The sequence below is a fragment of the Chlorocebus sabaeus genome, chromosome 3, assembly GCF_047675955.1.
Source record: "Chlorocebus sabaeus isolate Y175 chromosome 3, mChlSab1.0.hap1, whole genome shotgun sequence".
Classification (NCBI taxonomy): Eukaryota; Metazoa; Chordata; class Mammalia; order Primates; family Cercopithecidae; genus Chlorocebus; species Chlorocebus sabaeus.
In genome coordinates, this window is record NC_132906.1 from 35,843,706 (window position 1) to 35,987,884 (window position 144,179).

General features: G+C 34.0%; 1 protein-coding gene across 3 annotated transcripts; it reads left to right on the plus strand.

Moving 5' to 3' along the window:
- The first annotated feature begins 11,405 nt into the window (after nucleotides 1–11,405).
- PCDH17 (protocadherin 17) lies at nucleotides 11,406–110,065 on the plus strand. Of its 3 annotated transcripts, XM_073014375.1 has the most exons (5): nucleotides 11,408–15,441; nucleotides 15,547–19,895; nucleotides 48,440–48,498; nucleotides 48,633–48,805; nucleotides 105,344–110,065. In XM_073014375.1, exons 2-5 carry the CDS (start codon nucleotides 17,331–17,333, stop codon nucleotides 106,024–106,026), a joined length of 3,480 nt encoding a protein of 1,159 aa, XP_072870476.1. In that variant the 5' UTR covers nucleotides 11,408–15,441; nucleotides 15,547–17,330; the 3' UTR covers nucleotides 106,027–110,065. The 3 variants fall into 3 exon arrangements, with proteins under 3 accessions (XP_072870477.1, XP_072870476.1, XP_007958706.1); XM_073014376.1 differs by having other exon boundaries at nucleotides 11,406–19,895; nucleotides 48,636–48,805; nucleotides 105,344–107,154; XM_007960515.3 differs by having other exon boundaries at nucleotides 11,408–19,895.
- The last annotated feature ends 34,114 nt before the right edge of the window (nucleotides 110,066–144,179 follow it).

Genomic DNA, 144,179 nt, shown 5'->3' on the forward strand with positions numbered 1-144,179 from the left:
CTAGAGAGAAAAAGATTAAAGGAATCCATTCAGTACCTACTTCTGCCCTATGTGTGGCATTAAATATATACCACTTCATATAACCTACCAATCAAATCATTTATCATCTATATAGAAAACTTAGCACATTTATAACATGGAATCTCTACAACAGTTCAAGGAAATGTAAATATTTCCTTCCTTGTAGTGATTAAACCACAGAAAATGTAACTAAAACTTTTTAACAGCAAGTACTTTTGCTTATGACAGTTTAGTATCTCATAAATTATTTTTAATTCTAAGATCCAGCTAATGACTAAAGAAATAAAAATGCTTCCTTGAGTCTTCTTTTTAAAATAGAATTAAGCACTTGATTAATTAACATAACACATCTTAAAGTGTAGTATCAAGTCATTTGTATGTATGACTTATATGAGTAAAGCAGTTTGCTAAAATTTGTGGAACTGCCACTTCAGTAAAAAATGGAATTAACTTCATAAGGATAATTGAAACAATAAAGCAAGTTAAAAGACATGTCATAAAATGATTCCAAAATTAATCCTATCAAGTATTCAACATATGATGACAAAATTGAGAACCATCCACCTAAAATGAAAATATAAATATAAATTCTTATTGAATTTTGATGACTCTCTTCCTTGAACATTTAAGACTACTATAATCTTTTTATGTATAATAATGTAATAAACTGTCTAATTCTGGAGACAATTTCTATTATAAGGTGTACAAAAGAACAATTCTATCAGCAGGAAAATTTTACTCAAGAGTATTGTGATAGCTAAGAGAGATTGAACTCAACTCCCCTAAAACAAAAGGCACGAAAAGTTTAAATACTTGGATGAGGTAGTGCAAAAGTATATTATATACACACACTCCTATTTATTTTTATATCTATGTTGGTAACCATGAGTACATCTAATTCCACTGAAAAACTATGGAGTCACATGACTTCCACCTACTTCCAAATTTATATCTGCTTCCTGGAGTTTTAAATTTGTTTACGCCATCTTAATTCTCCTGTATGTAGCCAATCTCCCAATGCTGTTAGGCTACTACACCCTCATATTGGGCCCTACACTGACTTGAACGTGCCTAATATCGGGCTGCCTACCTCATTTGAGTTTGTCTAATGGATTTGTGACAATGCAAGGAAATGAAGAAGAGTGGAAGAGACAGAGTGGAAAGAACACCTGTAAACCCTCTACTAGATTTAGCTTTTGTAAATATTTTGTCACATTTGTTTTCTCTTTCTCTTTCTTTCTCTTCTCTATATAGCATGTATGTATAAACATATGCATCCATTAAGAGTATATGCATATACATATCATCTGTGTATACACATGCATTACTTTCTGAGTCATTTGAAAATAAGACTTACAAATCATAGCCATTCACTCCCAAATATTTTAATGTGTATTTCCTCAAAATAAGGATAGTGCCTTAAATAACCCCTTGTAGACTTACTGCCATCAAAATCTAACATTGATACAGTCACCCCTTGGTACGGGTGGTGGAGAAATTTGTTCCAATAACCTCCAAGAACCTATGCTGATACCAAATTTGAGGAATGCTCAAGTCCCTTATTTTAAATAATGTAAAAATTAAAAATAAATAAAGTAGTTGGGCATGGTGGCATGTGTCTGTAGTCCCAACTCCTCAGGAGGCTAAGACAGGAAGAATGGTTAAGTCCAGGACCCCAGGAGCTCCAGGCTGCAGTGAGCTATGATCACACCACTGCACTCCCGCTTGTTCCACAGAGTGAGACCCTGTCTTATTAAATAAATGAATAAAATGACATAGTATGACCTACTGTATCTGTCAGTTCTACATTCACAGATTCAACAGACCATGGATAGAAATTCCTTTTTCCGACAGGCATAGTGGCTCATGCCTGTAATCTCAGCACTTTGGGAAGCCAAGATGGGTGGATCACTTGAGCCCAGGAGTTTGAGACCAGCCTGTACAACATGGTGAAACCCTATCTTTACAAAATACAAAAATTAGCCTGATGTGGTGGCAGGTAACTATAGTCTCACTTACTCAGGAGGCTGAGGTGGGAGAATCACTTAAGCCCAGGAGGTTGAGGCTGCAGTGAGCAGTGATTGCACCACTGCACTACAGCCTTGGCAACAGAGTGAAACCTTGTCTCAAACAGAGAAAAAAGGAAAAAAAGAAAATACAGTATTTTATATAAGTACAGTATGTATTTATTTTTGTCCAATCAACTAAGCATACACAAATTTTGTCATTTTATCCCATATTGTCATTTAGAGTATTTTTATTTAAGTAAAGAATCCTGTTTAGGATTGTTAATTAATTTCTCTTTAGTTTCCTCTAATCTAAAATATTTCCACAGCTTTTTTGCGTCTTGCATGACATTTACATTTGTGAAGAATGCAGTATCCCCAACTTTTTATTATAATATACCAATTTGTTATGAAATGTGCATTTCTTTTGATATGGATAATTAATTTCTTGCAAAATAATTTCATGTGGAAAATACTCCTACAAATATAGAACAGAAAAAGATCTTATGTCAATTTCAACACTAAAAGAAAGATCATCAGAATCAGTCTATATACCTATTAAGAGGGAATTAGTTACATACTAATATCTACACGATGAAATTCTACACATCCATTCAAAAGTATAATGTTCTACTATGGAACGATATTCTTGGTATATCATTACTGGAAGAAAAATAAATCATAAAAATGTGATTATCATGTCTCATTTAAATTTGCTAAGGTATTGCTGCTTTTATAAAAACTATGATAACCAAATTTTAAAAATTTATGTCAACATTATTTTGTATCAAAGATATACATTTAAAATATTACTCAGGTTATATTTAAGACTAATCTAAATAATTGAAACCTCTCCTAAATTCTAAAAAAAAGTTTTAATTTTACTATTCCACAATTTTCTGACATTAGGTATTTATAACAATTTTACTGACATCTAAAAGTATTGTAATCATAAGTATTTTATTCAATATAGGACTTCTGATAGCAAAGTCTTTTTACAAATTTAGAAAATGAGTATTCACTGGTGTTTTGGAATATGTAAGATTATTATTAATTTAACAATTAATTTTTGGTAATATGTCTAGTATATAATCAAACAAATTACATGCTGAAATTGTGTACATATCAAATAACTATCAAAATAATGTGATTATCTTTTGAATCAACTTATAGACATTCAGCAGAAAGTCACATGTAGATATGTCATCTGTATAATAAACTAGCATGTCAATTTCCCCCACAAAAATCATGCAATAGCCAGCAGAGTATTGATGCTAATTGGTATATGTTTTTCTTTTAGAAGTGAAAATTCTAACCTTTCACTTGACAGATGTTTGGGTAAAATGCCATGTAACATTTTGAAAGCTTATCTGTGCTCTTTACAGTTGTGTTTATGCTGCCACACATTCAGGAGCAAACAAATGAAAAAGTAAACAAGAGTAAAAATATGAATGCATTAGCTATTTACAGATAAACATATAAATCAAAAGCAAGTTAATCTCCAATATGTAAAAATATGTAACTAATTAATCAAATAAAATATCAACCTATAAAGCATATTTCAAAACATTTGTAACACTCGGAAACAAACAGCATATAGGATGGTCAAAAGATTCATAATTTTAAATAGATGTGAAAACCATATCTCTTATGAACACAAATTTCTAATTCTCAGATGCTGATTATATTCCTTTCTGTCATAATTTAGCTACAAATGACTACTAATGCAATAATTATAGTAACAACTGTTTTAGAGTTAGTAAAAATTTATTCAAGTATAATCTGGTTCCCACAAATGTGGGTAGAGGGAATGTCAGATATTTTATGAGCATTTTTGAGATTAAAAATTTAGTCTCTGTGAAGTCAGCTAATTTGCCTACCGGACTAGATTAAAACCAAGGTATTCTGATAATATTTTCAACCTCATTAATTAAGAGTCCACCCCCTCCTCACTTCAATAGTTATCAGAAACTTTTAGGTACAATTATGACTGCCAGTAATTCCGTGTGCTTTATTATATGTTATGATTACTATGACTGCATTGCTAAATGAATTTATTAATGTCTCTATTAAAAACGTTTACCAAGTCCACACAAATCAATGAGCTTTGTTTGTTCTTGTGTCATAGCTATCTTTTTTTAGTTGTTTATTTATTATTATTTTTTTTAAGAGAGATGAGGTCTTGCTATGTTGCCCAGGCTGATCTAGATCTCTTGAGCTCAAGTGATCCTCCTGCTTCAGCCTCCCAAAGGGCTGAGATTACAGGCATGAGCCACTGCTCCTGGCTTTGTGTCATAAATATCTTAAGTTCATCAGGATAAAAGACAAATACATTTGATTGAAAAAATACACAGAGAATTATGAGTTATAATAAGTTAATTCATACTTTCATAAACAATAGTTTATCAATGTAACACTAATCTAATTGATCCACTAAAGAAGCTCATCAGATATTGGACCCTATATACACAACAGTATTAAAATATAACAATTTAGTATACCTAATCTATGGAGTTAATTAACAGAAATAAAAGCAGGAAGTAGTAACAAGTATTTTTTTCCTTTGAAATGTTAAGTTACAGCATACCATATCAATAGGTTCTTATTTCATTTACCTATAAATTAATTTCTCTTTTTTGTTAACTGGCTTCTCAGCAATACATTAAAATAAAAAAAAAGATAGTCAGTCATGCACCCACACCCAGGTTCCTGCTATTCTACTTTGGGGATAAATTATTTACTATAACTGTTATAATGGAAAACAAGAAAAAGTAGTATAAGCAATCAGTTGGAACTCTCGAGTTTTGGAAAACAGATTTCTGTAAAGAAAAGATTTGCCTGGAGAAAAGAACAAAAGAAAACATGGAAATTGATATCACTTATATAAGAGGTAGTGAAGTAATAAGAGACTAAATGTATTGGTGAGGGAAAATTATACTACTTGTCTATTTATATATTTTCTTTATCATAAATTAATGTGTTCATAATACAATATTTATAAAATACACGACGTTAAGGAGTCACCCACCATTCTACCACTCATGGAAATATTTATAGCATATGTTTATAAATACTTGATGTTTATCTCACCATTTATTTTTCTACATACAAATGTGTATATACAAGTTTCAAGAGTGTTTTAATAGTATATACTCTGTTCCTATTCCATTTCAGTATACATTTTGGCTGTTTCCATTTTATTAATTTTTATGTTAACATTTCAATGGACAGCTATCATATAAGTTGTAGAATTTATTTATCCAATTCTTTTGTGGTTAGTCAGAATGCTACATTATATGGGGAAAAAAAGTACTTTGCAGATTTAACTAAGATTGCAGACTGATTTAGGGAGATTGTCCTTAGTTGTCTGACTGGACCCAATCTAGTAACATAAGCCCTTAAAAGCAGAGAATTTTCTTCTACTGGAGGCCAAAGAAATAGCACAGAAGGGGAATTCAGACAGATTTAAAGCTTAAGAAGGAACAGACTTTGCTGCTTTGAATATGGAAGAGCAACATGATAAAGAATGCAAACTGCTGAGGAAGTCTCTTGTCTGAGAACCAGCAAGGAAATATGGACCTCCACTCCTACAGCAACACTGAATTTATACAACCTTGGACCTTGGATGAAGCACCTTCCTTGTCTGCCTCCTTCACTATTATAATTCAATGCCCTAAAATTTACATCTCATTTGCTAAGTCAATAAATAAATAAATTATATTCCTTTTTTTGGAGATTGTTATTTAATGTCACTTGTTCAAGATTTTTTTTTTTTCCTTTCCTTGAGGAATAATTCCACCTTTCTTATTGATTTGTGGGAGCTCAAAGTTCTACATAGGTATTAAATACATAAAGGATGAGAAATTCAGAAGACAAATCTGTCTTATAGAAGAAGAAAGATGCTTGAAAGTGAGTTAATAAAAATTAAAAGAAATTGGGAGACCACCCAAAGCAGTTCTGGGAAGCATAAATTAGGGTTACCCCTTAACAGTAATTTTCTCATCATCCTTGAATTTCACGTGTCAGGGGAATATGTCTACGTTTGTTCTTACGTTTTGTTGGTATTCAATGAGCTGGTCTAATTTATAAACCTCAGCCTTTTCAACCTTTTCTCCTCATATTTTTATGGTTACAGATTTTCCTCAGTTTCCCCATTTTATTTTGTTTTCTTCTTTTAAAATTTCTGTCATTTATTACTATATTCTGGTAATAGCCTGTATTTGTCACTATATTTATTTGTCTCTGATTTTATTTATTTCTTCATCCACCCCATTGCGCTGAGTTATTGAAAAATATTTGAACTTTCTCTTGTATTTCTCTAAGTCTTCTGCAATATTCTTTCTGCTATTGATGGCACTTACTGTAGTTTTTCACTTTACAGTCATGATATTTTATTTTAAGATGGAGTCTAATTCTTGTTGCCCAGGCTGGAGCGCAACGGTACGATCTCGGCTCACCGCAACCTCCACCTCCCAGGTTCAAGTGATTCTCCTGCCTCAGCCTCCCAAGTAACTGGGATTACAGGCACCCACCACCACGTCCACCTAATTTTTGTATTTTTAGTAGAGACGGGATTTCCCCATGTTGGCCAGGCTGCTCTCGAACTCCTAATTTCAGGTGATCCTCCCACCTGGGCGTCCCAAAGTGCTGGGATTACAGGTGAGCCACCGCACCTCAGTCATGAAATTTAAATATTGTCGCTTTTTCTTCATGATCACCTATTCAAGTTTCATGGATTCACTGTTTCCAAAAATCTTTTTGAGACCTTGATGTAGAATTTTTACAAAGACTTTCTTCTGTTTCTGCATTAATTCCACTTTGTTAGAGAATGTATACTTTGATTCCTTAATGTGGTCCTGAAACTCTAACTTATAGTACTATTTTTCATAATGACACACTTCCCTTGTTCATCTTCACAGAGAGATCCTTGAGGGTTAAGACAGATTCCCTGAGAGACTGCAGATTTTTATCAAATCCAGACAAAAGTGAGGGCTGAAACTTCTGATTCACTTCCTATAACTACTGATAAAATTTGCAACCACTACTTTCCACAGCCTACTATTTGTGCTTCTTCTCTTCACAGACATGATATTTACATTCTTCCAGGGTCTCTTCCTCTTACTCCCAGAGAAGTGACTCTGGGGAGTTAAGGCTTGAGAAATGCCCTTCAATGTAGTCCCATCTCACCTGTATCTATAAATCACTCTTAGTTATTCAGATATGTCACTGTTATTCTTTCTATTGTAATGCACAATTTTGTTTGTATTCATTTACTTTCTAGTGATATTTTAAATGACAATTTAGCAAGATTTGAGGCAAAGGAGTAATACGTGACAACTGCACATGCCACTAACTCAATTTAAAATTAGGACAAGGTTTTAAACTGTGTTTAATCTTAGGTAGTTCTTAGGTGCTTACATTTCTTCTAATCTGGAGTCCGTGGATCATAAGCAATTTTGTAGCTTGCTTCTTCATAAATAACTTTTTAAAAGTATATAATATTTGAAATATAATGTTTTAATATGCAAATATATTGGAAATATATTTGAAATTCAAATGCATTCAGCAGATTCTTGGAAGGGTGAATGACTTAAAAATCTAGTTACCACTCTTAGAATATTGTTAATTTATATTTGTTGAAAAGACTGAGCCATAAAATAAACTTTTAAATCTTCACCATTTTCATGCCCTTCTCTTACGGCTCTTGCCTGTTCACATCAGTAGTGCCCTTTACCTCTAACTAGATAGACTTATAACATCCATCTTTCACCAGTCAGAGTGAGAAAGATCTCTACATCTCAATGGATTTGTTGCTGCTAAGCCTGAATAGTAAAGTGAAAAGACTGCACCCTGGACAATCTTTTCATTCTCTCCTGGTTGTAAGATGCACTTGAACCACAATAGTTACAAGCTTCCAGTTGTAAATGAAGTTTCTGGTCATAAGCTCAGGAAGCTGTTTTTATAAACAGATTTTTCAACTATTAAAATATGATCATATTGTGAAATGTATTACACAAATTTATCTCACTTTTCTTAAAATTTTAATATTAGCAGATTAAAGCTAATTCCTGAAAATTTTTGAAACTGAGCTACTTCAGTGTTTGTAAACAGTGAGTATGCTAGTCAGCTATATACAATTCCTACAAGGGTTCATGAAAATATTTGTGTAAATTGAATTTATAGATCACCATCAAATTTATTGAAAAGAGGTTTTGTAGCATTCTTGAATGGATCTTTGTAACAAAGGAGTTTAATTAGCAGTATTCCTTATTGATATACTTTCAGAATATTGTTCATTTATATTTGTGTAAATAGCTGAACAGTACAATACATTTTAAACTAGTCTGCTTTTATGACTTTCTTCGAGTCTTATGCCCTGAGTATATGATTCGGAGGGGAAAATGGATCACCCTGACTCGTATAATTATTATAACCAATATGTTTCTGAATTTGATCTGTATTTTTCTGAGAAAAGATGGCCAATATTTAAATAAGTACTTGAGAATCTAAATTCCTTTTTTCTAATACTACATTTATGATTATCACATATCAAACATATATTGCAATAAGCATTTTTGGTAAGAAATTAAGATGTCTCACTTATTTACTACCAAAATTCCACTTAAATCTTTCAATGTTTAATTAAAATATTATATAAATCATTCTATTTCTGTTTTAGTATTGTCGATTTGTAAATGATTATGGTCTTTTTCTGACATATTCTTCTTATCTTTTCTCTTATCACTGGGAAAAAAGTGACACTGACTGAGAAAGCTACAAATACTCTTTAAAAATCTGAGTATACAGATAGATTACATTTCAGTAGCTCCAAAAATCAATTCAGTCATGGTAATTTTCAAGAAGTTTCATTCCAGTGGTTCCTTTTATTTAATATCTAACATCATTTCAAAAACTTCACTCAAGTAAGAACAGAAATTATTTTATCAGATGTATATTTGTTTATGAATATTTTTTGGGGAAAAAAAACGAAACAAAGGTGCTTTACCTAAAACAAGAGTGTGCTGTTTTGAGGGTGACAGACAATAGCTGTTTAACAGCGCTTGGTTTTCTACTGAAATGCTCCGAATTTTAAAAGATAAGAGAAAGTAATATGCTTAGCTCGCTGAAAAGAGGAATTTACATAAGCAGAACGTAATTATCCAAGTAAGACCTTGTCGCTGAAACTTGGGAGGGTTAATGATTATGATGATAATTAAAATGCAGGGATTTGTAGAGCACTTATTTGCTTTCTGAAGAGCTCAGCTTACTTCTATATTCTTCTCATTGATCTCTGGGCAAGAGCTATACAATAGGCTGTTTAAATACCTCAGAATTATGGAAAGAAACATATGGCTTGTTATATCCATAAGTTATTGTAAGCTTTTGGTTTTTGCCTCACCTGAAAGGCAGGACCTCCTGTGACACAGCTTTTTGAAACATCATTTTTTAGGTCATTGTTGCTAAACTGACTCTGAGGAAAGAGTGCCACCTACTGAATCAAATTTCCCGGGTTCCCTCCAAGGGCTGGTCTCCAGCTTTAGAATTGTCCTAACATGCTTAACTCTAAGAAATAACGGGATTGCTGCACCATGCATGAAATCATCTTTGTTTCCAGCTTTAACCACTTTATTTTAACAATCCACAGGTTACATCTATAAATTAACTATTTAATTCATAAGCTTTTCATTTGTTTTTTAAAAGTAGTATACAAAGATTAAACAAACCTAATTTTCCTAAGAAGTAAATTTCCCTAATGCCTGAATCTCTCTCTCTATTGTCAAAGTGACCACAAGGGGGAGCTAGCATGTAACTTCTTATGGGGCAGGAGCATTGACATTGTGTAATGAATTGATCTTATTCTGGCTGACAAATCAGGAAAGAATGGAAATATGCCACTTGAAACTCACGAAGCTCAAGACAATTTTTCTCTGAACTACATCTTGCACAACGTAATCTAACTCCCCTTCTTAATATGTACTAGCTAATACATCAGATAGAGTGTAACATGTTTTTTGGTCAGACAATTCTTTTTTATCCAGGGTCAAGTCTATCTATACATACACAATTTTTTTGACCTTACTAAATGACATTCAATTTTAAAACTTAAATATAAAAGTCTTAAAATAATTTTAAATATGTCTCAGTACTTCAGAATATATGCCCTGAAATATGTGTCATTATTCAAGAGTCATCGATTACTAATTTATATTTACTTCTGACTTACAAACTTAAAATTATACATAAAGTACATAAATACAAGTTGTAAATTTAGGTCATTTATTGCAGAAATTACAAATTAATCTCATGCTATGTAACTTCCCTGTCTTTATAGGGTTAATCCTACAAAGTGACTTTGAGTGTTCTTTGGCAACACACTTCCTATACTAGCAAGGAGAACACATATTAACAGGTACGTAAATCTCATCATATAATTACATATTATAACATAGACATAATGTTGAAGAAAATTAAAATACATTTCCTGATCTAAATATTTTTTCTAATAGCAACATTTCACAATTGTAATAAAAACAGAAAAAGTTCCATATTAAATTTAAAATGTTGTCTGTTTACAGAAATATTTTATACTTTTTCTTATTGTGTTGTTCTGTAGGCAAGATTGAGTTTTCACAAAATTTAAAAATAAATAATAATTAAAATTTTTAAAAATTATAAACAAATTATTAATTTTTTTCCAGAATTTTAAAAATTCTTGTTAAATTACATTGCTTTTATACAGTCCATGTTTATCATCAAGGAGAAAGATACGTTTTAGCAATTGTCCTGTTAGTAGTGTGGATTTCTCATTTGTTAAAAGGTAAACCTTTTATTAAAAAGTCAGAAAATGGGCCAGGCACGATGGCTTGCGCCTGTAATCCCAGCACTTTGGGAGGCCGAGGCAGGCGGATCACCTGAGGTCAGGAGTTCGAGATCAGTCTGACCAACATGGAGAAACCCCATCTCTACTAAAAATACAAAATTAGCCAGGCATGGTGGCACATGCCTGTAATCCCAGCCTACTTGGGAGGCTAAGGCAGAAGAATCTCTCCAACCTGGGAGGCAGAGGTTGCAGTGAGCTGAGATCTCCCCACTGTGCTCCAGCCTGGGTGACAGAGTGAGATTCCATCTCAAAAAACAAAACAAAACAAAAAAAAGTTATAAAATGGTTGATGGCTGTGTATTAGAGGTGAACGACATATATCTCTAAAAGAGAAGAGCAGCTAGGGGAACTAGCCATGAAGGAACTTCTATCATTAATTTGATAATTTAAATGTGACATGGAAATATTTGATACATATTATATCTAAAAGAGTTTAGCTATTAAATTTACTTTTGAACATTTTCCATTAATGAATAAAAATATATGAAACCAGGCAGTGAAATGATGGTAAAAATGATACAGAAAGAGAAAATAATTGTGGAGAGAATGGCTTTTTATTCATATAAACAATGACTGCATTGAAAACATCAGCATCAAAAATGTCTCAAGAACTGTATTTTACTGAACTCAAGAACACAGCAAGTAGGACAAGTGGCTGAAGAATGTTAAAACTGATGCTATTATGACTGCATGCAGAAACTCTCATCACTACAACTACAACTAATAAATATATATCTTAAGGAGTCTTTCTGAGGCAAAATTAAATAAGTTATATTACATAAAAGTCCATAAATTGTATTTTAACATTATTCTTTAATAATAGGGTTATTAATTCAATTATTGGAATACTATAGCAGTACTAATCATTTTTATCAGTCTATAAAAATGTTTTAATAGTTGTCTTTTTGAAGCTATTTCACCATAACAATCAATTTACCTTTAAAACTCACCTAGATTAGCATATTTTATTAATTAGACACGTTATTTATATATATATATATGTCTTTCCAAATACTTTTTTCAATGAGTATGCACACATATATAGCTTGAATAACTCACAGATCTTTAGATGTTTAATGTGTGTGTATTAAAAGATATAATGTCTGTTTAAGGTTAAGACTATCATTTGTAATTATAAATAACAACTATCAATCAGTCTCTTCTTGAGAAATGTGAGACTGAAGGTATCTTTAGTTATTTATACACAATATACAATCTTCTTAGATTCCTCAGTTTGGGGTTCTATGTCTATAGCCTTCTATGGGGTTAAAAAAATATTTCTGAACGATGTAGCAGTATTTATACTATCTCTCTTTTTAAAATTAAGTTTAATACTTTAAACACAGTGAAGAATACATTCCTCAATAACTATATTGTAAACAAAAAAAACTCTTTGGGGGAAAAATACAAGTCTTAAGAGATGGTTACAAATTAAGAGTGGTTATTGTGGTTAAAGGAAAGCCAAACCATTGGAAATGAGATATCAGTTAATTTCCCGCCCTTTGACCATAAACTAGGTATGGGACATAAGGAAAAAACTTAAATGCTTTGGGTATACGTCAGTATTCAGCAATAAAATTGAATTATACAGGTTAAATACAACATAAATATGTGATACATTTCTGTCAGATACCCTGTGGTATTCACCTAAAGCATGGTAGTTCTTTTTATATACACGAGGGGGCGATGTGACATAATTACTCTGGAGGGGTCATAAGCAAATTTATGAGGATGTATTTTCATATCACTGGGTCTCTTGGACACTGCATTTCTAACAACTCTCGGTTGCCTGCCAGCACATCTCATTAAGGCTAATTGATAAATCATAATACCCTTTCCTTGGAATTTTTCCCATTCTCTTGTTTTTGCTTTGTGGCAAACAAACCTCAAGGATATTTTATTACTTTCTTTGAATTAGTGTGTAATGCAAAAAAGACATAGATTTGTTGTATTTAAAAATTAATGATTAATAAATGAATGTGCAGTCACTATTCTTTATTTAAGTTAGCTGCTGTTTTTAAAGCCTTAAAGCCTCTGATTTTCAGTTTCCAAAATACGTGCCTTGGGACAGAGGTATTAACCCCAAAGAGACATAAAACGGGCATTTCCCAAGGCAGCATGGTTAAATACTCACTCAGGAAAACAATCTAGATCTCTACAAAGCTCTAGCTCTACCATTCAACAGTAGTATATGCGTGACAAACTACCTGTTCAGAAAATACAAAGACACTTTAGGATTTAAAAGTCTGGCTGTAAGTAGCTTCTCTCTGAAATTTTAAACTGTTAGAGTCTCTTAAGGGAGTGACGAATTTTGGATACAGATCAGACTGCAAATCCAGACTACAGGTTATCTCATTGAATACTCCAGGAAATAAATAGCTCCTATACCTGAATCTTTAAGTAATTATCCCAACAACAGTCTTCAGAACTTTCTTGTAATTGGTTTGGATTTGATTTCCTTTGAAGGCTGAATGATTCATGTTACATACTTGTATGTTAGTCATTCACAATTTATAAAGGGCAACTTAACTTCAGTATTTATGAATTGCGATCAATACTCTAGCAATCAAAACACTCACCTTTTCTATTTCAATACTTCAATTTTCTTTTTTGTTCTTAACTCTTTCTCAGAACGGCTGGATCACGAGCAAACCAGGCTCCAGTTGCAGATGTTTATGATAATAGTTAGGGAAGAAACCGTCTGTGAGATTAGTAAATGAATAAATAGATGAATCAGAAGTCGGTATGTGTATGTGTGTTTGTGTATATTGTATGTGGTGGTGTTGTAGTGTATGTGTGTATATATGTGTGTGTTATGGCTTACAAAACAGGAATCTTAGATATCCTAATGACTGGCCTTCATGTTTTATACTTTTGTTTTCATGGAGCTTTGGCAAATGCGGTTATCAATGGCTATTTGATCTTATGGAGAAACAATCAAATTGCAATGTGACAATTTAATAACAAGAATGGAGGTGAACAAAACACCACAACTAGTTTGTGTGTGTGTGTGTGTGTGTGTGTCGGGGGTAGGGGGGTGGGTATCCACTTTACCTTGAACCTGGGCTGAGATGGTTGGGAAGAATGACCAAAAAGGGTAGAACCGTAAGTAGTATTCAGCCAGATTTGAGTTTACAAAGCTTGTATTGACAGTGAGCCTTTCTCCTTAAAGGAGAGGCTCTATTCCTCTTAAGAGACATAGCTTCTCTTTCAATGGGCGTCTGCTTTTCTTCTGAAACACTTTCATAATTAAGTGACTTTCCTTGCATGGGTGCCTGGGGACAGCTGATTTTTCTCAGAGGATGAAGGAAGTTACATATTGATTGCTGTTGCTCGCGGCGTGTTCGTACCAGTGCGGGCAGAAACGGGCTCACGAGCGCCCTCGAATTCACACACACTCACAGAAATACACATCTCAGCCCGTGGAAACGCGCTCACACACACCCACTTACACGCCTCCGCACCTCATTCACATGGGTCCACGCGGAGTCAAGGCTGAGCTTCCCTTGGCATGGGCGTATGTGCGGCGAGGGCGTGTGTGCGTGCGTGTGTGAGAGTGTGTGTAGAGAAACCCACTAGGCAGACCGCAGCTACCTTATTCTACAAGCATGCTGCGATTCCCGATCACGTGTATGTAGAACCACAAAAAATCTAAATCGCTGTTAAACTTTTTTTTATAAATTCTCTTTTCCGAAGGAAGGCGGTGGAAGAGCTACTCCCGGTAGTTAAAGGTGCCGGAGACCCGCTGGCGAATCCTGGGGCGCGTCTGCCTCAGCGGAGCGCTGGGCTCAGCCAGCCGGACTGGTTCCCCATCTAACTGATCTAATCAATGACTCCTAAGAGCTGGGGCTCCTGGCCCCGCCCCCTCCAACCTCTTCTCCGCCTCCCATTGGACGCGGGCCGAGAAGGCAGGGCCTTGCTCCTCGCTCGGATTGGCTGGCAGGGAATCAGTATCAATGTTTAAGCGGCGGCGTGAGGTGAATAGAGTCAGTCAGCAAGAGACGCTGGGGAGAGAGCAGGAATCGCAAACCTGGCGGATGCGGCAGCAGCGGAGGGCGGCTGGGGAGACGCTACTCCAACTGTTGAATTGAATTTTCACCTTTCCTTTCATCCGCTGCTGTGCTTGCGGAGATGGATTTATTTGCTTTGAAATCCGCACATCTTTCTCAGACTGTGGGGTGATCCCGACACCAGACTGAAAGAGACCACCCGTGACAGAAAAGGAGGAATTAAAAAAAAAAAAAAAAAACCCTCCACAACAGACTGCATAATTAACTAGACACACGGATGTTGGACTTTTGTGAATAGAGAAAATTGAGAGGAAAATCTTGAACTATGATGCGAGGCTAAGCTGGGAACAATTACTGGAAACCCGATTTCGTTTTTCCTTTTCCAAGACTCTGAAAAATTTCGGAGTGCTTCTCGCCTAACCAAGAGGAAAGGTTTAAAAAAAAATAAACAAAATAAATAAACCAATACACCTAGCAAAGCAGACGCCTTGTTTTCCAGAACCTCGGACTCCGGCAGAAAGAGGTAGAGTAAAAGTGCTGCTAGATTCAGCTTCACCTTCCTCCCTCCATCCCTTTCTCTTGCATTTTCTTTTCCCCCAAAACATGAATCTGGTTTTTCTTTCTATAGACTGAGTCAGAAAAAGCGTTAGAAGAAGCTGCAACTAATGTCTGTGAAGGGAGGACCCTGAGTCGAGAGTGAATACGATTCGTTCCGCTGCTTCTGACTCATCCGGCAGATCGGAACACCTGCATTTCTGAATGTGTCATTCCCGTATGTCGAGGCGCCTCCAGAACCCGAAATAATGTATACACAGACCTGTGTCTAACATCCCCTCAGAGGGACCTCCCCGGGGTAGGCGCCCCTGGCTGGACCGCCGCGGCCGCAGCTCTGCACCCCCTGCCCTCCCTGAGTCGCCCAGAAAGACTGAGAGCGAGACTGCAGAATGCATCACGCCAAACCTTGATGTGTTGCTTTCATCCAGCCCACTCCTCCTACTATAAGAGAAAATTGAAGGGGGAAAAAAACCCGTACTTTATTTGCTTCAAATATTCATCACTTTTATTCCTCGCCAAGGTTTTCTTTTCTAGATGAAGAGGACTGGGAGGCAGTGCTATTGGAAGGAGATGCTGAATAGAAAGAAAAGAGAGGCACTTGACAGCCCAGCCCTGTGAATGCAGAGACTGTTTCCCTTCTAGCGAGAGACAGGGAGAGTGTGTGTGTGAGGACTGGGAGGGAGGCTCCCCTTTCCTTTTTATTCGGCCTCCCCCTCCCCCTTTGAATCTGCACGTCCAACCATGAGTTGCCTGTTGATTTCCCTTCGCCTGGGAAGAAAAGCAAACTGGAATTAAACTGCTTGGAGAGAAGTCTTTGCTCGCGGGGAGAGGATGGGATGGTAGCGGAGGCTACTGGCTTGGCGTAGAGAAATCAGAGAGTGTGTTCTACGAACAGAGGCGAAGATTTACCTATTTCCCCCTCCCAATAGACACACACAGCAATTGCTGATCAGGCTGTGGCTTTCTTGATTTCGGGGGAGAGCCTTTTCCGAGGAAGAGAGGGAGGAGCCTGGTGGGGAGAGGAAACTACAAATCGGGACACTAGTTCTTTACGCTGCATTTCCTCCCCTCCCTTTGGCTGCTCGGAAAGGAGAGAGAGGAAAAAAATTACGCTTGGCTGGGAGATGCAGTCCGCCGCCGCCGCTGCCTTAGCCAGCAATGCAAGATTAGATCTCTAAATGCAGCAAAACACTGCCTGAAAACAGACCAGCCCGCGCAGCAAGCAGATATTCCACGGTGCGCTGGGGAAGCTTCAAAATATATCTGTGACTCTGTCTTCGTTGCTCTTCATCCCTATCAATTTCGTCAAGGGAAGCGAGCAGCAAGTAAGAATTTCACTTTCGGATCTGCCTAGAGACACACCTCCCTGCTCCCACCCCCACTCGATGTGAAGAGTATTCCGGAGGCTCTGGGCGGGAGTAGATTTGCAGCACCCTAGCGGGAGCGAGGAAAACCTACTGACTCTTTAGCTCATTATCATCTCTCCCAGACGAGATTTCCTTCTTATCGCCTGCCTCATCGCTCAAGTTTGAGCCTCCCGAAGTCCAGGCGGGAGAGACGAAACCCCTGGCTCGCCCCCAGCCGCAGGAAGCCGCCGCCTTGCTCCAAGCCCCTGCAGCTCTGCTGCACCGCAGCTTCTCACCCAGTGCGGATGCTGTAGATCAACAGGTTCAGGGAACTTGAGCGGAATAAGGAGAGACCACCGGGTGCCGCAGCTCGGGTGCAGAGGGAAAAAAGGACCCATAGACTTGTGGCTCGCGTCGCGCGCGCACGCTGCGCCAGGGCCCCGGGCTGGCGCACACTGCCTCGCTGGCCCCTCCAGTCCGGCTGCTCCTGGCCCCACCTTACAGGTCTGGGATGTACCTTTCCATCTGTTGCTGCTTTCTTCTATGGGCCCCTGCCCTCACTCTCAAGAACCTCAACTACTCCGTGCCGGAGGAGCAAGGGGCCGGCACGGTGATCGGGAACATCGGCAGGGATGCTCGACTGCAGTCTGGGCTTCCGCCGGCAGAGCGCGGCGGCGGAGGGCGCAGCAAGTCGGGTAGCTACCGGGTGCTGGAGAACTCGGCACCGCACCTGCTGGACGTGGACGCAGACAGCGGGCTCCTCTACACCAAGCAGCGCATCGACCGCGAGTCCCTGTGCCGCCACAATGCCAAGTGCCAGCTGTCCCTCGAGGTGTTCGCTAACGACAAGGAGATCTGCATGATCAAGGTAGAGATCCAGGACATCAACGACAACGCGCCCTCCTTCTCCTCGGACCAGATCGAAATGGACATCTCGGAGAATGCTGCTCCAGGTACCCGCTTCCCCCTCACCAGCGCACATGACCCTGACGCCGGCGAAAATGGGCTCCGCACCTACCTGCTTACGCGCGATGACCACGGCCTCTTTGGACTGGACGTTAAGTCCCGCGGCGACGGCACCAAGTTCCCAGAGCTGGTCATCCAGAAGGCTCTGGACCGAGAGCAACAGAATCACCATACGCTCGTGCTGACTGCTCTGGACGGTGGCGAGCCTCCACGTTCCGCCACCATACAGATTAACGTGAAGGTGATTGACTCCAACGACAACAGCCCGGTCTTCGAGGCGCCATCCTACTTGGTGGAACTGCCCGAGAACGCTCCGCTGGGCACCGTAGTCATCGATCTGAACGCCACAGACGCGGATGAGGGTCCAAATGGCGAAGTGCTCTACTCTTTCAGCAGCTACGTGCCCGACCGCGTGCGGGAACTCTTCTCCATCGACCCCAAGACCGGCCTAATCCGTGTGAAGGGCAACCTGGACTATGAGGAAAACGGGATGCTGGAGATTGACGTGCAGGCCCGAGACCTGGGGCCTAACCCCATCCCAGCCCACTGCAAAGTCACGGTGAAGCTCATCGACCGCAACGACAACGCGCCGTCCATCGGTTTCGTCTCCGTGCGCCAGGGGGCGCTGAGCGAGGCCGCCCCTCCCGGCACCGTCATCGCCCTGGTGCGGGTCACTGACCGGGACTCCGGCAAGAACGGGCAGCTGCAGTGTCGTGTCCTGGGCGGAGGAGGGACGGGCGGCGGCGGGGGCCTGGGCGGGCCCGGGGGTTCTGTCCCCTTCAAGCTCGAGGAGAACTACGACAACTTCTACACGGTGGTGACTGACCGCCCGCTGGACCGCGAGACACAAGACGAGTACAACGTGACCATCGTGGCGCGGGACGGGGGCTCTCCTCCCCTCAACTCCACCAAGTCGTTCGCGGTCAAGATTCTAGACGAGAACGACAACCCGCCTCGGTTCACCAAAGGACTCTACGTGCTTCAGGTGCATGAAAACAACATCCCAGGAGAGTACCTGGGCTCTGTGCTAGCCCAGGACCCCGATCTGGGCCAGAATGGCACCGTATCCTACTCTATCCTGCCCTCGCACATCGGCGACGTGTCTATCTACACCTATGTGTCTGTGAATCCCACGAACGGGGCCATCTACGCCCTGCGCTCCTTCAACTTCGAGCAGACCAAGGCTTTTGAGTTCAAGGTGCTTGCTAAGGACTCCGGGGCGCCCGCGCACTTGGAGAGCAACGCCACGGTGAGGGTGACAGTGCTAGACGTGAATGACAACGCGCCAGTGATCGTGCTCCCCACGCTGCAGAACGACACCGCGGAGCTGCAGGTGCCGCGCAACGCTGGCCTGGGCTATCTAGTGAGCACTGTGCGCGCCCTAGACAGCGACTTCGGTGAGAGCGGGCGCCTCACCTACGAGATCGTGGACGGCAACGACGACCACCTGTTTGAGATTGACCCGTCCAGCGGCGAGATCCGCACGCTGCACCCCTTCTGGGAGGACGTGACGCCCGTGGTGGAGCTGGTGGTGAAGGTGACCGACCACGGCAAGCCCACTCTGTCTGCAGTGGCCAAGCTCATCATCCGCTCGGTGAGCGGATCCCTTCCCGAGGGGGTGCCACGGGTGAATGGCGAGCAGCACCATTGGGACATGTCGCTGCCGCTCATCGTGACTCTGAGCACTATCTCCATCATCCTCCTAGCGGCCATGATCACCATCGCCGTCAAGTGCAAGCGCGAGAACAAGGAGATCCGCACTTACAACTGCCGCATCGCGGAGTACAGCCACCCGCAGCTGGGCGGGGGCAAGGGCAAGAAGAAGAAGATCAACAAAAATGATATCATGCTGGTGCAGAGTGAAGTGGAGGAGAGGAACGCCATGAACGTCATGAACGTGGTGAGCAGCCCCTCCCTGGCCACCTCCCCCATGTACTTCGACTACCAGACCCGCCTGCCCCTCAGCTCGCCCCGGTCGGAGGTGATGTATCTCAAACCGGCCTCCAACAACCTGACTGTCCCTCAGGGGCACGCGGGCTGCCACACCAGCTTCACCGGACAAGGGAATAATGCAAGCGAGACCCCTGCCACTCGGATGTCCATAATTCAGGTAGGAGACTTTTAGCATAACTGGGAGTTAACTTTATTTTTTTTGGAGCTGTCCTGAAACCTTTGGAACAGGGCAAGCCACTCTACCAGCACCAGTGAGAGGTGAAAAAAAATTAAATGAAAAAGGTTTACACTTTTGACACTGCGTATATATCACATTCTACACATAACCCCTCCCATGTAAAGAGTCTAAACTCTACAAAATGTAAATGTCTTACTCCTATTTCATTTTAAAATTTATTTTTATAGGTTTAAAAATGTTAGCAATGTTCAATAATAATAGATTATTTTACTTATTTTTATTTGTTGGTTTATATTTCTTTTCATAAAAAAGAACTCCCAGAGCGGAAAAAAGTTTTAGTTAATTATCTTGAAAATATTTTAATTCTGTTTTTGTAAATGATGCCAAAAATGAAAGAAACTTATACTCAAATATTAAGAAGTTAACTTCTGTAAGTACAGAATAACAACCAGTCAGAATTTCAGAGTTCATTCAATTTGAACTAACTTTTCACCCCTTAAAAAGTCAGTTTTATATTTTAAAGGTACTTTAAAGAATATGAATCTCACCTACTCTTCATCGTTCCATTATGCTAAAAACTACAGCATAATGCATTAATACAGCTTAAGCTTTTGAAATGTGAGTTATACTCTGAAGCACTTTGAAAAGTTTGAAAACATGCAGACTCTACATAATGACTAGTAACTATCTATGAAAAGTTTATATTTGTTTTGTCCCGTGGTTTTCGTGATCTGTTTCTTGGAGTCACTGAGGAATGAAAGGAATATAGCAGAGGACCAGAGGCTCATTTTGTGCTACTGTGAAAAGGAGGCAAAGTTACACTGAAGGCACTTGATGTGCCAAAATGAATTCAGGGTGCATTTAGTTTGCATAGTGTGTATTTTATATATCTAAGTGATATTTAATATATATATATATTAGATAGTATGATTCAAAGTTATTGATAATATCACAAAACTAAATGACTGACTCAGCCTGGACATAGATTCTAACAGCAGCAGGTGACTATACTATGTCTAGTCATTGTCTTGTTTCTTTCACCCACTATTGAGTTGTGTCACAGAAAAATTTAATTCTTTGTTATTGTAATTGTATGTTGCAACAAATTACTCTGGATGAGCAGTATGTGGAATTCAAAATTGAGTTTAACTGAAAGTGACACCTCGAGAGGAAGATTAGTTTGGGGCAAGTGAAAATAATTTGTTCATAATTTTATGCTTTGAAAAGCAAATAACTTTTGATGACACTTGACTCAATAATGTTTTTATTCTTAAAATGGAGCAGTAAAATTTCATAATCTTATTCTTTCTAACATAATAGGTATACCAAATATTAATACTTAGCAAAATATATTTTTCTGTAATAGTATAATGTCCTTGTAAAACAATCTCACACTTGACACTATTAAATATTAAAATATCAATTATAGTATTTAATCTTCAAATAGTGTTTACTGTACATTGGTAATCATAATTTTTTAATGTCTATATAAAACTTAAAAAGAAAGTATCCACTTAAAAATGTGGTTTCTATGAAAGTCTTTCTGTGACTGTGTAAAACTGGTATTTATGACAGTCAATATGTATTTAGAAGGAGATGTTAAAACACGTATTTACAGATTTGCTACAGTCATTTTATAAATACACATATGTTAAATACATTTCAATTACAATTTTACCATTGGCAATTAGAAAGATGTCACAGAGGGTTAATGCTTAGTCTTCTATTTAAAGTACTGTGAGTTGAATTTTCATTTAGTTTCCAGTAAAAACGAAGGTGGTGCAGAATTTTCAACAAGCCTGATTCCTTGGTTAGACTAGTGAGAAACAATCTTGGATTGAAATATCCAGTGGTTTTGAGAGATAGTGATACCTGTAGTATATTGCACCATGCTGTTCTTGAAGTTGGTCATTGCTTAAGGAGGAATAAGATAATTATTCCTCTCATTGACAGTAAATCTCAAGTCAAAGCAAATACACATGTGCGTGCACACACACACAATGCAAAGGGAAAACTTTTTTTTTACATTGCCTTTCCTCTAGATTCTTAATTCATGCCATAAAGAAACAAACTATGTTTTTGTTTTAAGTCCTTGAAATGTTTTCACAGTAGCTCATTTTCCCATATTACTTCTGCCCTAGGAATATCCTCAACATGCATTGTTTAAACGATTTTTTTTTCTATTCAATTTTTGTAATCCTCTAAAGGATGCTTTGTAAGTTCTTAATATGTTAATTCTCTTTCAAATATATCAGGTTTATCTCAGTATTAATTATGGAGAGCAGAGTAAATTAACTACAGGAACTGTCTTTTTTTTTTTTTTTTTTTTTAACTGGAGTGTCACAAACACACTGTGCTAAAGTGACATGCTTAAATTAAAGCATTTAGGTATCCCATAATCTTGTTTCAGGTGTTTTTATTAGTGTGTATATGTAATACAGCTTCCTAAGGAAACACACTATTAATCTCATGTGTGTTTCTGAAGGTAGAATTTTAATCCACAGAGTGTACTTGGCCTAACTGCTACTAGGTGTCTGGTTCATCTTTATTTTATAGCATCTGTGTTCTGTTTGTAAGTATAATGTATTCTATTGATGGAATGAAAATACTTTCATAATTGTGTTGAGATACACTGGTACAGTGTGGTGATATGAAATTTAGGAACTTTATGATTTATGAGGCTCATATTATAGCTAAAATTAAGATTTAAGTATCAAAGCATTTTGTGTGAGTCAAAGGGCCTAAAATGTAAAGGTTAATGCCTGTAGGTTCTCCTTGGGCGTAGGAGTACTTTTACTGAGTATGGATGCTAAGCATTCATATAAGTTGATACAGAAACAGTGGTACTTGTGAGAAGAGATTTGATTTCAGGTGTTTTTCAAGTTCCTCGGAAAAATTAAAGTATAACGTGTTTAAACAATAGATTAGCAACTAAATAACCACAATAGTGTGACTCATAATAAAACACAGTCATAATTAAATATTTAATTCTTTTTAAACGTATAAAACTGATTTTGAAGAATAGGAGCACAGGTTTTGTAGTACATAAGGCAAATAGACTGTTGCATAAATTTATAAGGGGACTTTTTATAGGAGCAATTTTCATGTGAATTATTTTATGTGTTAATATGAAATCTAAAGTCAAGTAAAGAGATTACTAGTTCTTAAGAATAACTGCTTATCGTGATTTATCAAGAATTAAGTGCTAAGTCTCAGGGTGACTTCTCAACAGGTGTTTTCAACGAAGGCCTTGTTGGAAAGAGAGGAGGAGTCTGGGGACTTGTCACTGATGGGCGACTTCCCAGTTTTGTTTGAACATCTGTGTTTTCACATTTTTTGTAGCACTACTACAAGTCATTTTAATATGCTCCCATAGAAGGAAATACATTGAGCCAGCAGAATAAGATCTACTAAAATAAATTTTGAAAAGGAATACATTCTTACTCAGTGTTTTACAAATCAATTTCAAACGATTCACATTTGGGTTGACTTTAAAGTCTTTATGCTAGGAAGATAAAATCCTTTTGATAGATGTACATGGCCTTTTCAATAACAGGGAATTAAGCATATGGTAAATACCTAGAGCCAATCCAAATATATAAAAATGATATTGAAGTGTAGAGGACTAACGTATCATAATGTAAACAATAAACTCAATATTGCAGAATAAAAAGGTGAAAGGAGAATCCATCTTTAATAGCAACATTATCCACTGTATACCTTAATTCCCCCTTCGCTCTAGTACAAGATCTTCACTACAGGGACTTATTCAGATAAGTTCCCAAAATCATGATCTTCAAAATTTCATACTCTAGCTTATTAATGATTTCAGTAACAAATACAAAGTGTGTGAACAATTTATTTTGGCATTTATAATTTTGGAGCTATCTTACTATGATTTTTATTCTAAGACAGCTGTTTAATTAGTATATGCATTAGTTTCCATAAGCTATATATACATCTCTACTTATAGGTATTCTGGTATCTTGAGTAGGAAAGAAATGTCCCTTTCTTACTGTGTGCATTCTGGATTGTTTAGTTCACTCATCCTTTTTCTTAAATATTTTGAAAAGGTAGAATGAATAATTCCTACTTGAGAGTACACAATAGTTACGTATTTTTTTCTGTTTTATCAGGCATTAAAAGTAGTGTAAATAAAATAAATAAACTTAACTTAAAATATAATCAGATATTCAGTGTTTAGAGTTTTCTTTTGGGGGGAGAAGAGTTTAAAACCCTTAAAAATCCAAAAGTTGTTATCATCATTCTTATTATATTACTTTTATTTTTATATGCATCTATGAAAATTTTAGCTCCAATTTTAATGTGGCATTTCTCTATTTCCCAATAAATGAAAACACACAGAAAGTATAAAGTTTAACAATATAAGCTAGAAACCAGAAAGTCTTGTTTTCAATATTAACTAATATAACTCTTTGTAAGGTATTAACTTCTTGATTCCATTAACTTTTGGTTTTCAATAAAATTTTCAAAATGCAAACTAGGTAATATTTTATCATTCCTGTATTGAGATTATAATCCTTCAGTCTTTTGAAAATGTTGCTAGTAAGATAATTTTTAATCTTACTTGAGTTGTGTGAGTTCTATAATTTCAATAAATATTACCATATGTAAGTATACGCCAAAAAAATTGGAATCTTAGTCTTGGCATCTTCATGTTATTTAAGGCTGTGTGTAATCATGGAAAGATCGGCATAGAAAAGTATGCCCTAAAATTGTTATCTCAATTATTTGAATATACTATTTTAGTCAAGTAAAAATTTACATTACCACGTTTGACTATATTGTTCAACATACAAAACACATACAAAATCACCCAATTTTCCAGAATGTTTTCTCCATAAAGTTGAAGCTATAAAGGTTCACATGCATTTATTGCAGTGAAATTTGACTAGGCTATATTTGCAAAAATATACAAATAATTTTTTGGTAACATTAAGTATGTGTATAAATGTATATGTTCATATTTTCAATACAGTGTATGTAAGTGCTTGCTCAAGCACAAATAGTAGTCCAATTTTATACATTTTAGTTCAAAAGTATTTCTTCTCTAAGGAACAGCTCAAGCTTTTATTTTTCTTTGAAAATATGTTGAAACTTTATTTTACTGTTTTAAAGTTTCAAACAATTTGAAGTTCCATAAAATAGAGCTAGTGACCCTAGAGGGGGGAACTTAAGAACACGTGGCCTTCAGCGGGCAACAGGTTGAAGCCTATGTAGACGAAGAGAAATAAAACTCTCACCCAAGTTCCTGATTCTTTTGAGAAGATGGCAGCAGAGCTGGAAGCATGTGAGAATGTATGCTGTGAGCCTGATGATGAAACAGCAACAGGAGAAAGAAGAAGCCACTGTAACTGGGCCCATTCCAGTTAGGAAGTAAAACTTAACTCCCTAATGTGGAGAAGTCTTGCAATACACTCAATAGTGGGTAAATTCTTACAAATGCACCCGCTAATTACGGTATTAGTCATTGCACTAGAATGTATTCCCCTCAGTGATACTTCTGTTTAATAAATCCCATAGGGCATTATCTTAAGGTTGTATTTTAGTAAAGCCATTAGGGAAGGATTTTTTGTGTGTGTGTATTAAATTCCTTCAATCAATGACTGTATATTAGTTAGAGAATAGCATAAAATTCCTTTTGCTTATAATTTTGAAGATAATATGACTTCTGCCACCCACGTACAAAACACTTTTAAAGTTCATCAGACCTACACTAACCTATTGTCAACCTACTTTAGTAAAGGAGGCTTTGACAAGAATTTTCTTCAATGACACACAGCATTTTACAGTTAGTCATAAGCTTTCACCACTAACTTTGACAATGATATATTGCTATCTTTGGTCTTCTGAAATAAGTTATCTACAATAAAGAAGTCTTTAATGACATCAACATCCCTACTGTGACTAAGCAGAATCGTGCTTCTGCTTCCTTGCTACTGCCGAAATACTAATATCAATATATTTAAGGTAAAGAAAAAGAAAAAAAACACACACCAAAAAACCCATAACAAAATACAGATGAAAAATTGTGGCTCTGTAGGTGGCATCCTTTGCTTGTATGCACCAAGTTCTTCCAGGGATAGACTCTAAAATTGGCTTCAGACAGTCTTTGAGAGAAAAAAAAATATATGTGTATATATATGTATATGTGTGTGTGTGTGTGTGTGTGTGTATATATATATATATGACATATTTCTATTTGTCTGTTCTGGTCCTAGTGACATTCTGATTACCGGTATTTGTAGGCCTTGCCCTGGATCTATTCCAAGCAGTTTTATTGTAGTGAAATGGTTCTTACAGTTCATTGAGCATCCAGCATAGCTGTGCTGAATATGATTGGCGCGTTTGCATATATTTATTCAAAAAAAATAAGGCAGTTAAACAGCATAATTATGGGAAAACGAATCATAACAATAAAAGACCATTTAAGTTAACAAGCTTTGTGATCAAAGGATAAATACAGGTTGGATAAATGACACTTTAGATGTAAGTAATCTACATAAATAGACTTTGGTCTGATTAGAGGAGTGGAATATATTAAAATAACTTAATGGTATTAGAAATTCATTTATTTCAGTTATCTTGAAATGTTTAACGATCTGTATTATCTTATTTTCTTTATGTTTTTATTTAATACAATAGTGATACACCACATTTAAGTGGTATGAAAAATGCCAAGGTAAAGATAAATATAATTTTGTAAACTTCTATTTGGTTCTAAAATCTACACAGTCTGAATAATATTTAATGCTTTTTAAACTTTTAATGTTTTTGATTGATTTTTAATTAGTGGAACACATTAAAGGGACTATTTAAAGGAGCATTTCTTGTTTACTCTATCAGCTAAAAGCAGCCTTTGTAGAGTTTGAAAGCTAAAGCATCAAAATCAATTTGAAATTTAAAAGCTATACATTCATAATTGTTTTGTAGATATATACTCTTTAAAAAAATTGGTTACATATTTGTAAATCATATTGATACATAGACAATGACTTGATATTCTGAAAGATTCTGATGCTATTTTGATAGCATCTATGCTTTACAATTACAGATTTAACTTACAACTTCCCTAAACAAGTAATTTTTCTGCAACAACTATGGTGCTTTAAATATATTTTATTCAGCTGTCTTTGACAATAACTTAAAAATATAATTTAAGCACTGAGTCATGAATTATTATATTTCATTATCTAGGATTTCCACCTAAATACTTAATAGTTATTGCTAAACAATGATTTGGTTTTTTGTGTGCCTAAAATTTTCATGGTCTCCAATTCAGAAGAAAAGCTCAAATTAAAATATACACATGAGACAATTAGGTCATATTCGAAATTCCAATAATTTGCTTTTATCAAATGAAAATGCAACAGGTATTTATTGTAGGTAGAAATGGTTATGGGGGTCAAAATAGCTTTCTTATTGTTATAATACAATTTCAGACTTTCCATGACTCATATAAATTCTTAAATTTGAATTTGCAGTACAAACAAGTGCATCAGTTTTGAACATCTAAAAGTAGTTTTCACCCTTAATCTACAACATTCTTTAAAAAATCATAGTCCCCAATACAAATACCTTTGATAAAGGTAGTTCATTTTATTTTTCACACAACATATTTTAACAGCATATACTGAGATTTTAACTGAGTACTTGATATATTTTTGCTGTTTTTTCACAGCGACAGAGAAATTGCATATGCATTACTGAATTTATAAAGCAATTCACCTTTGATTATCATGAAAAGAATTAGCTACCCACATGTGACTGTGTGAAATTTTTACTGATGTCCTTATTTTATCAGTAGATGAAATGAAATTAAGACATTAGAATGTTTGAGAAATAATATGCTTAAAATTTTAGCAAAGTATAATAAGAAAAAAGTTATCATTTTAGTATTTTGGAAAAGGGAATTAGTTTAAAAGAAAATATTTTTCAGTTCAAACTTGAATAAGTGCTTAATGATACATTTTATATAAATTATTCATCATAAAAACTTCCTAAACAATGTTTAAAATAGCTGCTTCAATTTCCATAGTTCTGTCAGCAAAACAAAAATGAAACAGAATATCATCTAAATATTGGTGAATTCTATTATAATAGTGTCTTCTTGAGTCCCAGAATTCATGCCTTCTATTTTGCTCTTACAGTTTTGCATCTATTTTAAAATGCTATATCCCAAGTCCTTTTACTGAATTAAGAATGTGAATAAGAGCAGTTATAAGTCATACAAAAAAGATAAATCAATAGTCCCTTGTTATTATCATTTTCATTGGGGTAGAATTAAAGATTTCATACAAACTTACCTTCCCACAGTTTCACAGCAAGACACTTGATTGTTTTAATTACTATTTGAAACTTTGTGTGGCCTCGTATTAATGATTTTTTTTTTTTTTTTTTTTTTTTTTTTTTTTTTTTTGTGCTAAGCCAATGCCTTGCCTCATATTGTAACCTTGGTTGATTAAATCAGAAATTCCTGATTTAAAGAAGTAAGTTTATAGATATACTTTGACTGTTATTTGGCATGATATGCATAGAATGCATTTATCATTTTAGAAAACAATACAAATATTTTGGTGCTGTGTCATGAACCAAAGTATAGAGTAAGATGCAGGCTTATTGAAAGCAGATATATCAGAAAAACAGTAACTATTTTAATATCAATGCATAACTTGAAAAAATATTCATAACCTTCCACTTTTTGGTGTTGGCAGATGCACGGGTAGTAATTATTAGCTAAGTTTCCAGGTTCTGACCTTCTTAGAAAAGCTGCTATTTATCCCTAGATTGTAATAAGGATGGAAATAAGAGAACCATCCTATTAAACAAATCCCACTCACAGGACATTTTAAGGATCCTTGGCAGAAGTCTATTCTATGGTGTGGCTCTGATATCAGATGTGCCAATACCAACAAATGAAGCGCTATGCCTGAGTGGAGAGAAACTAGAAAAGACAAAGAATACATTTATAGAGACTTTTTTTTCTCCTTCTGATTTTGAGCAATAGACTTTCCACGATTTTTTACAATCAAGACAATTACATAGTAATTTGGGTTAGAATGCATGCCCAGTTCCCCATCTCAAAACCCAATTTGTTACCACCTGTGGCTATTTCTATTAAAAAAAAAGAAACATAATTACTATGAGTCTCAGCAGTCTTAGAGTAAATTTTTGCAATTACAATACCTCCCTTGGGCAGATGTGTGAAAATGGCAGATTAATTCCTGCCAGGATCTTTCTGTTCCTTGTGCATTTTTAGGTTTGGTGTTGCCTGCTTATTAGAGTGCCTGTTTTGCTCTGGTTAAAGGTCATGTCAGTGTTTCCATAGTAAATCTCTAGAAATAAAGTTCCACAAATCAGCCATTAAATTTTGCCTTAGGTGAAAAGTTGACATGTAATGTCTCAGGAAAGGAGTAGATAATATTTTCCATCACTCTCCTCGGTTGCCTGGTTAAGTTTGAAGTAAAACAGAATAAGACCATTTGGCAACGTTGAGAAAGCAGGACTTAGCCTAGGAGGTAATAAGAAAAGTGTGATAAAATAATATCAAATCCAGTAGAAGCCATGGAAGTGATCCCAAAGCTACCTGATGCCTAGGGATTTTAAAGTGCAATAAAAAATATATTAATACTGGATGGATAACAGGAAATTTAACACCCAACTCATTTCCATTCATTTCTTCTTGTAGTTGTTGTGTGTATTCTTTTCTTAATAAAGATCTAACTGATCTACACACAAAACAATGAATGATATTAAGTCTGTAAAATGTTAAACCTCTGAATCAGGATTTTAACTCTCTATGAGTAAGATTAAGTTATTTTTTTCTCAAAGCAGTCTAGATAGTAGAATACTTGAAACCAGGAGCCACGTCCATCTTGATTGTCACTGTAGTTTAAATAATATAGCAGTTTCTGATACGTAGTACACACTTTTAAAAATATGAAGTTTTTGTGAAGAAAATGAGACTTCTACAGTTAAGTCATTTTCGACAATCACCCATCAGATATATGCTGTAATGTGGATTCAAATCTAGATGTGACTAGGGCTAAAGTCTAAGATATTAATGTAAATATGCTAAAATATTGATCTGCTGGTAAATAATTTATTTGAATGTGGCATATTTTGAATTTTTTAAATTTATAGTTACCACTTTTGTAATTATTACTATAAAAATTTGTTTATAATTTTATTAATAATATTACAACTTCATGGAGAAAGGTGATCAAGTTTCACAATTATGAACATCAAACTCTCACAGTATTTGTTTATATTATATATAATTATATATGATATATAATATATACACACAAACACACTTATATAAATTGTATATCAAGAGGAAATTGTGTTGTTTGTGGCATGTCTTTCTATCTTTTGTCCCACTTCTTGGTCTGATTTATATGGTATTAGAGTGATGCACTTCTGATATTAGGTCTATTTTTTAAGACTTTAAGGATTACCCAACTCCAGGAAGTTTTTAAGAAACTAATACGATCATTTAGTCTATATATTAATTAATTTTTAAGCTGGTTTTATTTGTGGAAATGCTCCAAAAAGTATAAATATTTATTTTCTGTATGATAATTTTAGTGAAATGATATTATATCTAAACCATAAACAGTTATTTGGGGATTACATTTAATTTTATTTTTTGATATATAATTTTACTATTTAATCACTTGGGCACAGATCATCTACCATGTGATAATCAGAAAATAAAATTATAGTTGGAAATTATTGATTGTATGTAATAAGCCAACTTACAATATTTTTCTCAAAATTTCAGAATCTGTCATATGTATGTGGTAATGAAATTTTTATGCAAATATTGAGTAAATGCAAGCTAAGTCTTCATATAAACAGTATGTTGTCCATTTCAGTATTGTTATTAAAAAGACATCCACAACGTTCAGAGCTGTTTAATCTATAATTATTAATTCAATGAATAAATCATGAAATAATTATAAAAGCTATTAATTGAAATGGTTCACTGGTTTTTCATTTTTTTTATTTGTGCAAATTTATGGGGTACATGTGAAGTTGTATTATTTAGTACTTGTAAGCTATACTGAGAGTTAGTTACTGTTTGTCTGAATTTTACATTTTAAAATTCATATTAGACCATAAGGAGGTTTTATAGAATAAAGATTTTAGGCAGAATGAGTTTTCAAACATATTAAAAATTCAATTATCCCCATTAGTCAGAGTAGCTGAAATAAAAAGTGAAGGAAAAATAGAAGGAAGCATAGAAATGTAATTTTAAAATGTTTAGAATTCATTTTCAACCTTCGTAGATGAGAGAATTTTTCCGAAAGATTAAACTAACAGTATTAAATATCACATAAGATTATCCCACAAATAAGAAGTTCTCAAAGCAGAATTTATATCCACATTTGTCTAAGCATTATAGTAAGAGTTCAAGTCCATCTGTTACTTCTCCCTGAAATATTTGGCATTTTTGAAAATAAGGCACATCAGCAACCAGTGCTACTCAATCCTGATGGAGGGGGATATCAAAATAAATCTTGGTTACATGTTACTACAAGAAACCCCGTGTGTCAGGAACAGATTTTCTCTTAGACACTATCAACCAGAAACTGCCCCTGTGATATTCCATAATCTGTTTGCATTTTACTGTTTCTGTGAATTTTTCTTAAACTATCATACGTTCATACATGCTTTCTTTTAAAATATGCAACTTGGACATCTACTGGCAATGCAACTTCCAAATAACGTTGGTAAAAATCTGAACGTTTCATAAATACACCAGTTGGCAAGCAGTTTTTAGTCTTCATATCAAACCTTATAATCTAAAAACATATGTCATGTGTTTAAAAGACTTTCAAAAGTCATTTAAACATTTTAAAAGTATTGTCCAAAATACATGATTTTGAGTGAAAGAAAAGGAAATAAATTATTATTTATGTCTTATGCTGACCTATTCTAATTATATTATTTTTATCCTTGCCTCTGGTCTCTTTTCTGTGACATCCCAGAAGAAAATATGCTTATCACAGGGATACTTTAATACCTATATATTTACATCTAGTGTACTTTTTAAAAATATTCAAATAAATATGTTGATAAGGCATGGTGGTATTTATCACCAGATTAATATTTAACCACATGTACATTTGGGCCTGGGCTCTGTATAGTTGACTTTACATAGTACATATATACAGGGGTGGATTGGGTTGAGTAGTAGTATGTTTCTCATTTTAAAAATGCATTTAATAGACAAGAAGCTTTTGTTTATTAGCTAAAATAAAAGGCTTCTTCAATTTCCTTTAATTTAGGCTTGAGTATATATTTTAAGATGTAAAATGTTGATTTTCTTTTATATAAAAGCAATAAAATAAACTTCTCTGCATGATTTCCTCTTGTGGTTCTTCAGGCAAGAGTGTGCTCTAATAAGATGTAGTTGAGATAAAACTCTCCATCTGCTACTCCTGGAGAATAGAATGTTAATTTTTTTAACCTCTTGGTAAACCTTCTTTCTATACTTACGACTATGCAAGTCAGATTAAGCTAATGTATCAGTTCATCATATAAGGAAAGAAACTTTATAGTTAAATTTAGTCAACACATTTCTTAAAATTATTTTTATTTGAAATTTTCCATTGAGTCTCCGTGAACTTAAACTTGACATTTATGTTAAATACCCATTATTTAACTAGAGAAATCAAATCGCCAAGGAGACATCTGTTATTTGATGATATTATGGTTTGGATTTTTTTGGTTAAAAGTGTGGGATGGTGATAGAAAGGCTCTAGGGGTGATGGAAGGAAAGGAGCTGTGGTTCAATATCCCCAGGTAATATAAATAATTGGAAAGTGGAGATACCTTTTCAGTTGGTTAATTGTAATAAACCTATTATCTTGACACAGCATTAAGGTATAATCAACATGTTGGAAAACAGATAAAAGGTGCATGAAAGCATTTAAAATTCAATCATTAGGTTTCATTGCACCCATCTGCTCCTAGGAAATATAATTGGAAATTTTATTCATTGACCTTTAACTGCCGTTTTGGACAACAGCCTCAAAGTCTGTATTTTCAAGTTGGACATTTGAAGTTAATTAGATAAGAGTCATACTCAGTGCATTTTTAAAGCCCATTTATTTGTTGGAACAAAATTTGAAAAAATAAAGGCAGGCTTAATGGGCAAGTGTATATTTGACAAAGAGTCAACACAGTTATTTAATCTTGGATCTGGTTAAAAGCAACTAATGTTCAAATTCATTAACATTTCTGTTAACTAGAGGGACTGTTCAAGTTTTTATTGTTATTTTATATGCAAATTCCTACCTCTCATTAATTATTTTCAGGATCCATATTACCTTAGAGTTATACTTACAACGTTCAATTACACTAAAATCACATACCATGATACAAGGAAAAAAAAATCAATGAAACTATTTAGTATTTCAGGTGGTTATCTCAAGTTTTAAAATGTTGGGCACTCCCAATTCATTTTGCCAATATAAGTATAATACTACATAATCTTTCTAGAATATTTTTATGTCTCTACTCAGAAGGATGATGTATGATAAAACTGTGTGTCTAATATAGGAAGTACATTATGTAAATTGATCAAGATTTCTTGCCAGCATTTGTGTATTGCTCTGCTTACTGAAGTTCATGTACCTTGGAAAAGAGTCATGATTAAACAGGTGTTTCTTCATCCTATGAGATCAAATTTCTGAAATATTTATATAGTGATGAGCCAGATGTACACAGCTTAACCTTGCAATCCCATTTCACAGCTTTCCCAAATACTTGGAAACTTGTTAAGTATGAAGCTGATTATTTTGGCAGCATATCTCCATTAATAAGATTCAGATATTACTTATTTACAAGCCAGTGCTGTTAATATAATCTAGTATATTAAATCAACAAGGCAAAGGAAAAAAGATAATCCATCCAAGGGCAAACTGACATGGAATCTTTTCCTAAAGCTTTTTGTTTTTTATTGACTCCATAATATCAGAAAACATATAGCACATGTGAATAATGTACATGTTTTGGATACCAGGCTACAGCCATCTTGGTGTGAAGTAGTTAGTAGTCAGATTCCTTGTACTTCTGTCATAACACTGATATAAGCCATATAAGACCACGCATCTCTGCTCTTTACAAATATCCCTTTCAGCATCATCTCAATGAAAAAGCTTACTGTCATTTGACATAAAATTATTTTAAATGCACTCATCTGTTTTTTAAATGAACAGAAGCAATACAGAATAATATAATAATGTGTCATGATTTTCATTATGCTTATTTATTGGTTCTGCAATAATAGAAGGAGAGCATATTGTTATGCTTTCAGCTTGAGCTATTTATGCCCATGCTACTGGATGCACCATTTTATATTTGTGATATTTTGTCCTTCCAAGAAAAGGGGTATCAAGATCCTCAAATCAAATTAGACTAGGGGAAGAGTTTCATACTTTGTCTTTTTTATATTAAGTATATAGCTTGTATAAATTACCTGACTCTACTTGAATAAACTTACACACCTTCAGAGAGAGGAATACTCTATTTTCCAAGCTGTATGTGACAACCTGATTTACGTGATTTGAAAAGAAGGAAGGGGAAAACAGGCTATCAGGAAAGAGAACAACTCTTTTGCTTTTTTTATCTGTTGGAGAAAATTACGTACTTTGTTGTTTATATTTATACAAATGTTTCTAACACACCAATAAGAAGGTGACATAACTTTTTCAGTTATGTTACAAAACAAAACAAAACAAAACATAGAATTAAGTAACTTGTAAAAAAAAGAGTTCTTTAAGCCCAGATGAGATGTAAACATTTGAGATTTCTGGACCCTTGATTGTGTGTGTGTGTGTGTGTGTGTGTGTGTGTGTGTGTGCAATGACAGATATTCCAGAGATGGAGCTGCTCCACTGAGACAATGTGCCTGTAGGCCTGTGTAGTTGAGATTCAGGCACTGCTGGTCTAGTGACTTTTGGATTTCAACTAGTCTGTCATTGAACTGGAATCTGTAGTGACCCTCCAGGGATGAATTGCTTACATTTGACTGCAGGGCCAGTTACTCCTCTCCTGTTTGATTTTTAGCAAGTCAATAGTTTCCCTACAAAAAGATACTTTACTCCTGGGAAAAACAACAAATATTACAAACTCCTGATGTTCAGATATCCATGTTTTATATTAAAATAATTTCAAATTGTTTTAAAAAATGTTATGTGTCTTTGAGTTTAATTTTCACTCTTCTCAAAATTATGACTATATTTTTCCCAATTTTAAGAAAAATTCTTATTTATTGCAAACATTGTACTAAAATAAATATCTAAAACAGTGTCTAGTGTATTGTAAGAAGTCATTACATAATTGTGGACTGAAAATAGAGAAGTTGCATTTTAGAGTTAAATTGCCTATAATTTACTACTTAGAGAGAACTATTGTTAATTTTTTGTTGAGTAAATCTCCATGTCTTCCTTTCTGATTCTAAAATTCAAAAGACTCACGCCTGAACTGATTTAACATTACTTATAGTCTTTATTTATTCTACCTAGTGTGAATATCAACATTTTTCACTGCAGAGGTATCGGTATGTTTAATATTGAGGTGTTCCACTAGTCCCTACTGGAATGGATAATACATGACATATACATCAAAATACCATTCTAAAATATGAAAGAGGATGGGCCTACAAAATGAAAAAAAGGATTGTGAACCTGTATCTCTTTCTACTTCTTCATGCCTGTGCACATGCACGCAAACAGACAACTATATATTTTATAAAAAGTTGTATATACTAAACACAACATCGTAAACTACATTTTCCTTAAAATTATATAATATTTGAAGAAAAATTATATGCTATTTCATTTTTTCATGTCGATAATTTAGTTTCATATTATCTTAATAATGGAATTCTAGGCCAGTCAATGGATATATTAAAATTCAGTTACTCTCTGATAGATAGGTTGTTTACTTGAGAATTTTTTTTTTCAAGACCGAGTCTCACTTTGGAACCCTGGCAGGAGTGCAGTGGCACGATCTTGGCTCATTGCAATCCTTTCATGTCAGCCTCCCAAGTAGCTGTGACTACAGGCATGTGCCACTAGGCTTACCTAACTTTTGTATTTTTTTTAGAGCTGGGGTCCTGCCAGATTGCCCAGGCTGGGTCTCAAACTCCAGGGCTCAAGCAAACCAACCGCCTCAGTCTCTCAAAGTTCTGGGATTACAGGTGTGAGCCACAATGCCTGGGATTCTATTTTTAAAATTCCTGACTTAAAAAAAAATATATTAGCTATGCAGTCCAGGGGAAGTTGCTTAATCTTTTTAAATTTTGTTTATTTTGTTTTTACTTTCTTATAAGGCATAATATTTACTATCTACAGGGCCATTGTAAGAATTAAAGATAAAATGTAATTATTTGTATAAAGAATATGATAAATACTAAATACATATTAACATATATTATTATTGTTGTTAAAAGCAAACTACATAAAACATTCTAATGCAGTTAAACTTTAGGGTACTGATATGCAGACATGTTATCTACAAAAACAATATTTCACTTGGCCTAAATATAAGCAGTTGAATAAAAATAGAGTTTTATTCAAGAACACTTATGATTATAAAAAGGTAATTTTCCTGAAATACTAATTAATTTTATTACAAATTTCATTTTGCACCTTCTTAACCAGGCTTGGTCACTTTTGGTTAATTTTTGTTAGATGATTTTTAAAGTGACAAACTTTTGGTAGAGGATTTTCCAAAATCTGTTTCTAGATATTTTAAACTTCTTAAAATAACAAAGTAAACTCTAAAGTAGAAAAATGTTAAGTCTTCTGTATAAATTGTGATTTATTTTTTATGGAGGGAGGCCTCGTAGGAAGGAAAACTCATACCAGGGAGAAAATGAAGAGAAGTTTCTGCAAAAGAACTGTTGTAGGATAGTGAATATTAGAAATTTGGATGCGTACAATTGCTTCTGATTCCATTTATACTTCTTTTCTTACAAGAAAATTGAAATACAGAGATTTCATTCATGTATTTACAGCCAGCTAGGAATACAGAACTCATGTCATCTGATTCAAAGTTTAGGGTTCTTGCTCTTACACCGCTTGGGATCTCATGAGTGGCATGCATTTATCATATTGAGGTATCTACAGAGTTTGAAAAACTTATGTAGTATAAGGAACTGCTGCTATGAAGTACTGCAACTTGGTTCCTAGATTGCAGGTCACTTTGGAGGAGAATTCTTTAAGGCTTCTGCATATTAAACATTAAAAAATTATGCCGTGACCTATGTATAACACATTGCCACAGGGTCTTTCAAATAGGAACCTGGCAGTAGTTTCAAGAGGTTCTCTAGCTTTGTCCTGTGTAGTAAAAGTATTCACAAATTTTGGATGCTATATAGCAGCCCAGGATTCTTATAGATTTAATCTCAGATTTAAGGTTAAATGTATTTAATTTTATTAAATTTATTTAGTTAAATCAATGCTCAGATTGAATCATAGAACTGATTCTGATTATTATTTTATTCTAGTCAAAATACTCCAGTAGATCTCATTGCTTTTATTTGTGTTTAATCTCATTCAGACCTGAATAGTTAGGAAGAAAGCCATTCCAGGGGGTATGACCCCGTATTAGAAACTGTGAGGAGTGTAAATTAGAATGAGAATAATAAGTCTGTAAAATAGATGTGACAATGATAAATAGAATAGAATGGAAAGCACAATACACAAAAGCTAGATGAATCATATAGTACTTGAAAGAGTACAAAATCTGAGTCAAAAGAAACTTGTTCATATTACTGACTCATATTGAAACCTCTACTAGCCTTTCATAAATGCCACAGGACTTAGTTTCCCCATCCACAAAAGAGAAATAATTATAATGGACCTATAGAGAGGTGAGGTTAAAAGGAAAGAGATTTGAAGGTGTTGTAATATAGTGGTGAGATCATCCTATAAAATAGGTGAGGAAGTATGCGATACAAAGGAATAAGTTCTGGGTATAAGGGTGAGTTATTTGAAGTAACCAAGAGCTGAAGAGCAATGTTGCTGGAAAGAACCAGTATTTACTCTTATCCTAAGTACACTCTAGAGGAATTTACAATGTGCTTCAGGAAGCTTCATGGGTTGAAGTGCATTTTGTTTTGAGGTGTTCCTGTGGAGGTACTGTTTCCGCAGTTTTAAGTAGTTTGGAATTGAAAAAAAACATGCTGCAAATCACCTAACACTGAAATCCACTTAAAAGAAATGTGGACAGTTTTTCAATCAGGTGCTTTCCATATATACATCCTGTAAGGGAGGTCTGCGTCCTATAGAGAAAGAAAACGATTTGTGTTTTTTCTAAACTATGACCTAATTAAGCATAGTGCATGCATAAAAATTCATCTTTAATATTTTATCTACAGGAATGTGCAGAGTAAAAATTTTATTATATGGTTAAGAACCTAGACCTAGATTTTCTAAGTAAGGAGTCAACAACTTTTTCTGTTAAGGGCTAGAGAGTAAATATTTTAAAGTTTGTGGTTCATGAAAGTCTCTGTCACAAATACTTTACTCTGCCATTGAAGAAGGAAGGTAGCCATAGAAAACATGCAAATGAATGGGACATGGCTGAGTTCCAATAAAACTTTATTTTCAAAAAACAGATGATGGGCCATGAGACAACCATTGTTGTAAAGCACGACTGTTATCAATATTTCTTAAGTTTTTTTTTTTTTCATTTATGTGTGTGTGCCTGTAAAAATTGCACCATGTCGATTATAAAAAGATTCTAAAAAATCAAAATGATTGTTACTTTAAAACTAGTTAGAGAAGAATGCAGACATATTGTCTCATGAACTGATTGTCATTAAGTAAGATTGCTTGTTTCACTAGAGGAGAAAATTCTTGAAATTAAAATCTTCAAGCAAAGAACAAATTGGAGATGCTTGAATTCGATATTATGTGACAGTCTGATAAAGAGTACAGAGATTTCACTTCATTTTGTGCTAATGGTTAATTAAAAGTATGTTAACACTAGTAAAGACACTTTATTTTAATTTGAGGTATAAATGCCTACCTAAAGTAGATTATTTCCATTGTGTCGTACATTTTAAATGTGGTATATATTCTTAAATTTCAGAGAGAAAATAATAAATATCGTAGAAATCTAATACTCATTAATTTGATTAATAATTCTTTTTCTCTTCAAATTTGGGAATATCTTTTCCTATGTAATGATCATGTCAGAGGTTGTCTTTCATTATGTTTTTGGATGCCATTGGTAAATTATCTTTGAAGCCTATGTAGAAGATTGGTGATTTCAAAATTTACCCAAACTATTTATTAATTATTATAAAATATATTGGTTGATTAGCTACTGGACTGACTTGTTTATAGTTACAAAAAAGTAAATTTTTTTAATGCCTATCAAGAGTTAAAAGAAAAACAATAGGCATTGTGTCAGTCCTTTTCATCTTGAACTTCTTTTGTTTTATTTTGTGTTTTCTTTTAGGAGTTAAAATGCACCTACAAAGGTGATAGCTTGAAAGAATGATGCAAAACAAAGAGAAAGCTAAATTTGTTGATATTTTTTATTTCATTTGTCAAAGGTAACATTATCTAAATAATAATTGATTTATCTTCTAATTGATGATTTAATATTTTGAGGTGTGAGAAAGGTGAATTTTGTTTACCAAAATTGTTGTATTCATAAAGTTTCCTATTTTAGTGTATTGTGAAAAAATAAATTGATGGAAATATGTAACAGACTTGTAGTCTGTTATATGTTTGGATCAACTTTTAAATTATTATTTTTTTTTGTCTGGGAATTTTACATAATGATTGAATAAGTGTAACATATTAAATTTCTTTTGCATTTAAAAAGGTAGGTATTTATAGGTGCCTAGTTTGACAATTTATATGAATATAATGATGGTAAGTAGTCATATGATTAAACCTACTGCATGCATTAGAATATTTGATAATAAATGGCCATGATTGCCTTTTAATGTTGTTGATCAAAGAAAAATATAGTTATCAGAGTTATATATAAAGTTCAGCACATTAAAACAATAACATGAAGGTATAGAAATGTAGAAGCACAGATTCAAAAAACCATCTTGGTATTAAGGGTGATAGCAGTTCTAGTTTTATTTATTATGGAACAGTAATAGTAAAAAAAATTTTCAAGGAAAGTGACATTAATTTCTCATTAATTTATTTCCAAAAATATTGGAATGGTTCATTATTTTTCTCCATTATCTCAGAGAGGCAGTACAGTAACCGACTGGCGCTGGCAGGCTCTGGCAAGTGTCGTCGTTCTATAATAAATTGGGTATATGATGGACAAATCTATGAAAGTCACTTAGCTGCAGTTTCTTTGTTTGAAAAAAGAATGCAAACAATGTCACCACTTTATCTCCTAAGGCAATTGAGAAGAATGAATAATAAACATCACTACAGTAATACTGTTTTCCAGATCCTAATACAAGACACTATACTCCAAATCTCCCAGTGCAGAATTTAACTAGTGACATTATAAACATGCATTTAGACTCAGTGCATTATCGTTTCCAAGCATGCCTGTAGTAGTTAAATAAATTAGACTAAAAATCAGCTTGATCATAAAAATTTAATTTGTAAAAATTTATTTTTGCTTGTTAGCAGGTTTCTTAAATTTAATTACATCTAACTTTAAGAAAATTTATCTACCAAAAGACTCAGAATTCTTAGCGATAATAAGTAATATCACCAATTTATCTTCCTTTCTTTATTCTCTTCCTTTGTCTTTATATGCCGAGAATATTAGAAGAAGCTATTTCAGAAATGTAATGAATTTTCACTGGCCACATATAACTTTTGAATTCTTAGTCCTGGAGACCCAGTTGCAGAGAATCCAGTTTTAGATATTTCTTTCAGTGGGAAAAATCTTCAGTATTCTTAATAGAGATGGAAAAAGAGCACGGGAGGAAGAAAGCAGAGGAATGTCTCCAGAGATAAGTCTAGCTGAGAGATAGCAAAAAACAGAAAATAAAAGAACTTCAAATTTACTCCTACACTGCCACTGGAATAAAAAGGGAAGACAAAGTTTTGAATAGGACTGAGATGAAGAGCCTGACAACACTGAAGAGAATGGGTGATTTGAGGATGTTGGAGTTAGCAGTCTTTAAGTATGTTTTAATTTCTGCCCTCATGGCACATCCAGCATTTAGTGGCATCTCAATTGGCCCTGGGATTCACAATGCAGCAAATATATAAAGGGAATGTATGGCAGTGTCTATTTTATGTGCTTTCATAGATAACAAATAGGGCTCATCTTACCTTTTGATAATCTCAGTTTTCTTTGTTCTTGTCAAAGATAACTTTTTTCAAGATTCATAAATTACATAATTAAATGCTGGCACATCAGTTATTATTAAAGTTATCAATGTCATTTCAAAGAGTTAGCATTTGCGAGAGATCTTAATATATACCCAGATTACTTTAAGAAAAAAATCTAAGTCATCCTCATTGAGCAGCAGGCTTAAAATTCTTGCTTACAGGATGTGGCTGTTCCTGTCCTCTCATTTTTAATTTAAAGGAATGCTGGTTTTTGCTCAATATTGTAAGAATACCCTATGTTTTTATTATGCCTTTAGTAGCAAAACACAAATGTCAACCACACTATACTTGTATAAAATGTATTATTTTGAAAACCACTGATAAATACGGTTATTGCCATACTTCATGCACTTTAAAAATTCCACAGCCATAGGTGCTGTCAGATAACTTTATAAGTGGTGGCTTAAAATGCTGTTGCCTACTTCAGCAATGTAGAAAGAACCACACCATATATTCTGTGGAAGGCAAAGCTATCAGAAGCAATGTCGGTATGAAAAGGCTTACAGTGAATTATTCACCTCTTAACACTCCCTTGTGTTCAGTCTACTGCAAACAGAATGCTTGTTATCAATGTGAAAAGCAGTGGCTTTGAATTAAGGCAAAAACTTGTTTTGTTTGGTTTTCAACGCAATGGTATCAAGGTAGACAAAGAAACTCTGTCCCTAATTCAAAGGGATTTTTCAAAATTTTATGTCTCTGTACCCCTGGATTAGGAAAACACTGAAAATATAAATTTTACTGAATTTATAATTATACAATTGAACACTATATCTAGAACCATTTATTTTTAGACAAAATGTTGTTCTGTTCACTACACATCCAACTCCAAATTAGATGTTAAGAGATGAGTTGCTCTCTTAATGACTTCAAAAAGTCAAAGACCTACTTACATTTATTCTAGATTAATACATCTAGAATTAAAAATGTCTTCATGTTTATATTTCATACAGTAGAAGATCACTTTGTTTTTTTTGTCTTTATAGTATATTTAAAATGTATAAAAATAATGTTACACAAACATATAAAGCTTATACAGATAATGCAAAAAAAATTTAAGTATTATCTATTTAGATTATTGAGGCAAATGTTTCTAAAACTTGCTGAACAAATGCTATATCTTTTCTTCTTTAGTCTCTATCTGCTGCCAGTCCCATCCAGTGTATTTTTACTTTAAAATACTACAGCTTTTATTTTTAGACGTTTCTTATGAATCTTTTTTATATCTTCTATTTCTCTCCTTCAGGATCAAAATTAACGTGAGGCAAGGGAGGTAGTTAAGGCACAAGATTTAAGGAGACACTCTCCATGTCCTGCTTTTACATTCCTGAACATATTTTTAATATTTCTGATAGATTTTTAAGGTCCTATTAGTTAATCCCATCATCTCTCATCCCTGGGTCTGTTTTTATTGATTTTTTCCCCAGGTCTAGGTTATATTTTCCTCGTTTATTGCATGCCCTGTAATTCCTGATTGAATATCAGATATTGTGAATTTTACATTGTTGATGCTGGATTTGGTACTGCCTATGTTCTGAACTAAATGTACATCTGTGAAATGAATGCATCCACTGGGCTGAGTAGTGGACTCTGACTTAAAGGTCTCCAGTTTGGCAAAGAAATAGAGAAACCCAAGAGGACTTCAAGAATGCTAGCAGGGGTTTTTTGTTTGTTTGTTTTGTTTTGTTTTCAGACGGATTCTTGCTCTGTCACCCAGGCTGGAGTGCAATGGTGCAATCTCTGCTCACCTCAGCCTCCGCCTCCTGGGTGCAAGTGATTCTCCTGCCTCAGCCTCCACCTCTACTGAAAGTACAAAAGAATGCTAGCAGTTTATAATCCATTGCCTCCTATGTCCCCGCACCAATCATTCTGGAAGTGTCAGAGTTCTATGGTGTGTCAGAATTGTTCCCTTCATAGGAAATTTCCTGAATATCTCATGACTCTGTCTATAATACACACACACCCATGTATGATTATTAGAGTATGTAAATTAATCTCAGATTGAATTCTAGCAGCATTTGCTTAAATGGTATATTTGATGGTGAAAAACTGACCGTAGAATAGTTCCCTGCTGCTCACATTATTCTTCTCTTCCTTTTGCAGGGATACATTTGAAGACTAGTATTCTGATATTTTTCTTAGAAGTTCACTAGAAATTAGACTCAAAATGATGAGGTCTTTATTTTTCTCATCCCACAGGTGTCTAACTTTATAGAAATCCAAGTGTTGCATTAAAATTTACCATATACTCATCCAGTTACCATTATTTCATATCATTACAGTGCTGCACAATTTAAAAATTAAAAACTTATAATGAGAATTGTATTATAAACTTGAAATTTGCATACATTGTCTCATATAAACTTAAAATCCCATATTTTGGATACTCTTATATTATCTTAATTTTGCTGCCAAAATTGTAAAATTATTTTGACAATATTTTGCATATATTTTGGTACATTTCAGAGGCTAATGATTTTGTATTACATGTCTTTTGAGTTTTTACAAAGTATGGTATTAACTTACTTCTAAAGGTAGAAACAGTTTTATGAGCCATTTTGAAAATTAAAAGAATTTACCAGTTTTGAAGACAGAGCCCAGTCCTCCATGATCTAGCCATGTTTCTTTTCTGTGTTCAAAAGAGAAGCTACTACTTTGCAACAAGTTCAGTTTGAAGTTTTTATATAAAGTATTTATTTTATGGCTGGGTAAATCAGAGATGCCCACAAGAAAAAAAATTCTTTGGAGGAAATAAAATTTGATGGCTGGGTTCAGTGGCTTATGCCTGTAATCTTAGCACTTTGGAAGGCTGAGTCGGGTGGCTCTTTTGAGCTGATGAGTTCGAGTTCGAGACCAGGGCAACTTGGCAAAACCCTGTCTCTACTGGAAAAAAAAAAAAAAAACCAAGCTGGCATGTTGGCGCACCCCTGTAGTTCCAGTGACTTGCGTGGCTGAGGCAGGAAGATCGTTTGAACCTGGAAGGTCCAGGCTGCAGTGAGCCACGATCACGCCACTGCACTCCAGCCTTATGACAAAGTGAGACCCTGTCTCAAAAAATAAAATTGAATCAAATTTGAGCTATGTATCTGTTGCTTGGATTTGCTGGTGTGATTAAGTAGATATTTATTTAGGTCCTTTAAATTTATTTCATTTTTTAATAATGTTCAGCATGCAGATCCTATACATTTTTTAAAAATATTTGTTAAATAATTAATTAATAGGAGCTATTATAAGTGTTTTGCTTTTGCTCCTCTCAGATGAACTTAAGGACATGCCATATCAAAATAACCTACTTCCTAGTTTCAGCCAGCATGACTCAGTTTCACTACATACTGGCTTTTGACCTTTTTCAGACAAGTCTTTTTTAAAATTACAATAATTTCTTTCAGAATTTGGATCAGATAGCAAGTTGTAGAAGATTGAATATCCTTAGGAATAGTTTGTTACTGAATACTGCTGATAAAAATGTTGATTTTTAATATCATTTACAAATGTACCACAGTTCGCTGATTGCTAGTAAAGAAAAAAGACAAAGAATCAAAGAATTCATATTCTGCAAACTTTATCCAACTTAAGTGTTTGCTTGTTTGCTCACTTGTTTATTTTCTTGTTTAATTTCTGCACAAAGGAAAGTAAAGAATATCTAAATTTTTATTAACTTTAACACACACCAAAAAGAAAATAAAAAAATAAGAGGGTACATTCAGTATGTTAGTTCACATCGGTTTTGTTATGAGCAAATAATCACTTTTTTTTAAGAAGATAACTTTTGTCTCATTTATTATTGATTTTTGTAGATTTTTAAATAGATTAACATAAAGTTTTTAAAATATCTACTTGAAAACATTTATGTAACTACCCACCAATTGTAGGTACATGTGATATTTTTAATGATAAACAAATTATCATGTTTATATGTTTCTCATATAAAAGTCACTGTGTTCAAGTTGAGTTTGAAGAGAAAAAAATAGTGATTAGCTTGCATGAAAGATAAGGTTTTCAAGCATTGTAGATATTCATGTAATTACTTTACTGAGCCCTAAATGTACAAATGTCTGACCTCAAATTCTACACCCTTCCAAGACTTAAAATTTATGAATTATAAATGGAAAAGGTAAAACTCAATTTTTAGAGCATAGTGTTGTAAAATGTCTGAATGCTCTTATACGTCTAATTAAATGATGCCGTCATACACATGTTTTTTTCTATATTTTTCATTTTTATATGTAAATACTGTTATTTGATATTCAGATTATTTTAAATGAATTTTCAAACACCTTTGGAGTCTAGATAATGAAAATGTAGTGAATTAGTTATATGTTTGTTAAAGGCCAAATGGCTATTACATTATGATAATAATACACACACAATCTCTCATGTTCCTATCTACTTTAATCGTTGAGTTCAGACATTATTAGTAAACTTTTGATACTTTACTAGTGATTGAATTGCAAACTTTTAAAACTGTACTTTGTGAAATTCTATAATTAGAAACCAACTTCTTTTTTCTACATGTCTTTTCACTCCTCTCACCCTGCTTCCTCCTCCATGTATCTTTTCGTTTCTCTCTCCCACTTTCTTTCTCTGTACTTTTCTCTTGCTGTTCCTCAGATTTCTGTTTGTTTGTTTATTTTTGTTTTTGAGATAGGTTGCCCAGGCTGGAGTGCAGTGATGCTGTTACAACCCACTGTAGCCTCGACATCCTGGGCTCAAGTGATTCTCCATCTCAGCCTCCTGAGCAGCTGGGACTACATGTGGGCACTACCACACCTGGCTAATTTTCTTATTATTTTTATCGAGATGGGGTCTCAATACGTTGACAGGGCTGGTCTCGAACTTCTGAACTCAAGTGATCCTGCTGTCTCCACCTCCCAAAGTACTGTGATTACTGATGTGAGACACTCCACCTGGCCTTTCTTTGACTTTTCATTTTCTTTTGTTCTCTCCCAAACACCCTTCTTTTCTCCCTTCCTCTTGTTTTTTTTTTTTATCTTCATCAGACCAATATTTGGCAGCAGTACCATTGCCCAGAGTTCATTAAATTCTCATGCATGAATACATGTGTGTGTACATGTAATTTTAATAGTTCTTCATTCAATTGAAATACGATTTCATTTCTTAGCTTAAGTTTCTTATTTAATTAGAAACGTTTAGAACTTTAATAATATGCAAACATTTCTAGATACTGTTCCTATCAGGACAGTATCTAGAGAAAAGAAAGTTTCCCCAGGCTATTTCCTTGTGTCTAAACGAATAGGGATCCACATGCTATGAGGCTCCACTTAATTAAAACCATTAAAATCACAAGACTACTTATAATAGTGCTTATAACTAGAGTTTCTGATTTCACATTACGTTTTATTGTCTCTTTAATAACCTGGATTTTGTTGTCTTGAAGTGTTCTAAAACACTAATATTTAGTTTTCAACTGACAGTAATAGTGGATTAGACACATGTGTTTGATCAATTCAAAGGACGAACTAGTTTTTATTAAGTTAAAAATGTGAAGTGACTAATACAGTTTAAAAATTTTTCAAAATATTTTTGCAAACATTTTTGCCACTGGTGTTGACTACTGCTATTAACTTTGCTAGAAAAACATGTTATCCTTAAAAACTGATATTTTGTCATTATGGAAACAAGAAGTAAGGTGCTTCACTGAATCTAGAAATTAATACGATACATTAACGGAAAGTGTCTGCTACCAACTGCTAGTAAAAGATGGTTAGGAGTGAGCAATGAATCCACCCTTTTCACTTTATCTTTGCATGTACTTCGAGATGCCGGTGAGTGAAGTCTTCCAATACTTCACTTCATCTTTGCATGTACTTTGATAAAGGTCATTTGTACAAACCAAACAAGGTTATATATTAAGAAATTTGGGAGGCAGGGGTTCTGTCCCCAAACTTGACAATGAAACTCACATAATACTTTAAACTATCATTCTTTAATGATATCAATACTTTATACTACTTACCAATACTTTAAACTATCATTCTTAACATGTCTTTTTCTTTTTTCAGTAATTGCTCACAAAGCCAAATACTTTATATTATTATATGTGAAGAATAAAAAAAAAAAAAAGAGTATCTTATTTTAAATTAGCCTTATTCATAAGGAAAGCACATATTGCACTACATTAAGTCTTACCTTGGGCCCTCTGCTTCATCATTTGTATGATCCCTGTGTCACTGATACTTGTATGCTGGATGATCTTGTAGGAGCCCATAGCTGCTTCAGAGTATAATATGAGGTGATGCAGAAAACAGGAGAAGCTTTGTCACTAAGTCAGCTGCAAGAAGAAGTAATGTGTATGAATGTACAGTATAGGGAAATCTATGAAAGATCCAGTCTCTTTCTCCCAAAAGACTCTGTTCCATGATACAAGGAGAATTCAGTTCTTTTTGGCAGACCTCCACGTCAGTTTGGAAGCAGTAAAAACAACCGCAAAAGCAAGCCTGCTTTCTCAATGTCTTTACGTTTTAAGTAACAATTTTTTCTCTCTTCTTTTTGTTTTGTTTTGTTTTTGATAACTAGGAAGTAAAACAGAAATCCCTTTTCACTGGATTGTTTGAATATAATTTCCATAGTTGGGTTGTAGCTGAGAATGAATTATAGCTATGAGTTCAACCATATGTGATATGATTGTATCCATTACTGGCAAAATTTGAAGGAAAGGCCCTGCATCTCTTAATTGAGGAGTGAATGACTTTAAATGATATTACATCTAGAAAGGCATAGAATCCCAGCAGATGATGTAATTATGTTTAAAAATGAGTATTATTAAATAATTCACACTTTTAATATGGAGAAATTAGGTCATTTTCCCACTCCTCCCACAAATATTCTATCTTAATATCTAAGTAATGAAACAACACAGACAGTGTTATCCATCCTGGTACTGAAAGAGAATGCCAGTTATGACAGGCCCATTGTTTACTTTAACAGGTAATTTGTGGACCGGAATCATTTAATTGTTCTGAGTACATAATTACATGTCAGCAATTTCCAATTTAATTAAAATGTACAAATCTGAAGATTAAGGGAATTTTTGAATTATTAATCATTTTTCCACTAGGAAATCTTGTTGCTCTGCAGGAGATTTGTCCAGTGTACAACTATACGTATTTTTTTCCTTCTCTTTCACAGACAGACAATTTTCCCGCAGAGCCCAATTACATGGGCAGCAGGCAGCAGTTTGTTCAAAGGTAAGGCCTATTAAATAACTTTTCTCAGCTTCCCCATTTGCATTCGTGTCAAAATTGCTTTGCAAGAGACTACACTTCAGATTCGAACTAGTAGAGACAACACTTTCTCTTCTTTTTCTTTATATGTATTTCAGTAGCTCCACGTTTAAGGACCCAGAAAGAGCCAGCCTGAGAGACAGTGGGCACGGGGACAGTGATCAGGCTGACAGTGACCAAGACACTAACAAAGGCTCCTGCTGTGACATGTCTGTTAGGGAGGCACTCAAGATGAAAACTACTTCAACTAAAAGCCAACCACTTGAACAAGGTGAGTGAAGTCTTCCAATGCTTACAAAGTGTAAAACCTAAGCTGTAACAAATTGTAAACCTGTTAGATCTAGAGTTGCAGTTTATCACAGTGGAATGGACCATTGATAATATAGCAAAGAAACAGCAAAACTTGAGGTTGCCCCAGACAAAAAGCAACCATTGAATAACACAGTCAAAAATGAAAAAGGAGGGCCCTGGGTATCATTCATTAATCCTAAAATAAGAACTTGACCAAAGTCACTTGATTGTTCTTATTTCATAGACATTTCCTACCCTTTCCTATTTGGAGTTATACTAACAGGGAAAATATGGCATTTATTAGCTAGATATGTATATTTATGAATTTGCAGTATAAAAATTAGTAAATTCAACACTTTTTAGGTCAAATGAAATCACTGGAATTTTATAGCTCTTAGCAGTGTTTGTTGATTTATTTTTTGTTTGGATTTTAGCTTCAAAATAGTTTTTCAAGAGTCATAGGTAAACTAGAGTTTTGCCTTTCTTTTAATTTACATCTAGGACTTCATGGATATGAAATGAGTAATAAAACAATGTGTCTTAATAAATGCATATATTTTTGTAAAATTTTATCTCTAATTTATTGGTCTCATATCACTTTTTATTAATTTTAATGCTTTTGTTGTTTTAAATACAATAAAATGTTTGCTAATGATTCATCCAAAGTAAATTAAGCTACTCTTATGTGTAAGACTAAAAACTGTGAATAGGTTTTTTATGTCCTATTGTGAAAATGAGAAGAACTGTAGTATAAATCAGATTTTACAATTACAAGTGCACTAGACTAGTTGATATAGTAATAGTCTTCATAATATTAGTAGTATTTAAATATATTTACACATATTATTTCAGTTGTTTTGAATGAGAAACTACCTTTCAAATATGTGAACCTAACCTCTAAATCATTTATTGATTAATTATTTATAGAAAGTAAATTTTTACCTGTAGGGCAGCCTGTTCTATCATATATACCTCAACAGATACAGTGTTAAGTTTTCTAGTCATATTAAAATGTTTAATGCAAATATTAATATACCATATATATAAGTATATACATATGTGTTTATATATTCATATATATATTTAAAACAAAATATATATTCAGTTTAAATATATATTAATATTTTTGGACTAAATATAATTATGCTGAATTTAAGGTTGACCTCAGAAAAAGCTGTTTTCAAAGTAATAATTGCTAGACTGATTACTTTTTTCATGATCTTTTACCATAGCAACTTTCTGTGTTAATAGTGCAATATTATTTTAAAAAATATTTTTAACAAAAGCAATGCGAATCCTTATTTATTATTCCCATTTTCTGAAAATTTGTATGTTTACTCGACGTGACTTAAATGGTCATGATGGGTTATAGCTCTGTGCTTTTATAAAATATATGAATCTTTGAGATACATTTTCAATAATGGGTTGTTGAAACTTGATATGTAAATACACAGCATGAAATAGACCCATCTATGTGCATGACACATAAAATGATTGATAGATAATTGATTGGCTACTACTTATGAAAATGCCTAAAGTAAGTAAACAGTTTATCGTATCTTTGTGAGGAACTCTGTTAACTTTTTAAAAAATGAGCAAACCAACAAAAAAAGCAACAACAAGAAACTGCTGTTCACATTAGCTGTTTAATTCCTTGCCAACCACTAACTTAGAAATGTATTTGATAGGAGTGAATTTTGTGTATATTCTCTCATAGAGAAAGGAAGCAGTCTTGTTTATTATGTATGAAAACGCAATTTATACTAAAGAGCTCTTTTTTCAATTTTGATATTGAAAATTGAAGTCTAGGGAAGGTGGCTATTATTATTAAAAGAATGCCAAAGATGGCATAAATTTTAATGAATATTGCACAGGAAATAATTGCTAGTCTAAGAGTAAGAATGCCTATTAGAAATATTTCTCGTAAAGTAAGAAGCTTCCATACATTCCTATTAGTAAATACAGGAAAATTATTATGAATCTAGAAGATACACTTAAATAATCTATTTGAATTATGTGTAAAAGACTGGCTTTGACTTTAAAGCATGATATTTAAAATTAGTTAAAATAATATTTCACAAATAATATTTGATCTATTGATTTGATTTATTCATTCATTTAATAAATATCTATCAAGTGCTTTGAATAGGAAAGGAAACTTTAGATTATTCAGAAATGTCAAAACTGAATTTTACTTAGAGTCTGCCTTTAAGTTATCATATGTAACTAATTACAGATGGGCGATCACTCTCTCTCTCTTTCTCCCCTTCTCCCTCTTCATGTTCCCCTCCTTTGATTTCTCTCCTCTCATCTTTCTGTGTCCTCTATCCTCCTATATTTCTCTACTTCTCATCTGTATATCTCTTTATCTATCTTCATTGTCTATGTCAACTATTTTATCCGTCAGTCTGTCTGTCTTTCAAGTATCTATGCTTGTATCTGTTCATCTAGATTTAGAGGAGGGGGCTGCAATCTATTGAGTTCTTACCACTTACCATAAGCAGTGCAAATAATTTCAACTTTAGGTTGTTTAACCTACAAACTCTAAAAAGTTTTTATTTTTATCTTACATATAAAAATAAGCTAACTTGAAGTTTATTAACTGGAACAGCAGGTTGGAATTTAATCCTAGGTTTGCATATGGCTCTAACTTTTCTATTTTCGACACAACCTTGTCTCCAAATGGGAGAGTTTGCTCAAATAACCATTTTGACTCATTGCTATAAGAAGATATTGAATAAACATCAAACAGTAAGTAAAAACTTGAGTTAATGTGTGCAAACCAAGGGGGAGAAGATCAAAATCTCTCATATGCATTGATTGAACTACTGTATTTTGCTCAGTACCTGAAACATATTACCCAATTTAATTTTCATGGCATTATAGATAGGAAAATACTGTTACTCTCACATTCAGTAGATATTAAGTAACTGTTTTTTAATGTTCTATAGTTATAAGTAGTGAAGGCAGTATAGAAATTTAAAAAAAAATATTCAAAGCCTGCTCTTTCAAACAATGTTTTATGCTATTCATGTAATGAGTAGTTTACTCAGAAATAATGTTAAAATGTTAAAGAAGCAAGCAGCTATTGTCTTGATCAATATATTTAGTTATTCTATTTGAACAACATCATGAGAGACAATTCCACAAGTAAGTCAAGCACACATATAAATAATAACTTTATTTATAGATGAGAGATGATGGCAGCCATATCCAAATCATTATTTCATGTAGATTTCAAATATTAAACCCTAATTTTAATAGTTTCAAAATTATCCAAAAAGCAAAAGTAAATTTTCTCTTACGAGAAAAAACTAGAGCCAAATGAAAGGAGACGTGTTTATCAGTCATTTTCTCTTACTAAAAATGTGTAGCAGTGCATTACACAGATTTCAATCAAAATTCAGTAGTATATTATGTTTTATATTTTTGTATGAGATTATTTTCTAACTAAAATGAGCTCATTTTAGAAAAATAATGTTTTATATTTAAATTGAAATATTTCTTTAATTTAGAAATGAAAATCAATTTCAAAAATAATCTTCACATTTTCAATACTTTCTTTGTTAATAATGGTTTTCCTTTGGAAATGACTTAGGCCTTTTGAGATTTTATTTTATTAGCTCAAATATTACTTTGTTTCTCATCTTTTGTGCAGTGAAATTTTTTCTATTTGTTCCATTCCTGATATTTGTGTATTTTTGTTACCATTAGTTTAATTACAAATACATACCAAAGGTAATGTATTGCCCACTCTTTTGGCAAGATAATTTAAAAGAATTCAGCAGCTAATTGAAGGTATGATATACTGTACTAGAGCTGAAGACAGCTTTAAGGATGTAATGTTAATAAACCCTTTAGTAGAAAGAGATTATTTTTTCTTTTAGTGTGATGGAAAAAAATTCAAACAATGTACCTAATTTCCATTTTATTGCATATTTGTGCCCTAGTTTTCTATTAGTTAGATTTTCTCCATACCCCCCCTTCGTCCTTTATAAAATACAGTAGGTAGGTAGATTAAAAAATTCCAAATGTTTTGGAAGTTGTATAGTATCATAATAGCATGTTACTTAATAAAAAAGGTAAATATGTATTTTTATCGAATAAACTATTGTTTATTTTAAAAATGGGAAAAGAAAACCATGGACTATTGAGAAAAATATATTTGATTTTTTTTAACTGATTTTATATTTTGGAAGAAGATAAACTGATTTATACCAAAACCTAATGAAAATAAATATAGTATTAGTTCTGTAAAGAAGAGCCACATATAGTTTTATAAATAGTACAACTCTCTTAAGAATTTATGAAGCTAATGTTTTCTTAAGCCTCGAAATATTATTCACACTTTAGCTTCTTTAAGTAAGTACTGTACCTATGAATTTCTATCCATTAGAAGCCCTGTAAATTATTTTGATTGTTAGCAATAACTTTTTCTTCATGAAAAGATTTAATAAGCATTTTCTAAAATTTAGTAGTCTCCATTGATTTCAAATAATAAATGTACAGTCCTTATAAATGCTTACCAGCAATTTCTCTGAGCTCCTTAATGATGGCTAAGTGATAGTTCCCAATTTTCCAAGGATGATCAGCCTTCTGCTATCTTTATAATTGACTGAAACCAACTCCTTGAAGCCTGAAGCTAGTGGAATAGAATTGTGCATGATAATTCTGTTGACAATCTGTGTGCCAACCAATTCTAAAATCACCCTTTTGGGTGACCGGCTGTTGGTCCCTTCCCCTGTGACTGGATTCAAGGACTTCTCTGCTTCCCAAGGATTGTCATTCGAATTCTTTCTCATTTTTTTCATTTTATTTAATTGCCTTGTAATTTCTAGTTTTCTATTTAATCCTATAGCTTCCTTCTCCTGCCTCTACTGTGAGAAAATCTGTCTTCTCAAATTACATTGAGTTAAAAAATTGCATAATGAAATTCCCGATTCAAATCCAATTTTTAAAATCCATGAAAAGTTGATGGTAATAGGAATATCAAATATCTTTGGTTTGCTTTAGTGAATTCCAGTTTTAAGACTAAATTTCTTTCTTAAGGATGGCTTTTTTTTTCTTCCTAGAGAACATCTAGAAAATCACAGAAAGTAAAGCTAATAAATATTTGTTTGTTTCTTTAAGTTAGTACTTGTATTTTGCTTGGGGGCACCTTAATCAAGATAGGCTTAGGCTAGTTTAAATGAGAGCAGTGTTTGTTATTTAATTTCACAGTTGCCTAGAGGTGGGGGTGGGGGAGGCTCTGAGTTTCACTCCCTCAACTCTCCCTTTCTAATTCACCGTATAACGACTGAAATTTCATCATATTTCGAATTATGTTTGGAAATGAAACCGATTAAAAAACTTTCCACAACTTGTATTTTACCATGAAGGAACTATTTAAGAAAGCTGTAGCAAGGAAATAGAAGTCGAGGCTCATGCCCACCTGGGGACGAATGTGTAGAACCACACATTCAGATTGTGTGAAGTTAGTGAGCTACAGGTATAAGGTGTTGAACATAAACCACTTACTTTACAATCTTCCTTATAACTGACACTAAATAAAAAAGTAGTAGAACTGTTTCTTTCTGTGTTCTAGTCTGTGGAATGGTTACTGCAGTTCTGACTCTTCCAATTAATGAGTCGAGGCCTTTTCCCAGACTTTCCCATAACAGACAACAGCCAAACTTTTCCCAGGCCAAAGAGAGGGTCGAGACGCTTATTCTTGTGGCCCAAGAGCAAGATGCAGACGAACTGGGAAAGAAGAGAGTTTATTTCTGTAATCGGGTACAAGGAAAAGGCTGAGAAAATGTCACCAGACTAAGTCAAAATCACAAAGTTTTCCAGAGCTTATAAACCTTCAAAGCTTATGCCTATGTGTAAGTGTGCATTTATTCAAAGACATAAGCGATTAACTTCTTCTAATCTATAACTAAGGTCAGAGTCCTGAAGACCTTCCTCTGGAGTCTCAGTAAATTTACTTAATCTAGATGGGTCCGGGTGCCAGGGGTGATTACCCTCATCTTGTCTCCTGCTAAATCATGGAGATTTGGGAAGTTCCTTCAGACATCCGAATAAAATTTGTTTGTGGAGGTCTGAGAAGTTTCTTCACACCCCCAATGAAACCTGTTTAATCAAACTTGTCCTGTTAGGAATTCCTTTGTTATCTTGTTATGCTCTAAGGCCCAGGAAAGGCCTACTCAAGACTCTTGATGGACTTTTGTTACATTCCAGCCTTTGTTTAAGGGCACTGCCTCTTTCAGTTTTTAATATTTAATCTAACCACTCAATCCGTGCTGAGACCATTGTCACAGAGACCTGCTGTTCACCTGTTAGTGAGACCTAGCCTGCCACAAAACCACTTCCACGTAACCAAGAACATGAAGGTGATCACTGTGTCCCTCCTTGTAGTGGCCACCTGCCGATCTCTGAAAACAATTTTTAAAGGAAATGCTGCTGTAAGCTTATTAATAGTAAATTTGTCTTAGGAAGGAAATAGAAAATTACTATCACATATGGGGGACAGGAAGAAACTACTGAATGTTTAATACCACGAAAAAAAAAATACTTAGAAATGTTTAAGGACACTGTGGCTTTGTAATTCACATAGGTGAATTACAATAGGTGGCATGTAAGAAACTGCACTATTTGCCAGGACTTCCAATTGTTTTCAATCCCTGTAAGGTTTTACTAGAATGCATTTATCTAATAGCATCTCAGTGTCAACTTTTGCACCCTCCTGTGCTGTCTTTCAAGACTTTCAAAATTCATCTCTGTTTATGTTTTCTGGATAAAGTGTTTTTCCCAAATTGTATGCAGCTTCAGTTTACTTTTGCTTACCAAAGTTTGCAACTGCCCCATGGTTTACCTAACTTTAAAAGTTTCAATATATTTTTCACATGTGCAAACATCTGCTTCTAGAATCCAGCAGCTGGTATCATGAAAATAGAGAGATTTTATGATCCTCATATTTGTTGCTCATTGTAAAGCCTCCTAACAAGTGTTGCATGATTTACCATGGACTCATGTGGTTTTGAGAATATCTTGCTTTTGCTAAAATTAGGGAATAAAATTAGGGAATGCTGGGACCGTATTTCCAAAAGTCCTAAAAGCCCTCTCCTGCCTTATAATTATTGTATTTTTCAAGTAAATATCTCAACACATCAGAGGATTTTCCCTTTTTAGATTTTATTATAATGACAATATTTTGGGTTTTTTTTATTTCATTTTATTTCTTTCTAGAAACAGTATCTCGTTCTGTTGCCCATGCTGGAGTGCAATATTGCAATCACAGCTCATTGCAGCCTTGATCTCCTGGCCTCAAGTGATCCTCCTACCTCAGCCTTCAAAGTTGCTAGGACTACAGACACACATCACCACACCTGGCTAATTTTTCAAATTTATTTGTAGGTACGGGGTCTTGTTTCTTTGGCCAGGCCGCTCTTGAACTCCTGGCTTCAACTAATCCTTCTGCCTCAGCCTCCCAAAATGCTGGGATTACAAGCTAGAGCCACTGTGCCTACCTTTTTTATTTTTTATTAAGACAAATCATGTACTATTACTAAGTACACTTTTATGAAACTAGGAGTGTGCCCATACACTATTAAAATTCAGACTAGTTATCAGCATCAGTTAATTAAGAACTTAAGGAAATAATTTTGTTAATTTAATAGGTCCAAAACATTCCCCAGAAATTTTCTCTTACTTCACTTTGAGAGCATGTTCCAATATTAGAAGTTCTCTGTTATTTTAAAAACCATATTACAAAACATTATGGTGAGAAGAAATCTTGAAATATAACGCCTCCATTTTATAAGTAAGAAAACAGTTTCCATTGAGTCTTCATGTTAGTGGTAAAGGCAATACTAGTTCCAGGTTTGTAGTTTTCCACTTTAGGACTCTTTCCACCCTACCAAGCCATTTCCATAACACACAATAGAGACTTCAAAGTCTTCAAATAGGCACATCAAACCTGTAGCAGCACCATTTATTTCCTTACCTAGAGGAAATCTGAAGATGTAAGTGGTCATTTTTGAGAGCTTCATTCTTGATCCTTTAACATATATTTAATGAAAGCTCAGATGTACCCACTGACACTACTGCACTATCACCAAACACTAGGATGTATATATTTTGTCAGTCTGTGAACAATATCTCCGTTTCTCTTATCTGTTGCTCATTGATTCTTTCCTTAGTGTTGTAAGGAATCATGGAAACAGGAAAGCTTTTAACTCATTCATTTATTCATTCACTGTTTTAAAATAGACAGCTATACTATGGAATACAAAGATGAGCTGAGGCACAGACTGGGTTTTCAGGGAGCGCACACTGTCATGAGAGAATCTGAAGAGAATCTGGCATAGAAACTATGAGGTCAGTGCAGTGAGACATATGTCCACAAAATTCATGTAGAATGAAAACCCAGCCCAGATTTAGGGAATCAAAGAGATTTTGTGGAGTAAGAAACATTTAAACAGACCCTTCTGCACACTTGGCAGAGTAGTCAGAGAAGGGAGGATGACAGGAAACTCTCAGAAACACAGATGAAGTGAACCAGTGTATGGCAAGTTGCTGTGAGGTGCAGATGAGTAGCGATGTGTGAGACTAGGAATGGCAGATACGAGACTAGGGAGGTGGCTGGAAGCCCAGTGATGCAAAGCCTGATAGAGAGCCATTAGGGGTGCTCAGGAGGTAACACTGCAAACTTGCATTTTAAAGAGATGATGTTTCTGGAAATATGTCGGGAGAGAGGAATAAATTAGGAAGCTTGGGAGGTAGTCCAAGGCAAGAGAAAATGAGGTCCAGAGTAGTGAAGAGGTAGGAGGAATGAACAAAGTAAATGATTAAAAACTTGTTTTGATATATACCACTACTTTTATAATGATAACGGATTGCTTAGCATTCTATTTGAAATTAGCTTTTGGGATAAGAAATTCTAAAGGAAAAAATGATTTAATGTCTAACTAAATGGAATACTAATTGAATTATTTATTGCCTTAATTAAGTTTTTAATGTTATGTATATGTTAATTATCTCTTAATGTCCAATGCTTATATGTTTATTAAAATTGACTCCGTAATGTGGAACATTTGAAATTTTTTTCCAGGGATACTAGGAAAAACAAAAAATAACAACAAAATAAAACTTAACCAGATCTTTGAGAAAACCTTCAGAAAACAATCAGGTAGTATAAAACTTGATGTGTTGTTGTATTTTAGAATTGTGACTTAAGTAGCTTCCTAAACAATCGTCCAGTTTAGTAAGGTGGTGAAGACAGGGTGAGGTCACTGCAGGAACATTTGGGCTTTATAAAGAAGAGTTTAGATTTAGACATGTTAATTAGAAATGTCTGAGGCACCCATATGGAAGTATCAGGAAAGGCAGTTGGCAATCACAGTTTGGCAATCAGAGAGGTCAGGAGATATAAACTTGCAAGTTATTGGCATAGAACCATACTTAAATCCAAGTAAATTAATGAGAAAGAATATTGGGAGAAAAGATAATAGGGTAACGATAATAGGGTTCATAACGTAATCCCACAGAACACAACACTAAGAAGCTAGGAAGAGGAAGAGGTCAGTAATAGTTCAGCCTGCCAAGAAAAATACTCAGTATGTTCTGTGGAAATCCAAAATCTAGAGACCCCCAGGTGAGATATTTCACTGAAACTTATAGTTTTTAGATTTCATTTCCAGCCAAGTATAATTGATAGCCAAATTACGTCAATATATTAGCTGAATAATGCTGTGTCTGTTTAGAATAAAATATACTGAGCTGGTTGTATTTTATGATTCACAAACTAGTTCGGAGGGCAGTCCCAAATATGTGATTATATGTGACTGGCATAAATATATAACTTCTCAAACTCACTATTTTGAAAGAAGAAGCATCTACTTGAAAAAATATGTTTTGAATTTTTAACTAACTTCTTGTCCCGTGCCCACTATGCATATAGGACTGTTTTAGTTGTCATGTTGAATGTTTGTTCAACAAATGTATATTGCACTTCTGGCATGTGACAGATACTGTTTCAAGTGTTAAAGATTGAGTAGTAAATGAAACAAACATTCCTGCTCTCATAGAGCTTACATTCCAGTGAGGATTCCTAGCAAATTCCCTAGACTCTCTTGGGACTTATGAAAACTATTTCAAAGAATTTACAATCTAGTAATGAAAATGAAATATATATTGAAAATATAGTAAAATGTAGAAAATAATGTATTGTTGTTCAGGTATAAATGAAAAACTCTGGGGCTTTTAAAGAGGAGGGATAGAATACTAATACTTACTCAGTGAAGATTTCATGTAAGAGTTAAAATTTGAGCTAGGACTTAGGAGATGAACAGAATTTTACTTTGAGAGATAAGGAGAAACTTACACAGCATAAACAAGCATGATATATAGAAGATATATATACAATGTTTCAATGAATTGTTTGATGTGTTCAGAGGAGAATGGACAGAGACAGAAGAGTTATCAGCAAGAAGAGGAAAGCCATAGTCAGTAGGGAAGGAAAGGGGTAGGAAGCTACATAGTCACTGTGGCCGAAGCTAGGCGAAAACACACAATGTCGATTCATTAGAGAAATCTAACACAATGAAGTTCAAGAAACAACTATACAATCTGACAACTGACAGGTCACTCCTGATTTCCATGAGAGGAGTTAAGATGTTAAAGATAAGAGATTTCAAAAGGATATATCCTGGCACAGAAACTCAAATACTGCACGATCTCACTCATGTGGAATCCAAAAAAGCTGATCTCACAGAAGTAGAGAGTCAAATGGTGGTTACCAGAGGCGGAAGTGGTTGAGAGGCTGGGCTAGAGGATGAGAGAGATGTAAATCAAAGGATATGTAATTACAGTTAGAAGAAATAAGTTCAAGAGATCTTTTGTACAGCATGGTGACTATGGTTAAAGATGATACATTGTTTTCTTGAAGAATGCAGAGACTGTGGATGTTAAGTGTTCTCCCTACATACATAATAACTATGTGAAGTAATACATTTTTTAATTAGCCAGATTTAACTATTTCACAATGTGTGAATATATATACACACACACATACACACACACACACTCCTCAAAACATCATATCGTATATGATACATAGGTTTTTTTTGAAGAGGGATATGCCAAGGAATTATGGTCAGAGATTGGAGACAGAAAGTTTCCTCCTGTTTCAAAGAAAACATAGCAAGTAATGGAGAGGGAGCTGGGGTAGCTAAGGAAGATAGTGGTATGAATGAAAAAAGGTTTTACTATTCAAGAAAATTGAGTGTCAATATACTGAAGCAGCTGATCCAATTAGGAGGAAATATTGAAGGATTGGGCTAGAAAAAGGATATTAACTGAAGCATGATGGGGAGGCTAGCTTTAAAGTAAAGATAAACTCTTCTGTAAAGAAAGGAATGAAGAAATAAATTTGAAAACATAAACATAGATGTGAAAGAAAAGGGTAAACAATTACTGGTAGTTTATAATAGGTGGCTCTAATCTTTTCTATAAAGTGCAGGGCAAAGTCCACAAATCTCTTATTTCACATAAACACTTATATAAATGACACTCAGATATGTAAAAATTCAGAGAAGCTAAGAAAATTACCAAGATATTCTACCACAAGGTGCATATGTGTCAAAAACACATGTGGCCATTATTTCATATTTATAATTGCTAAAAAAAAAAAAAAAAAAAAAAAAAAAGATTTAGGGGCATGGAATATATCAAACCAAATATTTTAACATGTTAAAATTAATTTTTTCTTTACTTTTCAGTCTCATAGTTCTCATGGATTTTTGAAAATTGATGTTATGATATTTAGGCCTATAATTATTGAAACTCTATGCTTTCCAGAGTTAAGAATTTTTCTGATCTTAGAAAGGTGCTATAGTGCATATACATACATTATGTATCATTTCCACTGGATTCTGTGGCAGTATCCATAATCAAACACATTAACACTGTGTAGTGAGAAATCTGAATACTCTCACTAAATGGGGTAAACTCCTGATATAAGTAACCTATGCCAGTTCAAGTCAGTTTTATTCACCAAAAAAGTAACAAAGTTACTTCGAGATGTGGATTTTTTTATTTTCAAATTATGAGTAAGGAATATGCAGTCTTATCTTATATTTAATTTGCGTGTTACAGCTTTTCCTTTTTAAAATTCTTGACAAGTTATATTGATGATGATTTAAGCAGCTGTATAATGAAAAAAATTTATCTACTACCAAGATACATTATTTAATCCAATATTCTATGAAATCGTAATAGAATTGTGCAGTTAGGAATCTTTGGACTGGATACAAAAAAAAAAAAAAAGAGTATAAGTGATGATAGACTATTTCGTCTAGCCAAAGTAAATATAATAAATATTTACTTTGGGAAGCTAAAAAGTAATCTAGGCACATGGTAATGTATAATCACAGCATAGGATCATTTTGAATAGCACTTTTAGGATTTGCAGACCAGTAATAAATACACCTTTACCTCTGACACTGGGTTTATTTTTAAAACAAAATATATATTTCATGGAAATTGATTTGTCTGCCCTAGATTTTATTTTCTTTGAGGATTTGAGAATTCATATAGAAAGATGAACTTGTTTTTTGTTCAGAGTCATTTTCTTTCTAATTTGAATTACTGTGTTCATTACATAATATTCTTTATACAGATATCTGACCTTTTACCTTTACAAGCTAACAGTATTTGTAGTATTTAATGGGAGATGGCAAGAAAAGCTGAGAAAATTTTAATGCATACAGAATAACTTCATGATGTATGCAATCATTACTCCACTCTGTTAGAGAACAATAGACAATAGATTACATCTTAAGTAAATATAAATCTGAGAATATTTCCTTTACTCATGGGTTTATGTTTTGATGTTTGTTCAGAGCCAGATCTCATTATCATTAATTAATACTTGGATAAGGTAATTCGGTAAATATTACTTCAACACTCATGTATATGACACTGTTTGCCTTTGAAGTGCTTTGTCTTTGAGGATATCAACTCTCTATTATCGATCTGTAATTCCATTAGGTAAATGTTATATCTACTTATATATATATATATGTATGTGTGTATGTATATATAATTAATTTTGTTAGAGAAGCAAATAAGGAATGACTTCACAAATTACATGAGCTTGTAATAGGGTCTTGAAAGTGGACTCTCTATCAAATGAAAATATAAAAATTACAAAAATCGACAGTAATTTAAAAAGTGAATTGATTGTTTAAAGATGGGATACTAACATCATCAAAGAACTGGAGATGTAGCAAGCCATAGCATAATTTAGAAGTGGTAAATAAATCAAAATATTTTTATTGGAGTGTAGGGTTTTAATGGAGATAAATTGGACCAAAATAATGTGTTGGGGTCAGATTATGAAGGACTTTGAATGCCATACTAACGAGTTTAAATCTTATTTTACAGACAGCAAAAAACCTTTATTTTCAGTGTGGTTACCTAGTCAGGTTGTTGCCTTAGAATGACTATGTAATGATACACCTGAGGAGGGTTGGAAACGCAAATAACTTGATGGCCAAGCTGATCACTCATCAAGTTTCGAAAGGACAATGGCATGTTTAAAACTCTCTAAACTTTGTATATTATAATATCATGTCATTTAATTGCTGTGCCCAAGACTTTTACTGAAATTATTCTGAACAACAAGCATAACTCAGAAGAAATATTGTGCAATATTGATTTCTATTTGTCGGTAATAATCAAAGTTGATTTTTCCCACTCATTTTTACAGCAGAGCTGACACTCCTATGTTAAATATAATTCCTACTGAAATTCTTAAAAAGGGATAAATATATGACAAACCATATGAAGTTATTCAATCAGATAACAAAGATCAGTTAGTAATAATTGGTAATTTAAAGAAAAATATTAATAAACATCTACTATGTGTCAAGCATTGCAGCAAGTGCTTTTAAACACATCTCTCAAGTTGATGATATTGCTGTTACCACCTTTAAGAGATGAAAACCTGAGCATCAGGGAACTGAGGTAACTTGCCCATTTTGATGCCTTTAGCAGTGCAGCAGTTGTCTGTCTTATGCCATGTCTGTACTCTTTCCATTATCATCTCTTTTACTTATTTACAGTCTTAGATAATGATGTCCAAAGGAGAGTTTGCAGAACAGTTATATCAATATTTCTAAGTTGGAATTAAGATATGTTACTTTTAAAAGGTGAGTTGAACCTGATTCTTTATAACTAAGTTCAAAGATTTATGGAGAGTACTTCAGCACCACCTTTAGTCAACTGATTAATTGTGATTATTTATTAGCATTATTCTTTTGATTTACCTTGCTTAGCATTTACTCCTGAGACTTATATCTGTTTTTTTGTTTTTTGTTTTTTGTTTTTTTGTGGTTTTGTTTTGGTGCTTATATAGATGACTTGCCTTTACCCAGAACAATCTCTAGTTTATTGCTACAGATTCTGCAGTTAACCCTGATCAGTCTTACTGAAAATAGATAGAAGACACAAAAAGCTCTGTGTTAGCACATTAATACCATTTAAAAATAATTTAATTTCTATATACCCCTAAAACCACCCTTATATATGAGGTTTAGCTTATTAATATGTAACCAATGGTGAAAGCAAGGTATAATAAGATAATTCTAAATGTAGGGTCTATCTCCCAATTCAGTGCCTCTCAGTGCCTAATGGTACTTCCGCTAATTTTGAACAATAAATAAGATCACTTTTTATTTTTTAAATGCTGTATTTATTAAGTGCTAGCGTGGGTGTTATGTTTAGAACTATCTCAGACTCTTCCAAGATATTTGTATTATACACACAAATTTAATTCCCCTTCAATGAGACTCTACAATGTGCAAAACACTGTAGTCCATCTGTATTCATAAGACATTTCACAGTTCTCTAGGTACCTAATCAAAGTTTTTGCACAGTTAAAATAGAGCAGCAACAACAACAACAACAAAACCCACATACCTGGTTAAATTCCATTTTGTTTTCTCCATCTCAAACCTGGCAGGATTTTATCTTCACTTTCATCCCAAGCCCTCCCCCAGCCATCTTCCTTTTTACAATCCTACCATTTACCTAGTCACTCCAGTTAGGAACAAAGGAATTACTATATGCTTTCTCTTCCTCATGCTAACATCTGTCATTAAGTCATATTGTTACCATCCCCCAGTTCTACTTGAAATTTCTTCAGTTCACTCACCCCCGGTGTATCTCCCTACCCAGGCTACCCTTTTTTCTCGAAATACCCTCTCAGTTTGTCATATGTTTTCTTTGTTGTCCTGTTACTTACTCACCAACAATTAGCAAGAAAGTGATCTACTTGCGATGTAAATTAGGTAATTTCACTCTTCCGATTACAATGCACAACACTTCCAAAACAATGTAAACTTTTAACCTTGGCCAAAAAATCCTCTCTGTCATGCCTGCTAGCTCACTCTACAACCAGCCATTGAGGCATTTTCTTCTTTTCTTTCTTAGGAAAGAAGCATCTAGTGCTGAGACTGTTTTGTTGTTGTTGTTGTTGTTGTTGTTGTTGTTGTTGTTGTAGTAGTTGTTGCACCAACTTGTCTCCACCAGTAGTCTGCAGGTTTTGTGTGGGAAGAAAATATTTCTGTTAACCTCCAATGTATTCCCAGTGATTAGTTTAAAAGAAAAACAGATTGATAAAGGATTAAGACCACGGGTTAAGCAGAAGAATTTAGAGAACCTGAAGTCGACAGTGGGTAAATGTTAAAGGATCTTGATCTGGTAAATGACATGATATCAAACTATTAATAATTTTTAAGCCTTAGGGCAGTTCTGTTGAAGTCAGAAGCAGATACAACATTTAATGACTATTCAAAGAACAGAATTATGTACACTTGTCTAACTTACCTCAGGGAACATACAAAAATTTCAACAGTTTCATGAGACAGGCATATTTATTTTCATTTCGAATAGAGGAAATAACCATTCTAAGGTTACTAGAGCTTTTGTGTGACTTAGCCAAAATTTTAGCTTAGGATGTCTAATTCTAATCTCATAAGTATTTTTATTATTTCACAGTGGCCATAGCCCATGTGAAAAATAATGAAGTTCTAACCAGCCTAGGTGGTAGTTAAGAGGGAGTCACAGGGATGATTGTATTTGGAGAATAAAGGCCTTAACATCTTGATAGGGAGTTGAAAATCCTTGATAGAATGATCATGTTTTTCAGTATTAAGAACTTCCATCAGATTTTAACAATACAGTTGGGCCGTTAAGTAGTATTGGCTGGCAAAAACAATGTGCAGAGGAAACAAATGATTAAATAGAAAGGGTGGAAAGAGAATCGGGACATTGCAAAGAATGAGCGCAATCCATTTTGAGATGTATGACTCTTTTACTTGAAATAAGAGACTGCAGATGCTCAGAACATAATGTAGTCTTGAGAGAAAGATAGAAAAACTTAGGTTAGCTTTTGATTGTCTATAACTGATATTGTACTATAAAGTATATACAAAAATTATGGTAAGCTGACATCTTCAAGAAAATAGTGAATCAAATTGACACTGTGAAGCACAAGAGACAAATCAGCAAAATAACAGCCTATCCTGTGAGTAAATATAATAAGGACCTCAGGTGAGGCTGGTAAAGATTCCTCAAGATGCAGAAACCGCCTTTTCTATTACCGTACCCAGAAGACACATTTCTAATTAAATAACTCGATTTGAATACCCAGATAGTAGTGGGCATTTATTTGTGAAATGCTGATTCAGTTAGCCATATATATATGCATTGATTTAAAAACCATCAATTTAGGTAAGTTCATCTAAATTTATTGAGATGTGTAGAAAGTAATGATAGAAATGAAAGATTTGCTAAAAGCAATAAGAAGACATCACCAAGAAAAGGAATAGCAGCAAAGTACTCACATATTAAATAGTTTCTAAAGAGAGGGGTAATGTGCCTCTGAGGCATGAGGTGACATCCCCTTAAATTTAAACTTATAGGAGAACCCATATTTAAAATAATAAAAGTTAAGGGAACAAATCTTCAGAGGCCAGAGTTTTCCAGGTTTCTTTCTTTCATTTTTACTGAGGAAAACAACACTATGTTTCTGCTCACACTTTCCTTCTGTAATGTACTGAGATTTTTAAAAACTAGGCTACATAGAATCCCAGACGTTAGAAATAAATCTCCTCCTAGATTTGTTCTTATAAGATGCAATTTTGACTTTCTATATTTGATTACTAAATATATGTTCTGTTTTATAACCACATTCACATATATATAAACATACATTATTTTATTTAAATATATATATTTATATTCAAAGTTTAATGGCCTAAGCTTTTTAAAATTTTAAGAATTACACCTAGCCTACATCTACCAGAATATTATTAACTTCTCAAATGTACTGTAATTGTGCCTGGAAATTATACCAGGTTGCTAGGAACTTGTCCTTAAAATTCCAAAACACATAAACCATAGTTAATAATGCATTTTCACATAGATTTGTTAGCACACAAGTGTTCAAAACCCATTATTTATCAACTTAATTATTTCTGTGCTCATATGACAATATTTCATTAACCATCATTTTTTAAATGTTGAATGTTGAAAAGAATGAAAGAAACAGCTTTTTAAAGCCACGGGGCAAGTTATTGGTTTTACATTATGAGTATTATGCTTTTATGAATAGAGGATAAGTATTTTACTTAATTGGTTTTAGAACTATGGTGTTATGAATATAAATATGTACATTCATTTCACAACATTTGTTACTTAGGTATCACCAGTTCATTTGAATATGCTTCATACATGTGTTAGTGCCATCAATGTTTAAGTGATATGCTATCATTTTCTTCTAACATAACCAAATTTTTCTGATATCAGTTCAAAAATGCCAAACTACTCAAATTCGCTTAATAATACAGTATAATAATTAATACTGCCTTGGGAGAATCTATCTGCATTATGAATTACTTTAAAAAACAAGTCAGATTTTTTATTTGCTTTGGTTCAACATCATACTGAAATTGAAGTTGAGTCAATAGTGTGTTCCCGTATAAATTCTTATTAAAATCTTCAAAGATAAATAGATGTGATAGATAGTAATTAGTATGTTATCTATAATTTTCTTCTAATTTACTTGAGGGAGACTAAAACTAGCTTGGTCCCTTAGTACTATAAGTAAATTCTTTTAATTGTCTTTATGCTCTTAATATGTAATACCTATTAAAAATATTGGACAAGGTAAAATCTATATAGCAATAATAATACTGACACATGAAGCATTATTGATTCTTCAAAATGGGATACATTCTTTTCTTTTTTTAATGTTTCTTTTTTTTATATACTTTAAGTTCTAGGGTACATGTGCACAATGTGTGGGTTTGTTACATATGTGGTGTACATTCTTTTCTATCTTCTCAAATATAGTTTGCATTAAGTGAGTCAACAGCTATTTGTGCCACTATATAAGGAACGAAGATGTGAAATTATGTACAAACAAGCCGAAAGCCTAATTCCTGATCTCTTAAATCTTACTTTCCCTCAGTGAATGTTTGTGTTTTTCAAAGCTTTTGGAAAAATATGTAGTTTGATATTGTGCTAGTTATGAATATCAGTCTAAAATAGTTCTAAATCTACTACATGAATATCAAGTAATGGATGGAAGTTGAGTATAAAAGTTTGTTGGGGCCGGGCGCGGTGGCTCAAGCCTGTAATCCCAGCACTTTGGGAGGCCGAGACGGGCGGATCACGAGGTCAGGAGATCGAGACCATCCTGGCAAACACGGTGAAACCCCGTCTCTACTAAAAAATACAAAAAAACTAGCCGGGCGAGGCGGCGGGCGGCTGTAGTCCCAGCTACTCGGGAGGCTGAGGCAGGAGAATGGCGTGAACCCGGGATGCGGAGCTTGCAGTGAGCTGAGATCCGGCCACTGCACTCCAGCCTGGGCAACAGAGTGAGACTCCGTCTCAAAAAAAAAAAAAAAAAAAAAAAAATGTTTGTTGGAATGAAAATTTATCTTACTTGTGGGTGTGTCGTTTGTGTGATGAAATTTTAATCAATTTTATATAGAATAAAAAGTTATGGAGTCAGATGGTGGATGGGATCCTAGAACACAAAAAGGACATATGGTAATCACTAAGGAAATCACAATAAAGTATGGACTTTAGGCCAGGAATAGTGGCTCGCGCCTGTAAACCCAGCCGTTTGGGAGGCCAAGGCAGGAGCGTCTCCTGAAGGCAAGAGTTCGAGACCAACCTGGGCAACTACGTGAGATCCCCGTCTCTATGGAAAAATTTTCTAAACTAGCTAGGCATAGTGGCATGCACATGTAGTCCCAACTACTCAGGAGGTTGATGCAGGAGGATCGCTTGAGCCCACGATTTGAAGCTGCAGTGAGTCACGATGTTGCCACTGCACTCTGGCCTGAGCAACACAGGGAGATCTCATCTCTGGGAAAAAAAAAAAAAAAAAATGTTGAATTTAGCTAGTAATAATGTTAGTAATAATGAATTAATATTTGTTCGTCAATTGTGACAAATGTAACATACCAATATAAGATGTCAGTAATAGAGCCAACTAGTCGTGCAGTAGTTGGAACTTTCTGTGGTAACTAATTTTTTCTATAAATCTAAAACAATTCAAAAATTTTAAATTTATCTTAAAAGTTACTAACGTTAGCAGAAAAGGACTGAGACCAAATTGTGCAGAACCTTGGATGTCAACTGGAGAATTTGAACATTTTTAATGATCAGTAGGAAACCATCAAAAATATAAGGGAGAAGCATAATATAATTAATGCAATCATTTAGGAAAGCTTTTTCAATGGCTCCACAGACAAATTGTAGGAGAGAAAGGATGATGTCAAAGGGGTCAGTCTGGGCCTATTTCCCATATAAAGTGATATGGACCAGAATTTATGTGGTGGTCTGTATGAGTGGAAATATGAAGATTTGAGATAGTTTGCAAATAAGTAACAGCATTTGACAATTAGATGGATATGAGATCTGTAGGAGAAACAAAGTCTGGGTAATTTAGAGAAGAGATATAATATAAAAAACTAGATTTGGAAATATGAAAATAATGTAAAGTTCAGACTTTAAAACTACCATTGCTAATGGTGTTAAACTAGATAGTGGAAAATAACATATATCTGAATTCTCAAGGCAAAGTGAAAAAGTTTATTTCCTTGAAATATGGCCTATGATTAAAAAATTTGAAAACTTCTTGAACACTCAAGAAGGGATACTTAAAATTTTTCAGCCTATAATGCACTGTGGTCTGTTTCACAAATCTTTTTGTTATGACTATTGTGTTTTATTTGAAATTCCAGCATTGTCTCTTAAGAACATAATGAATCCCATCTTTTAAATGCATAACTGTTAGAAGCAAAATAGAAAGTTTCCCAACTGCCAGACCATCACTAAATGAGTAATCTCTAATATGTATTCAGAATAGTTAAATAATGGTTATAATAGAAGTCTAAAAATGGCACATCGTGCAATTCCAAATTCAGTTGATAAAATGCAATTTTAGGTAGTTTATTTTATTCTCATTTACATTTCTACTTTTCATTATTAAAACAACTTTATGTTCTGTATTTCAAATTGGAAAGTAAATTACTTCTGAAACATTTAAAGAAGGTTAAATGATTGGAATTAAGGAATTTGAAAGTGACCAAGAAAACATCAGCAATTACTTGAGAAAGAGAGTGAGGAGAAAGGGAAATAAAACTTATTCCCAGGTGTGTGAAACAAGCTGTTTTCTTTCAATGGAGGTTCTTAGAATGTTTTTGTTGGTATTTTGATGTGTGCAAATTAGAAGTAGCTAGCTATTAGATTAAACACAATCTCAATCTCAATTAGATTTACATTTGCATTATATAGATTTGAATGGCCCGTGAGGTTCATTCTGTAATAATGAAACTAACTCACTTTTTTAAAAATCTAAAATTACATTATCAAAGAGTAGCTATGAAGGAGTTCACTTGAAAAAAATTTAAAAGGAAGGTTTGCATTCATTATTAACCTGTACAGTGCCTTTCATTTGTATTTAGCAATTTAGAATATTATGATTAAAATATATAAAATAACTAAATATTAAACACTCAATTTGACCATGAATACCTGAAAAGAATAATGAAAGTTTTGTCCACACAAAAGGATGAATATCACAAATTTTTCTATAATGATGTGTCCTCTTGTTCCCCTCTGTCACTACTGTCCAAGGCTGAAGTTGTGGAGGGAGCTCCCCCAGTGGAGCTAAGTCCTCACACATAACAGATTGTCCTCCACCTTCATCAGGTGCAAACATATGTCTTAAAATAAGATCTCTAATTATTTTCTTCAGAAGTGACACTAAAAGCAAAATTATTGTTTTAAAGGATATGAATAGTTTTAAAGGCTCTTGATGGAAACAATAACTGCATAGGAAGTTAAAGTAAAATTAATAGGCTATAGATTCTTCAGAGTCTTCACATAACCAGACCAGTTTCCAAAAAGAAAATACTCTTAAGAAGGAAATATACTTAGATTTTTATATATCATATTTAGGTTTTAAAAATCATGTATGAAAAATAATTATTTTAATATTTAGACTAGCATCCTATCCATATTAATGCTGGATTTTTACTGTATTGTTGGCATTATTTGGGCACAAGTGTTTTTACAAATTAGTAAAAACATATGCTTTTCCTATCCTTTTATTGGAACACATCTCTAAAAGTGGCAACACAAAAATAAGCAGTATCAGGTAAACGAATAGAATCTAGAATAACTTTTAAGAATTACGATAATATCATCTTACTGTAGTAAAGAGTGTACGAGATTATATTCAAAGGTTCTTCATCTAATTAGAATGTGGGCAGACCATTTAATGATGTGTAAGAGAGTTCAAGTTTTAGATAAAACAGTTTAGAAAACCTAAAATTATTGCCATAATACTCAAGAGTCATATATCTTTTTTAAAATCAAATTATGCGACTGAAGCTAAATAGGAAAGGTGAAAACAAGTAAAATCATGAATGTCATCAGGTGAAATGTATATGTAATGTATATTTATGATGAAAGAGTACATCTCAATAAAACCGAAAATTTTTATGAGTAGAAAAATTTGATACAATGCATAATCCATAAATATAAGTCCTTTGTAGTATCATTTATGTGTGATATAAATCATGAAATCTTTATCTTGTGCCAGGTATAGTTTTTATGATAATCTAAGCACAGCATGTTCACTAATTGCATTACTCTAACTAGCTGTATTGTATGCCCTTCATTTGACAGTATAACTGTATAACCTTTGAAAACGGTATCCCTTGTGGTTTTTAAATGCAGTATCAACATTTTGGCAGAATCATTTTACAGACATTTAAATTACATGCATTTGAGTTAAAAATTACAGCCTCAGAATAGTGTCTGCAATATGTATATTTTTTCTTTAACTCTTGCTCATTGGAAGTATAATAAATTAATAATTCTTTGGTAACTACCAATTCATTAGTCAAAAGTGTTTACCAAAATTAAATATGAAGTAATTATGAAGAAATATTTAATTATTTCAGCTAAAATTCTGTTATTAAGTGAAAGAAGTAGAAAAAATGAAGCAAACTTTTTGTTCATTTAAAATGAACTTAATTCACTCAATACATGACCATTTTTATAGTTTATAGCACATAGTGAAATATTTAGTAGGATGATCATATAATTTATTATTCAAAATGGCTAATTTTTGAGGATGAAAGGGACACTTTTAAGTCTTTCACTGGGAGAAATAGTTCGGGACAAATAGTTCAGGACAAATCTGAACTTATGACCAACCTAATAATAGATAATTTTTTTTTTTAATGATGAGATAAAAAGTAATGGAGAAAACCAAAAACACAAGAACCATGGAGAGATAAAAAGTGGGGAGTAAACCAAGTATTACTCTATTTGTCTCTTTTAAGATTATTTTTTAATGTTAAAGCTTTTAACATTTACATTTTAATTTTTAAAAAGAATGTAAGCTATTTTTGGTACTCATAGATGTAGTATGTGTACACATCAATTAAAAGCTTAAAAGCTTTACAAATAGCTTTACACATCTCCCTCGTGTATTTAGAAGTAGAAATGGGTAAGTTGAAAGGGAATCCATGAGAAAGAAAATTATTTAAATTTTAATTCATGGAGACAGTGGCCTATCTAGGATAATTTTAGTTGCTGCCAGTATGAATGTATAGTTTCCTTACATATTTTGCCTTTGCCTAATTAATAAAAACATTATTGTTATGATGACTAATATAGATACTTTATTTTTGAATTGAAGGCAAACCTATTGAATGCATATCAGACTTTCTATTTTGAAATTATACTAGAGCTTATTAAATTTTAATACAAGTAAACCAATTTAAGGTGACTTATGGTTTAATAAATGCCAGTGAGAACAGGAAGTTAAAATGCTTATAAAATCAGGAAGATAATTTCAACTTGATAATGTTTCATGGTGCAGACTGATAACATTTTCTCTTACTATTTCTTTTCATCCTCTATTTTCTGGTAACCAGACACTGATATTTAGCATTTCATGCCTTGAGTAACAGTTCTATGCTTATTATTAAATTGTCTGCAATTTTATGGATAAATAAATGAGAGAGTCTCAATTTCTTACTCATGCCCAGGAAGCATACTGACAGTTTTTATTTCCATACATCCATTGAATGTTACATTAACTAACTGCTCTCTTGGTTTATCAACAGTTAATTATATCTGTAGTTATTTGAAGTTTTACTTTTTAAATATTGTAATATGTTTGAAGTTAACTAGGCTGGCATTTAGGGATTGTATTCACAATGAAATAAGACTTTTAAAACTTTCATACTAAAGTGAGTTAAGATGTGCCATAAACTAATTCAGCTACTTTTATAGTAATTCAAATGTTTTATTCAATATATAAGAGCTACATCTGGGAATGTTAAAATGCTATATGTATTTCATATCCTTTTATTGGAACACATCTCTAAAAGTGGCAACATGAAAAGAAGATGGAAAGAACACAAATTAACTTGTATTTTAATATTCACTTGTTTTAGATTGAGTATTATTTTTCTTTCATTCTTACTCTTTTCTTTTTTAGTCACTCTTTCAAGCCTTCCCTTTCAAAGGGGAGAAAAAGAGCTTGGTTAGTTTTCCCAGCTCAGCTTATAAACATAAATCTCATTTTAAATACTACTATTTCAATTAAAAAACAAGTTATACATTTTATTATATATTATATGTCTTTAACAGTAAGGTGAAGCACATCGTAAAACTTTTGGATTTTTATTTATTTGAACTTGTTTTAGAATCATGTTATTGCATGCCCATTTCTCTCACAAATACATAAATATAAGAAGTATAAAGATTTTTTGTTTTTCAATAGAAGAAATAGAGACAGTGGAATTTCTCAGCTTTTCCATAGTCAAAAAGAAATCCATGACTCTTCTCAGCTTTTCCATAGTCAAAAAGAAATCCATGACTCAGCCTGGATAGGAGGTTATAGTTTCTATACTTATTTCCAGGGATGTGCCTGTTGTCAAGATCTCCACTTTCATTTATTTCCATGGTTTTCAAATACCAAGAAAGTTAGTGCTCATTGAAATAATAAAGGTGAACACTTGGATGCAGACCAACATTTTTTTTTTTTCATTTCAGTATGATAAATAATTGTGAACTGAAATAGTATTCGAAGTAAAAAAATTTTTTTAAAGAAATTTGGTATATCTGTTCACTTACATTCATATATATATCAAGGAGTTAGGATTCTCTAAAGAATGCTTAGATCTTGAGATTCTGATTCTTTTAAATATTTTACATTACTCTTTCATACTTTATTTCTTAAGGTTTAACTTAGAGGAATTACAGATAGGTTAGAGTGGATGTGAGTCCTATATATATTATTTGGAAATGATGAATAAAGTCAAATTTTATAAATCAAATTTCTTAAGTTTCTTAAATTTGATTTCACTTAAAATCATTTGGATCTTATTATTTCTAATATGATGGCTGGAGGGACACAATAATTTAAAAATGATTGCATGATTTTATAACTTTCAGCTACACAGATATCTTTTATAAAAGATTAAATTATTAAACAACATTTCAGTCCAAATAATTATTTTTCTAATTATATAGGTCTTTTATGTTATTTTTCTCACATTTTATAATCTTTTCTTTTCTTTAGAGGAAAAAAGCAGTTTTACAAATTCTTGATTTTCTTTTTAAAATTTTCAAACTATTACATTTTAGATTTCATCTTTCTATATAAGTTATGTCTTCAGAGACCAGTTAAAGTCAAAGGAGGTTGCAGGAACACTTCCAACTTACACATTGTAGGTACATAGATCCAGCATTCAAGCAAGTGTTTTTTTATTTTCTTTTTCGAGGTAAATGACTTAAGAATGGCATACAAGGCAAGTCTAGGCAGCACATCTTGCATATTTCATAGCCAAGTGTTTTATTTCCATCTAGATCAAGTTAGATGCAAAATGAAATCAATCCTACCTTGATTTGGCAAAAGTTGAGTATTTACTCAGTTGTCAAGATGTGAAAGCTAGAAGTTGGTAAATCAGTCCAAATGTATGGGTTTATGCTGTTTTCTCAGCTAAAGATGTTTGTTGTTAAAAATGTCCAATGGGCATGAGTTCTGTTTGCAACCGTTTTGGAACACAATATAATCGCTACATTATAATAGCTACTTTCTTATTTGTAAAATTATGTCAGCAATACCTTGCATACTTACCATAAAGAGCAATTGTTAGAATCCAATGAGCAACGAATATGAAAAGATTTTGATGAGAATGAAGGACTTTCTTTCCTTTTGTCCCTTTCTAGCCCTGTGCATTCATATATATATATATATATATATATATATATATATATATATGTATGTATATATATTCCTCCTATTAAAAAAATGCATGTTCAGAAAGTGTTAGGGAACATTCTTTACTTCAGAAGTTAAAAGGAAATTTGAACCTTCAAAAGATATCCTAATCAAATTCAATTATTGAATAAACACATTTAACACTAGTTTAAGTTTCTAAAGGAAACTATAAAATGGTAAATATTATGTGTTTTCATTTTTTTTTTATACTTTCCTGAAGTGAAGTACATTTTCTTGAGGCCAACATTTTATTATTAAAATATTTTTAACCTTTTTAAAAATTTATCTGAAAACCAAAAAAACAGTTACAGTATATGATAGTATAATTGTTCCATTTTAATAGTCTATTTTTTCTCCAGTCCTTAGAGAGATCCTATGTAGGCCATTGCCAGATGTATCATTCTAGAGTATATTAATCAAGGATCCGAATCAGGATGGCAACTCCTGTGTGTCCAAAGAGCTGGGTCAGGATGTTTCTGTAATTCCCTGATGAGGAATAGAAAGATATTGGCCTTTTGTGCTATATAGATTTCAGTGTTTTGTATTTTATTAACCACTTGATTGCTGCCCAGGATACTTGCTAAGTAGGACACATTTTTATAAGTGCAAGTCTCAATTATCCAGTTGAATGGAATTTTTAGAAAAGTCTTCTACTGACTGAAAAAACTGAAATCAATTATGTTTTTCTTTTCTAAATAAATTAAAATCAAACGTACAGAGAAAAAGGGAAGATTGAGGTACCATCTATTTATTGTAGTGTATCTGTCACAAAACAAAAGCTTCAAGTATATTGATAATTTACATTTAAAAAAAATTAACTGTCAAAAAGGAAGGAGATGATCATATTTAGTTTGTAAATTTTTGATTTTCATTGAACAATTTTAGCATAAACCCTTGGTTTTGAGATGCTGCCAAAATGAGGTTTTCATATGAAGGCACCCAAGGTAAATTTGAGGTTCCAGATAAAATGAGAGAAATAAAGAAAGAAAGGAAAGGAAGGCAGGGAAGAAGAAAGGAAAGACAGAATGGTGGGGGGCATGGGGGAAAGGATGAAAAAGATTAGTTTCTAAAGGTAAATTTTGTCTTCGCGGAAAGAAATGTGTTTACTCTATTTTATGAAAATCAACCAATTTTTAACATAGAGTCTGGCAGTTATAATTACCACCTCAAAACAACACTTTATGAAGAAACATCAATTTAGGGATGGAAAATTGGGACCGAATTTAAGTGTTGTGGGCCAATATGGTAGATTACAAAATTGCCACTACCATGTCTCCACTTAATATTCAGCCCTTTACTTATATCATTTCTCTCCTCAAAGATTAAAACCATTGTAATTTATATCTTATTTCCATATACTCAAAAACAAATTATGGCTCAATAAGCGTTCTTGTAACTTAAAGTCTCTGCTTTACCCAGGACATATTGTTGTTTCATATAAAAGTAGACAATTAAGTAGAAAATCTGGGACCTGGTTTAGTTTTGTCAGTTGCTGATATAGATCAAATCCCTTTAACTCTCTGGTTTCAGGACCCTCATTTGAAATCCCAAACTGTTAGCAGTAGTCTCTCTTTCAAGATGAAGTTCAAGTGTATTGATACATGTGAATACAATGTGTGAACCCTGTAACTCTATACATATGATAACATAATGGTTGTTCTTAGTAAAAAATAGGACTATATGATTGATCTTTATATTTAATTTGTAATTACTACCTTGATTTTCCAAACTAGTTACTTTTGACTTTCAACAGACACGTTTGATGAAAATACTGGCTAACTAAGAAACTGAGTATCTTGACTAGAATACAAAGAAAAAACTGCAGATAACATAAAATTATTTAAATCTTTATTTTTAGACAACCAAATTCTTATTTTACAAATGTTCAAAAAAAGTTGATTGTTAATTTCGTGTAAATTAATTATGTTTTATTCCCAATATTTTAAGAAAACCATCTTAAATGTGTAGAGAAATGTAATAAAATAGAATATTGATGGAAATGTTAATGTTACTTAAAATAGATCATTTTAATAAAGGAAAATACAGATATATACTTTTTGCAAAAAAAAATACGGAAAATAATTGGACTGTTTTTAAATGCCTTAGGATTAATTCTTTGAAGCCTATCTTATACGGTATCCATTAAAATATACCATATTTTAAAATATATTTCAAAGAATTCATAATAAAATAGAAATTTATTTTGTCATTTACATGTGATAAAGGAAGTTAGGGGTTCTGTTTTTTAAGCAAAATGCCAGGTTTTACACATTTTGAGTATTAACAAAGGAAATTAGAACAGATCTATAACTTGAGATTCACAATGAGGAAAAAGCCTTTTTTTCTTTCTAAATGGCAGTGAAATTGCTAAAGTTTTTATCTGTTTTAGTAGAAGAAAGGAGTCAAATATAAAGGTTGGCAGTGCTTTCATCTACTTAAATTCCTCCCACATCCACAGTTGACTGACAGTCTCAACAAACTGATAATTGCCCATTTGGTTTGTTTTAAATAATTCTTAATTTTTTTTTTGTATTTTAAAGTAGGCTTGAAGAAATCATTAGGAAATACTTGCATCAAGTGGGATCATTTGCTTTTATTAAGGTGGGGAGTCCATCCTTTATGGAGGCAATCTTCTATCCATTGGGGCACCTGCTTCAGTTTTCAAATGCCCCTCTCTTCATTAAGCTGCATGAGCTTGTTTTCATTAAGTGAAAACCCCATGAATTCAGGCTGGTTTTTATTCTTTCTGATCTCTCATGGCTAGACAGAGTAGTTCTTATTTATTCATAAAGTAAATGGTTTTATGCAGATTAGCCATGTTGCAGAACAGTGATTTAGCAAATTTTTGCATGTGTTCTGTGCTAGAAATCTAAGACGGTTTTCTTTTTTCCTCAAGAGATACTGGATTTTTAAGTCATCCTTTTAGATTTGTGTTAATAGGTTTAACATCAAATGTATACAACTCACATAGAAAAAAAAATCATTGATCTTGTCAAATAAGCAAAATAGGCTAAATGACGTTAAGAAGCCAACTATTTATTATATCCAGCATGAATTGCTATGTTACCATTGTTATCTGATATTTAGGCTTGTAATAATATGTTACTATCAAAAGTTACACTGTGAGCCTCCTGTTAACAATTCATACTGGCTGGATAAGAATAACTGTCATTATATACGCTTTCTGAAAAGTCAAAAGTTAAATAATCAAAAATGGTATTTAGAAGAAAAAAGACTATAGATTGCAAATAATGAAATAAAACACCGACTATGTATCTTTAACATACTCATCCTAGAGCTCAAAACAAAAGTGATTTTTTTTTTAGGGTACAAATGAAAGTTGGAAAAGGAGTCAGTAACAAAACACAGAACCAAAAATCCTAGTTCGGGGGTACTTCACATTGAATAAATTTAAATTATATTTATTATGTGAAATTAAATAGATCATAATTCTACTTTGGGTTTCTACCAGTCTTTCAAATATATTAAAATATTTTTTAGTAGTCCTGATATTCTTCAGTCGTTTCTGCAGATAACCACATCACAGCAGTGGGGCATCTGAATTCAATGATAGTGAAAATTCATGGCCTTGAAAAAGCAGCACAATATACATTTGATGCAACATTATACAAAAACATTTCTTCAAGTAACATTTTACCTGAACCTAATGTGTTTTGTGATGCCTAGAATTAGAACATGTTCTGAATTGATTGAATTGATTCATTTCTATATATAAGTATGAAGATAATATATACAGAAATATATATAGAAAGACATATACATATATATACACACACAGGGAGTTTGTCTTGTTTAGTTATTTTTTAAAAATAACTTAAGATTCCTTATTCATATGCTAAAGTACCAATCCTAGAATATATTTATGGAAACAAACTTTCCCTGTTGACCTTATAGGAAAATTGAGGCTAGAAAGTTTATCACATAAATATTCTGTTTGAGATAAAATTAGGGCTTAAATATTGGTTTTCAGGGGTTGAGAAAAATCATGCTGCTTTCTCGATCCTTCCTGGAAAACAGAGACTGATTTTACAGTACTATTCCTGCTCATGTTACTGAAAGACACCAAATAGCATATCGTGCTTTTCACAATTTCAATTGCTAATTTTGAGCACGATATAGTGAAATAAGTTTACCTATTCCACAGAAATCATTGAATAATGTGATCCACTCAAAAAATATTCCAACATATTGTCTCTCACTCTGAAGCTGATTCATTCAGGTTACAGAGATATAATGATCCGAAATGATGCCTAATAAAATGGCCTTCAACACTGTTAATGCCGGCCTTTCAGAGTGAAAGAACTCAAATGAGCAGTGACCTTCACATTATGTAGCATATCTTTATGAGAAATTGAAAAATAGAAAGTGATCTATAGCACCTTGCAGAAAATCAGAATAAAATACTAGTTATTTTATGTCAAAAATTGAAAGGAAAAAGGCGGGGGAGGAACAAACAAAAAACAAAACGGTAGCTAGAAAACCAGCTTGACATATTTTTTCACCCACTCTGATTCAGTTATATGTAAACAGAGCTCCATTTTGACAAGCGTTTAGCTCAAGGCACAGATTTGAAGTATTAGAGATAATGGCAGATTTATTAGATTAACTTTTGCCAGGATCTTTTAGTGTCCTAGATAATTACCAGCCATGGTACATCTCAATGGTTTCAGCTTGTAGTATTTTAATGTGTATGCGTTCCCTTGTAGGCATTGACGTTTTGTCAAAATAGATACTAGAAAGTTCATACTCAGTTCTGTTTCATTGATTTGTGTTTTTAAAGTGTGTATGTGTGTATGTGTGTGAAATAACACATATCTTTGTTTTTATATACCCAAATTTTAAAAAGGTGAACGTTTCTTTTAATTTCCTGAATTCCTAAGAAATTATCCTCCCAGCTATCTTTATAATTTTAATTATTGATCTGTCATTCTTTGATTACTCAAGTGAGCGGCACCAGAATTCTTTCATCACATTTGCGCATTACATTTCTCTCTCCTGTTTTGTATGATTAATTTGCACAGTCTCTTTGCAAACTTGCATTTCGGATCCTCATGCCTTTTTATACTCCTTTTGTTTTTACCTATTGTTCTTTCTTTTGGTAAGACTTTTTTTTTTTACAAGGCATGTTTTTATTGCTTCTTTTATAACTCTTAACTCGGTTTAAAGTTTTTTGATTAGCTTAATATTTTATATGGATATTCTTACCATTTCCCTATTTCTGTTCTTTGTGGTAACTATTGTTTCTCTCAAAAATGATAAAGATTTTCTACCACATTTTCCCACATACATTGAAGGAATCTTCTTTTCAGTCAATAAATATACAACTGTTTTAAAATTTTAAAATATTAAAAATTTATATTCTTCTCCAGCAAAAAATGTTAAAATTATTCAACACAATGAAATTTTTATTTGGTTTACTTTTTAAAATGACCCTTTCAGAACAAAATAAAAGATACTAAACTTGATCTTTCTTTGTCTTATGAGTAGGGATATCTTATGTCATGGTTCACTCAGAAAAATCTCTATTTATACATATTCTTCTGGCATAATTATTAATGGCAGCTCCTATCACTTTCAAAATGGCCGTGGTTTGGTCAATACATTCTGTGGTCAACCTGTTATGAGTAACTACCACAAAGAAACACAAAAAGAAAAATATAGAGATACATGAAATATGGAAAGAGACTAGAGTTGGCATCAGTTGAATAATTCTTGTTTTGTCCCTAACTATCCTGGACCTCAATATTCTTACCTGAAAAATAAACATTTTTTAATGATACCTAACATTCTTTACCTCCCTAAAATATAAACTATCACACACAATTACATCTCTCTCTCTCTCTCTCTCTCTCTCTCTTTATTTTTTTATTTTTTATTTTTTTTGAGATGAAGTCTTGCTCTGTCGCCAGGCTGGATTGCAGTGGTGTGATCTTGGCTCACTGCAATCTCTGCTTCCCGGCTTCAAGCAATTCTCCTGCCTCAGCCTTCTGACTAGCTGGGACTACAAGCGCATGCCACCATGCCCAGCTAATTTTTGTGTTTTTAGTAGAGATGGGGTTTCACCACATTGGCCAGGATGGTCTCGATCTCTTGACCAACTACACAAAGATTATATATGCTAATGTATAGTAGCTGCAAGGGAAGAAGCTTAGATGGATATATTTGTTTTGAGGGATTGAAGAAGCCTAATTGTGGGAGTAAATATGTTCTTTCTTTTGTTTGAAATTATGTTGATATTGTCCAAAGGCATTTGTCTTCGGAAAAATATAAAGTAAATACATTAATGTGACTGTCATTCTATAGGTGAGCAGTCAGTCATGCACATTAAAATTTGAACTAGACTAGACTAGAAAAATTCAGAACAAACACTTCTGAAATAGCATTATTTTCACAGTGTTCAATTAAGAGGTAAATAAGATGTGTTCTAAGCCAGGCCTGGTGGTTTGTGCTTGTAATCCCAACTACTTGGGAGGTTGAGGCAGCAGGAAAAATAAGCCCAGGAATTCAAGAACTGCCTGGGCAACACAGCAAAACCTCATCTCAGTAATAATAATAATATAATAATAATAGCAACAATAATGTCCCTCTTTTGAGTCACGATTTTTTGACTATCAATAAACAATGTGTAAATAATAACTAGATGTTTAGACTAAAAATAAACCTTCCTTATTATTTTCTTCCAGAATTAAGACTCATAAAAAGGAATTTTTTAAAATGAAGTATAGTTTACCAAAAAAGTCAAAGACAGACAAAAGCTAGCATTATCTTTCACAGTTTATCAAACTACATTGTCACAGGGTTACTTTGTATCTCCCCACTGTTTGTCTGTCTGTTTGTTTTTTAACATAACCTGTAGAGGCGAAGCAAAAAGTGATGGGACCATAACTTGTATGGTAGATATGAGATACTGTTCTAAAATTTGCTCTGCTTCTAACTGGTGTGGGGCCCTGGTCAAATCCCTTTACCTTTTTGATACTTCCCAGAATTTTCTACTAAAGGATCTCTAAAGGCAGAAAAGAATACATACATACTTCTGGGCCTTCCAACTACTGCTAGAAGTATTTGATTCTCATATTTTAAATTTAAGACACCCATGATTTTCTTTATGTCTTATAATTTCGATATTTTTAAATTAAGAAGTAATGTTTAAAATTATTTTCATCTAGTAATTTTATTCTTCAGAAAAATGTGCCGTGTTTGTTTTCGGTTTTATGTATCCTGAATGTAGTCTCCTATAAGAGAAGTACGGTGATAGATGACCAGTGGCTCTAAAATTCTGATTCTATTCATTACAAAAATGACATCGAAGTAAAGAATAATACATTTATAACATTTTTGCTTCAATTGTAAATGAATTCCACCCTCAAAAGTTTGTGTATTTGTTTTGTTTATTACATATTTAAATTTTGAATAAGTTTTATTTTAAGTGTAGTAAAGTTTTAAGTGTATTAAAAACAGCAACAACAATAACTGTATGGGTTTTGTTTTGTTTTGTTTTTTGATGGAGTCTTGCTCTGTTGCCCAGGCTGGAGTGCAGTGGCATGATCTCGGCTCACTGCAACCTCTGTCTCCCAGGTTCAAGCGATTCTCCTGCCTCAGTCTCCCGAGTAGCTGGGATTACAGGGACGTGCCACTACGCCCAGCTAATTTTTTTTTTTTTTGAGACAGAGTCTTGTTCTGTTGCCCAGGCTGGAGTGCAGTGGCCAGATCTCAGCTCACTGCAAGCTCCGCCTCCTGGGTTCACGCCATTCTCCTGCCTCAGCCTCCCGAGTAGCTGGGACTACAGGCGCCCGCCACCTCGCCCAGCTAGTTTTTTGTATTTTTTAGTAGAGACGGGGTTTCACCGTGTTAGCCAGGATGGTCTCGATCTCCTGACCTCGTGATCCGCCCGTCTCGGCCTCCCAAAGTGCTGGGATTACAGCTTGAGCCACCGCGCCCTGCCCTAATTTTTGTATTTTTAGTAGAGATGGGGTTTCACCATGTTGGCCAGGCTGGTCTCAAGCAAGCTCCTGACATCTGGTGATCCACCGCCTCGGCCTCCGGAAGTGCTGAGAATACAGGCGTGAGTCACCATGCCCGGCCTGTTTTTCTTTTTGATGCTGAGACATAGCTTCAAAATAAATGGCTTTCACTTGCAAAAGGCTCCATGTCTAAACAGAGTTTGTGCCTGAATTATATTGTACATTTATTCATTTGCCTACCCAGCCCTACTTGGCATTATAACCTAATAGCAGCATTCACTGGGTGCTTTGCATACCTGTATTCACTTAGCCCCCACAGAAACCCTGTGAGGATAGCCCCATTTTTACAGAGGAGGGAATGAAAGAATATAGAACATAAGAGAATTGATCAGAACACCTATAGTAAAACTTTAAATCCGGCTGTGCAGGGTTGCCAAATTCAACGCCTTCCCTTCCCCAATGTTCTAACTGCCAGACATCATTTGTATTTGCAGTAATACACATATTCAAGTTGAAATTCTCAACTCCTCAAACAAAGCAGGCAGCTATGGTCAAAGGATAGTAGAAATACTCTCCCTTTGCCTCCACTGTGCTCTCCAAGCACTGAAAGAGCTCAGCAGTATCATATACAGCTGCGTGTGGCAAGACAGCCAGTCTCTGACTATAAATGACCCACATAGACCCATAGGAGAACACTGTCCTGCTCTTATTGTCTTTGTCACATTCTGAACTGCTACTAACAATGAGTTCAAAAAGGGGTTAGAAAAAATAGCTATTAGAAGGAGGCACAGTTAGAGATGCTGGCAGGCTCCACCTGAGTCTGACCTTTCTGCCTCTCTCTCTGCAAAAGTATGTAAGTGTTTGTAACTGTGTTGTGTGTGTGGTGTGTTTGCACGTGCACATGTGCATCTATGTGTTCTGTCTTATATCACCAGTTTCCTTTTATTAAAATTACACAAGTGATGAAGTTAACTAGCTTCTGTAAATATTTCCCACTTTTAAATGACACATTCTCTTTTGCCAAGATAAGAATTTAAAAGTCCATAAATGGCATCTTCTTTTTCTCTAAAATTTGAGGTTATGGGTTTTTAAAGCCACTTGACTTTGAATATCATTTAATCAGCTTGCTTTTAGGCCTAACGTACACCAGATATGAACTGCTTGGCATTCACATTTTCTTTTTTTTTTTTGAGACAGGAAAAACTTATAGATAATTTGGGGTACATAAGGAACTTCTAGGGATAGTAAATAAGTAAAGGTGACATTTCCCAATTAGGTTAACAAATAAAGTCTAATAAATTTAGGGATGCAAGAAAGTGTATAGTGGAGGAAAGATGAGGAGCGAGAAAAGGAGATTGGAGTAAAACAAACTCTTCTTTCATGCCTCTTCATAAAATCATGTCTATGGCCCAAAAGAAGGAAACAGCTCTTTTTCTCCTGCGATTTCTATTATGTTTTATTGTTCTGTTCAAAAACTTCAGATTAATTGCTAGAACTTCAAATTAATTAGCCTGAGTTAGCATTCTCTTTTTTAGAACAATTGCACAACATGTTGAATACAGCTAATAATTGAGTACTGTACATTTCAATATCACTAACTGAATAAACTTCTAATGTTCTGAGCTAGTATTCTTAGCATTGTATGTAGCACTGTAGTTCAGCCACCCTATGAGTTTAGCATATTTTTGTAAACTAAGCTAAGAATCTAATTAATTATGACCATTTCAATGTAGTAAAATTTTTATTCAAATTCTAAAATTCAAAATAAAGAATAAACTTCCAGAAAATAATTTATTTTGAGTTGTGGAATACACATAGGCTCAGTATTTTTGATTGCATGGCCTACCAGTGATGTTTGTTTTCTGTCATAACAAGAATGTTGACTTATCCTTTTATTTCTTCTGCTGTTGCTACTATTGTTGAGCTAGAGAAAGTCACAGAAAAAAATTTAAGATAAGATTTATTCTTGATTTGATTATTTTTATACTCTTAGATACCTGTTCTCTGATTTCAAGACTAAAATGAATGAGAATTCAGCTATATAGGTTTGTAGTCTCTGAAATTTAATCACAACCCAGCTGTACCTGTCAGTGTGCCATTTTGTTTTGACATCAAAGTGAAATGGTTTAAATGATTTCTCTCTTCTTTGTAGCCATTGTCAAGTATAATGATGATTACATGGCTTATTATGTCTTCATGACTTTTTGGTAGGCATTACAGATAACAAAATCTGCTCTCTAAAGCAGTCTAGTAGGCAGCAGAAATTTTGTAGAAAACCAAAAGCCTATCGAGCATTTTTCCCTTTGATTATAATTCTGATAATATAAACCATTTTTTAAATATAATTTTGCATTATATTTCTGAGTCATCATAATGATTGATAGATAAATATTAGGAATAATTTTAATTTAATAGCTATTCCCTATTGTAAAGCCCGGCTTGCTGACTCAAATCTCTAAAAAAACTACTGAAACCTAAGATGTGGGCACTGTAATTGGAAGCCATTATTTGAAACAAAGTGACAAGGGGTAATTTGCTATGCTACAATAAAACATGCATTGATTTTTCATTTAAAGAAATTGAAATAACATGGCGGAAACATTCTACCTTGAACAGTATCACAAAACAATAAGAGATATTTTATTGCATTTGTGTGTAAGATACTCTTGTCAGTTTTCACATACCATTAGGTTTAATCACTTTGAGGTATATTATATAACTTGGATAGATTGATTTGTAAGATCTGCACTTGCTAAGGACATGTGAATACTATATATACATATACATTATATAATGTGTATATGTGTATGTATATATCTATATTATGTGTGTATGTGTATATGTATTTGTAATGTAGAATTTCTTTAGCACCCACAATGAATCAGTTGTAAAGTTTGACTCAATGTCTTTTTAAAGCTACTTGACATTTACTCTTTTCCTCCTCCACAACAGTTATTTCATGAAGTAGAATCCCTTAGAGAGAAAATATGATTTAATATTAATATAGATATAAAACCAAAAGAAACAAAATACATACATTTGTACTAAATTGAGAAATGCCTTTGCTAATAACCCATATAACTATTGCTAAAATATAGTGTATTTTAGTGAAATTTAGCATAATATTTCTTAAGGAAAATATATTTCTGCCTTTTTTATCTAAATGAAAAATATAATCAATACATTTTAATAAATGTATAAATATGAAATATTTTTAATGTTTAAGTTTTCATTTCCTAGAAAAGTAGGACAATTATTTATATATTGTCTGAAACAATGCAGAGTATCATCTACTGGCATCATCCAGTCATACTATTCATATTAAGTATCTGACTAAGAACATGCGTGTATATGGAGCTATATTTACAAATACAAAGACATGTATTCTCCTTACAGAAGACGATCTCATTTGATCATTAATCCAAATACCCATACGCATATGTGCACATTTTGTGCACATGTATTGTCACACATTTCATTTAATAACTCACTAGTATACATGGAAAATTTAAGCAAATTTATCCCTGGAGATGACGCCAAACATCTGACATACTATACATATAAATCAAACACAGTACGCAAACTGAAAAGAGAAGTTTCAACAGTTTTAAAAAATAAACAAAAATAGGCTGTGCGTGGTGGCTCATGCCTGTAATCCCAAGACTTTGGGAGGCCGAGGCAGGTGGATCACCTGAGGTCGGGAGTTCAAGACCAGCCTGACCAATATGGAGAAAACCCCATCTCTATGAAAAATACAAAATTAGCTGGGTGTGGTAGCACATGCCTGTAATCCCAGCTTCTCGGGAGGCTGAGGCACAAGAATCACTTGAACCCGGGAGACAGAGGTTGTGGTGAGCTGAGATTGAGCCATTGCACTCCAGCCTGGGCAACAGGAGCAAAACTCCATCTTAAAAAAAATAATAATAATACTCTCACCCTTCACTAGGTGCCAGAGAAAAAGCATCAGATCACTTCTACACGTTGAAATCCAGGAAATGTAAATATTAAAACATGAAACTGAAAATAAAGCAAAACTAGTAATTAATTTGTAGACATGTTAAGAAAACATTTTTTCAAAGTATTTGGTGTGAATTGGAACAATTACATATGTGTTTCTTGGGTGCTGCCAATTGAGTCCTAAAGTGAGCAGCATCAATTTTACTGGCATATATACTTATGTCTTTTGCCAAATTGTTTATTTGTGAACCATAATATGGAAGACAAAAATTTAATTTTGTCATTTCAATCTTGTTTTATCTTTCCACAATCTAGTTTTTAATTTGCTCCATTGCCATTATCAGCAGCAGTATTTTTATTGCTATGTAGGTATTTTATATTTTGAAGTTTCTTTTCCAACAGGTTGGATTAATTTCCTAGGGCTGCTACAACAAAGTACCACTAACTGGGTGATTTAAAACAAGAGAAATTTATTCTCTCATGGCTCCGGAAACTAGACGTACAAAATCAAAGTCTAGCAGGGCCATGCTCTCCCTGATGGTTTGTTCTTCATTTCATCCCATCTCTGTCCTTTTCAGTCCATGTTGGCAATGTTTCTGTTAGTATAAAATTCTCAAAAACTTTGTTCATCTTCCGTGTTGACAGGATCAACAATAGACAACATAGTTCTCTATAGATCCTTCCTCAGTAACTCCTTCTCTAATCCTAACCACTGTTGAAATTGTGGCTTGGATCCATAAGTCACTTGCTTAATCTCTTTAGCAAATGGTTGTTGAGTCATGCCCTTGACTCTGTTTCCAAAGCATGCTATCTGATTGACAGCTGAGAATTTTTCAAATCAAGTGCTGCTTCCTTTTTCCTTAAGAGTTAATTCCTCAATTATTCTCTTTTCCTTTAATTTATTTTCTCAATTTTCTTTTTCTCAATTATGTAATTTTCTCAATTACAAAAGTAACTGCAGCTTTTGCCTTTAAATAAATTGTCAAAAATGCAAGTACTTTTGCACCTAGCTAATATAAGCATCAAGAAGAGTAACCACATCACACACATCATACTTAGCTTGGAGATCTGGGCTAAGTATCCAAGTTCATCACTTACAAGTTCTACCTTCTACTTAGTAGTAGATCACAATTTGGCAAAGTTTTCTGCCACTTTATAACAAGGATTGTCTTACTTTCAGTGTCCAAAATTATTTCAATTTGAGATCATTTCCATTTATGACTATATATACGTATATATATACGTACATAGTCATAAAAAAACTTTCTCTGTAGCTTTGTTTGTGATATATGACCATTTGCGTGTGTGTGTGTGTATATATATATATAGTCATAATAAAAGCTTTCTCTGTAGGTTTTCCTTTGCTTTTTTCTGAGCCCCTAGCAGAATCAACTTTAATGTCATCATTTCCTTCAATAGTACATTCAAAACAATGTAGGCTTTTTCTATCAAGTACTTCAAAGCTCTTTTAGCTTCTACCCACAGCACAATTCTAAAGTCATTTCTGCATTTTTAGATATTTTTTATAGCAGCACCTCACTTCACAGTACCAAAATTAGTAATGGTTTTCTAGGGCTGTTATAACAAAGTACTACAAACTGTGTGGCTAAAAATAACAGAAATTTATTATCTCATAGTTCTGGTGGCTAGAAGTCCAAAATCAAGGTGTCAGTAGGACCATGCTCTGTCTTGTGGTTCTAGGAGAGGACCCTTCCTTGACTCTGGTAATTGCCAGCAATCTTAGACACACTTCAATCTCTGTGTCTATGGTCCCATGATGTTCTCCCTATGTGACTGTCTCTGTGTCTCCGTTTTCCTTCTTACAAGGACACAAGTCTTTGGATTAAGGCCAACTCTAATCCAGTATGACCTCACCTTAAGTAATTACATCTGCAGAGACCCTATTTCCAAATAAGGTCATATTCTGATGTTCTGGGTTTACATACATTTTGGGGTGGGGGTCAGTATCCAATCAAGTACACAGTCTATAGCTGTTTTTTCTTCAAATTGGATGAGATCAATTTTTCTGATTAAAGGAGTTGTGTACTTCATGTGACTGCTTATATTATTTTAAAAATATGTGACATATTTTGAATATATCTAAATACATTAGATATTGACGATGGAGTTGGGATTATTATCAAGTAAATGTAAAGTGCCTTCTACATAGTAAAATGATTAATGGATATTAAAAAGTCTTATTGTTGGTAGGATTGAAAATCTAAGAGGGTCATGTTATATGCTGAAAAGACAAATGAGTTTGGTAACAAAGTAAGAATATATGAAGGTCGTAGACTTTGAGCTTTTTTCATATGTATTTGGCAAGAACTAGTGCTTTTTCAGAATTTCAAGATGAACATAACAAGGTAATTTACAGATTATTATTTTTCCCTAAACAAACATTCAATATATTCTGTATTCTCTTTATTCTGTTAAATATTACAATAGTCATCATTTAAATGTGTGTGAGGCAGACTTATTTTCAGGTGTTTCCATCTGTTGTGAGAGTATACTTTAAAAATAGGACAGAAACTTACACAAATTAAACACAAAGCCAGGGGAAAAAGAAAAGAATGAAAGAAACATCCCCAGGGCAACAGTGAGAAAAAAAACATTTGAGCTACTTGTTATTAATTGCTCAACCTGTTTTACCTTGGAATCCTACATAATTATATTCCAGGGGACGGGCAAACAACAGATGTTGAATAAAGGTTGAATCTCAGAAAATGAGACTATTTTAAAAATAAAGTTACTCTTGCTCACCAACAGGCTTTTTTTTTTTTTGGCAGGACTTTTAGGCAGCAATTGATTTCTCATATTCACCATGCATTTGTGCATTTCAATAACATTAATGCAAAACAAAATGTTCTTTTTTGTTTGTTTTAGTCTAAGAAGTAGATCAAATATACATGTACATAATATATCTAAGTTAGAGGCTCATAAAAAGCAAAACAAAAACAAAAGCAAGAGTATATCACAGCATTTTCTTAATGTTGTATTACATACATGTTTCACGTCAGGTAAAAAAAATTCTCTATGTAATATATATATATATTTCTCATTGCTAATAGTCAGTACATTCTTAAATTAGGTGACTGAGTAAAGGGCTAAATTACAAATAGTCTCTTGTTTCAAGTTCTAGACAGCATATATTGTATAGTTAACATTAAGATTCAGTACACATTTTTATTAAAACCTTGGTAACTAGGGATATTATAGAATAGTTTGTGACTTTAATTTTTGGGGCCTGCTTGTTCACATATTCTATCGACTATTGCAGAAAATTATTTGATTTAAGGTAAATGAATGCATCATCATGAGTGTATTTCTCCCATGGACCTAGGAATACACCTGGTTACTTTGCACTGTTTTCATCTCATCTAAACTTAAATACCCCCAGAAAAGTAATTTTCTTCCAATAAGACTAAGTCTTGTGTAGCTGGGGAAATACCAATGACCATATCTTTCATGATGATATTCATCATTCTAAGGAATTTTAATATAAAAGTTAAAATCAATAGAGAAGGATTCGTAATTCATTTGGCCCTTTTTCCTACTTGTTTTTTTCTATTTGTTAACTAAAAATATTTTATTTTTCAAGCATTCCCGACTTTGCTTTCCTTTGCTATCCTCACCCTACACACCATCACAAGTAGACTTCAGTCTGTTGATCTGCTTCCTCCAGGTGAGCAATTTCTTCATCTGCTAGCTTTCTTCTCTGTGATCCAAATTTTACTTGTTAGATGATAGCACTCATAAAACTATACATTTACAAGGCAGAACGTGTGGACCTTATTTCTTTAAAGGAAAATAGCATAGTAAGTGAGTAATTTTCTTTATTGTTTCTTCATTAATGCTCTTACTATTTCAGGAAAAGCTGTATAGTGTTAACGGTTGAAACAAGAATCTAGTCTTACACCAGGTTTTTCATATTTGTTATTCTTAAGTGAGTTTAAGTGGGCCAAATCATAATTATTTCATATTTTGAAAATTCTACCACTTATATTAATTTCACTTACGATATAGTGTAGAATAAACTGATGGAATGGAAAGTGGGCTATATGGGAAAGAAAGACTTGATTATTTTCTTTTGGTGTGAGTTGTTGGTGTAGATGCAATCTGCTTCACTGTTACCACCTGAAGAACTGTTTCACCTGAGAAACTGAGTCCCCAAATTCCTCTTTACTTTTGGACTCAATTACACATCATATTAGCTAAGTGTTACTTTGTGAAAATACAATAAAGACTTCTTTACACAATACTTTTATAAACCTTTACATAGCAGCCCCATATAGTTTCCTAAAGGCAAGGCAGAACCAAAATTATATAAATTATAATGGCTAATGAGGCTAATGAATATTTAAATCCCTGGAACTCCATAAATTATGCAATATATTTCAGTCTCTAAGTATGCACTAGATGTGATTCAGATAATCTTGGAAAACACATTAACATTTGAAACAACTGGAAAAATTAAGTAACAAACAGAAAAAAGTATTCCTATCTCAGGTGAAATTTTAGCTCAACATATTATATTATTCTATGTCTGGATATCATCCAAGTCTCTGAGTCATTTGAAGACTTTTGAGAGATTTGATTGGTTTCTGCATAGTTTAATCACTACATAAGAAAAACACTTGCTACTGGAGAAAATGATTATATCAGGTTGTTGCTGTGTTTGAAAAACATACATGTATATTATAGCAATCTAAGAATCGCAATTCTTCTTGCTTTATTCATGCCAGAGAAAGAGACAAGGTTGCTTTATTTCTTGTATGGAAATGAATGGAAATTGGAGGAAAATTAGAACAGCTTTAAACGGACAAGGTTGTAGTTGGGAAAGTTATAACTGTCCTTGATTTGGGGGTAATAAGGTGAGAAGTTTGAAACACAAGCGTGGGCATGTGCATGCGCGCACACACACATATATAAGGTCTATATAAAGTCTTCATTGTTACCCTTGAATAACTGATTTCACATTGATTAAATTTTAATTAGTTGGGAAATGAGTTATATTTTTTCATTCAGCAAAAATTAAATTCAAAGGTATCATTTATAGCAATACATCATTTTGGATTTTAGAATGTAAATTCATATACATTATTTCATGTGTTCTTAATATATTTCTGTCTTGATCTCACATCCATTTCCTGCTCAAGTGTATGTGAATGCTCAGTGGTGCATACATGCACAGGCACATGTGAAGAACCATGGCCATTTACCAACAAGAAACACAGAGCTAGTGTTGTGATTGAGCACCAGGAAAACTGGAAGCTGTTGTTAGGTAAATTAAGCCTGATTTTATGTCCACTAAATGGTTCTCAGAGATTGTTGCCTTCAGGCAAGGCCCCTTCTATTCATTTCCATCTGGCATATGAATGTAATTATTTAGTCATGTGTATGAAGGATGCATGCATAACCATATGTACCTTTGCTTTTTAGCTGTATTCCTTGGGTGATAATTATGTGACAAATTTGAAGTTATCTTTTTAAACTTACATTTTCTCAGTTAAAGTATCAAGATAATCAGCAGAGCAAAGCTTGCAAATATTTTCTATGAATATATATACTATAAAACTCTTCAATTTAGAATAAAATTGTTGAGGCTACTGAATGTAGTTTTGCATATTTTTATTATCATAAAATTACTATAATATAATAATTTTGTCTCTGTTATAAAATAATCATAATATTTTTATTTTTGTTTAAATTATCTCCCAAATAGTTCATGTAGATATAATCTTTGTGTTTTATAGGTAATAAATACATCAATGCGTTATGTATCTTGGGATGTATAGTTTTTAATAAATTCTTAATCTAACAATACATTATTTATATTTGGGATTTTATGCAGATATATTTACTTTTAGTAATAAAACAACTATATTCAATAAGAAAAAAAGCCTAAGTTTCTTTTTACTAAGGACTGCTAACCTAGTAATTTTTCCATTTTATAATAATACCAGGTAGGTTTCCTTTGTGATCATACTTTTTTTGTTTAAACAATGAGCATTAAAATAAATATATTACTGGAAATTTGTCAAATCAAATAGTTTAATTTTAGTTCACTTACAGGTAGACCTTGGATTTTAATGCTGGGTAACTTTATCTCAAGTCAAAAACTCATCTGAACCTGAAAAATGTACACATTCAAGGTTAGAGTGAAACTTACTTAAATTCAAGTGTTTTTCTCCTTTGTGTAGAGACTTTGTGATTCCAATTATGTGTCGAATAGAAGTGTCCACATTCTCCAATTGACTTATTTATTATATTTCTAAAGGAATTTTAGGGTCCAGTTAGAAGACTACTGCTACTTTCCTAAGCATTATAAAGAAATTTGCTGTGAAAGCAAATGTAAAAATCTGACTTGTTAGAATTTAAGTTTATTTATTTTTTAATATTAGAATTGCCTAAAAATTTTATTTTGGCCAGATTGTGGAGGTCTTAGAACACCAAACTGAATAATTAATCATACATTTATTTTTGATAATGAATATGAACATTGTTAAATGACTCCTTGAAAATACCTTCGGCAGCAACAAAAAATCACTTACTTCTAAGATTGAATGAAAAGATTATTAATAAGAAAAACTCAAAAATAGCATATTTGAATTAAGAAAGATTGTCTTAATTAGTTCTTCTCTTATATCAACATGAATTCCTTTTTAGATTAGATTCAGATTGCAAGTCTGAAAATAAAATAATTGCTTATATATTTGTATTTGTTTTCAAATCACAGAAAATACTCTCCAAGATGAGAAAGTATTTAAAACATCACTGTTAGTCACTTTTTTGTCTCCATACTGTATGTTTCATGGTACCATTTTCTTTAAAAACACATTTTTATCTTTACTGTGATTCAGAAATAGCCCTCTAGCTTTTTTGCCCCTCAGTTTGATTACATAGCAGGATAATCTAAAGAGCCACATCTCCTCTCTTTTAATATGTAAATTTCCTGACCTCTTTTTACCAATTTCTCCATTGCTTCAGTGTGTTTTAATGATTACAAAACATTAAAGCTGTTACTAGAAAAATGGCTTGTCATTGCCCGTAAAACCTATTTCAAGAAACATTTCTGTATATTTACTTTAGAACATGGATATTGAGTGCATTGATTTTACTTAAAGTTTTATTCTTGGGATGAACCAATTGTAGAGGATAAAACACATCAGCTTCCAATAAATTTATAGCACAGTTACAGGTAATAAGAACAGAATGGTTTTAGAGAGGTAATTCCAAGAACAGCCTTTATTCAAAATGTCAGTTGTCATTCATTTCCTACTCTTCAGAGATACTTTTGACTATTTAAAATAATAGTAGCCATAAGATTCACGGTTTCAGCAGCTTAGTGGTAGGGGTACTTGTTTGAGTAAGATCAAGGCCAAATTGTTTAGGTCCAAATGCCTGTATTTTATTCTAAAGTTACCTTTGGAAACTATCGTTTTAATTGTCCTCTCAGAAAGAATCCACTTCATAGGAGGCATTTGTATGTATTTATTAAAGTATGTATTTATTATTATTTTTCTGTGTGTGTGCATGCATGCACATATACACGTATGCATGAATGCATTGAGGGCATTTAGCTTTAGTTTTTACATTTTTGTTATATAAGTACTTTTTGCAGAATCATTTATGGAGTAGTATAGTTTCATATATATTTCTCACTCATTTGAATCTTTAAAGAAACCTTTTGTATTACTTCTTTCTTCAAAAGTATAATATTTTTGAAAATATTTGTCTGAGCAAGACATCCATCTGTTCATCTAAACACGTTCGTCTAAACATGTTCATCTAATTTGAGTTAACAAAGGAAACTTTAGATCTATCCCAAATAGAAATCTTTGAGTTTAATAAATAGCTTCTGGAAACTCGAATGTCATTAAAAATATTAAAATATTAAAAGCATTCTTTAAAAATCTATCTTCTGGGACTCCCATATCCTATTGGCAGAGGTTGATTGCTAAATAATAAGCCAGAGAAGATGAACTGCATCTGAATTAACTGTTTTCTGAGAGTGCTAAAACTGACACCGGATTCTGTTTGCTTGTTTCTAGCAATTGAAAACAAGAGCTGCTAGAAACAAGAGGAACAACAGGATTTAAACTGATAAATAGATATACATCCCAACAGCAATCAGATAGCAGACAGAGAAAAACACTAATAAGACTCCCTTGCTTGCTTCTTACAACGAGTTTGGCTTAATAGGCATGTTTTCATTGACCTTCCTTACAGGATTACCACTTTGCTAGGATGACTTGAATCTTAGATGTATTCATCCATGTCATCAAAAACGGTGTCATTATCAGAGATGGGGTTAGCTTACAGAGGCAACAAAAGCATAAGGAAAACATCCTCTCTAAAGATGAAGAATAGTAGAATACTTAAACAGTCTTGTGTCTGAAATTCACAGTATTATTTAAGTTGCTAGAATTTTAAATTTGTCCTTGTAAACTAAACAGCTTTTGCTAACTACTGCATGCCAGAGCATAGGTTTCTCACTGCATATAAATAAGGTTCTTTTGGAAATTGCATTAACTCTTTCAAGACTCTAAAATTACAAAGACTTATTAATTAATTCATATGTTGATGATAACTGTTGGCTAAAGTGTAAGCTACAGAGACAGCTCACTTAAAAGAGAAAACTGTCTCATTTGACATGGCAATGCAGTAGAGGAAAAAAAAAAGAGAAACGTAGCAGAGAAGAGAGAAACCTATAGGTGCTGAGGTATAGTTTTCATGATACTCACTGTTTTCCATAATTTAAAATTATAAAGAGGTGATTATTTAAATACAGGCTTTGATTTCAATAACAGTGTCATTGGTTTAAAAAATTTCCTAAGGGGAAATTATTCTGACCTCCAAGTTCGAGTAGAATATATGTCAGGCAGGATTTATTTATCTCATAATTTAAAATGGTATCCTTAATAATAGATGGAGAACTTTACATTTTCTATATAAACATTGTTTTTAACAGACATCTGATGTTACTGTAAATAATGTGTATCTCACAGCAATAGACAGTTATAATGTACAACTTCATTTGGTCCTGGGATCACTCTGAAAATTGACAATATAGGCTCACAAATGAATGGTAATGAAATGAGTAATATATAAAGTACATAGTTGTTCTGATTATAGGCTACCCATAGTATTTGATAACTTTTAATTTAATGATGCTTTCCATCAATTAAAGCATTTTGTTCAAATTTAGAAGTGTACATTGAGTGTGTCATATATTCAAGGAATGGAATGTTGAAGAATATACTGTAGTATCTTGATTTCAGGGAACTTTAGGGTCTCCAGGTAAACAGATAAAAAATAATAAGGAATGCAGAGTAGTGCTGTAATATATAATTCAATGGGAAAATTGTTACATTATCTTCAAATAAAATATAAATGTTTATTTAGAAAAAAATGGAATTTTTTAAATTTCTTGCTCTTTATATAGTGTATCAAAAACCTTTTCAATGGAATGGTGTATCAAATTTGAAAAGTGTTCTGAGATTCAACATCCATCTTATGCGTTGTTGTTCCCTTGGCTTTGTTGATACAGTTTTTACCTCTCTTTTGAATACCTAAAGAATCTCCTTTGTTCCAGACTCTCCGTTTTCTGATCTTCTAAAATAATCCTTGAATATTTCAAATATTTTATCATATGAAATGTTATGTTTGGTTAATGATAATAGAAAATTAGAGGAAGAGGGAAAAAGATAAAGTAGATATAGGAAAAAGAAATATTTTTCTAATGAAGAATTTACAAATGCAAAACTTATGCTGGTAACGTAAAATACCAGTTTAAATGTACATTAAGCCTTTCTTTAGTTGAGAAGAAACAAGATGAGATGAAAGCTGAAAGCTGAGTTTGAGGGCTGGAATGCCTATTCCAGCGAATCATTCAGATCTTGTTATGTCTGTTGGAGATACTCTGGCTTAAGCCAAAAACTCCAGATATCTGTTTTTAGAAATAAAGCTGATTTGGATTCTATTTACCCTACAGCTCATCCCAATTCTGTAGTTTCATAAATGGTGTCTGATATCTTTCCAATCAACCACCCAAATAATTCAAAAATCTTTGAGACATATGATACACTGCTACATTCAGTTTGGTCTTTTACTTAGAACTTTCCCATTCTTTTTTCAGATCCTAGCAAATTTTCTCTTCATTGTTATGTCAAGTGTTGCCATTGCAGCTTCAGTCCTTTGACCTATAAAGCTGGTCTCTTACTGCCCTGTGAAGTGCACATTCCCATGTGAGGTGTGTTTCTTTTCTTAGTCCTTCTTTACCTGGACCGCCCTCTCTCTGCTCTCCACTCTCTGTTGAAACCCTGATCAGCCTTTGAATCACAGATCAAGCACCACCTCTTGCATAAAGCCTTTCACAATATTACAACCTACGCTTTTCTCTGTATTTCTGCTGCTTGACATTCATATGACATAGTTCAAAATGTAATTGATCATGAATATTTCCAATGTAGCTGATTTCACATCTACTTTTTCGTTTCCAATCAAAGTTTACACTCATCGGTAAAGACAGATAGTCTTACAAACTTCAGAATTTTAAAAGTAGATAGACGTAAGTTTATTTACCACAGGCCTGTCTCCGACAAAACACTTGTTCTACAACATTCTATCCAAGATAACCCTCCTTGAAAACTTTCAATTCCTCGGCAAAGTGCGGGAGGTGTGTAATGCATTTTTACCTTGTAAATTATTGCGTGTAACTTCTTTAAAGTAATTGCTGAACTACACATATCTAATGCGCCCACAAAATGTGAGCTGTCTTTACACTGGTGGGACATTTGAATTGTATTGTTTTTCCTTGAAAGTCTCTGTCAGTGCACTTTTCTCAGAGTGAATATAAACCTTTTTCTAGTGGTATAGTATTGAGCTTCAGCCAGTTCTCTTCAGGGTACCTGTTAGGAAAAAGATGGTTCCATTTAGCTGTGCCTTTACTTCCAAGCATCTGCTGCTGCCCCAGGTAATGGCTGTGCCTACAGAAGGGAATGCAGGGAAGGGGCAGGTTAAATTTTCAATGTTAATCTCAGAGTGGCATGCCATGGGACACAAATTATATTTGTGCCATAAATTCCCAATGCATGGCTTAGATTCTCATTGTTTTGCAGTCCTAGCACTTCTGTATAAAATGCTATTTTGTATTTATTCCTTATCATATTTCATTTCAATTTATCTTAAGTTCTGTTCACCTTAGAGCACTATCTATGTGTGGTCAATATATATGCCAGAAAATTCTACTCTGGTAAACATTTTACTATGTCCAAAGGGTCACAAACACTTAAAAATATCCCTGAAGGTGTGCAGGTGCATTGAATAGTAAGTGCAAATGCTCCGAACTGCTCCAAATACCCAGCTGTGATTGGATTCACTTGCTTATGATATAGGACAGTGATTTCTGGTGTCTGAATGCAGCCGTGGCAATACATTCAAAAGCATTGTGTGATGCAGGTGCACGCTAGAGGATTGGTACTTCAAAGCTGCCGTGGTTTGACTATTTGATAGTATTATAACAACTTCCTCTTCGAAATGTGCTCTCTGCTATCAAAAGCAGATAGAATGGCACTTCACAATGTAAATTCTGGAAGCCAGATTAGCAGTGCATACTCCTCAAAATGTATACATTTTTTTCCTCATAGTATTTTTATTATTTGAGCTATATTTTAAATTTATAATTCTTTATGGGACTGATTTCTTTAAAAATAATTTCAGTTCCTGGGGTCCTATGTCTAAGTTTTCCTCGTTATATCACTGCCAACATGTGAACAGGCAGCCTCATGAAATAAGCGTATCATAACAAGATATATTTTCCTCATTACATTAAAAAATAAAAGCATCAAAAGACATTCCATATCTGTTTATCTGTATATGAGTTACTTGATTAAGAAACAACATGTATCCCTGTGTACAAGGGAGACACATGGGAAATACAATGCTATAGAAGAATAGCTTAGCTAAGCAAGCAATGGATTCTCCGATTAACATTTTTTCTTACCCAACCCTGTTCTTCCCTGCATAAAGGATAAAACAAGCTTATTAAAAATGGTGTTAAAATAAAACTTGGAAGTAGGAAAAAAATTCCGGGAAATTTGTAATATTAGAATACCCATTTAAAAATCTGGCACAGGAAAAAATGATTTTGATACAATTTACTTATCCAGAACTGTCTCTAGAAATAATATTGAAAGCAAAAATTTTACTCCTTGCAGTCAGATAGTGAGAACAGAATATTTATTTTTAACAATATATAGGTAAATGGGACATAGAAGTCATAAGTGGAAATAATAACATGTATGAATATAGATTGTTAAGGTACCATTTATATGGAATGATTCACTCTATCATTATAACAAGTGTAAAGGTTTTATAGGATGGGAAAAGAAAGCAAGTGAATAGTAATCAACATAGCCATAAAAAGAAAGAACTGTTTATGTTAGAAAAGTGTCACTTCACCGGATGTTGTAAATTATGTCAACTCACTGAAAGAAAAATCCATTTTATTAGAGGTATGTTGGACGATTTTCCAATGAGATTTCTATTTTATCATTGATGTTTTCTGTATGTTAGAATATATTGGGATAAACTGCAATTTGTTGTGATAATAGAAAAGTGTGTGCACATGCATGTGTGGGTAATTGTGTATATGTGCTGAAGAAAGAAAAAGACCATAAAATCAAGCTATTGTTATACCATTAAAGCCTCTTAACAGAAAACCATTACTGCTCATGAACTGCCAGCCAAAGGTCTTGGCTTGGCTTGGTTTGCAGATAGATAAAGAATTTGTGATGGGTACTTAGCTTAGATTCTACAGAATTAATCTACAGAACACTAGTGCAAACCATAAATAGAGATGAGAGCTTGCTTTCTGATTTTCCAGACAACTAATTAGATATTATGAAAGCTTACGTTAGGGAAAGAAGGTAAATTAGAAACAAAAAAAGAATAATGGGAACAAATAAAACTGGACTTCCATTTATAGAGTTGTCTACTTGGAAACAACTCTAATATTAAGATGCTGTTAGAAACGATACCAACTACCACAGTAATAGAAGAGTATGACTTCTATTTAAATCTGTTTACAAAACAGAAATAAGACCATTTGGTTGACAGTCGTAAAGCACAGATAACTTTCTGAAATGTCTTTTTCCCCTGGTCTCAACAATTTAGACTGTCTTTATTGTTGCCATGATTTATAGATTTTGGTTTTTAAGCGTCTGTGACACAGACATTTATCTCATCATTATAGAAAAGAAAATCAGAGGCAAATACTGGATGCACATAGGAAACTCCTGTGCTGGAAACTATATGCATGTTTTCAGATGTACAAATATGTGAGTTCCCAAGGTACCAAGTAAGCGTGAAACTCAGGGGAGGAAATCCTTTTATGCTCTCTAAAATTTCCCTAAGTGGTCACAAATTACTTTTGTAGTGCTTTGAAGACAGGGAAAACAAGTTTAAAATTCTGACTTGTGACAAATTTCTGCCTGAGAGCAAGACAGAATAGAATAAAGAGGTAGATTCTCTCCAAAGTAAGACTCTTTTGGTTGGTTCCTACGCATATTTCCTGTGTTTGGACACTACAGAATCAGAACCCACAAGTGTTTTTCCCTGAACTTTCCACAATAACTATGTTCAACTGAGGCCCATTTATCTTTGTTAATCTTGGTTGATTTTAATAACATTTTGGTTTCAACTTTCCATCTTATACATGGTAATTTTTGGCATCATTGAAATGGTTATGCACTCCTGTGATATAGCGACATTATACAAACACATTGTAAAATTAAATTATGTAACATTTGTGGGAGACTATTAAAACCCAACAATTGACCAGGCGCGGTGGCTCAGGCCTGTAATCCCAGGACTTTGGGAGGCAGACGTGGGCGGATCACAAGGTCAGGAGAGCAAGACCATCCTGGCTAACACGGTGAACCCCCGTGTCTACTAAAAATACAAAAAAAATTACCCGGGCCTGGTGGCATGCGCCTGTAGTCTCAGCTACTCGGGAAGCTGAGGCAGGAGGATGCTGTGAACCGGGGAGGCGGAGGTGGCAGTGAACTGAGATCGCACCACTGCGCTCCAGTCTGGGCTGCAGTGCGACTCTGTCTCAAAACAAAAACAAAACAAAACAAAACAAAAAAAAATTTAAAAGCAGACAATTTGATGTTTTTATCTAAGTATTTTTTCCTCACATAGATATAATTTAGAATAATTTCACAATGGCTTAATTCCTCTGAAGGTATATTTTGTCACAAAATGATTGCTTGCTTGATATCCTTAAGATTACGCTGTTAAACTGCTTAGTGTAGGTTAAAAAAGAGAAAGATAGAGAGCTTTCAGATATTATCAGCCAATATGAATATGCAGATTTCAGGTATCTTTATGTCCAAATCCATTTTAATTACATGAAATTCAAAATCAGAGACAGTTAAAGTGTTGATCTAATCATAGATTTTGCACCCAGGCTTGTGGCAAATGGGAAGATTAAAATGTTGCTTATTAATGCTTTTAGTCTGAAAGATGTATAAGTATATGTGTACATTTATATATATAAACTTTGTTAATATATAAGCAAATATATAAAATATTATTTTATTTACAATAATAAAATATTGTCTTATTTTTGTACCTCTTATATTATGAATTTAGAACTTGCTGGGATTCACCTGTATTTCTCTTATGGCAATTGCTAGCAATGTTCATAAATGCATAGGTTATGGATTTAAGATTTTCTATTTTATTAATGGATTTTTAGACTGTCTTGGAAAAAGCTAAGTTTTATCACAAACATAAAAATAAAGGTTTGTATACAATATGAATATGTGTGCATGTGTGTGTATGGTTTATGGTGCAGGTAAACTGCAAGTACTATAGTCTTTTGTGTTACTTCATCTGTTTTGCAGAAATGTCATATAAATTAAGAGGCACAATTGAACTAATTAAGGCTACTGCATTTAGATACTTCCCTTTGAGGCCTGCATAATAGTCAGATGCAGCAACAGGAGTATAGAAAGTGATTCTTAATACTAAAAAAGTGTTTAAAGTTATCGAATGTCACATGATATTTCAGGGAATCATGATTTTAAAAGATTAGACACTATAAACTAATAGTTTATAACTGTAAACACTATAGTTTACAGTGACTAATATAGGCAGAACTGCCCACAGTTCCATCTTGTGTGCTTTAGAATTGTTTTCCTTCTGCAATATAAACATGCTTATCTGTGAGTATCTCTCATCTGCATACTATTTAGATTTTGTTATGTTTCTTGGCAAGGGATGCATTCTGTGAAGGGGTGATCATGTTATATTAAGGAAAGTAGGAAAATAAAACTAAATAATCTCTTGGTAATCCCAGATTGAACCTGAAGAAAAAAGTGAATATTGGGTCAACTATTTTTGATTTGATTTCTTCTGTTCAGGGTTTCTGGACTTGTTTTCTGGTGTATATATTGAATATATGAAATGGTGACTATCTAAATAATTTGCTTTTGTTTTCATTTCCATAGCTTATAATTCAACATATCTATTCCAGAATCCATCCCCCTTAAAGTACAGAGAGCAGTTTGACCATCTACCTTAGAACTGTAGGACTTAAGTAAATACTCCTCAATGTTATTTTTTATTATACACACTTAACTTATTGAGGGCATTTAAAAAGGTAGAAGGTACACATGGCAGAAATACTGCTAATACAACTTTTCCTGTCTTAAACAAACCCTGTCTTTGTGGCAGCTTTCCCTCCTTCTCCCTCCACACTCCACTCTACCTTCATCTCCCCGCAGCCCTTGAGTCTCTCTCATTCTCCTTTCCCTCCTTCCCTTCACTTTGTTTTGCTTCTTCCCTTTCTACTTTCTTCCTTTTTTCCATTTGTCTTTTATTTTTTGTCCAACCAGTCATTCATTGTATATTATCTGTCTCTTCTTTCTGTATTTACCTATTCATCTATTTATGTTTCTTCAAAAATGATTTCCCTCTCTCACAAATTCTAACTTGACCCTTAACAGTTAGAGTTCACTTCGTGCTCATAGTTTCTGCTATTTGTACAAAAGTGTCCATTCAGTTTTCTTCAGTGCCTGTGAACTGCTGCCATCAAAATTATAGTCTAATCACAAGGTGAACAGCTTGTAATGCATAATAATCAATACTCAAAATGTACTCCCCACGATGTGATATAAAGGAGTTAAGTAAAACGCTGCAGATTTTCAGCAGTGACACGCAAACAATAATTTTATGTTGTTGGTTTCAAATTCAAGGTTGATTTACACTTTTATACGTCTGCATTATTCTCTTTTTCTCTCTTTTAAATTCATATTGAATTCATTCAGTGTTAGCTATCCAAATAGCTACAATGAAAGGCTGGTCAATATGAAATATGAAGCTACATTAGCATATTTTGAAGACAGTGTATGAGTTATAAATGAATTTAAAAAAATAAATGATGCTAGAAGATACAAAGTATTACTGAGTGAGATAGATTGTGAAGTTTTCTAATTTTCCTTCTTTTTGAAAGATAAAATTTGTTGAAAGTTATCTATTTATTGAAATGATATTATATTATTTTTTCTAACATTTACTGACAGATATAAATAAGGTAATATTTGTGATTCCCATTTAGAGTAGGTAAAGGAAACATAGACTCATACCTGATATTGAACCTTTCTTTTTGCTTTTCTACGTATTTATTTACTTATTTATTTTGAGACAGGGTTTAACCCTGTCGCTCAGGCTGGAGTGAAATGGCATGATTACAGCTTACTGCAGCCTTGACTTCCTGAGCTCAAGCCATCTTCCTGCCTCAGCCTCCCGAGTAGCTGGGATGGGAAGCACGTACCACCTTGCCTGGCTAATTTATTTATTTATTTTTTTATTTTTGTAGAAGGGCATCTTGCTATGTTGCCCAGGCTAGTCTCAAACTCCTGGGCTCAAGTAATCCTCCTGCCTCAGACTCCCAAAGTGCTGGGATTATAGGCATAAGCCGCTATGCTGGGCCAATATTGAATTTCTGATACCCCCTTTTAAAAATTTTCAGCTCTAATTTAAATACATAAACCGAGGCTTCTGAATAAAATTAATGTCTAGTTTCTGCTGCTCTTCATGTCTAACAGTCTTTCAATTTGTAGATAGTATTTGGGTCTGTAGATGCCCTGTGAGACTACTTTTCAGCATTCTTTCCTGCATAATAAATTTAACAGTGAATATTTAATTTACTCATAAGAAAACATTTCTTTTAAAAAATGACAAAATTAAAATAGAAGAAAGATACCTAATTTTTTTTTTTATGTTTCGCAGGTGTGAATAAATAGTATAGTATCTTTGTTCTGTCAAGACACCATTTGATTTCTTCCTACAAAATTTCAATCTCTTAAGAAATTATTTCATCTTAAAACCTTTCGAGATAAAACAGCTTGTGGGCCTTTTAATGTAAATAATTATTTATATGTTTTAAATATAATTTTAGGTTTCATATATAGCTTTGAGAAGTGATATACAAATTTATCAATGCTGTTACATTTGCTGCTATTTTAAATACATCTTTCATGTGGAAGTCTTTTCTTGCACAGGACACTCTAAATTCATGGGGATCAACCAGCATCAATTAAATGACAAATCCCAAGGGCGCCTAAAACTGTAGGCACTTCTATTTCCATTACGTAAAAGTAAACTGTAAATATCCTCTCCTAAAAGTAAAAGTCTCTGATTTAAAAACAGTCATTAACTACAATAGGCACAACCATTTATAGAAGAAAGGGACAACTGGGAAGATGTAGCTAAAGTTATGGTTTAAAATATTGGGGTCAATGGAAGTATGCAGCTGTTCTATAATTAAGGATTTTTTTTTTTCATATTCCATGTTCAGCATCTGTGAAGTAGAGATCATTAAAAGAATGCTTTATTTAGATTCTCTATTGGCAAAGGAAAAAAGTAAAAATTCCCACAGAAAGCATTATTATTTAAAATGGAAAAATCATGATTTGTCATTCATTTTGAACTATATCTGTTGCGTAAATGCATTTTCACCTACTTACACCCAAAAACAAAAAGCTGAACAGAAAACTGATTACATGATCCATTAGCCTATCTAATAAAATAGGAATGTGCACTTTTTGACAAGTTTATTCATAATACATTCTGATAAAAAATTCCATTTGCCACTCTCAGTAGGAAAAGTAAGCATTTAAAGGAAACCTTTTATTTCATGACTGTCATCCAAATAGCAATTACAAGCAAAATAGTGATAAAACATTTTTTAAAGAGCAGCTTAGAATTTGTTATGGAAGTTTGCAATCCAGTTTTTGCCCTGTTATTTGATTTGAAAAAAATAATGCTGATAATCTTTTTTGAAGTTCACTGTTTCTAGGATGAGTTATAGAGAACAAAGACTAACTGATATCCCCAGGAGTTTAGTTTACAGTGATGCTCTGTTCTACTGAGAATGATTCTCCAATGGCCACCTCTTACTTCTTCCCAGGCTATGGGAATTCGTTAATATCTAGAGAATAGTCTTAAATTAAACCATTGTCTCAACCAGCAGGTTTATGCAACCATCCTGAAATGTTTTAATTATTGTTTTCTTTTCCTTTTTAATTAAGAGACCAGAGGTCAAGCAAGCCCATTGAGAGCTGATCACAGCCTCTGTAGAAATTTAAAGAAAACCCTAATGATTGGATTTGCTGTTTTGTCTTTTGTTTTGCAGAACCAGAAGAGTGTGTTAATTGCACAGATGAATGCCGAGTGCTTGGTCATTCTGACAGGTGCTGGATGCCACAGTTCCCTGCAGCCAATCAGGCTGAAAATGCAGATTACCGCACAAATCTCTTTGTACCTACAGTTGAAGCTAATGTTGAGACTGAGACTTACGAAACTGTGAATCCCACTGGGAAAAAGACTTTTTGTACATTTGGAAAAGACAAGCGAGAGCACACTATTCTCATTGCCAACGTTAAACCTTATTTAAAAGCCAAACGTGCCCTGAGCCCTCTCCTCCAAGAGGTCCCCTCAGCATCAAGCAGCCCAACCAAGGCATGCATCGAGCCTTGCACCTCAACAAAAGGCTCCCTGGATAGCTGTGAAGCAAAACCAGGAGCCCTGGCTGAAGCAAGCAGTCAGTACTTGCCCACTGACAGTCAGTATCTGTCGCCTAGTAAGCAACCAAGAGACCCTCCCTTCATGGCTTCTGATCAGATGGCAAGGGTCTTTGCGGATGTGCATTCCAGAGCCAGCCGGGATTCCAGTGAGATGGGTGCTGTTCTTGAGCAGCTTGACCACCCCAACAGGGATCTGGGCAGAGAGTCTGTGGATGCAGAGGAAGTTGTGAGAGAAATTGATAAGCTTTTGCAAGACTGCCGGGGAAACGACCCTGTGGCTGTGAGAAAGTGAAAAAAAAAAAAAAAAAAAAAAAAAAAAAAGGCATTGGCATTTTCTTGTCTCTTCTGTTGATTTAAAGATGATTCCTCCTGGTGATAACCCATTTTACAGGGATGAAGAAAGACCAATGCTGCTTTAAGGCTTTTAGTGAACATCTGAAGTGCCCACAAGTATGTTCTTTCCACTGCTGTTTCTTTTTCAGAGATAACAATGGTTTCGTTTTGATCAAACTTATATTAGGACAGAATTATTGATGCTTAAAGAGAAAAGAAAAAAGAGAAGAAAAAGGAGAGAAGAAAAAGGAGGATAAGAAGAATTACCTTTTGACAATCTGTTAGGAAGGTATGCAGTGTGAGAATTGAAGTATTTCTGATCACTCTCAGACTGTCCTCCGTGATTTATGCTGACTTAACTGTTTACCTATAAACCCCATACAAAGCAGGGTCATAATTTGTGATCTGCGGTGGATTTCTAGCAGTCATCACAGGCTTCTACTGAAAGTCCTGAAAAGACCTTGCAGTAGTCCAAGCTACACCAAACATTAACACGTATTTGTGGTAAACATTTCTGTATAAAGTTACCTGACACACACATATAAACACAAGGAACATTCCATATCATTAGTCAAAAACAAAAATAAAAACAACAACAAAAAAAAACCCTTTGGTCATTTGTAAGACATCTCATGTCGTATAAAAGTTAAATGTAAAAAGATATAGTCCATTTTGTCCTGCACACACGTAGACTAATTCACGTCATTAAAGGAGAAGAAAATTTAAAGATTTAAAATGCCTATTTAGCATTTTAGTGTCCAACAAAGATTTAAACAATGATGAGTATGTTTTAAATTTGACATAGAAAAGTTCTAAAAATTAGTTACCATTGCGTGGTAAGATTCAGAGAAAATTAACTTGATTAATATGTTTTATTCATTTGTGGACACTAAAATAGCTCAGGAAAGTGAAAATGTCTTAGACATACACAAGTCACATGACCATTTAAATGTGCAAATGTAAGAAGATTCAATGTGTTTACATCAAATGACATATTTTTTATTGATTTATTGCAGATTCAGTGCATATGAGCCAAATTGTTGAGTGTATAAGAGCTATATTGTGTATTTTATTAAATTAATATATAGTTGTGTTGCAAAAATATTTGGGCTTATATTGTAAATGGCAAGTGTTGCCTCGGTAGCTGTCGAACTCTATGAGTTTTGTTTTTTCCTGCTTCCTTTTCCCCATGGAGTGTGGGAAGCAGTGCCTCAGAGCAAAGTCTCTTGTTTAATGTATAGTCTACCAAGTACTACAGTACATAATCTGTTCAAAATGTGTTTGAGTGAGCTGATGGAGCTAACTGAAAGGTCAAAAAATACATCCATCAGTCATGGCTATGTGCAAGTCCTTGTAGAAGATTTTATTAAAGTCATGCTAAATCACAAGAATTAACATTTGTACCAATATCTGAAACTTCTTCATGTTTTTTCAATAACATACAGCTTCTGCCTATGTAGATATTATACCATCAGTTGGTTCTCAAAGTATTTTAAGTGGTTCAGATGTGTGTTCCCATTAAATTTCAAAAACATGAAAAATGCTTTAATGCATGTATGTACCAGCAGTGGTTACTTGCATTGTGTAGTGTTTTTCAAGAGGTCTGTGTCTTAACAAAATGTTTTCCTTTATCTCAGTGCTCTTCTGCCTCTTTTTGTTGGTGTTCTTTGAGAACAATACACCTTCTTTTCCTTCATTTGGTTACACCTTTTCTTGTGACATTTAGCGAGTTTCCAACTTAATTCCATATGAGGCTAAGAAACCTCAAATTTCAGGAATTGGGAAAAATAAAATTAGCACTTGCAGAAGTAGCAGCAGATGGGAAAATGCCTTGATTGACATTTTCTTTCAGCATTTAAAATTTTTGGCATTTTACAGCTTCATGACAAACAGTTTTGTGCCCATACCTTAGAAAATGTGGTGCTGAGTTAAATAAAGGCTGTTTGAGCACTGGAGCAGAAAAATGCATTATTTGCAAACTGGTGGAGAATTTTGTGCCTTCTCTTCTGGCCACCAAGCCAGTGTAGAAACAGCATAAATGTCATAAAAATTCTTATATTTAAAACAAAAACAAAAGCAAAAACAAACATTGAATTAAATTAAGTTTTGTAATTTTAAACTTTAAAAACTTCTACTGAAAATACTTCCATCAAATGCCATCAATATTTTAGACTGTACCTCGTTTGCAAAACTGCTTTGAGAGGGAAGAGTGGACAACTCCCATCAGCCTTATTCGCTTGAGAACTATATTTTGGTTCCTAGTAACAGCCTTTCCAAAGCTCTACTCTTGGTGTTTATTACTCATAAATGTTTAAATTAGAAAAGAAGGGATCTTGTACATGTGAAACCTAATTGACTCTCTATATTTTGGACAATTTATGTATCTGAAATGTGTTGTCTCTGTTATATGACGTTATTTTTGCCAGGAGACTACAGGTTGATTTAGCTTGATAGCTGAAATTTGATGGAAAACTGATTTCCATTTAGTCTTACCAAGTGTTGCCTCTCTCTTACTAGACAGATAACCACTTAGTAAAACCTAAAGCAGTATGTAAATGAAATCAGCAAAGAGAGTAGGGTTTATTTTTTAAACATTCTTAATGCTAAGTAACCAGTTGTTCAATTTATTATATGTGTCTGAGGACATTAAAACACCATAAGATTTTAAGAATTGGTTGTGCCAATGTGTGAGGGATTTACCTTTAGGCTCTCTGTCACCAGTGATTTGCTAGTGTTAGCTGTTTAACACATTATCTGTATTTAGTAGTGATTATTTATTTACAAGTTGGTGGTAATACAGCAGTCAGGACCCTAAGCTTTTATAGTTGAATTGAAGAAATCTCGCTTTCATTCATTTAGCTGGCAACTGCCTTTATAGCAGACCTCTGGTGCTTGGCTTTCAAGGAAGCCTATGAGATGCCAAAATCACACCTTTAGGGAACAACTTGCTCTAATAGGTGATGCATGAGCAAACAGTGAGATTTGAAGGGGTTTTAGCATAATTTAGAATGTGAAAAAAATATCAGTTCACATCTTTCAAGTATAACCCCTCAAAAATATCCCACACATACAAAATATGTGATGTGATACTACTTTAGGTCTTTTAGGTCTTTAAGTAACTGAAGTTAAACACAGAAAAAAAAAAAAAATCACTTCATGGAAATTTCAGTAAGAAACCCAAACTTCTAAAAATTGCATACAGATGAATTAAAAAAAAAAAAAATCAGCAACAAAATAACCTTTTCATCAGTTAAAAGTAGTGAGAATCTGTGTTAGTTATACCTATACCAAAGTAAACATTAAAGAGACATATCATGCAATTTCAAAGAATTCTTTCATGCTATTTCTTAACCTGACACTTCTAACTTTATTGCAGGCAATAGACAAAGATTGGCTCACTACTCCATAGGTTAATTGAATTCCTGGTTGAGAAACTAACTTGTTTTGTTTTCCAAAATTAGCTGAAATCTTGTAAAACATGACTTCTCTTTAAAGGATCTAGGCATTGCTCAATTTAAAATATGGCACCATAAAAAAAGCCATGTAGTAATAGAGCATATGCTTTTTTAGAACCAGGTTAAAAGCTGTTTGTTATCTAATAAAGTAGAAGTTACTGAGTTCAACAAATAGACAGGTCTGGCATAATATATGCCCAGTCATAATTGTCTGATTATATTCTTTTGACAACAGACAGCATTTATCAGAGCATTAATTCAAATGAGAGTTTTGGCTATCAAGATGTGTTGATTCGAAATATCATTGAATGAGACCTGATTAAAGTCTGACTTTCCTGGCCCCAGTGTTTTGCAGGTTGGCTATTTCCATTGTCAGCCCATCACTCCATAAGGTTCTTAGCTGCACCAAGAGATTGGTGAACAAGGACAACAACAAAAGCAGCATACATTGTATGAATTTATCTCAACGCTATTGTTTAATGGCTGTGTTTAATGTGACCTATCTGGAAAATGAGGACTCTGAATAAAAAACTATTACTAATAGTGGTGTTGCCTTCCCTTGAATTCATTAACACAGAAGGGTTGTGTTACACACTGCATATCACAGGGACCCTGATCATGATTATTTTAGAAAAGCAAACTGTGGCAACACAACTCATTTTGCTAGTTATCTGCTTGACAGTAAAATAAGACTTAAAAAAAAATACTTGATAATATCACTAGTTTCTCAATAGAAGTGGATTCGCAATCTTTCACATAGCTTAGATAAATTGACTAGTTAAATAATTACCAAGGGTTCATGGCCTAATGATATTTGTGGTTTTTAATATTTGCAATTAGTATAAAGATAATTTGGCATAAGATCCCAGAGGATTTCAGAACAGTAAGTTTATAAGTCCTGTCATAATCTTACATGACTGATGAAAGCAAATAGAATCGTCCTCCCTCATCTGCAGGGGAAACGACCTGAGACCCCTAGTAAATGCCTGAAACTCCATATAGTACAGAATCCAATATATACAATATGTATAAATGGTATTTTAAAGTAAACGCATATTTATCTTGGCATTTTACAATAATAAATCTCCTTTTCTCCCCATTTAATAAGTATCTATTGCATTCATACTATGTGTTTGCTTTGGGCCATGATGCCTCAGGAGTAAACACTAAAAAGGAATGGTGTCAGGGTTACTATCTTGTTGGAGAAGTAATTAGGTACATTCTAATACGCATTACTCTTTATAAATTATATTTGGTTGTTTGTATTTTTTCTCAGTTAATCCACACATCCCATATATCTGCCATTTCACTAACTGAGTGGCATCTTCTAAATCTCAAACCAGTGTAATATTCTTTTTGTTCGGACTATTTTTTTTTTAACTTTACTTTTCTTCCAGCAGCGTAACACATACCATGAAGAGTGCATTGCTTTTTCATATCTAAGAAGATCTTTATGGGTTATATTTATTGTTATAGATTAAATAACTTGCATATTTATTCTTTTGTTCATTTATTTGCTTGCTTTTTCTTTTTTTATTGAAGACCATTTACGCACTAGGTACTATACAAGGATCCTAGTGTACAAAGAAGTGCTAAGCCAATTACATTTTGCTCTTAGAACTTGTATAGTTTTTGCTTGGTGATATTTACTAACATAGAAATTGACCTTATGCTACCTTGACATTACTACTTAATACAAGTAATTTCATTACATAATAAAAATAACTTGACTTTTAAGAATAGCAAAAACCATATGCTTACCATGCCGTTCCTTCACTGCTCTCAAGTAGAACAAGTTGTTAACTGAGTTACCTAAACAATCTGACGAGGGTTGTACTGGTCAACCTTTTTTCTTTATTTATTGAAGATCACTGAGTCTTCAATAAAAGTACTTCTGGGACTCAGTACTCCCTGAGAACTGAGTCATTCAAATGAAACTCGCTGTCTGGCTATGGTGCAATTAGGAGGACCTGTGGAAGGGACATATATCACAGGCTTACTCCATATCAATGAAATGTTAAAGTCCTCCATATAATATTTACTTAAGTAGGTATAGTCACTAGATACAATTATTTGGTAATAGCATCATTCTTTGTAGAATATGAAGAAAATTAATTTGTAAAGATTAGTATAGCATCAATAAGGCACATACAAATAGATCAGCCAGCTAAAAGACCATCTTAAAGCTCTTTATTACCTGCTTTTGGAGGTGGATGCATTCGGCTCACCAATAGCATGTATCATTTTTGGTTCATTTTAGACACTAATGATATTTTAAGAAATCTATTCTACATTAGAGATCAAATTCTCAGTATTCCTAAAGGAGGGTGCAGCTTCTTTTAATGTTCCTCATTTTAAATATTTCAGAAAGAATTATCAAAAAATAACTTAGGTTTTGGTCAAACTATGGCAATAAGTATTTTACTGCAAGGAATAAGTAAAGGAGGGAAGATACTGGTGAGCTTTTACAAACTATATATTACACAGGTCAACTTACTGTTCATTAGCTCTAATTAGTTGCTCTACTTTTTCTCTTACAAAATGAAGCATCTCACTTTGAGAGGAATGATATGTTATTTGTTCCACTCTCCTTTTCTTATACACATTAAGTTATTTATAATAATCAAATAAACTAAATTTTGATTATGATTCATATTTTAAAATAAAGCTTTCTGAAGTTATGTAATTCAAATTACTTCATAACATATTCCAAAGATTGTAAGGAAAAATAACCAAATTTTAAACCTTTTTTAAATTAACTTCAAATAGATTATTACTATATTTTGTTCAAAAAATTGGCATTCAGCACTACTTATATGAAGACTATGCTTACTTTCCTAAGGATAATTCAGAATCTAAATTAATACTGATAAACTCTGCTTATAGAGCATATTTCAATTCACAGAACACTTTCACAAATTGAGAAGATGTTACAGAAGTAAGGATTCTGAAGCTCAAAGAGGTCAATGGACTTATCCAAGGGCAACTAGTTGGGAAGCCTTGTACTCAGACTTGAACTAAAAGTTCAATTCCTCCTCTTCTCATAGACTTTGTGAATTCTGCAATCCTGCCATATTTAAAATCTTACCCCTCTAGTATCTTCAATGTATCATTTGAAACCATTTTTAAAATTATTCCACTAATATGATTGTCTTTTAAAATTCACTGTTACATCATATACTTTAGATCATCTCTATGTTAATGGTTCTTAATGGTCAGAATTGTTTCTCCAGGATTGCCTTCAATTTTTCATTGCCATTTTAAAGATATTTCACAACATGGGTGGTATGGGCTCTAAAAAATATTATGGCACATTAGAGATTTTAAGTGAGCTTGGTCTGTTTTCACCTGGAAGCAATTATGTAGACTGTATTGAATTCCTTTATATCATAAAGTTTTGCATATATAAATTAACAGTATTATCAATTGGCTTCTTAGAAATGGTTACATAAGTTCTAGTAATATTAAAAAATATATTTAAATATTACATCCATACATATGGGTTAACATACACATATAAAGGCACGAAAGCCTAATAATTTCAGAAGCCAGTATCATAAAACAAAGGGGAAGGAGAAGTTAAGTAACAGCAATATGGCTAATAAATAAATAATACATTTTAAAATGTCTGACTTGCTTCATTTATATTAAATAAATGCAATTGTATTGCCTTCTTCAAAGATTAGATGAAAAGGTAATACTGCAATTGCTAGTAGCCACTTTCAGGGTGGTTAATCAAGTGAGGCTGGCCTGACTCTGAATTTAACTTACTAAAAAAAATTGTTCAATATCTCTCCTTATAACATACAGAGATCCATCTTATTCTCAAAAGATGCAGTAATACATTTCTAATGTTCTTTAAGCACTACTTAGTTTATATTTTAGAAATCTAAATTAAAATAGATGGGATGGGATATTCACTCGTTTCCTTGATCTGCTAAATACCAGTACACTGCCTCTTTAACAGTCTTAAGTCATATTTTGATAGTATTTTCCCTTACCACTGCAGTTTAAATGTTGTCTTTAATTTAATAATCTGCTTTGAGATAATATTTTTGAACTTTTATTTTATCCTTTCCCTTTAAGAATCAAATTTATGTCCATATCTTTTTGTCCATAGTATTACTAAACATTCTTTAATAGTTGTCTACTATCTCCAATGCGATTATTATATTATTTTCACTTTTATTTCATAATTTTCTCTCAATGACAACTAAATATTATGTTGTCTTTCTCATCTACTTATTTCTCTATTAAAATAACCTCCATATGTCCACATGTTGTAAATCAATGATGGAAGTAAGAATGACCTACTCAATAATTAAATTAGGTGGAAAATGTCCAAACTACTTATGTAAACCTGAAGGAAAACTAACAGTAGTATTTAGGTATAACCCACATGGAGTGTTGAAACAGGAAGTATACAAAATGATAAACAGGTTAGAATGACAAGTCTCAGATAAAATCTTTATGCAACAGTTCTTAGCTATCTCATTGAAAGGTTGAATAAGTGATAGAAAATTAATTATCTTACTATATTATCACTAATTCCTGTGTATTAAGAAATCTTCATTTTAAGATCTCACCATGTGAAGTGTTTGACTTTGATTCGAGGGTAAGAGAAGATAACCTCTGAGATTATGTGCTCATGATTTCTTAACCTGCATTTCTTCCTAAAAGATTTCTAAAATTCAAATCTTACATGTACTTCATTTCTTTAATTTTGCACAACTACAAAAATTAATCTCTGTTTATAATCTAGAGGAGGAAAGGAAATAACTGAATGGGTCAAATATGACTTCTCTGGTGCCTTTCCTTCCAGAGAATGTGCATCCCAATTCAATTCAACGGAATTTTATGGAGTATGTATTGTATATTTTGACACCATGGGGCATACAAATGTTAAGTAGATACAGTTTTTGTCTCACTAGAATTTATAATATACTGAGAAATGAAGATATTTACAAAATACAGACTGTAGTTCGTACTATGAGAAAAGTACAAGTCACAATGAGCAAAAGTTTTTTCAAAAAAGCAAAAGCAAGTACTTTCAATGAAGGAAATGAGAGGTCAAAAAGGGAATCAGTAACAGCTTCTTGGAGACAGTAGCATTTGAATTGAGCATTTAAGGTAGGACAGGATTTTGGCAGCAGAGACTTACAGAAAATGCATTCTGGAAGAAGAGAGAGGCAGCCTGTATAAAGACATTTAAATAAAGTCAGGATATATTCTGATTAGAAAGTTAAACAGAGTTCGAAAGGTAAGTTCGAATAAGGTGGGGATTGTTCCAAATGTGTCACTTAGGAGATGTCACCGTGATGTCTATCCTAAGGAAGATCCTTAGCCAAGAGACTTAAGGACACCTGAATTAGAATCACTAGCTTGGAGAGCTCTGCAGAAGACTTGCCAAGCTGAATGTGAATTCAGGAAAATAACAGTAGGACAGCTTGCTGCTGCCTGGTGATCCATTCTTTATAAGATGCTGCCTAATAGCACCTTGTTCTTGGGCCAGGTCCAACTATCTAGAGGCAATGCCAACTTTGCTGAATCTTGCAATTCTCAGCTTCAAGCCATCATCAGAGTATTTATGTGTATGTTTCCAACTTCCCAGAAATAATTCTTTGTTTGAAATCTGAAATCATCTTTGAAGCTTTGGCAGACAAAGAGACAGAAGAGAGAGGTGAAGATCAAGGGCAGGAATGATAACAAAGATGTCCATGCCTTGAAAAGTGACTTTTAAATATTCCCAGGCCCTCCAAGCAGCTCCTGAAATCTGCTGTGTGAATTCTGTTAGGCAGAATAATTTTATTCCTAAGAATTTTTTATGTGTGTCCACTGTCCCAGGAACTCCCAAAGTTGATAGAACTGTCCTGTCTTATTCCTTCTATAATATTCTATGTTTACTGGAGCTTGTACTAACTGGTATTTTGGCACCAAAATAGAGAATAAGTAGTTCCCAACTAGGGACAATTTCCCCCCCACAGATATTTAGCAGTGTCTAGAGACAATTTCGATTGTTAAGACATGGGGATAGAGAAGTTGTTGATGCTTGCAACCGGTGGGTAGAACCAGGGGTGCTACTAAGCACCCTACAATGCACAGGACAGCCACCCACAACAAAGTTTTATCCAGTCAAAAATGTCGATAATGCCCAGCTTGAGGATTCGTGCCATAGAGAGAAAGGACATAAATAAGAAAAGAGGAGTGAACAACACTGGGCTTTGGATATTGAATATTAAATAGATTAACATGTTTTTTTGTTTTGTGTGTTTTTTTTTTCCGAGAGTTTAGAGAGAATTTTCTGGAGATTCTTTCTTTAGCATTCAGTACTACTTCCCAACTTCATGGAGATATGTTCTTCTCTGTAGATTGGCAGGGCCAGTGTCTTCCTGCAGCTGAAAGATTAGCTCAGGCCCTAGTCAGTACAAAAGCATACATGTTGGTAGAATCACCATGGAATATAAGGGAAGGGCGTTGCTTAAGATGACTGTTTACTCCTTTTTTTTTTTTTTCTTTTGATACGGGATCTCACTTTGTTGCCTAAGCTGGAGTGCAGTGGCATGGTCTCGGCTCACTGCAACCTCTGCCTCCAAGTTCAAGCAATTCTCATGCCTCAACCTGCCAAGTAGCTGAGAATACGGGCGTGCACAACCATACCCGACTAATTTTTGTACTTTTAGTAGAGACGGGGTTTCACCATGTTGGCCACGCTGGTCTCAAACTCCCGACCTCAAGCAATTCTCTTGCCTCCACCTTCCAAAGTGTTGGGATTACAGGCGCGAATCATGGCGCCTGGCCTTCTCTACTCCTCTTGAAAGAATTTAAAATGGGTTCCTTAAGGAAGGCAGGTAAAACAAAATTCCCAGCTATGAAAGGAGAGAAAATAATCTGTCTCTGGGACTCTCTCAAAGGTCTAGCCTTCTGTTGCGTTTTAGACATATTGGCATGACCAACTTATTCTCCATCTGAAGTCACCTGACTTACCGTGTATGTGAAATCTGTCTCTACCATGACTTTGGGAGTCTGTAGAGGCCAAATACTAAAAAGATAATTATGTTAGAGTGGTGGCACATCAAGAAATGGCAATCTTCAAGCAGAAGCTAGCTAGCCATATGTATCCCTGAATGCTGTAGAAGGAGTAGAGATCTTTATTGATCTCTTAAGTATCTTCCAAGCATAAACACTGATTTTATTTCTTTCAAAGTAACACATGGAATGTCAAAAAAAAAAAAAAAAAAAGTCAGGTTGACTTTCTAAATGAGGTGAGGGGAAGGTGAGTGCAAACGTTTCTTAAAAGTTTTTTTTTTGTCTTGACACATATTCTGTTTTACCCATCTGTAAGGCAGGGTAGGCGGCTCCAATGCACATTTTATGAATTTGAACTTGAAATGACTCTAGTTTTAAAATAATAATGGTAATGTGTTAAAAGGGTGACAAGAACTCCAGTGCAAAGTTGAAAGTCTGCACACTGACAGGCTAATTAATATAAATAGTAATTACCATAGCCAATCCACATTAGAGACTGGATTTTATTTGGCTAAGTATGAACTAAGTGTGTTAAAAATAAAGTTATTATACACTGTAGTGAATACTAGTATTACCGACAGACCAGGAACCCTGAAAATCAGATAGTTTCACAAAGGGAGGCAGAAGAAAAGACTACAGCCTCAGCTTTGGGAGTGATCCTTCCATTGGGACTCAGTAACCTCCCCAGCACATTTACAAACGTGTGTATCTCCCTATTTTAAAAAGCAATATAATTGTGATCTACCACTACTGTTCAAGCTAATTTACTTCCTAATGGTTTATTTGCATAGCGAAATTTGGATTTTATTTTACAGTAAATGTTATTATTACTCCACCTGCCCTCTCTCAGATGGAACACGAAAACTAACAGTGAAAATAGAAACAATTTAAGAAGAGAACAAATATTGGAAACATCTCACTTAGACATCCTCGCTTGACAATACGGAATTTGGCAGCCAGGATAGGGCATGCCAAACCTTGATACTTTCTACCTTTCATGTATGAGTGTACCAGCTTTCCATTTCAATCATCTCGCTCCCTGTTTCTCTGTCTCTCCGCGCTCTCTCTCTCTCTCTGTGTGTGTGTGCATGCACGTCCAAGTGCTTGTGTCTACTGTTGCAGTTCAATAAAGGTAATTTCCACAAGTGATGCTAAGCCATACTAAGTTCATTGTGAGGGTGTATTCATACTGAGAAATGTTAAAGACAAGTAAGAAGTTACATGCAGGCATAGAATGACTTACCAACTTTTAACATCACTCCTGCCTGCCTGACATTTATTGGCCTCAGGCAGACAGGAGTCCAAACTGCAGATCACAGCCTAATATAAAAAGCGTTGCTGGCTGGGCCCGGTGCTTCATGCCAGTAATCCCAGCACTTGTAATCCCAGCACATGCCTGTAATGCCCACCTGGGAGGCCCAGGTGGGTGGATCATCAGGTCAGGAGTTTGAGACCAGTCTGGCCAATATGGTGAAATCCCGTCTCTACTAAAAACACAAAAATTAGCCAGGCATGGTGGCGGGTGCTTGTAGTCCCAGCTATTTGGGAGGCTGAGGCAGAAGAATCGCTTGGACGTAGGAGGCAGAGGTTGCAGTGAGCTGAGTCGCACTACTGCACTCCAGTCTGAGTGACAGAGCGAGACTCTGTCGCAAAAACAAAAAACAAAACAACAACAACAACAACAAAACATTGCTTTCTAACTTCCTAATGTTATGAATAACACAAAATCTGGGGATATATTTTCCCTTTTTGCTGAAGCACATGCATCATTAATATGAATAAGGCCGGGCGCGGTGGCTCAAGCCTGTAATCCCAGCACTTTGGGAGGCTGAGACGGGCGGATCACGAGGTCAGGAGATCGAGACCATCCTGGCTAATACGGTGAAACCCCGTCTCTACTAAAAAAATACAAAAAACTAGCCGGGCGAGGTGGTGGACGCCTGTAGTCCCAGCTACTCGGGAGGCTGAGGCAGGAGAATGGCGTAAACCCGGGAGGCGGAGCTTGCAGTGAGCTGAGATCCGGCCACTGCACTCCAGCCTGGGTGACAGAGCGAGACTCCGTCTCAAAAAAATAAAAATAAAAATAAAAATAAAATAAATAAATAAATAAATAAATAAACCTATATATAAAAACTCATATATACACGTATATATATGGGTTTTTTCCTGGTTCAAAATTCAAATTCTAGGGTGACAGCTGTCATTTTAAAGGTGACTCACTATAGTCATTTAGAGGGTCCTGTAAGAGATAGATAGGACTTTATTTCCCAGGGAGCATTGGCAGGTAACAATTCTCAACAGCTTTTAATCATTTCAACAAACTTACACACGTGTGTCAATTAGCTTATTTGGGAAAGTTAACACAGCAATCAGAGAACGATAGAGTGCTGGAATCAAAAGAAAAAATATTCCATAAAATTTTTACATACAGAAAAGAAAATGTAGGTAAAAACATATTTGAAAGTTTATTTTTTTAATCTTTCAGCAAAAACTCTGAATTTTCAATAATAAATTTCATGTTTGCGTTATTATTGATGATAATTCTTAGATGCTTCATAAATAAAAGTATTAGGGGTAAAACTTTTAAAATGTAATGAATTAAATAAAAAATTGAAGGCACATAATTAAGCAAAGTCATTTTTCTCTTTGAAAACTTTAATCATTGTACAATTAAAGGCTTCCAAATGAATGCAATGGGAAGTATTTTCAGTTACAAAGTCACAGAAAGGAAGTAGAGAATGGTGAAGTCATGGACTGTAGCTTAACTACCTCAATTAGAATCATAACTCTCACCCACCACACTCAACTATGTGCATCAGTTACAGGCAAAACACAACCTTTGGGCCAAATCCATCCCCTTGTCTCTTTGTGTAAATTAACCGGAAGCCAGCTATGCCCACTTATTTACTTATTGTCTTTGGCAGTTTTCCAGCTGAAGAGTTCGCTCGTTAGGACAAAACTGTATGTCCCCAAAAGCTAAAAAGATAACTATTTGGCCCTTTCAGGAGGAAATTTGTTGACTCTTAAATTATGTAACTGCTATGTGCTTTAATTTCTTAATATGCAAAATGTGAACGATAGCAGTAACTCCTAAGGTAATTATAAGGAATAAATGAAGTAATACATGAAAAGCTTGGAACTATTTGGACACATAATAATCTTTCAAGAAATGTTATCCGTTATTGCAAATGGAATATTCTCAGTGATACCAATCTACCCACATCCAACCACAGTATATAACTTCAAAATCTTCTTGAAGATCTTTGTCAGACAAATCGTTCTAAAACAAAACGCAACAAAACAATAACTATAACAAAACAGTTCAAATATTGACTGAGTTTATTGTAGTTTCCCGGCCGTTATGAGCCACTATATTCCTTGCACATTAATAGCCAATAAGTCATGTAAGCATTTACCATTATTATTTCACCAGAATCCTGAAGGCTTTTACCTTGTTTGCCACTAGCTTGTAGGAGTCTGTAGTCCATGGTCAAATGCTTCTCAGTAAAGTTAAACAAGTGGCAGCTGGCACCATACAGCTCTGTTATAATGAAAACATGAGGTGGCTGCCATTACACAGTCCTGCACTAATGAGAACAGTAGGAGGCTAGCATTACAATGGTCTAATGAAAACAGGAAATGGCTGGCATTAAAGTGGTATAATAAAAACAGGAGGTGGCTAGCATTACCCTGGTAGAAAAAATAAATTAAGAGATGTCAGGCCTACCCAATCTCATCTCCATTATATACGACCACGGTACTCACAATTTGGACCAATTCCACTCAAAGTCAACCCAGTGTTGGATGAAAACATGATTTTTTTTTTTCACACTTTGCTTCAAAAGTTTCTTCTGTTTCAATGTGTGTTTTCCTTCTGCAAATGCAAGCACGTTATAAAATAACGATATAATTTACACTGAATTCTTTCCCTCCCCCTTTACTCCAAAAAAAGCAACATTATTTCCGACTCAGAAGAAGATTGGCTGGAATAAAAGCCAACAATTCAAAAGGAGTTTCTAATTTTGTCCTTGCCTTTTCCTCACCATTCTCTTTTAAGTATCCAATGGTGACTAAATGCTCAGACTTGCATAAAACACACTGAAAAGGAACACAGAAAGAAAAAAAAAAATGTTGTTGAGAAAAAAAAATAAGCATAAAATCAATCATTTAACTCATTCAACTAATGGACTTTTTTCTCTGAACAAAAGGTCATGTTTATTCATCCATTGGTTGATTTTTTTAAAATATGTTAGTGTAGCTAGAAGACTCTTGTGCATAGCTCTCAGACAATAGATTTGCAAGAATCCTGTGCTCTGTTGTAACTCACAGAGCCAGCTGTATGTGAATCACTCTGGTTTTTTTTGTTGCTGTCTTTTTTGGGGGGATGGGGGACTAAAAACTGAGCAAGTTGGCACAGTTCAAGGTCAGTACCTTAAGACAGCACATCAATCCGCTGTCATTCGGTGGCTCCAATTTCCACTTTGAAATTATATATCAGCTGCTTTGTTTTTTAATTTAAAAATGCATGCATATGTACATATTCGCCAACAACTTCCAAACAAGAACAATGCCAAAAGTATTAAATACTTCTACGGAAAGGATCATGTTTCTGTAGGCTCAGATACTGCTGAAAGCTTTAGGATCCTGATGCCGAAAGCAGAAGCAAACATTCTGATAAGATACTCAGGTGAGAAAACAGCAGTGTGATTCAAATAAGGTCAAAATAAAACTTTTTAGTCCAGTTGTATACACTGATAACATTTTAATTTTCTCTGCTCCATAATTTTTATTGGTTTTCTCAAATATTTCTGAATATATCCAATTTCATGAACACATTTCTAATATACTAAAGAAGCAAGAAAGTGACAAGGAAAAATAATTTTCTTTTATTGTCCCCACTTACCTTCTACATTTAGGTAAGGTTAATTCTTCCTTTGCTGAATATGCCTTTATTAGAAATCATCAAAATTGATATAAAAATTTAGAAACATAATGGACAACAAAAAGTCAATTAACATTTCTTATTGTTTTCAAAGAGATGGAAGTTATAATATTAAAAAAGTGATTTTGTCCCATGTTTAAAGGCAGAATAAAATTAATGATGCCCTGAACACTAATACATATGCTGCATAAAATCTGTTGCTGGGCTTGCATGGGACTCACAGACATGGCTTAATCGAGACACAAAGTGATGCATGCCATGCATTCAAAATTAGCATCTGGCTTGGGGCCACTAAATTTGGCATCCCAAGAACTGATTCTATGCTCTGCCAAGTTTCTGCAGGGACTAGACTCACTGAATTCTGAATCACAGCCTCTAATTTCCTCTTCAACAGAATCTCTTTGAATTGTGAGAGCAGAGAAACTTGCAAGTGGACATAAAAATTGAATGTGAAATATAGAACTCTTCAAAGAACATTCTAGATAAAAGTTGGATACAGAACGTGAAATATTTCCTGTTAATCAATTGTAATATGGACTGCTTACTAGCCAGCTTGCCCCATTCAATTTGTTTTCCTTACGTAAAGAGGGGACACGATAGGCTGCCTGTTCTGCCAAACTCCAAATAAATACTTGAAAGCTTATAAATTTTGCATATCATAAATTTACTTGACAGGTTTCATCACACTGTAAGCAATATTTTTTATTTGACACATTTGTGGAAGAAATGGTGCTTTGTCCTATTTCCAAACTAATCAATTTTGTCATGGTTGGCATCTTTATTACATTATTAAATACATCAGACAATACCACCTGATGCAATTGAGTCCTGTTATGTAACAAAGTTGCTAAAACTATAGATCTTTTTTCCCAAAGTCAAATCAACAGGTAGAAAAGAAAATTATTTTTAATGGAATTTTTTTAAAAAGTATCATCATTGAAACTATTTCTGATTTAAAATAATAAATTGACCTTTTTTCAGGTTATGCTCAAAATCACTGATAATTGTGTTTCGCTGAAAGTGCTGCATCAAGCATTTGATTATACATGATTTCAGCTTTTGCAACCCATGAAACCAAGCACCTGGAAATTACAAAGGGATCACAAATGAATGAGGTGGTAAAATGTAAGAAGGACTTGAAAAAGTCTTGCTTAGAATTCAAAAGAGGGGAAGAGAAGAAAGGCTTAGAAAACATCATTTAATAGGGGAAAGAGAAATCACTCTTTATTTTAAAATTTTTTTAAAAACTCTACAGAAGAGGGTTAGTAAGTTTTCTTGCAGGTCAATAAAATTGTTTTAAACACAAAAGATGCTAAGAGAGGAAAAATTCAGGGAAAAAACAGTCCAAGTGGTTAGTTTCCTTCTCTACTGAAACTCATTAAAACAGCTTTAAATGCCAATATAAAATAAGAACACACAATTAAGTCAAATTTTCATAGACAGTGTCAGCATTATTTTAAAAATTTAGTATCTTATCTGGAAAAAGCAACTTAATTTCTGATTTACCCTCAAATCAGAAAACCTGACAACCATTCAATTGTGTTTTTCAAAGAAAAGCAAAATATTTAATCTTATCTAGAAAAACAAAATTTCCATGATAAAATTATTATATTTTTAGCATACCTGAACTCAGAATTCCACAAGAACTGTTGGTAATATTTCACATTGGAGCAATTTATATGTGACTCACCTCATTAAAAGTGAAAACTTAAAGACTTTGTGTGTCAATGTTTATACGATAAAGCTCTCTCTTTCTAGATAGAAACATAGATACACATACAGATCTATCTATCTATTTCCTACTGGTTCTAGTTCTCTGGAAAACCCTCACTATTATTATTACTAATATTATTACACAGGTATACCATAATATTTTCAGTACTTGAAGCTAATTTGTTTAATGGTAGTTTTGGTTTTAGGACTGTTGAGGACAATGTTGGGAAATGCAGCCTCAATTAATTTTTTTACCCAAAGCACATATAAGTTGATTATCCCAAACATCTTTTCAAAAGAATTGACACAGAAAGTAACCACCCAGCTGTTTTAAAGAATAAGTAGAAGTTTGTGTAGTGAAAGGAGGGATGAAGAAATCCCTGCAAATAATTCTAGGAAATTGAAGCAGTACATGTAAAATCTGGATATCTGAAAGATCATGACTTATTTAGAAAATTATATTAATAGGAAGCTTTCTACTAGAATGATCAATTGCTGTCAAGCACATTGAATGATTTCCTGGCAAGTATGTTATAGAGGAGGATTTCTCAACATCTCTTTGAAACACTCGGCTTCCTTAAAAAAATACATCTAAAACTCTTATTAACAACATATTACCTATATTAGTTAATTATGTGCGACAAATGCAAAACAATGTGACTTAATACATTGATAGCTGATAACCGAACAAACTAAAAACATTTGCAAATTGTATATAAACAGGAATACAAAACCAACAAAACTTAGATTAGCCTGGAATCCAGCACTTTGGGGGCACAAGGCAGAAGTGTCACTTGAGCCCAGGACTCTCACTTTGAGACCAGCCTGGGCAACATAGTGGGACCTTATCTCTACAAAATAAAAACAAGAAAATTAGCTGGGCATGGTGGCACATACCTGTAGTCCTAGCTAATCAGGAGGCTGATCTGGGAGGATCACTCGGGCCCAGCTCACTTGAGATTTCAGTGAGCTATGATCTTGCTACTACACTCCAGTCTGGGTGACAGAGTGAGACTCTGGCTCTAAAAATAAATTTTAAAAAAAGAATACTTACATTAACCACAATTAATTTAAGATAATGAATAATTGTGTTTCACTGAAACTGAATTGCCACTTGAAATGTTAATATGAATATAGCACAGTGCTCTGTTGAGGGACTGACTGCAGGTGGTTTTGAGTTTGGCACTGTGCATCTTACAATGACGTAAATCTCCTACCACTCATCTGGTTTTCACCCACTGTAAAACACTCATTAGTACACATACCCTGGTGTCTTTTGAATGAATGCATCATTTACATATTAATTATGTCTTTATTATTTTCTCTTTAGCCTACAAACGTGGTGTTAGGTTCAAGCTTAATATCCAATTTTTTAAATCTTTTTAAAAATGAAAACCTATACTTCAAAAGTTCTGGGAGAAAATGTTCCAATACTCAAGGATATATCTGCATATCCCAGAGAACATATGGACCCCAACTGAAAAAAATTATTATAGAAAATATTTGTATTGGTGTTAATTTGTTATCCTGAGGTATTGGAACCCAAATTCTTTCTCTTCTCCTTATCGTGGAAATAACCTATGGTTATACCACCCTGAACGTGCCCAATCTCATCTTATCATGGAAATAATTATCTTGTTCCTCATCTTGTTCCTCAGAAATTTTTCTACAGAATATAACAACGAAATATACCTAGTGTAAATGACGAGTGAATGGGTGCAGCACACCAACATGGCACACGTATACATATGTAACAAACCTGCACATTGTGCACACGTACCCTAGAACTTAAAGAATAATAAAAAAAAGAATGAAATTGTGAGATGCCATAGAATGTGCCATAGAAACATAATGAAATCATGATACAGCTTTAGTGATTGTATTTGATTTCATGAATGAAAGTTGAATTCCTGCCATTATCCACAATTTCGTTGGAAAAAGCAAATCAGTGTCATCCAGGGAACTTCCATACAGTGAGAATAAGTTTAGGTGGAGTGATAATCTTCCATAAATTTCCAAATAATGTAAGGCCGGGGAGATAAGGCACTCCTTAACCAATCTTTAATTTGCTCCAGTTTGGCAAGGTTCCTAACAAGGAAGCAAGAAGTGGCATTGAAGTATCTAATTCTTACCTTGATAAGTCCTTAAAATGCAATTTACTGTTACTTTCAATCACTATATATTCCACAAGTGTTGACTATATTTGGCTTACGGCAGTCTCATAGTCAAATAACGATGAATGAATATAATGGTCTGTTCTGTTTTAACAGAAATCTAGTGTTAAAGCAAAATAAGATATTTAGACTAATCTCTATGACTCCCACTTGAAGTTTTAATAAAGTGCCAAAACAATGTGTTAAAACTAGAGTGAAACAGTTATTTCATAGAGACAAATTTTTTTCCAGGAAAATAAGTGATTTCCTTCCTAAGAAAGTGATAATTTGGCATGTTTTCCAAATGTGTTATTTATATTAATTATCTCAGTTCTAGAAGGTCCTACTTTATATTACTAAACAACTTAGTAGGTAGCAATGAATGCAAATGGCCTGAAGTATGGCAAACATTCCCCAATTACACTTTAATTGAAGGTACCTTTTCTGAAGTTTTGTCATATGGGTCATATGTATCTCATAATATATGTGTGTGTGTATATATTGACTGTTTAAGATTTACATGGTGGCCAAAAGCAAAACAACAAAACAAAGAAAAAAACTTACTGAAAAACATTGGCAGGGAAGACGATACATATGGATGTGGGTGGCAGTGTTTGAACAACAGATCTTGTCGTCCCTAAGGGAACATTTCAGGAAAAAAAATATATATATATATATATATACACACACACACATTTAAAAGTATATGTATATACATACTTTTATATATATTTTATATATAATATATATATACACACACACATATATAAGTATATGTGTGTATATATATACACACACACCAAACTAGTTCCTTGTGTCACATTGAGTGAGATTATTTGTATGATATCAAAATTAGAACGTTTGCCATGGTTAGCTTGGTGCCCTTGGATCTTATTATCTTATTTGTGAGATAGGATTTAAGATACTGCTTTACTCTCACATTGTCCTACACATTTTAAATGTTGTTTCACTTATATAGAATTAGTTTTAAAATATTGAATTAGCATTATTTATGTACACTGAATAACATGGATATCTATATTTATTTACTGCAGCAGCCCATCACGTGGCTTGGAAGTAATCGAGCAGAATATTTTAGATTCATTGTATAACAAGTCCTAAAATGCTCATTCCTCTTTTTTTACTCTCATTGAAAACTTGCTTTCCTTCAAATATAAGAGATATAATTAGAGATCATTTAGTAAGAACACAGACTTTGAAATCAGAGGGATGTAAGTGCAAATCTGCCTCAAAGTTTTGCAAACTGAGACATTTATTGAAATTATCTGGATCATGAGTTTTATATGTATGATTATGCCTACTTCATTAGGTTATCGTGAAGGTAAAAGTGAAACTTTATGATCTGATGTACAAACAAAATAATGTCTGGATCATATTAATTTCTTTTTAAATGGTGGTGCTGATTATCAACAAATCCCTTTATTATTCAAGTTAGTTCAACACAGAAAACATTTATTGAGCTTTAAGGATATATGCTAGATACAGTATAAAATAAAAATATAATTAATCTTAGGTGTATAATAAGTGAATATAGGTGTATTTAGGAAGGTGGGAAGAGACGCATATTTTGTTGCAGTTATTTTAACATACTTCAATCCCTTTGATTTCAAAAATACTTTACATTATATCTTATCATCATTCTCTCTTTTTTTAATGGATGAAAATATTGAAGCCTAGACAATTTAAGAAACTTGTTTAAGGTCACAGAAGATTTTAACCAAAGTTCAGTTTCGAGATATGTGTTTTCTCAACAATGCCCTATCTGTCAGGCAACCTATGGGCACTTTTTTCAAGTATTCATACACCATTCACTTCTCATGCCTTCCACTAAACTAACCCAATCCAAGACACCATTGTTTCTAGCCTGGGTTACTTTGTAATTTTCTAGCACAGCTTTCTGCTTCTAGCTTTTTTCCTTGAAGTATCTGTTCTCAACTCTGAGGGATAATTTTATTTGTCACCTTGACTAGGCTAAGGGATGCCAAGATAGCTGGTTAAACATTATTTCTGTGTGTGACTGTGAGGATGTTTTCAGAGGGGATTAGCATTTGAATCAGCAGACTGAATAAAGATCCCTCTTTCCAAAGTGGGTGGACAGTCATCCAATCCATTGAAGGCCTGAATAAAACAAGGTAAAGAGAGGGCAAATTTACCCTTGGTAGAGCTGGGACATCCACCTTTTTCTGTCCTTGGACACTGGTGCTCCTGGTTCTATAGCCTTCAGTCTCAGAACAGGATTTACTCTATCAGCATCCTCTTGTTCTCAGGACTTCAGACCTGAACTAAATGGCATCACCAGCTTTCGTTGTTCTCCATCTTGCGTTTGGCAAATCATGGTACTCCTTGACCTGCATATTCTGCCTCCCAGTGGGCAGAAGCTCAGGTTGTGTACTTTTCTTACAAGGAGAAACAGACAAGCTTGCAATTACATATTAATTCATGAGATGTAGACAGTCATCTAGCTGGACAGTAACAGATCTGAAAGGAACATGATTGGGAAATTGGTGACAAATTTGGGGAAGAATGTGGCAAGATCTTTCTGAAAGGGCACAAAATGTTAAGATAATTGTGTTCCATGTGAATGCTCACCAAAAGGTGACCTCAACAGGGGAAGATTTTAATTATCAAGTGAATGGAATAATCTGTTTTATGGACATCTTTCTCCCCAGTCACTCCTGTCATTGGTCAGTAGGCTCATAAACAAAGTGTCCATGATGGCACTGATGGAGGTTATGCATGGGCTAAGCTATGTGGGTTTCCATTCACCAAGCCGACCTGGGTATGGCCACTGCTGAGTGCTCAATCTGCCAGGAGCAGAGACCAAAACTGAACCCCAGATATGGCACCATTCCCCAGGGTGATCTGCCAATAACCTGTTGGCAGGTTGATTACATTGTAATGCTCCTACTGAGGGTAGAGTAACATTTTGTCTTTACTGGAATAGACATTTACTCTGGATATGGATTTGCTTTTCCTGAACATAATTTTTTTCTACCAATACTACTTTCCAAAAACTTACAGAGTGCCTCATTACCATCATAGCATTCCATACATATGGTGCTCTGACCACAGAACTCACTTCATAGCAAAAGAAGTATGACAATTGGCCCATATTCACGGAGATGACTTGTTTCACCATCTCCTCCATCATTTTGAAGCAGTTGGTTTAATAGAATGGCTATTAAATGGCTATTTTGAAGTCCCAGTTACAGTACCAGCTAGGTGGCAATACCTTGCAGGGTTTGGGCAAGACTCTTCCAAAAGGCTGTATATGCTCTGAATCAGCGTCTAATATGTGGTGTCATTTTTCTGATAGGATTCATAGATCCAGGTTGAAGGGGTGGAAATAGAAGTGGCATCACTCATTATTGCCCCCAGTGACCCACTAGCAAAATGTTTCTTTCTTTTTCTACAACAGAAACAGAAAGGCCTAGAAGTCTTAGTTCTAAACAGAGAAATACTCCCACCAGGAGACCCAACAATGATTCCACTGAACTAAAGACTGCCACCTGGCCACTTTGGGTTCCTCATGCCTCTGAGTCAACAGATAAAGAAAGGAGTTACAGTGCAAAGAAAGAAGTTACAATGCAAAGAAAGGAGTTACGGTGTTAGCTTGAGTGATTCATCTGGGGTACTAAAGGGAAATTGGACTACTACTGGAAATTGGACTACTAATTGGAAATTGGACCACAAAAGACTTAAAGAAGACTATGACTAAAATACAGAAGATCTTTTAGGGCCTCTATCAATATTATCGTGTTCTGTCATTAAGATCAATGGAAAACTACAACAACCCAAGCCTTGCAGAATGACAAGTGGCTCAGACCCTTTAGAAATGAAGGATTGGGTTACATTGTCAGGGAAAGAACTATGACCAGCTGAGGTGTTTGTGAAGGCAGAGAATTTAGAATGAGTAGTAATAGATAGTAGTCATAAATGCCAGCTATGACCACATGACCAGTTACAGAACTGAGGACTGTAATTGTCATGAACATTTCTTTTTTATTTGATTATGAACACATTCATATGTATATGTATATATGCATATATTAGCAACTATATTTGTTCTCTTTCCTCTCTTCTTCCCTTTTCATGGAACATAAGATATATTAGCTCTATATCAGTGTTTTAAGTACTCTTAATTTTAAATCTTAATATTCAGGCTATAGGCTGTTAGAAGAGTAAATGTCACTCAAGGACTTCACTTTTCTGGGGAAGGGATTATTGTTTTTCAGTTGTATGCAAGATAGTCGTATCACATTTTGTGAAATTATGACTTCACTATTGTCTTAATTAGGCTATAGTTTAAAGAGCTGTGGATATTAAGTTAACAAGGGGTTGGCCTTTTAATTTTATGTGTCAACTTGCCTGGGCTAGGAGATACCCAAACAGTAGATTAAACATTATTTATGACTGTGTCAGGATGGTGTTTTCAGAAGAGTTTAGCATTTTCATGAGTAGATTGAGTAAAGAAGATTGCCCTTATCAATGTAAGCAGACATCCTTTCATCCATTGAGGGCCCAAATAGAAAAAAAAAAAGTGGAGGAAGAACAAATTAATTCTCCCTTTGAACCAGGACATCCATCTTCTCCTGCCCTCCCACATCAGTCTTTGGTTCTCATGCCTTTGGACCAGGACAAGAACTTAAACCATCTGTTTCCCTTGATCTCAGGCCTGGGGACTTGGACTGAATTACCCTACTGGCTCTCCTTGTTCTTCAGCTTGCAGACAGCAGACTGTGGGATTTCTAGGCCTCCACAATCAAGTGATCAAATGAGTCAATTTCCATAATAAATCAGTCTGTCTGTCTATCTGTCTATCTATCTATCTATCTACCTACCTACCTACCTACCTATCTATCTTGGGTCATCGGTTCTGTTTCTCAGGAGAACCCAGTCCTATATATCAACCCAATTTCTGGAGTCATACTTTGTAATCATAACCTGCAATTAATTCCTCATGTTACTCAGAGAAAAAGCCAAAGTCTTTATACAGGCTTACAAGATGGGTCTTATGTTTACTGCTATCATTTAACATACTGCTGTCCTGTTCTCTCACTCTATTTTCAAGTCCACTGGACTCTCTTCTGGACATGAACTTGGCCAGTTCCTTCATTTATTTCAAGTCTTGACTTAATTTTTACATTTTTACTGAGGCCCATCCCGCCACTCTAAAACAGCTATCCTGATCACTCTAAATCCTGCTCACCCTACTCCATTCCCTGACATTCCACATCCTGTGTACAATGGTCTATTTTCTTTCATAACACTTATAATTTTCTAAAATAGTAAATAATTTACTTATTTATATTTATCACCCAATCTCACCACTAGAATCGAAGCATTTTAAATGCAGGGGATCTATGTTTTTGTTTTGTTTATTTGTTTTCTTCATTCTTGTTTCTCAAGCACCTAGAACAGTGTTCCTGGAACATAGTGGGTCCTCAATAAATACCTGCTAAATAAACTTGAACCTGAAAACAACTTAATAGATATTCAATAACTAGGAAGGTTGTGAACAAGACTTCAGCAAATTAACAGTGTAGGAGAAGAAGCTGATTATGGAGGTGACATAGAATCTATAGAGTTTGAGGTTATTTTTATTTTAGACGGTATAAAGTCATCAGTATGGATGAAATAAATAAAAATATATCATTAGAAAAAGTTGGCTGGCCACAGTAGCTCACACCTATAATTCCAGCACTTTGGGAGGCCGAGGTCAGTGGATTGCTTGGGCCCAGGAGTCTGAGACCAGCCTGGTCAACATGACAAAACCCTGTCTCTATGAAAAGTGTAAAAAGTAACCAGGTGTGGTGGCACATGCCTATAGTTCCAGCTATTCGGGAGACTGAAGTAGGAGGATCACCCGTGCCTGGGGAGGTAGAGACTGCGAGGAGCAGTGATCACGCCATTGCACTCCAGCCTGGGCAGTAGAGTGAGACTCTGTCTCACACAAAGAGGAAAGCAAAGCACCAAGTGAATTCTGATTAGAAGTTTGTCATGTTTGTCTCCATAGTCATTAAAACTCAGTGCTAGATAATAGGATGCATAATAGATAGGCAAGACTAACAAACATTCACTACTTGAGAATTGTGAGACTAGGAGGATTTACACCGTTCCGAACTCTGACCCAAGGTAAGCTAAAAAGTAAAGATAAACAACAAATATTGTTTTTCTTAACCTTTTGTAAGTAAAAAAATACTCTTAAAGAAATTTATGTTGTATTTTTTTATAGATAGTCTCAGTGTTTGCTTGCCAAGTATTAAAATATTATTTAGGCAGAAATTCACAGGAGTTACTGTGCTCTAGTTTTCTTCTTTGCAGGCTCCAATTTTGGTGGTTGCCACTTCAATTTTTCAACCTCTGTCCAATTGTGTATACTACTTTATCCACTTGTTCAGCCACTGTTAATAATGTACCTACTCAATGCCAAATGGTGTTAACAATCCTGAGGATAAAATTGTGAACAACATGTAAAGGCCCTCCCCTCATGGAGCTTACATTTTATGTTCAGATAATAGTTACATGAATAGTTATTTTGAGATGGTGATATATGCCATGAAGATAGTAAAATAGGTAATATAATGGAGATTTACTTGAAGGAGGAGTTACCTTATTAGACCATTGGTGAAGGAAATTTTCTCAGGGAATGTAATATTCGAGCTATAATTAGAAAAAAAAAGAGAAAAAATAAACAGAAAGATTATCCAGGACAAGTACATTTCTTTCAAAGTGAGAGCAAAATTGGCAACATCACACACACATACTCTCTCACACACACTCACACACTTAGTAGCCTGGAGTTAGTGTGCAAGGAGGCACACTAACTAAATTGGCTGAAGAAGCAAGAAGTAACAAGGGGCCAATTATGCAAATTCATGCAAGATATAATAAATGACCAGGATTTTGTTTTGAAATGCAGAGCAAATCCACTAAAAGATTTTAAGTAAAACGGAGGTTTAATTTTTTTACAATTATAAAAAAAATTATTCTGGCTGCTATTAGATAAATGATTTGAATGGCATTGAGAGTATAAAGAGTGACATTACTTAATAGGTTATATGTTAAGTAATCCTGGCTCAGATTAGGGAATGTTGGTGGAGACTGAAAGATTTGGGCAAATTTAAAATCCATATGAGCATAAAACCAATTGATGGATTGAATGAAGTGGAGAGAAAAGCAAGAAGCAAAGAGGATGAAGAGATTCAAAGATAAATTTCAGGTGTTTAATAAAAAACTGGGTAGATTGTGGTGTTATTTGCCACAGTGAGGACAAAAAGGAGAGAGAATGGATTTGGTCAAGAGTTGTAAGAGTTTTTGTCATGTTATATTTGAACCTCACATTGAGTCATCAAGCTTAGCCCAGTAGAGGCAGTTTTAGCAGACCAATTTCTATTAAAGAAGCAGAGAATGTTATTGTATCATTGCCTCCACCAAGCAGCAGATTTAGACGGCACCAAAACTTCAAACATCTCATTGCTCTCTAAATTGTACAAAACTTCAAACTTCCCAATGTTATTTACAATTTTTAGAAGCATTAAAAAAAATCAAATTTAAATAAATACCTATACTTGTCCTCCAAAGAAGGTTATTGATAATCTTCCTCTAAATAACAATAAAAAGATATTCCAAATAAAATACTAAAATCAGCTCAATAAAAATCAATGCTAAAGTCATTTTTTATTCCAGAAATGCAAGGATGGTTCAATATTAGGAAATCCATTGAGGTAATTACTATAATAATAGGCACACAAGAAAAACCATATTATCTATTTGGACACCGAAAATGCATTCAAATGTAATGTATGTAATGCACATTCCTCATTTTCAGAATTTTCATAGAAATCGAAACAATGAATGTTCCTTAATATCATTAAGCATTGAACTATTTAACCTTTCCTATTAAAGCCAAGAACAAAATAGAATTTCAGTATTTCCATTCTTATTTAAAATTATGTTGGAAGTATGATCAGATGTAATTGGGAAAATAATTGGCCATATAAAAATTGAAAGGGAAAATGTAAACTATTTGCATTTAAAGCAATCATAATACCTTACATTGAAAAGCTAAAAGAAACAAAGAAAGCATTGAAACCAAAAACAAAATGAATATATAAAATAAAAAATTTAGTAAGTTTGCAAGATACAAAATAAACACACTAAATTATATATATATACAAACATACACACACACACACAAGAAGGAAGTGTAATGGAAAACTTATCTATAATAGAAAAAAAGAAAATACAAAAGAAAGATAAACCCTTAGAAATAAACCTAACAAGTAATGTGAGCAAACTCTATGAGGAAAAAATTAAAATACTTCTGAAAGATATAAAAGTATACTTGAGAAAATGGAAAAGACATATTATGTTATTTGTTTGGATAAGTCCACTTAATAAATATGTAAGTTCTACCCAAGTTAATAACTAAATTTTGTTCAATACCAATGACTTTTATTATTATTATTATTATTATTATTATTATTATACTTTAAGTTCTAGGGTACATGTGCATAACATGCAGGTTTGTTACATATATATACTTGTGCCATGTTGCTGTGCTGCACCCATCAACTCGTCAGCACCCATCAACTCGTCATTTACATCAGGTATAACTCCCAATGCAATCTCTCCCCCTTCCTCCCTCCCCATGATAGGCCCCGGTGTGTGATGTTCCCCTTCCCGAGTCCAAGTGATCTCATTTTTCAGTTCCCACCTATGAGTGAGAACATGTGGTGTTTGGTTTTCTGTTCTTGTGATAGTTTGCTAAGACTGACTTTTTTTTTTTTTTTTTTTTTTTAACACTTAAGTGGTTGACTCTATAATTCATACAGGAAAAATATATTTCTTAGCTCAGTTTATTAAAATAATATACAAGCAGTGATACTCTGGATGCACCAAAACCTAGATCCTGCCTTCAAACAGCACTCCTAACTAAAAAAACAAGTCTTCTTGAAAAAATAATTATTTTTGGTATAGGCTGAGGAAAACAAAAGATGAGGTGGTAACATTTTATTGTGCTCAAAAGACCCCCAAACAAATGAGATTGTGTCAAAAGGACGTAGGCTCACTTGACTTGGCTCCCATCACCCAAATTTAGGGCAAAAAGGATAATGTCTTATGTCTTTCTTTTTTTTTTTTTTTTTTTTGAGACGGAGTCTGGTTCTGTCGCCCAAGCTGGAGTGCCGTGGCCAGATCTCAGCTCACTGCAAGCTCCGCCTCCCAGGTTTACACCATTCTCCTGCCTCAGCCTCCCGAGTACCTGGGACTACAGGCGCCCGCCACCTCGCCCGGCTAGTTTTTTTTGTATTTTTTTAGTAGAGACGGGGTTTCACCGTGTTAGCCAGGCTGGTCTCGACCTCCTGACCTCGTGATCCGCCCGTCTTGGCCTCCCAAAGTGCTGAGATTACAGGCTTGAGCCACCGCTCCCGGCCAGGATAATGTCTTTCTATAGTTAGTGTAACATGCTGAACAAACAAAATCCCTGAGAGCATAGTGATACCCAAGAAAGTAAAGAAATAAAGAGCAAGTAAAAAGATAATCACTACTGAAGGTAACTATTATATCAACTTTAAAAATTAGTAACCTAATTAAAATAACTAAGCACTTATCTCGCTCATGCCATTGTCCCAGCTACTCAGGAGGCTGACATGGGAAGATTGCTTGAGGCCAGGAATTCAAGGCTGTAGTGAGCTATGATCTCGCCACCTCACTCTAGCGTGGGCGTCAGAGTGAGACCTCCTCTCTAGCATCACTGATAGTGAGAAAATGTTACAGCATGTGCCTCCTGAATACAATACAAAGGAACCAGAATTGTGTGTGTGTGTGTGTGTGTGTGTATACAAACTATACATATATACACACACACACATTACACACACACATATATGGGTGTGTATATATGTATAGTTTGTACACACACACACACACACACACACACACACACACACACACACAGAGTCTCGCTCTGTCACCCAGGCTGGGATGCAGTGGTGCATCGTCATCACCAGATGATGATCTCGGCTCACTGCAACTTCTGCCTCCCAGGTTCAAGCAATTCTCCTGCCTCAGCCTCCCAAGTAGCTGGGATTACAGGAGGCCGAAACTATGCCCGCCTAATATTTTGTATTTTTAGTAGAGTCAGAGTTTCACTATGTTGGCCCTCCTGATGTCACGTTATCCACCCACCTCGGTCTCCTAAATTGCTGTGATTACAGATGTGAACCACTGTGCCCAGCCATGATACGTTCTTAATATAAGTTTTACTAGATTTCAAATCAAAATCTCAGAACTAATATTCATTTTATAGAAAATGCCAGAAATAGAGAAATTATTTCAGTGAGGCCATAAGGAAACAACGGTTAAATCTAGCATATAGAATATTTAAAGATAACTGGCCCATTATCTTTAAATTTCAATATCCTTCTTTGGAAAAAAAAAATGTAATGAGGCTGTTCTGCCAAAGAGAGGAAAAAGAGACAAAATAACCAAATGCATTGCAATTCTTTTTTAGATTTGATGTGTGTTTAGGGTAAAATGTTAAGATGTCTGCAACTTATTTTAAGTGGTCCAGAATAAATAAATAAATAGGTGGATATTAAGAAAATGTGATAAAATGTGAATAACTGAATCTAGGGATGTGGGTATTTAATACACTATTATTTGAAATTTTATCTGTTTCAAAAAATTGTAAATTAAAAGTGGGAAGAAAAAGAGCAGAGAGTAAGAAAGCTGGAGATGATGTGTGAATATTTTCTCCTGTTCTGTAGATTGTCTCTTTACTCTGGTGATTGTTTTCTTTGCTGTGCAGAAGCTTTTTAGTTTGACGTACTGCCAATTGTCTATTTTTTCTTTTGCTGCCTTTGCTTTTGGGTCATATCTAGAAAATCATTGTTCAGACTAATGTCATGGAGCTTTTTCTCTATGTTTTCTTCTAGTAGTTTCTTCGTTTCAGGTCTTTAATCCAGTTTGAGTTGATTTTTGTATATGGTGAAAGGTAAGAGACTAATATCATTCTCCTGCATGCAGATATCCAGTTGTACCAACAATATTACAGGGATTGTCCTTTGCCTTTTGTGCGTTCTTGGTACCTTTGTCAAAAATAAGTTGGCTGTAAATGTGTGGATTTATTTCTGGGATCTCTATTCTGTTTCATTGTTCTGTGTGTCTGTTTTTCTGACAGTATGATGCTGTACATGATAAATATGTACCATTTTAAATGTCAATTTAAAAAATAAACAAATATATTTGAAAATAAAAAAAGATAAAGCTGAGAAATAAGTGTGATCAAATAATATAAGCAAGCCATGACTTAGAGTTACTAACTTAGTACCTGAATTTTTATGTATGAAAGCTCGTATAACATCTATTTCATGAAAAAAAATCTCCTTTCTAGAACTCAGCAACCTTGGGAAATTTTATACCACAAAGACAAAAAAGGCTGTAATTTTTGCTTTATAAATGCATTTCAGAGAAAAAGTGAGTTGAGCAAGGAAGTAATTTGGTAAGTAAAAACAGTTTATTATTTAACAAAATACCCATATTACTCACTTTCCCTAAAAATAAATCTTTGAAGGTATTTGGAGAAATATAAAGGAGGTTATATTTATGCCACTAAAGTGGTGATTTAAAATTGAACATTAGGTGTTAATGCTTTCCAGAGTATTGAGAATAATTGGTATTTTTGAAAAAAAAACTTTCATAGCTTTTAAAGTTTATAAAATGGTTTTTACATACATATCTGTTAGTATAGAAGGAGCAAGCATAATTTATATACTTAAAACCTAGTAATCTTATAATATGAAATGTTTGTCTTCAGAAACCATCCAACTGTCTATACATCTCTGCCCTAGAATTCTATTTCTCTAGTATTATTATGTAAAAGAGAAAATGCTAAGCAAAGGCTTACTGTGTTCTAGGCACTATTATAAGTGTTTTATCACAATTTTGCTATTTATGCCTCACAATATTTCTATGTAATTATGTAGTATTGTTACTTTAATTATATAGATAAGGAAACTGAAGTTTAGAGGTTCACTAACTTGGTCAAGGATATACAAATAGCAAGGATGGAGCCACTGTTCAAATCTACTCGGTAAAACTGGTGGTCATGCTCTTAACCACTCTATATTTACTACTTCTATGGGAAAAAAGGCAATATGAGATTTGTTTCATGATAACTATTTTAGAGTTACAGGCAAATAAAAATAGAAATAGCATAATATGGAAATGTTTGGAGTTGGAACCGATCTCTATCAGATTGCTTGCTTGAAGGTACAAAAATGGAGAATAGGGATAAAGCTGGAGAATTATATATAAGTACTGAAGGACAGCACAGTGGGGAACTGCTGAACTCAAAGTGGAAAGCTGCAAGCAATGTCCAGTACCATTCTGCAAATGATCTCGTGTCATGTACATTAAAAAGTCTGTCATGGTCACTCCACATTGAAAGGTAAATTTGTCTGTCCTTGGAGACCTGAGGACCTTGAAGGCAGTCTTTAAGCTAATTGGAAGAGTCACTAGTCACCTTGGTTAAAGCAGCATCAGGAGTAAAAAGGGTAAACAGTTCACAGGAAACTTCCACAAATATTTATTTTTCATAACCTGATTATTTTAAATATGAGATTAAGATTTAGAGTTGTGTTACTTTAAGATTAGCCATAAAGAAATGTCAGAAATACTCTTCATTTTATCCTTCCTTCTTTCATTGAGATAAATGTAATATGTGTAAGATTCACCAAGGGTCAATTAACATGCTCTGTCTTTTGCTATTATGACTTTAAAATAGTACAGGGATGCATTATCTAAGACAATTGAATGTAGAAAGCTAATCTGAATAGTTCAGACTTATCAGGCTGCCTTCCTTCAATAAAAGAATGTGTGTCTGCTATTTATAATTTTGCAATGATCACTTCATCTCCACTTTGTGTGTGTAGACACAGTCAGCATTAACTTTTATGAAGTGTGAAATCAAGCAAACTGGAACTAATTTAAGTATTAGTTAACACTGTACTCAAGTTGAATAAAACAAGATTAATAGGGCTCAGGTAATAATTGAGAGAGTCATCTGATTCCAGATAATCTCATCTCTGAAATAATTAATGTATTCTATAACATAAGCTATGAAGCCAATGTGTCTATCTACCTGTTTATCTATCATCTGTCATGCTACAGATATACATGTGTAGATGTGTAAATATATTATCTAAGAATCTTCCCACATTATAAGCTTTTAACACTATAGAGAGGCAGTATAGCCTAATATTGAATATGGCTCTTGAACCAGACAGAATTTTGTTCAAATCTTACCTGTATGACGTTTGGAAATTCATTGTCTGCAAAATAACCATAGTAGTACCTATTTCAGAGCTAAATAATTACTATAAAGTACTTAACACAATACCCAGACCAGATGTGAGCTCAATAAATGGTGCCATATTAAAGAAGTTAAGCAATGACTCAGTAAAATAAAGCATATAATCCTGCATCTACAAAAAAATACCTTCAGTTATTCTACCTATCATATCTCATTTCCTCATTTCCTTGTCAGGCTCTAGTTAGGCTAATTTGGGGGTTCTCAACAGGGGTTGAACTTACCTCTCAGAGACATTTAGCAATGTAATGGTTTGTCATGACTTAAGGAATGGGATTTCCTACTGGCATCTAGTGGGTGGAGGCGGAAGATGCTGCTAAACATCTTCTAATGCACAGGACAATGGCATACAATGAATGAATATCCAGTCCAAAATGTCAGTTCTACAGGATTTGAGGAACCCTGTGCTAATCCTATCATATCTGGAATTTATGATGATCATATTGTAGTGTCAATCCATAACTAGCCTACTGTGTGACAGGCTGAGTACTGAGGATACAGTGTATAGTACAAGGCACAACTTTTACCTTCATGTTGATTACAACCTATTGTCTCTGCTGTTCTTTTTTCTGTTCCTCTCCCTCCTCAAATTATGTTTCTATACAAGTTATAGCTGTCTTTTCAGAATTTCCAGCCAGCCCTTTATGGCCTCTCCAATTTTCACTAATCTTCTCTTTTCCAAAGGTCCACAGTACTGTTGCCTCTATCATGTACTTCAGAACGTACTTTTTATCCCGTGCTGATGGTTCACTAGTTATTTCATGTATACTAATTTTATCTTCACAGCTAAAGTTTAATTGGGAATCATAACTATATTCCAAGATGCTTATTTCATGATTAATTTATATAGCAAGTATAAATTCTCTATTTATGCACTTAGATGTGTAAAAACATAACTTTATTTTTTTCTCTAACTGAAGAAAATTAATATAATGAGCCATTTTATCTGATAATGAAAAACTTAATGTCATCAGTTCAGGATAAACTCAGTTGCTTGAGGGTTTCTTCTGCTCTACCAGGATAAATTTGATTAATGGTGGCTTTATGTTTTCTCAACTTCTCCCTAGCAAGCCATCCTAGGCTCTCAAATATTTATGTGGCCTGTGGGGCAGATGTCTGAACACCTCATGCTTTCCTTGCCTTAGCTGAAAGGATATTTACATCTGCTAGTTCAGGTCACATTCATGGGCAAAAAGAAAGGACTCTCCTGTACCCTATCAAAGGACAGATTACATGAGGCTGCCTTATATTTGCCTCTACTCTACTTTTTGTGCTATGATTGTCTCTCATACATGGATGATTGGGCACCTGATCTCTTCTCAGGGGCGTTTACCTGCACCTATCTACATTATTTTACTTTCCACTCTAATGCTGTCATTATTTGAAATGATCTTCATACGATCTCTGTATGTCTTATGTGTGTGTGGTGTCGGGGGTGGGGGAAGTGAAGAAGGTAGATAAAAGGGGGTTGACAGCAGATACTTGTTCTGCTTGATTATTTGCAAATCTTTTCCTACAGCTGAAATATCACTTTTGAAATCTGTCTTTTTTTCTATACCTGAAACACCACTTTTAAAATCTAAAGTCTTAAAATGTATATATTTACTTTGAGGTTTGCTTTGACAGCCTTCCTCTAAGCAATAGAGCCCAGAGTAATCAGAAATACAGGAAAAATCATATCTTCAAATACCCCACAACAGCCCTTTGTAGCACCTGGAGCACTGTAGAACAGCTTTATTAGAGCTACTCCCACCTCCATCCTTCTGCCTCGATTATTCACCCAATTATTTTCTATGTTTCACCTTTGGAGTTTTCTGTATGCATGTAATTTTCAGTTTGTCTTCCTTTCTGTAGACATTCTCTTCTTTCAAAACTTGCCATAATGCACGGTCTTTTATGCAGAAAATTACACAAAAATTATTCCATATCTAATGAAAGCAATGGATAATTTTGCATCTAAAGCAAAAGACTTAGTTTCTTTGTTTTCTCAAATTATATATTTCTAGAATCAGAGCTCTTAATCTAACTGTACAGTAGCTGTTAGCACACTGTGGGAATACAATAATCAATTGCATTTATGGTTATATATGCAATATATACAAGTATTTGTATTTCTAATATAATCTGTTCTGTGGAACAAGAAAACACTTGAATTAATTTAATACACAAATTTAATACAGCTTGGGTGATATTGTCGTTTCTGTGTAAATATCCAGTACAAAAATAAAGCTGAATATGTAAGAAGATGCATGATAACAACAGTTCGGTTATTTGAATATGTACTTTATGGGCATTCCATATTCTGCACTCTCACTACACCCATATAATGGTGTCATAAATATTTCAGTACTAATCTGAATCTGTTCATCCCTTTGTACAAGCAATTTCATTTTCTTTTGCTTCCTAAGATAGCACCAATTGCCCATTTTTGCACCTCCAAACAAAAGCAATCCAATCTCCCACAATTTTTCACCTGATGCTAGTAATAAGCAGCCAGAAAAATGGAATTTTCCTGTTAATATCATCATTTGCATAGCTATTAGTATTCCAGTGCATCATTGTATCAGAGAATGGGAGAAAAGTAACATTGTATTTTATTCAATCAAAAAACAATCAGTGTCAAAAGCCTGATGTCCAGACCTAACCTTTTAATTATAGTTTCCTTCCATATGGGTTTGTACTGTGAGGTACAAAGGATAATCCCTTAATAAAAACTAGGAAAACTTACACTACTCAGGAGAAATCCACAACAAAACTACGGTTGAATACCCGAATAGAAATTATGTGTGTGTTTCTCCAGGGAAGCTTTGGTCCTGCACATTCCTGAAATCGAATATTTCTATGAGTGTTGACTGAGGATGTGATTGTTTTACTGTTAGATTACGCCAATGCTGCCATTGCAATCTGTTATCACTTTACCAGCAAGGCAATGTCACACAATTAATTTCTTTCTTTAAAGGAAGCAATAAAGGATAGGCAACTGGAATCCTTACAACTGATAACTAGTATTCTTTAGTAACTAGTGTGCACACCTGGAAACACAAATATCCCACTTTGCGTACACTTAAACACAAAAGTACATTCGATTGTAAAATGATAACTGGATTTTCACAGATCCATTTTGAACTTGCTGCCAAACAAAACAAAACAAAACAAACAAACAAACAAAAAGCAGTATTGTTAAAAGCAGAAAGCACAGACTGACTCCCAGTGCCCAGATCCGAAATGCCTCTACAGGTACTTCTGTTCATTTTGGGTATTAAATATTGCAGTTGTAATGCAAAAATACACACACAAAAGGAGTAGAATACCAGAAAGTAACACAGTATGAAGACGAAATCTCATGACTAATTCCAAAAGCTTGGAAAACATTGATTTCATAATTATTTTCCATTTTTTAAAGTTAAAAGGCCATGTAGAGTGCTGTAAAGAATAACATAAGCTCTCTTTTTCCTTATGTGGACGTACTTTGCTTTCTGGACATCCTTTCACTGTCAATACTTACATCTGTTGTTTAAAAAGCTATTCGTGGTGCAATTGCTTTTTAAATGCAAACCCATATGTGTGATCTCTAGAGGAACTGGTAAATTTCACCAAATGGGCATTCCTAAATTGCATGCCATCTGTAGCTAGTGAAGAGAGGACTGAACCTGTTCAGCTGTGATTTTGCACCAATGTTTCCATCATTTTGATTGGCTCTAGGGAAATCATCCACTTTTGGCATGAACTTTCTACCCCCAACAGGTTATTATGGTTTGCTTCAGTTGCATTGGCTCAACAAATATTATATATTGTTGGCAAATGTTAGAAACCATTTGGCTTTTTAAATTGGTTTCTATACCACCTTCTACCATGATGGCTTAAATCCTTTTTTAAGCTTTCCAACTAGTGTGGAGATGGTAAAAGTAATTCTATTGACTAAATAGAGTCGTATAAGTTGTTGAAATAAAAATAAATGATACCCCAGATTGCACATTCTAACAGTTGAATTACTTTTGTAAAAATTATGGCATTAAAAAGTGAAGCTAAAAGATCATGTTGTAAAATAATATAAGGCACAAGGTAAACCTTAGGTATACCATTTTACCATGCTCTAAGGTAGAATTTAAAAAAAAAAAAAAAAAGAGGAGTACTCTTTTTTTTTTTTTCAGTTTACAAATGCAATTTCCCATACTTAATTTATTTTCTAGCCTCCCATACTTAATTTATTTTCTTGCCAAAGGCTGTTCTAGCTCATATAGAAACTGTGTATAAACTTCCAAATCATCAATGTATAGTAAAACACTCAACACACATATAAGTTATTCTTTTGACTACTCTTTTAAACCTACAAAATAATTTAAAGTTGAAGTAACAATGCTTTCAAATAGGATTCAACCCAATAGTCTAACTTCTCTCTTGCCTTTAGTCAAGCCTAATATTTTTGTAAAATTGTTGAAACACGAGCAAAGGCAAAACATTAACAAGACAAATATTATAACTATGTATCACAACCATGAGCAGGATGTGACAATAATTTCCCACTACTTTCTGTAGTCATTTCCAATGAATTCTTTTTGGCTCATCTTAAATCAGAACAGATGACTGGTGGATGTATGCAGGGGAGAAAGAAATCTTGCTGCAGAAGATGCAGGAGGTGAGAAGTTTAACATGGAACAGAGTGAGAAATATCAACACCAGGAATGTGTAAATAAACTAATTGGGACTTACGCTTCTAATCGACATAGCAGGGTATCAGCGAAGAGGGAGTAGAAAAGAACAGAAATAAAAATGTGTGTATAAAAATTCAAGAAATAGAAACTGGTATAAAGGGCCATGACAAATGCAGGCATGAGATTCAACACTAATTAAAAGTTCACCATTTCTTTTTAAGTCTTCCGGAAGTTCTAAATTCCTCCTTTTGATACTTTTAATTTTTAAAGAATATCCATCCAGGGTCAGTTCAGAGAACTGGCTCACCAAAACTGCAGTAGAATTATAGAACATGAGGAAAAAACAGAATTAAAATTTTAAAAACCTGCTCCCTCCCTGCCAAAAAACCTGGCACTAAGTGAAGTGGCAGAAATGTTTAGCAAAATAAACTCAAATCTTTACTTCTTTATTCTCATCTCTACCTACCTAGAATGGCATTACTATATGATATAATACTCCAGTCACTTCTTGTATGACTGAATTCATGGTGTCAGTTGCATAGAAGTATTTTAATAACATTTTAGCTGAAAACTGGCAGAAATAACAGGTATTGCCAGAGAGCAGGTGTGTGCCAGATAGTAAAGATTTTATCCATAAATTATTTTCCTTAAGTCTAACTAATGAGTCAATGGCAGGGTCAATTTTCAGTCAGGAAATCCTGGATTTGTAATATAATCAAAACCCTTGGAATGTGTATTGAGAATTTAAGATCTTTTGGCAATGACTAGAAAAACT

Coding starts and splice junctions, on each gene's coding strand:
- PCDH17 (XM_007960515.3), top strand. CDS start 17,331: ATGTACCTTTCCATCTGTTGCTGCTTTCTTCTATGGGCCCCTGCCCTC. Junction 19,896..48,439: donor CTCGGATGTCCATAATTCAG/GTAGGAGACTTT, acceptor TCTCTTTCACAG/ACAGACAATTTTCCCGCAGA. Junction 48,499..48,632: donor AGGCAGCAGTTTGTTCAAAG/GTAAGGCCTATT, acceptor TATGTATTTCAG/TAGCTCCACGTTTAAGGACC.